At 35.6% G+C, this 135000-nt stretch overlaps 4 protein-coding genes across 13 annotated transcripts in view; 2 read left to right on the top strand and 2 right to left on the bottom strand.

Annotated features, from left to right (window-relative positions):
• Positions 1-1031, top strand: part of neo1a (neogenin 1a) — a 304905-nt gene extending 303874 nt beyond the window's left edge. For all 6 annotated transcript variants that reach the window (XM_056462293.1, XM_056462295.1, XM_056462296.1 and 3 more), the window contains one exon: positions 1-1031. This exon is cut by the window's left edge and continues 619 nt beyond it. The gene's annotated coding sequence lies outside the window, so the exon portion shown is untranslated.
• Positions 1032-2898: 1867 nt separating this feature from the next.
• Positions 2899-7339, bottom strand: rps17 (ribosomal protein S17). The gene is made up of 5 exons (XM_056462966.1): positions 7283-7339; positions 6630-6781; positions 3538-3643; positions 3228-3293; positions 2899-3018 (listed from the first exon to the last, which is right to left on the bottom strand). The coding sequence occupies exons 1-5, from the start codon at positions 7283-7285 to the stop codon at positions 2941-2943; spliced, it is 405 nt and encodes a 134-aa protein (XP_056318941.1). The 5' UTR covers positions 7286-7339; the 3' UTR covers positions 2899-2940.
• A 3269-nt stretch (positions 7340-10608) lies between these two features.
• Positions 10609-121476, bottom strand: csnk1g1 (casein kinase 1, gamma 1). Of its 3 annotated transcripts, XM_056462303.1 has the most exons (14): positions 121297-121476; positions 107031-107347; positions 101526-101566; positions 99555-99624; positions 56171-56319; positions 50515-50749; positions 48344-48429; positions 48173-48257; positions 46036-46184; positions 44905-45012; positions 37826-37936; positions 29276-29382; positions 22313-22336; positions 10609-14879 (listed from the first exon to the last, which is right to left on the bottom strand). In XM_056462303.1, the coding sequence occupies exons 2-14, from the start codon at positions 107209-107211 to the stop codon at positions 14825-14827; spliced, it is 1401 nt and encodes a 466-aa protein (XP_056318278.1). In that variant the 5' UTR covers positions 107212-107347; positions 121297-121476; the 3' UTR covers positions 10609-14824. The 3 variants fall into 3 exon arrangements, with proteins under 3 accessions (XP_056318278.1, XP_056318280.1, XP_056318279.1); XM_056462305.1 differs by lacking the exon at positions 37826-37936; XM_056462304.1 differs by lacking the exon at positions 22313-22336.
• Positions 121477-126873: 5397 nt separating this feature from the next.
• The window catches only part of pacsin3 (protein kinase C and casein kinase substrate in neurons 3), a 73609-nt gene continuing 65482 nt past the window's right edge, over positions 126874-135000 (top strand). For 2 of the 3 annotated variants that reach the window (XM_056462307.1, XM_056462308.1), the window contains exon 1: positions 126875-127233. The gene's annotated coding sequence lies outside the window, so the exon portion shown is untranslated. Of the gene's footprint in view, positions 127234-135000 lie in introns of all 3 variants that reach the window. The other variant, XM_056462311.1, reaches the window with a different exon arrangement.

Here is a 135000-nt window from a genome sequence, read left to right on the forward strand (position 1 = left end):
TATATGCATATACACGTATCGGTTTGTACATATACGTTTAAAACGGACTCGTCGTCTCCACAGCCATGTTTTGTGACAGTTTCCGTTAAGTCCGAGACGAGCTGCTTTTTAATTTGGGGATTGGATTGGCGTTCCCCTTCTACAACATGCTTGTTTTAAATGGGAGTTCCCTTAAGATATGCCTTATTAAAATCAGTACAACTGGGAAATGTTTATCACACGACACTGTGATATTTATTCCGTACACGCTGAACTGTATGAGAACGTCGACCTCTATTACGTATGCTGTCAAGACTCGGTGCTGAAACTCAAAACTTCAGGTTCTACACGTACAAATTTGGTATATTGGAAAGTGCTTTATATGGTCTATTTCTTTGAATTCTTGTATCGATCGGCGCTTCACAAACTCAACGAATGACATTCACTGTGAAGACCTTATTGTTGGCGTGCAACTTTTATACGCAACTCCCAGAACTCATCTTTCATTTCCCATTATATTTCTTGTATGTTTCATATGAAGTACTTGTATAGAATCTCAATGTGTGATGGAAAAAAAGAAAAGAACAAAAAAAGGTTGCTCCCCTGCTGGATATGGTTTTGATCTGTACTTTTACCCAAAGAAAAATCTGTAACAGCAATCATTCTCTCAAACGTTTTCTTGAATGTCATTCTGGCTGTAAGAAATTCTGAAATACTTGGTACAAACGATGACTTATTTGGGATAACCTATCAAGTGTAGACAGTCAAACCTTTATTGCACTTTTTCAACAATTTCAAGAAAAGAGGAAAAAGAACAAACATTTTTACATATCTTGTGTTTTGAATATAAAGCTCTATTTGTTTAATGTAGTGTCATAGTTTAGCGTAGGCAGCTGGTCTTATTTCTTTTGCCTCTGAAATGATATTTGAGCGGCAGGTTTTACTGTGTTGCATATGCAGAATTCTGTTCTTGCTTATTTCTGTACAAAGATCTTCTTGCTGTCTCTAGAAATACTCCGTGGCTTTTTAAAAAAAATATTCTGAAAACGTTGCATCTGACTCTTATTTACAGTACACACACCTACAATTAGAATCATCTCACTTTTCGCCTCAGACACCATTTTTAAATATCCCTGACATTTTAGCTCATTAATAAGGACTTTATATAGAAATGGCTAAAGTTTGGACTTAATGTGTGCTAAATATATTTCAATTACAAGAGAAAAGCTAGTTTTTGTATAGTGAAGACTTGAAGGTACATGTCTAGATCTCTAAATCCCCCAGATTTATAACTGCTTCTGATATTTAACAGAGTATAAAACCAACTTGCATTCTTGGGGAATAACTGTAGTATTATGGCTGAACAGGCCAGATCTACATGCATTACCGTAACAAAATTAGGCAAATCGATTTCAATAAATCAGTTTTGATAAACAGTTTGTACAGGTGTTGTAAATGCTTTAATTTCAGCAGCGTTTTAAGGTTAGTAAAGTGCTTTGTCGCTTTCATAATTTCTTACTAAATGGGTAATAATGAAATATTTTAATAAAACCTTCAGAGATAGCTATTTTATGTAAATCTAACTTAAATTTGTAGAATTAGGTTACCATGTTGTCCCAACATAAATCTTGTGTGAAACTCAGCATATTTTTTTTTACAGTGAAAGGTGTAAAAATTCCAGATAAACTACTGCAAAATGTCCTTAAATACTACGCAACACTTATTCCCAAAATCCTGGTGACAGCCATTAAGTTTCTATCACAGCCCACCCACTTTTTTTTAATAGATTAAATTGCATATAAATGATCAATTATGTACACTTCCTGAAATCTTTTTAATCCCAGTTGTTGGAGCAACAAATAACTTGACCTCTAGTTGATCATTTGGAAAAGTGGCAGAAGGTAGATTTTCAGATGAATCATCTGTTGTACTGCATACTAATCATCACAAACACTGCAGAAGACATAATGGAACGCACATGGACCAAAGATTCTCATTGCAATCAGTCAAGTTTGGTGAAGGAAAAATCATGGTCTGGGGTTACATTCAGTATGGGGCGTGCGAGAGATCTTCAGAGTGCATGGCCACATCAACAGCCTGAGGTATCAAGACATTTGTGCTGCCCATTACATTACAAACCACAGGAGAGGGCAAATTCTACAGCAGGATGGCGCTGCTCCTCATACTTCAGCCTCCATAGCAAAAGAAGGTCAAGGTACTACAGGACTAGCCAGCTCAGTCACCAGAAATGAACATTATTGAGCATGTCTGAGGTAAGATGGAGGTGGCGGCATTGAAGATGAATCCAAAGAATATGGATGACCTCTGGCAGTCCTGCAAGAAAGCTTTCTTTGCCATTCTAGATGACTAAGTGATTTGAGCCATTGCAGAGATGTATAGATGCAGTCCTCCAAGCTCATGGGAGTCATACACTTAATTCTTTTTCCACTGCGCCATGACTTTATATTCTATACAGTACATTACGGTTTAGTGACAAGACTTTTGTCTAAGCAAAGTCAGACCTTACTGTCCTAATTAAATATTTAAAATTCAAGACATGATCATATTTTATTTTAGTAATATAAAGCGTAATCTAGAGGCCTTTGCCTTTCATATAAGCCACTTCTGATACCAAATGATCAACTAGAAGTTATTCGTTTTTAAAACTTGGATCGGCAATAAGACTATGTCAGGTAGTGTAGTTGCATTTGCCCTCAGCTGTGAATGTAAAAAAGAAATAGTTTCTATTGCAGTTTTACGAATTATGAAAAAAATGCCTGTCTGAAATCTTCTGCTATACGAGAGTTCTCATGAAATTGAAAATACACCAAATGGAAATGCGTAAATGAATGGAAACATCTCTAGTAACCAGTAGGAGGATGACAATACAGACTGTCAAAAATGACTTCACACAAAAGATATTTTTGCAGTCTTTATTGACGTCTGTTAAATACCACACATCTAGACTCCTCTGGGTGTTTTGAAGTTCATTCCAACAGTTGGCTGTGTGACCTGCAGGCTGGAGATGTTGCCGAAGTCCTGCAGCAAAAGGAACAAAAAGGTAAATCCATGTCTGTAGAAGAACACTGGAACATCAAGCTTTTCTGACACGTTCATGTTATATTCAGAACATTTGACAGCGGTCATCTCAATTCATACAAAACACTGTTGATTTTGGCTGTTAACTGTTGTTTAATGTAGGTGATGTAGTATGATAATTTCATATTTGGAGCTTAAGATCAACTTACGAAACTCTTGAGCATCTCCTTGGTGTCTGGATCAACCTCGATGATTTCCTGATCCAAAGCAGAGACCTGAAAACAACATGAACAAGTAAACGACTCTGTACTAAACTCAGCAGGACACCGGCCCTCCAGGACGGAGATTGGACATCCCTGCTTTAGGGGCTCCATACAGAACTACATCACATGGGCTACTAAGGTCTAATTACCTGAAGGCTAAAGAAAAATAAAGATATCAATGTGTTAAACTCTATGTAACCCTTAAATCCTTACATTTGGGGTGATGTTAGTGCAGTACAGAGTAAACCTCACTGACCTCTGGGACGTAGTTGTCCCGTCTCTCCCGCTCCTCCTCCTGCAGTTTGATGGAGATGCCTCTGACTGGACCCCTCTGAATGCGCTTCATCAGATGGGTCACATACCTGCAGACACACCAAAAAAAATAAATACATGCCTGGTCTCTGCAATCCATTTGCACTGACAATTCTCTTACTGGCCTCAACAGTATTGCAGAGTTCAGACTGCACAGTTCAACTCTTTATTGCAGAGTTCAGACTGCACAATTTTTAAAGCAGTATGAAAACAACTGTGATGCGACTACATGTAGGCATGGGACAATAACGGTCTTCAAAGTTTTAAAACAGACAAAATTTTCTGCTATACCTTTTCTAAGGTACGTGTACGAAGCAAAAGAGATCTCCAAAAATGCAGTTTTAAATTGAGGAAATCTGTGTTTTTGAAACGAATGAAGACAGCAGAACTCAAAGATTCATTTGAGTTATTCAGCCTGACATGTTTACAGTCCCAAAGTATTGTAAATGTTTCTCAAAATAAAATATATTGTGTTCAAAAGGGGGGAAAAGGGTTGTTTTTTTAACCCCGACATTTAAAAAGACTAATTCAGAGGAGTAATCACAAAACCATTATACCGTGAAACCGTGACATTTTTATCCAAGGTTATCATACCGTCAGAATCTTATACCGGACCATGCCTAACTACATGACTATCTGGGATAGCATTCCACCGCTGCTGTGTTCACAATGCAAAATGGATCTGCGACAAGGGGTTTCACACTGCATGACTTTACAATAGGAGAATCACTGTTAACTTTGATTGCGAAAAGTAGTTTGCGGACCATGACAAACACACGCAAGTTAAACGGAAATAAAACTATTTGTAACGTGACACTATGAAACTCATTTGCTAATGTTCATTGAGCAAGGTCATTCCAAACACAAAAAAAGTTCAATAAATGAGGCGGCATGTGGACAATTTAAATCTAGTCATTTTAGCATGTCAAAGTCAGATTAATGTATTTAAAAAATATTTCCCCAACAGCAAAATTGTGGCTAGTGAAAATGATGAGTGGCTAGTAATGTTGGAAAACTATTAGCCACAGTGGCTGGTGATCAAAAAAGTTTATGTCAAGCCCTGATTATAACGATATATTGAATTTCATGGTTGTCTCTCACATTGTCCCACAACAACATTAAAATAGTGTAGATTAGTGTACAATGTTTTAGATTTTTTCTTGTAGTCATTTGACAGATTAGATTTTTAAGTAACACAATAGTTACTTTTGCTGGTAGTTAGTTACCTCTATAATGATCAGTGTTGGGCGATAAAAGTAACATTAATTAGTTAAAGTTACTTATGAAAATGTTAAAGATTACAAATGGGGTTACATCTAAATATGTTGAATAATATTATTCTGTTGCTTTGCCTGTTTTTGAGATGCATGATGCCTTTCGCTAAGGTCATTTATTAAAGCGGTGCTATTCTGATGCTTTTGATTGGTTTTCCAGTTTGATTGCGGCACGCTACATCTACCAGTTACATTAATCCTCTCTGCCGCTGAAAGCAGTAGGCTACTACAACCAGCCTTTTATCACATTGACAGTGTTGGGCAGGAGCTATGCTACAAGTAGTGATGCTACTAGCCTAACAACATTTCTCAGTAGCGTGGCGGTAGCGTCGCTACTGTATAAACCAAAAAAGTTTTTTAATAGCAAAGCTATTTTATTAGTCAAGTAGTGTCCATACAAGCTACATTTACCGATTGCGGATCAAAAAGTGACGGCACTGACATTTATCAGCTAGACACCAGCCTCACAGCTCTGTGAAAGTAAATCCATGTGATGGCGAGAATGACGATTTCTTCTTTCCGTTTAACGGTGGTCGACGACAAACTTTCTGGTGCGTTACTGCCAACTCTCACTCTGGTCACTGACATCGCCATATATATATATATATATATATATATATATATATATATATATATATATATATATATATATATATAGATATATATATATAGTTTACTGTAGTAAAGGGTAAAGGCTGAAGTATACTATGGTAATTACTATTAGTTCATGATAGTTATTGATGATACTACATTATGTAGTTTAATACATTAAGAGTAGTTGTAAATATATTTACAATAGAACACTCATTCCTAAATATTTCCTTTTACTCTAAATTACTATAGTATTTTAAATAAGTAACACCAGATTTATTGGATTTTTTGTTTTTGCTGATATATAATTTGTTTCGGTTTGGTATAGAATATTATTTAAAGTAAATAATTGTTCTGAACAATTATCCCTCATATGTTTCATTGAGTTTTATTGATCACTAAGATAAAATTGACTTGGATTTAAGTTGCTTCGATTTAAAAATGAAATTTGCAAATATAGCTTAGACGTATTTTTTTATTGCAAATGCGACGACAAAAAAAAAAAAAAAAAAAATCACCCTGCACAACTAACTAAAATTAAGATTCTTTAACAACAGTCAACAGTTTATTTGTTATAGATCTGGTTTTGTGGTGGCTGTACTTTAAAATTAAATTAATATAATATTAATTCAAGTGGTGAAAGATTTTGAAATTCTAACAGTAAACAGAGCTACTGTACGGTCATACTTGCTTGGTATAAATGCTTGAACAATTTAGTTGAAAATATCCATTAGAAACTTGGATTAGTAATCTGAAGTAACCAAAAAGTAATCTGAAGTAACCAAAAAGTAATCAGATGCAATCAGTTACTTTACTTTAAGTAATTGAAAAAGTACACTACTTGCTACGTTTTGAATTGGGGTATTTGTAATCTGTAATCTATTACATTTCCAAAGTAACCTCCCCAACACTGATAATGATGCAACTCCTTTACTATTTGTAAGAACTAGTCATTATAACTAATTACTATTTTAATGGAACATACCCAACATTGCTGTTAATGCACCTTTAAGTTGTTCCAAACATTTAGTATTTCTTTCTTCTGTAACTGCTGCTGTGAGACTTCTAACCTAAAGCGGTAAGAGTCACTCCCACTTGCCTAGATTGTGTGTCCTGAGAAAAAGTGGGTCCACAGTTGGATATTATTGGGGCTGGACGGGATTTTACTCACCCTGCGATCTTGTTTCTCAGCGGTTTGCTGGGGATGATGGCGATCTCCTCACACACCCGCTTGTTGATGTGGAAGTCATTTCCCAGCCGGGTGTAGTATTTCTCAATGACCACACGAGCCGCTTTCTTCACCGTCTTGGTCCTTACGCGTCCCTGTCAGCGGCAAACACACTAGTCAGTCTGGATATCAGGACATTTCTGAACTTTTAATTTCAATTACTAACGATAACACATTGAGACACTGCACACTTCAGAAACGAACGTTTTAACACGGTAACCCTGAGAGAAAAGTGAGCTACTAAATGACTTGAGCTGTTGTTTTTAACAAAATTTTGGGGGTTATAACCGTGTTTTACATGTTAAAAGCGTCACTCATAGCAATTGAATACGCTAATAATTCAATTTAGCGTAATATTTTCTAACGTTACATTTCTCAGACTTTAACATCTGAAGCGGCTTCTGTGAAAGTTGTAAACCGGAAGACAACGCGGAGCTGTTTTTTTAACATTCTACGTAACATCTCCTGCCAAACGTTAAAATACTTGGTATACGTGAATCTTACGCGTGTTGACATAACATTCTAAAGATTTACAAAACCTGCCGACTTAATTCAAATAAAGGATTTGAGTGGATTGACCGATTCACGGTACACACCATATTGACTTGGCTTAGAGGAAAAGGGTTTAAAACAGTACGGGGCGGAAGTTTATAGCGCTCTTTCGGAAGTGACATAAAAGTCCGCAGACGAGCTCCATCGCCTAACTTTGGAGAAATATATATATATATGTATGCATTTGCTGTTCCATAAGATTGAATCAGTCATCTTGTTAATATAACTGGTTAAACCTTTACACACGTGCAGGTAGAATTATAAACGTTTTGAAATATGTTTTTCTCAATTTTTGAAATATTCTTACATTGAATGGATGTGATTTTGCCAGAGAATTAGTGCAAATTAAAAACATTTTAAAATACTCTTTTTGTCTTTAAAAAGATGATAAAATAAGTCATTTTGATCTGTTTTATTCTGTTTTCATAATATTATTAATAATTTTGTACGTGTCCTTCAAATTGCTGTCCACCCTGTCATGGTGTGGTAAATGCCCCTTTAAGAAACCCTCTGATGTAGGGGAGAGTGGGGTAAAGTGAGACACTTTTTACATTAGCTTCCCTCTAAGCGAGCTAAATGTTCAACCTTTCAACTAAATGATCAACTTTTATGAAAATAAAATTATTTATAACCTCAGCAAGACATCTTGTGTAATTTCTTAATTAACCAATAAGGGCCAGGTAATATTGTTCGAAAGATTAACTAAATATTTTAGATCTTGGGTTTTATTTATTTATTTTTTTAAAGCGAGCAACGATTGCAATTTGTAGTTTTAACGTTAAATCAGTAAATTGCTTTGAAACACCAAAACAAATGCTTTTTTTACTTTTAAAGCCGAGATCACGTTAACAATACTAGTATATTGCTAACGTAATATACCCAGGCCTACTACCGCCGGCGCCTATATCAAAACTTAATTTAAAAAATGGCTATATTAATTATATTTTTATCATTTACTGCTTATAATTGATGCTAATGTGTTTTTTTGTTACCTCAGAAATCATTTTGATCGCCGGTCGGACAGCAAACTACCTGTTGGCAGGTTGACATAAGGTAAAACTGTTGTCATGGATACAGTCAGCTGAACCCCCCAGATAAATGAATGATATATATTTGTGTGTATATATGTTTGTGTGTGTGGGTTTGTTTGTCTGTCTGTCTGTCTGTCTATATATCTATCTATCTATCTATCTTAGAAAATGGGCAAAACATGGGTCCTAGGGGAATGAAGGGAGGAGCCACCGACCTGACATTGTTCCTAAAAAGAACCTACTGAAAAATAACTTTGACCCTGGAGATGTGGATGTTGCCAATGAGGATGAAAGTTCAGGGACACATTAGCTTTCTGAAAATATACATTTTGTAATCACACTGCAAAGAAAATATACTTATACTACTTTGAATTTGTTCATGACAGGGTTGACACAATGTGAGGTTTGTTTACTGATTTTCAGCTCTCAGATTATTTGTGAAAAGTGCAGAAGCTTGACCAACATTCATTTCTTACACTGGGTCTAATTAATATAACTATGTGGTTAAATAAAAAATCTCAAACTTTTTTTTTTAAATTCTGACATCTCAAAGGCACTTTATAGTGATAATGACCTATATCTACAGTGCATCCGGAAAGTATTCATAGCGCTTCACTTTTCCAAATTTTTTATGCTACAGCCTTATTCCAAAATGGTTTAAGTTAATTTATTTCCTCAAAATACTACACACAATACCCCATAATGACAATGTGAAAAAAGATTTTTTTGAAGTTGTTGTAAATTTATAAAAAATGAAAAACCCTGAAAATCACATGTACGTATTCATAGCCTTTGCTCAATACTTTGTTGATGCACCTTTGGCAGCAACTACAGCCTCAAGTCGCTTTGAATATGATGCCACAAGCTTAGCACACCTGTCTTTGGGAATTTTGGCCTATTCCTCTTTGCAGTACCTCTCAAGCTCTATCAGGTTGGATGGGAAGCGATGGTGTACAGCCATTTTTAGATCTCTCCAGAGATGTTTAATAGGATTTGGTTCTTGGCTCTGGCTGGGCCACTCAAGGACATTCATCGAGTTGTTGTGAAGCCACTCCATTGATATTTTGGCGGTGTGCTTTGGGTCACTGACCTGCTGGAAGATGAACCGTCGCTCCAGTCTGAGGTCAAGAGCACTCTGAAGCAGGTTTTCATTCATCTTTCCTTCTATCCTGACTAGTCTTCCAGTTCCTGCTGCTGAAAAACATCCCCACAGAATGATGCATATTTTTGATGTACATGATATACATTCATCACAGCCTATTAGATGTTTATTTGGTTTGTTTGTCACAAGACCAACGTCGAAATACTTTTTTACCCTCTTTATTAATATTGTATTTAAATATTGAATTATAACCATAATTTATTATTAACTAATTATATAAACGAATCATTATTAAAGCAACAAGTTTACATTTTCATGCATTTTATCCAAAATCTAAGAACTTTTAAAACCTTGAAAAAATATATTAAAATTCAAGTATTCAATTTCAAGGATTTTCAGCACCAATATTTACCCTAACTCACGCAATGTTATATAAAATAAGCCAAATATTTAACAAGTGGCTCATTTTAAAACACATTCTACACACACACACACACACACACACACACACACACACACACACACACACACACACACACACACACACACGTTTATGATTTTATAGGGCATTATGCTCTAAATTTTGAAAGTTTTTTTTTCTTTTAATCAGACTTTTAAAGGCATTGTTTATCACCTGTCCATTTATAACACTGAGTTACTTTCCCCTTTTACACATTACAACATTTTCATGTAATTACAACAGCACCAAATCCCAAACTAATCTCATAGGATGTTGTTCATTTATATAACTCAGTAGTGAAACGCAGTCATACTTCAAAAAGAGCTGCTTAAAGTATAACAATTTCAATGAACCCCAAATTATTTAATGACACAAACAACTGAGTTTAGTAGACCATACATTTTATATGTAGTTGTGTCTTAAAATAATTTGGGGTTTATTGAATTGGTTTATCCATATCTATCTACATGGTCTACTAAATTCAGTTGTGTCATAAAACAATTAAGGGTTATTTAAATTTGTTTATATCCATCCATCCATATATACATATATATATACATACACATATATATACATATCTACATATTATATATATATATATATATATATATATATATATATATATATATAGAGAGAGAGAGAGAGAGAGAGAGAGAGAGAGAGAGAGAGAGAGAGAGAAAGAGAGAAAGAGAGAAAGAGAGAGAGAGAGAGAGAGAGAGAGAGAGAGAGAGATATGTCACACAGTATGAGCCTCTAAAAAAGACAGACACACTCACCCAGAGTTTAAGAGACATTTTCTTTTATTTTACATAAAAAAGGGTGCAAACTTGAGTTTCCCTTTAAGAGTGGAGGGAATAAAAATTTAATTTGAAAGGTTATGTATGGAATTTTATATGACTCCTCAGGAAAATAGGCATTTTAAATAAGATCAAGATTAACGCCTTAATCTTTCTGCAAATTAAAAACAAAATATATTTAGAGATTGAGAGAGAGAGAGAGAGAGAGAGAGAGAAGAGAAGAAAAGAGAAGAGAAGAGAAGAGAAGAGAAGAGAAGAGAGAAACAAAATGGGTCCATCACAGTTGAAGCCCTTGACAAAGTAAAATCATCGAAGTACGTTGAAGCAACATTCATATTTCAACACAATAAATTCATAATACAATGAAATTTAAAGTATTTTTTCTTGTAAGTATGACCAGAACAAGAGAATGACTCTTGCAGAACTGTACAATTTAGTTTTTAATAAGCCTGAAGTACTGAAACATCCTTACAGAAACGAACACTACAAAAAACGTGAAAAAAGAGGAATATTGCAGTGCTTTCCTACCAGACTCTTGTAATATAATCATTCCGAGGTCATTAAAAAAAAAGAGCAGTTTAACCAGATTGGTCTGTTCATTAAAAAAAAAGCAACACCAACAAAAAAAAAAAAAAAGTTCAACATGTTCCCAAATTAACTAAAATCTTGAGACAGGAATGATTACAATTGTTTTCAAAGATCGAGGGGGGGGGGAGCTATGTAGCAGACAATGGAAGGGTAATACAGTATACAGCGGCAAAATAGTGGACATTTACCTGCTGAACTCAAGCGTACAGAGGGGTCAGACTTGCAGTAGCATGTTTAAGGCATTATGCAGCCACAGAATAACAGTGTATCAACTTCATGCCCACAATGTTCTTCAGTGCCCCATTTACAAGTAGTTCCCATTGCTTTCGGAATCAAAAGCCATGCACATAAAATCTGCATTAATGTCACTAACTTCAACTTTAGTAGGAGAATAACTCTTATTTACCTCTCTGCATTTAAATCTGCAGCACAGTAAAGTGACCAGAACCATTATTTATTTATATATATATATATATATATATATATATATATATATATATATATATATATATATATATATATATTAAATAAAAAAAAAGCAAAGGCAATTCAAAAGAAATTGGAATGGTGCACAAACACCCCTCCGAATGACCCAGAATGCATCCCGAATTACTTCAACTTTGGGGAAACCAACTAGAAATGGAACCGTGGTATATTTAAACCTCATAACTGTATGGAAATACCATCTTTATTAAAACAAAAATCACAAAAACAAATGACACAATCTTTAAAAAAACACAAAAAACGGCGAACTTAAAGATGAAAGATGATTTGACGTCATCACCTTGCAGTTGACAAGAGAGCCAGTAGTCATTACGATTGATCGAATTAACCAAGATTCCAGAAATAATGTCTGTTCTAGCCATCTCGAATCAAACCATTTTGAATAGCATAGAGAATGATTTCAGTGTCTAATGTAGTGTCTTAAATGGACGAGTCTACCAGCAGATGGCGCCTTAATTTACATCTGCTCATAATCCCAAAGTACATCCGCAGAGTCCATAAATCCAAAGCTAATTTCACATTCCGCTTTTATCCGAACAAACAAAAAATGCAATTCCAAGTGGCTCCGTAACGAGCCAAGGGCTCCCACTTTGACTTTGGAGTCAATATGAATTAAGGGGTTAAAGGAGTTATCCTGCAATTCTCCAGAAAGCCAGACGCACCTGGCGATAGCAAGCAGTGCACATCCAGAAATACTAAATTGTCTTCCAACTCTAGCGAGGCACATAATACATATTGTTAAGAGAAGAACGTTAAATAAAAAAGCCACCTCGACGCGCTTGCGAGAGGCGGAGTTCCACGAGTATCATTCAAGTACTTTTCACAGAATAATTTAGACCCAAAGTGACCTGCATCACAGTGGAAAAGCAGAAGGAAAATCCATTAAATAGCCAACCATCATCACATTGGAAAGTTTCATATGCATTGGTTGATTCTCCAATAACCGCTAACTGGAGATGCCGTATTTAAACACAACACTCATCCCTACATAGTTCCACAAGGTGGATCCAAAACGGAATGGGTCAGTCAGAGCTTAACAAGTTACTATTTACATGTATAAACTAGTGGACGAGTTAAGAGGTGGAATCATGCTAACGAAGAATTTGTGCCCATTTGGTCCAACGCGGTCCACTGTTATTAAAGGAACATTCAAAGCATGTCATCCGAAAGCCCTCAAGAATGATTACCAAAATAAAACTAGGCATGGTCGATTCTTCAAACAGCCTCTGTTCCTTATGAAAGACGAGTTCAGAGGTCAGCGGAATACAGTAACGTGCAGGCTGAAGTAAACAAGGGCCTAAACGAAACTTTAGTGCAGTCACACACTCCTATGGCTTCTCTCTCAACGTTTTGTACGGTGATCAAAATAAAATAGTTATATAATTTATCTTACATTAATTCACATTTACTATACATTAGAAAGATCACACAAAAATAAAACACATGGGTTTAATGCTGTGAACAGGTGAAACGCAAAAGATGAGCAAGGCAACGTCACAACTTAGATTAGCGATAAAAAAACAAAACAAAAAAAAAACAACGACGACAACAGAACTACATAATCGTTTCGCATATAACCCCATTTTACGTAATTCCTGTCCTTATAGATTGCGCTCAGGAAAGGACCGCCTCATCCATGCAAGAGATCAAAGGCTGGCCCGTGTCAGAACCGCTTATGGCCACAATAATAATAATAATAATAATAATAATCCCATGAGCATTTACAAATGGCCCGTTTCAATGGGTCTGCCAACGGTTACACCCGTTTCGATTTGGGAACGAGACGCGTATCTGTTCAGCATGAATATGAAGGCATGGGAGGAACTTCGTAATGTCCTATTGTGGAAGCCCACAAGGGTGGATATCGCCGAGTAGTGTGTTAAGGCATTAAGAACGAGATGTTTCGCGGTGGCAGTCACTACCACAAGTCTGCATCCTCCCAAAATCCACCTCATCACACCGACGTCAACAAGAAAACAACAGCTGGCCAATTGATACATCATTTGCGACATCTTTCGTGTTTATTTCGCACATACGTACTCTCGTCCTGAATAACTAGCAGGCATGAAAAGAAAAACAACACCTATCAGGAACTGGTCGTGGGAATAATAAGTGACTACATGGACAGAAAGATACAAAAAGCGCAGAAGGAAAGTCGTACTGGCCACCTCAGCCAATAGAAAAGCAGCCAGCTGTACGTCAAAAGCGATACAATATATCGTAAGAGGAGAAGAAAGCAGCATGACTGGCTGGTGGGTTGTTAAGTGGGAGGAGTGCTTTAGAACAAGCAGCTTTAAATACTAGTCAGTGGAGCATCGGCGGTGCGTGGCGAGTGCCGTCCACTGGAAACAGCTGCTTATGTCACACTGTCACACAAGTTCACGTTTAAAGGCCAGCTAGCGATCGGTACGACAGTTATTTGTGTTTGCGCTTTGCCCGTGTACGTTAAATCACTTCGATAGATACGACGAAGAAATCGGCTAGTCATAGTCTAAGGCTTCCACCACATCCTGGCAGCGTGAGAACCAACAAATACACAAACATTTTAAAAATGGGGGGGTACGTGAAATAAAAGTAAGTCAGCGTCTCGTTTCGTGCGAAAAAAAAGCGGGCCCACGAGGTGCTAGAGGAAAAAAGGTCCGCAGTTCGAGCACTGGTGTGGCTGAATTTGTCTCTCTTCCTCCCGCCATATCACACAACCGCGTCAGTCATGGAGGAAGAGGACACATTCGGAGACTTTCTTCACTGCCGAGGGCGAGGTGAACGCAAAAAAAAAAAAAAAAAAAGCAAAACAGCAAATCAAGTGCGGTGCTGTTCCAGTGCTTGGAGATCCTTAGGTTTGGGGGGTGAAGATCCGAGAGACAGTTCTAGGACGAGACCCGTCGCTGCCTAAATTAAGACGTGGAAGAAAAAACAAAAATAAAGAAACAAACAAAAGACAATCCCCACAGAGACAACGGTGCGCGTGCCTCTCTTTCGTTTTCATACACTACGCTCCCCCTACTGGTTTGGGGGACGCCTGCCGTCGTAGTCTTGTAAAATTTCTTTATTTGAACGCTCTAAAAACAACCAAAGGAAACGGACTGCGCTGAGAGGCCGGAGGTTCATTTGTGGCGTGGCGTGTTCTTCTTCCTCTTCCTCTTGAAGAAACAGCAGCACCTGAGGACAAGCACATGGGTAAACGTCAGTCATGTTTAGAGAAGCTCCTGATTGGCTGATTCTTCTCTAGCTCCTACACATGCGCCGTCAGTATGTAGCTGCTTTATTTAATCTTAAACATCAAGTATATACAGTACTGTGTAAAGCTGAGGTGCTTAAACTTGGTCCTGAAGGGACGGTGTTCTCAATAGTTTAGTTCCAACCCCAATCAGACACACCTCAGCTAGCTAATCAAGCTCTTACTAGGCCAGGGGTGCCCAAACTCGGTCCTGGAGGGCCAGTGCCCTGCAGATTTGAGCTTCAACATGCCTCAACACACCTGCACGGATGTTTCTAGAAAGCCTAGTAAGAGCTTGATTAGCTAGCCCAGGTGTGTCTGATTGCATTTGGAACTAAACTTTGAAGGACACCGGCCCTCCAGGACAGAGTTTGGGGCACCCCTTTACTAGGCTTTCTTGAAACGTTCTTGCATTTGTGTTGAGGCATGTTGGAGCTAAAATCTGCCAGACACTGGTTCTCCAGGACTGAATTTGGACACCCCTGGTAGAAGGTCACTACTATAAAAAAAAAAAAAAAGGTTTAAAGCAGGTTGTTTTTCTGTTGCATGTCAGTTTGAAATATCAATTCACATTTCCAAATATTACTTTGTCATTAACTGCAACTATACACTCAGATTAGTCTGACAACAGCCAGTGCTCCACACAGAGATCTGATCTGTTCATCATCCAGTCTGTCTGGAATGACACAAACAAACTGAGACAAACTAAATCTAGGAGATCTTTGGCAACATCTCAAAGATGCTTTAAAAAAACCTACCAGAAAAGCTTTGACAAAGTGTGGTCCTACCAAATGTTGAACTGATTTAGGACATATACAGTTGAAGTCAGAAATATTAGCCCCCCTTTGAACTTTTTCTTTTTTTATTATTTACCAAATGATGTTTAACAGAGCAAAGACAATATCACAGTATGTCTGATAATATTTTTTCTTCTGGAGAAAGACTTATTTGTTTTATTTTGGCAAGAATAAAAGCAGTTTTTAATTTTTTATGGTCAAAATTATTAGCCTCTTTAAGCTATATATATTTTTCGATAGTCTACAGAACAAACCATCGTTATACAGTAACTTGCCTAATTACCCTAACCTGCCTAGTTAACCTTATTAACCTAGTTAAGCCTTTAAATTTCACTTTAAGCTGTGTAGAAGTGTCTTGAAAAATATCTAGTCAAATATTATTTACTGTCATCATGGCAAAGATAAAATTAAACAGTTATTAGAAATAAGTTATTAAAACTTTTATAATTAGAAATGTGTTGAAAAGAAAAATCTCTCCGTTGAACAGAAATTGTGGAAAAAATAAACAGGGGGGCTAATAATTCAGGGGTGCTAATAATTCTGACTTCAACTGCAAGTTAATTGATAAATAAAATTTATTTATGCATTATTTTTGAAAGCATCCTCATTTTACAGCAAGTGCCTAAATCTTTGAACAGTACTGTAGGTTTTTTTAAGCATCTTCAAGATGTTGTCAAAGATCTTCTGAATTTAGCTCGTTTCAGTTTGCTCATGTCATTCCAGACAAACTGGAGGATTATCAGAACAGATCTCTGTGTGGAGCATTGGCTGTTGGCAGACTCTTTTAGTGATGGGTTGTTCATGATTCGTTCATTTGTGCATGCGCACATTTGTGCAGGTGGAGTAGAAAATTAGTTCCTTTTTCAAGTCCTCTATCGTGTTTGGGTCATTCGTTCATCATGTGAAAGACGGAAGCCAATCATATGCAGTCAGAGCCGAAAAAAGATTTGATCCGTTCAACTCTCGAGTCCTCAGTTTAAGTCATTCGTTCATCATGTGAAACAAAGAAGCCATACATATGCATTTAGAACCAGAGAAAGAGTCCTCGGTGTGAGTCAAGACTATAGAATACACAAGACATATCACTCGTATAGTTTTGAATGGGGAAAAGTGTAATGGTCAACATGGCGAATGAAGCCCCGCCTTCTAGTACAGCAGCCAATCAGCCATCGATATAGGTTGATAAATCTCCAGTGGAGGGGCTTGGACCATATATGAGTTTTTGCTGATTTTGTGTGATTATAACGTTTAGAAATTAAACTAAAAGACACAGATGTTGTTTAATTTCATTGGTGATTCCTAATATGACATTTAAGCATAAGCTTGGCAAGCAGTTTTGGAAAATTTGATGGAGAATTTGATTCGGGCATTCAGACAGAATACTCGAGCATACTTCCTGAGAGGCGTTTTAAAGATGGCAGCCACGTGAAATGACATGCCTTAAACGGACTTTGGTTTGAGTCGCTCTTTCATCAGGTGAAAAACAGAAGTCAATCATATGAATTTAGAGCCCGAAAACTATTTAATCTGATCATCTCTCGAGTCCTCTGTTTGACTCATTCGCTCATCACGTAAAAGACAGAAGCCAATCATATGCATTTAGAGACAGAAAAAGACTTGATCGTTCATTTCCTGAGTCCTCGAGTTTGAGTCATCTCTCTTTACATGCTGTCACGTGATGAACGAACGACTCAAACACCAGAAAGGTGAAATAATCATGGCTCGTTTCGGCTCAGACTGTGCTTTGGTTAACCTTATATGGGACTGTCAGTGTGACGTGAACGAACCACTCAAATTTGAAGACCATTTAGAAGAGGTGAGCTGACATTATCATAGACAGAAGACCAGGCAAACAACGAATGATTATTTTCTCTTTCTTATAGCATTCTAGTTATGACTTGTTTGTAGTGTGATCAACATTTGGTGTAGTTGTAGATGCGTTTGAAAGCAACTCGTAACATTTTACTAATATTTTGGCAAATTGAACGAAATGACTCAAAAAAAAATTCATTCACCTCGCTGAATGAGACTTAAAGGTCCGAGTCAGTAAAATGATCCAAACTTCCCATCACTAGACTCCTTGTGCAGATAATAATCTAGCTGTTTAATTACAACTAATGACAAAAATAAATGTTTGCAAATGTAAATTGATACTTCAAACTGACATGCTACAGAAAAAATACAGAAATAATTGACTTTAAACCTTTTTTTGGGGGGTTAGGGGGTTAAAATACTAGTGGCCTAAGACTTTTGAGCAGTACTGTATTTGAGTTATGCTAAATATTGCCAGCGCTGTTTTATTGGGGGAATGCATTAGCATATTGTTACCAACCTAAATGCTGCATATATGAATGACAGCTGCTCAAAGTTAATACAAAAAGAAACTTAAAATTTTTCGCTAAAAGCATTGACGACAGAATGTTAAACAGCAACAACACAACAGAATGGGTCAGGAAAAAACAAGGCACATGCAGTGGAAGAGAACAGCTCCAGACTGACACATTGAAAAGTGATGGACTTCACTAAACATGTCTCTGAAGGATGTCGCCTGTAAATCTGCCGATATCCGTCACAAGCGGCTGCTGGATTTATTATTTGGGTATTAATCGGGGGTCGAACTGAATGTATAGTGCAATGCAAAAACATGCAGACCCTTAACTCGTTATAGTTTGTATTATTTGTGTAAGGGCAATTTGTCTCACAAAAACCCTAACATAGCATTACCATTTTAATAATGTAACAATAAATACGCAATCCAGAGTAATTCAAATCTTGTTTTTCAGGATGATCTTTTCATATATAATAAACGTAAACAAAAACATTCACAATTATTAAATTATCAAAATTCATAGAATTATTATGAAAATACCCTAACATTTGAGGTGTGCAATTTTAATAAATGAATCAAAGTTAAGAACTAAATCAGGTTCGATTGCAAATCAATCAGATAAAAACATGAATACCACATATAATGAAACGCTGTTTATGCTACTGTAATATGCATAATATGACCACGTTAAACCCAAAAAAAGCTAATATAGATAGTAGTAATAAATGTGGAAAAAAATTACGAAAAACTTTATCTTACACTGTTAAGTACACATAAACGGAAAATAAAGAAACATGCTGTCAATTAAAACTGAAACCTGGCTGATCCTTTGCAAAAACAAACTAGAATCAAATCTGACTGCGCAAGTGAATCATTAAATATATAATAATGCTGTAAACTAAAATATAAGACTTAGATAAGGGTCTGCATACTTCTGCATGACACTGTATATGCGCAATTAGAAACCTTGTTTTATCGTTAGCTTTCTATAATCAAGCTAAATCAGTCAACTTTATAGGGTTTTTACGCAACACCATTTTCTACTACAGACTTTGTGTTTTGTTCGGATTTTAAAACTTCAATCTATTTTTGAAAAACTGGTTTTGATGCATTGAAAACATTTTGAAACCACTTTTTCCAAAAACAATTGTGAAGTTTTAAAAATGACCATGTCTAATTTTCACGCATAACTATAGACTGAACGAGTAATATGGATGAACATGATGCCGACATTTCCCGGTACTGGGCTGTGGCTGGAAAGGGATTTGCTGTGTAAAACATATGCCGGAATAGTTGGCGGTTCACTCAGCTCTGGTGACCCCTGATAAATAAAGAACTAATCCGAAGGAAAATTAATGACAATGTTGTAAAAATGCTGGCATCATGTTCATCCTTATTACTCATTCAGTCTATAGTTATACGCGATAACTTTACATCCAAAACATCAATGATGGAATACAGAACCATATATGACCAAGGACCATAAAACCAGTCATAAGTGCCAATTTTTTGAATTTGAGATTTATAAAACACATATAATCTGAATAAATAAGCTTTCTGTTGATGTATATTTTGTTATTATATGACGATATTTAGCAGAGATTAAAATATTTGAAAATCTGGAATCTGATTGTTCAAAAAAATCTAAATACTGAGAAAAATCACCTTTACACTGTGAAAAATGCTGGATTCCACACAAGTGATTTGTGTTGGAACAACATGAAGGGATTAAGTTAACATTAAATTTACAAATTTAAGTGAATTAAAAATAAAATGATTAAGTTGTCCCGCAAAAAAACACAAAAAAAAACAAGAATTGTGTTGTTTCAGCATATTTTACAGTAGTTTGAACAAAGAGCAAACGCCATTTTTTTTAAGTGTACAATTGTCCAAATTAAGTTCATAGCAAAGCACATTACTCATCAAAATTTTTGTTTTATTTATTTATAATTGGAAATTGAATGGGACATGATGCTTACTTAAAGGGGACCTATTATGCCCTAAAATAAATACACCTTACATAAAAAATAAAAATAAGACTGTTTCTGATGCCCTAATAGCAAGGGTCTCAAACTCAATTCCTGGAGGGCCGCAGCTCTTCATAGTTTAGCTCCAACTGGCTCTAACACACATTTGCTTAATAGTCTCTAGTGGCCCGTTTCCACTGAGTGGTACAGTACGGTACGGGTCAACTTCATCAGGCTTGCATGTATGACAAAGTTTCGGTCGACGTCATTCTCGTTTGAGGAAATGTCAAAGTAAAGCTGTATGGGTCGTTCGCATATCATATGATAAGCACTTCTCACAAAACAAAGGTTTTATACACATAAATACTTGTGTATAAATGTTCATCACTAATCTTTCTACGAACGATTTGATTATAACTGCAGATCAATGAATAGCCTACTGTAACGTCTGCAATTAATAAAATAAATAAATAAATAAATACAACATATATGAACACATACAGACCCTTACAGTCTCTGATATGTTATCAATTACAGGAAAAAACTACACACAGCATACATTTAGTCCTTATCTGGCTTCAAAAACACGCAACATATAGCTCACAGTCAGTGCAAACCTCTCACCTGCATCTTTAATCTTCACCTGCACATGTGACCTCTGTTAGAGAGTAATTCCGTCATTTAGAGTTCATAATTGTCGAAAAGGCGATGATAATAGCTAAACATGGCAGTTTGTTCATGGTTTAGGTTGCTGAAAGAATCATTTGCTCCTTTGTTTTTTCGGGCTTCTCCTTTGTTTTTTTCAAACTTCACTCTCACATTTGTCGGTTTCTGAAAGGATCAGATGTCAGAAGCACTACAATAATCACGCGAACGTTATTATCATCAGCTCAAGAAGTTTGGTATTTCAAATATAGACGCGCATTGAGCAATCTTGAACTCTCTGAAGTAAATGAAACTCTCGCACTTTTAGACGAACTCAAAAAATTAAAACAGGACACAGCAAATTTTGTTCTTCTTGGCATTGTGGCCATTCATCAAGATGACGACAAGGTTTGTTTGAGCTCGGGTCGACCTTGTTATATGGATATAGTATTACGAAATAATGTCTCGAATGTATTTAAAAATGGGGGTTTCTTTGTTTTCATTCTCCTGGCTTGTGTATGCACTAGTGACGCTTCTCTAAACCAATAGCATTCAGTTTCGCTTCTTGCTCCACCTTTTGGTACCCTTTTGTTGTGCTAGGTATTCTTTGCAAAGGGTACCCAAAAAGTGGTACAGTACGGTTTGCTTTCAGGTACCTTTTGACAGTGGAAACGGCCATAAAAGCGAGTGGAAACGGGTCATAGTAGTCTTGAACACCTTGATTAGTTGCATCAGCTGTGCTTGATTAGGGTTGGAGCAAAACTATGCAGAGCTGGGGCCATCCAGGAATCGAGTTTGAGACCTATATCCTAGAGTGTGTTTTTAAAGTTTCAGCTCAAAATACCTCACAAATTATGTTTTAAATCCCTTTGAAACCTTTGGGGAGAGCTACAAATGCTAATGTGTCAGCATAGTGGCAGATTCAAAAACAAAACTAACGTCCTATGGTAATGAGGAAGATCGTCAGTAATGGGCGGGGCTTTCCCCCAATGATGACACGTACAACGGGAGAATGTCAATCAAAGTAATTCGGCAGACTGTTTTCATCAAGTGTTATTATAAGTTATAAAATAAATTTAAAAATTTCCACTAGAAGCTGGTTATATTCACAGACTGTTGCTACACAACTGTGTTTAAACTCCTTATAAAATTTGCATAATAGGTCACCTTTAATATTTGAATGATTGTTGGCATAATGGAAAAATCTATCATTTTTACTCTTACAATGTACTTTTGTCAATTGCCAAATTTATACCTGTGCAACATCAGAATAGTTTTGTGATCCAGGGTCACATATGTGCATGTGCGAGTGTTTCTTTATAAATTGCATTGTACAAAGTTCGTCATTCTCGAAAGTTTGCGTGAACTGGGGATATTTGATATTGCGGTCGTCTATACATAACAATAAAGCAAAAAGTTTCAGTTTTTAGTACACTGTTGTCGTGTAAGCACACCTTAAGTGTATTTCAGACTTTCAGCGAACAGACCTCCCTCTTCCTGTTAAATTTAACAGACCACGAATAGCATTAGCCTAAAACTGTGTTAGCGGATTTTAGTGTAAAGCGCGATCTATATGGCCACAGTCTAGGCTGGTCCACTCCCCTTGGGTTTGATGTGGACTGGAGAGAGGGACTCACCACAGGTTGAGCATTTTCACGCAGCTACAGAAGAGTGTGAAAAGAGAAAAGACAGAGATTATTACACAGAGGTGAGACGATGAGACAAACCTAATGACGGCGACAAAAGACCAACAGGAAGACACACAAACAGAGAGAAAGAGACAGGGAGAGAGGAGGAAAGTGGAGATCGAAAAACATCTGCTCACCTTTCAACTAATATAAGCATTTTATGTCTCTGTGCTTTGTAAAATCGCTAAACAGATGGCCATTTATTTCAAATAAATAAAAATAAAATGAATGGTAGAATAAAAGAGAAAGTAAAAGTGGTTTGGAGAAGTGTAGTGTCGTCCTCAGCTCACCAGCCCACTGTCTATTAGCACACTAGCTTCAGTTTGATCAATGAGTTTCTGTTAATCATTTGGTATGACTATAACCGTGCGTTCACACTGCCGTCGGAAAGAGTGTCATTCCATCTGGCTTTTGCTTTTGGCACTCTACCAATCATGTTTACATGTTTTCTAACCCAATAAACCAATTTAAAGCGGTTTGTGTAGTGAGGCTTTTGTAATGTAATGTGTGTATTTCTAAAGAGCATTTATTGTGTATGGCCATATACCCAGAGCACTTCAAAATCATGAGGGGGACTCTCCACATCACCACCAGTGTGCGGTATCCACTTGGACACTGGGGTTACAACCCCTACTCTTTACGAGAAGTCCCATGGGATTTTTTTTATAACCACACAGAGTGAGGATCTTGGTTTAACGTCTCATTCAAAAGACAACGCTCACTGACAGTATGGTGTCCCCTTCACTATACCGGGGCATTAGGACTGAGAACGTAGATTGAGCACCCCCTGCTGGTCTCACTAACACCACTTCCAACTAGGCATGGGACAATAACTGTTTTTAAAGAGCCCATATTATGGGTTTTTGAAAATGCCCTTCCATGTAGTGTGTAACACAGCTCTAAGTGAAGTGAAATATCCAGCTAAGGCTTAAATCTGTAAGTGTACAGAGTTTAAAACTATTGATTCATCTATAAAAGAGTCGACTCATAGTGCTTCAAACGAGTCGCCTTGATAACGAGTCATTAGGTGTTTCGCGATGATGCAGCCACGAAACACAAGCCTCGCCAGTAGTTACGCGCGCAAACCAGGGAGATTTGAAACCTGCGGCCCCGCCCACTAACACAGAAAAAACACTAGACACACACACACAGACGCCGCCGGTCGAATGAAGTCACGCTGTGCTCAGATGGATAATATTGACAGTCTCTACCCAAAGATGAGTTGTTAACCTGGTACAGTACACGCGGTTACTCTTTATATTCTCTTATCACATGTAAGCCACGTTAAAAACGCGACGCGTGCCGCTTTGTTTACGGATTTAACGTTAAAGGCTTTTGTGAGCTCGCGTTCCACTGCCGTTTGTCGTTGCTATGGCGATCGATCGTAAGCTAGGAGACAGGAGACTCGTGTCACGTTCCCTAGTTCTTCTGAGGAGCGTTGTGTGTGTGTGTGTGTGTGTGTGTGTGTGTGTGAGAGAGAGAGAGAGAGAGAGAGAGAGAGACTCGCGTCGCTTTCCCTAGTTCTTCTGAGGAGCGTTGTGTGTGTGTGTGAGAGAGAGAGAGAGAGAGAGAGAGAGAGAGAGAGACTCGCGTCGCTTTCCCTAGTTTTTCTGAGGAGCGTTGTGTGTGTGTGTGTGTGTGTGAGAGAGAGAGAGAGAGAGAGAGAGAGAGAGAGAGACTCGCGTCGCTTTCCCTAGTTCTTCTGAGGAGCGTTGTGTGTGTGTGTGTGAGAGAGAGAGAGGGAGAGGGAGAGAGAGAGACTCGCGTCGATCTCCCCAGTTCTTCTGAAGAGGGTTGTGTGTGTGTGTGAAAAAAGCCTTACACTATGAAGCGCGTGTGCACTGTGACTACTTTTATATAGTTGATTACCAGCTGGGCATTTCACTCTGTCTCGTGCTGAAGCCTGTCACTGTCGACCAATCGCAGCAGGCTGTCATCTGTCCAATCAGCGCAGATTAGCTTCGCGCTGAGGAGGGGGTTGGGAACAAATGAATCGCTGAACGATTCATATGGGAGTCGTTGGGATAATTAGGTAAAAATAAATGCAGATTATAAGACCATCAAAGTGTTTTATGACCTTGCATGCATATTAGACTGTTGTTGGAGACCCTTACAACCTAAATATGACCCTATTTCATGTATAATATGGGCTCTTTAAGGTATACTGCAGTTTGGAGTCAAGGTTTTAAAACCGCCAAAATTCTGTAATACCGTTCTTAAGGTATGTGTAAGATTTTGTATTTACTTTTTTTTTGTGGGACAGCAGTATTTCCAGCGGGAAAAAAAACATCCAAAAATTCCATTTTAAATTGTAAAGAAATCTATGTTTTTGAAACTAATGAAGACAGCAGAAGTCAATAATTCATCGTGGATGGGTTGCGTGGGCCCTTGATAATGTCTCTGGGGGCCCCCTAAATGTATGGGGCCCTTAGAATAGTCCTACCTTCCCCCCTCTAGCGGCGCCCCTAGCTGTGGCTGATGTTTACGTTAATGGCTTCGGTGTTGATTTTAAGTGCTAGTCTAATTTCAGCATGCTGTTATAGAAGACGTTTAATAGCTTTGGTCTTCACATTAACCTTATGTAGTATGCATCCTACATTACAAGCTGGGAAACCGGGATACCAATAATCAACCCTACTTCCGTTTTGCTTGGGAACTAATGTGTTTGGAACAAATGTTTATTAAACTGTGTTCTCTGGAATCCTCTGAAGTGGTGGACTATTATGTCTAGGCATGGGCCAGCATATGATTATGATGGTATGATAACCATGGATGAAAATATTACAGTTCAACGGTATTGTGATTACTGCTCTAAAATATGCTATTTTTAAATGAAACTACCTTTTCCACCCTTTGAACACAATATTTTATTTTCAGAAACATTTAAAATATTTTGGAGCAGTAAACATGTCAGGCTAAATAATTCAAATGAATCATTGACTTCTGCTGTCTTTATTAGTTTCAAAAACACAGATTTCTTTACAATTCAAAACAGCATCTTTGGATATCTTTTCTGCTGGAGATACTGTTGTCCTAAAAAAAAAAAAAAAAAAAAAAAAAAAAAACACATTTTACGTTTATATCGTAGAAACAGTATAACTGAAAATTTTAGCGGTTTTAAAACCTTGACTTTTCCAAACCATGGTATACCTTGAAAATGGCTATAGTCCCATGCTTAGTATGTTCCGACAGGATTGCCGAAATATAACCTTTAATATGTTAATCGGATCATGTCATTAGGATTACATAAACGCCACCCCTGGAAAACAGATAAGCCTAAATTTCAATGTAATTAAATTGATTTAATCATTTGCATTTTATCTCTTAAAAAACTATTCTCACAAGGGAAAACAAATCTCATTCCCTCTTCAACAATGAACTTGTCTTAGAGGCAGCAGCCTTAGTTTAAGTTCACATTCACTCCATATTAAAAACGAATGATAATAATCAAAAATACATTGCGCATTTATGAAGTGTGCTTCACACAGGTGAGTGGGCTTGACAAACCACCTGTAGAATCACTCTTCCTTCTTTAAAAATAAACACTTCCGCCATCCTAACACTAGCACTTATTTCTCTGAGCACTAACAGTTTGTAAGTATAATTTGCACTTCTTGTGTGTATTGCCTCTTCTTGCTGAATTTCTGAATGCCTCCTCGACTGTAAGTTGCTTTGGACAAATACGTCTGCCAAATGACTAAATTTAATGTAAATGCATCCTTAAACATTGATATAAAATGGAAAAAGCAGTCTACAGGTTGCTGCGTTCAAGAAAAGAAGGACATGTCTAAAAGAAAAGATCAGAGAGATCAGAAGAAAAACCTCCGGTGGGCATTAATAATGCGTAATAATAACCATGGCGACCTTGTGTGTGTTTGTGTAAGTCTATTAATTGATAAAAACCGCTGCTGTCTGCAGCACTTTCAAGCTGGTGCATCAATAAATCAAAGACAGAGGCCTTTTTAAAGTATCAAAGAACTACAAAAGTAAGTGTTTAGAATGATATCGGACAGGATGTGTTTTGTTTGGCTGAAACACAAATGAACATCAGGTACTTAAAAAGAAAAGGAAACTAACGAGGGTGTCTGAATTTTAACAGGCAAACTCATTGGCCTTAGAATTGCACATTGCCTTTTTTGCTCTCATGGAAAAGCACGAAGACTGTTCTTAAAGGGATAGTTCACCCAAAATTGGCAATTATCTCTTTTATTCTCGCTCATGTGGTTTTAAAACCGTTTTTTCTTCTGTTAAACATAAAAGAAGATATTTTGAAGAATGCTGGACCAATCAACATCCGTAGTAATTATAGAAGTCAATAGGTGCCAGCTACCAGCATTCTTTAAAACATATTTTGTGTTCATAATAAGAAAGAAACTTGAATAGGTTTTGAACATGTGAAGGCTGAGTAAATGATGACAGAATTGTTGATTTTGGGTGAACTATCCCTTTAAAATGGTGGCAAAATTTAAGGGTTTTTCAGGTTTTCATGGTTTGGGCTAACAGTATTCCAAAATTGTGGATAATTAAGATTTTCAATATTTTTGAAAGATTGTTATTGTTTTCACCAATGCTGCTTCAAAAATGACAGCAAAAGCAGCACTACTGTGAAATATTATTGTAATGCAAAACTACTGCATTCTATGTGAATGCATTTAAAAATGCAATTCATTTTTGTAATGGAAAGCTGAAATCTCATCATCATTACTGAAGTCTTCAGTGTCACATGATCACACAGAAATCATTCAAATAGGATGATTATCAGTCCAGAAAACATTTAACAGCTTAATAATTAAGTTTGTGGAAGCCATGACATATTAACATTCAAATATCTGGGGTAAGCAAGATTTTAAAAGGGGAAAAAAAAATGCACAAGAATGCATTAAATTAATATAATTAAATTGAATTGTAATCTTAATATTTTATTATAATTTTAATATTTATAGTTCAAATAAATCTAGTCTACTCTATAATTTAATTCAATGTTAAAATAAGTTTTATTGAACTAAGTTGAACTGAAATAAGTTTTACAGTATACACAAAGCATTAACAAGCAAATTTATAACAAAGGCTGTTTCTCAATTCAAAGAATGCAGAGAACGAACTTGCATTGTCGTGGAGAGCAGTCTTGCCAAGTTACCTTGGAAGAACAAACTTGGGAGAACATGAGAACATGAGAACAAAGAACGCGTCCTGTGAGAAATGAGATAATGTGCTCTTCCTGATGGTCACATGACCTACAAGTGTTTTTAATGGAATATGATTTAAACATTACAGCATTTATACAACGATTTATGTTTTTTCCTCTTTACACAACATATACTATGCATAAAAACCTTACAAATATACGTTGCACAATACAAATAAAACTCATTTTAATACGAATCCGCAAATAAACACCCTTAATGTGTTTATGCTTTTATAAAGAATTTTATGGTGATATTTACTTTCATCGTCTCATTTAGGGAAACTCCTGAGGTAAATAAGTTATATCTCTGAACTTTAATAAAGGATATATATATAAAATGCTGTGCTTTCCACATCCTTTATTCAGCTTCAATGACTTCTGGAACTTTGAGTTTTACACTCAAGTCTGCATCGATGCATCCTCGATATCAAGAACATATCCGAGAACTTTCACATGTCCTCCATTCTTGCGGTCTTGAGTTTTGGAACTGAACTTTGATGGTTGATGATGACGCTACATGAGAATATAAGGATGCAAGAACGCGAAAGAATGCATATTGAGAAACAGCCTAATAAATAACAAACTTTTTTCTAACATTGAAAATAATAAAAACTACTAGTATTAATAGAGCACCTAGTATGAGGATTTCTGAAAGACCATAAGACACTGAAATAACAGGCGCTAATTCAGCTTTGAATTATAGCAATAAATGACTTTTGTTTGTTTGTTTGTTTGTTTGTTTGTTTTTAAGAAGAGATGAGCAGAAAAGACCCTTTAAATAAAAAAAAACTAAAATTTGAGCGAGTGCCAATTGAGAGAATGTAAATAAATAAATAAATAAACAATAATTATTATTCAGTATTTCACCCAATAGACCATTTTGAGGGATATAAAAAAAACAATGGTACCAACGTATTTCCTGTTTTACATTTTTAATTTGTGTAGCTTCTGAGAATCCAAAAAGAGCCACATATTGATAATGTTATGATAGCTGTTTTAACATTTAGCTATGATTAAATTTCCTCGTTACAGTTATGAAATAGTTTGATAACAAGCAGGAAATGTTAATGGGCCAACAACATGACCACATTGAAATGGTCTACATAATTAAAACTCTGGTAGTTTTTGAGCAAGATGCTAATGGTCTAATCCGATTCAATGACTTATGCTAAGCTAAGCTAAAAGTGCTCCTGCCAGACCAGGAGATCAGCTGAGTGGATTCAAATATAGTAAAACTATAGTAAAATGTTTAACACTAGGGATTTTCTTTAAAAAAAAGTGAAGTGTTTCTTTAAATGGATAAAAGGGGGGGGGGGGGGGGTTGTATACATTGTATTGTGTTGAATAACAAGGGTCAAAAAGATTAAGAAACACAGAGAAGAACCAAAATTCAGCCTTGAATTATAGCAATAAGTGATCAAAAAAATTAAAAATTGAGCAGAACATACCCTTTAAATATAAAAAAATGTGTCAAATGAGAGAATGAGAATGAATAAATATATGAATAAATATATATTCTTATTATTTATATTATTATTTCACCTAATATAATGTGCCATCCTACACCTTCGACACACAGAGCACTACAGGTGAGCATATGGGAATAGACCAGTAAGGATAGGAGGGAAATCATGTAAAGACCCAGAGTGGTATTGCTTGACCTCTTGTGTCAATCAGACACAAGGCAAAGACAACAGAAACCTGTGAGAATTCATGAATTCACATACTTGGCCTCATCCACCACCTCCACCTCTGCCTGCGCTGTGATTGGTGCGTTCGAGTGGGCCGCCAGCGGGTCATCTGCATTCAGTTCACCATTAGTTGAGCTCACCACCTGTGTAAGAAAAGAATGACAATAAAACACAATTATTGTGTGGCCTCAGAGCAATGTCATTTGAATTACATAGTTCAGACTGTGTGCATCTATGTAGGGAACTACTAGAATTCAACTCTATTGCTATCTTTTTTATTCCACTTTTTTTGCTGCAAGTTCTCATAGCAAGCAATCTTTTACTTTTCTTTTAAAGGAACACTCCATTTTTGGGGAAAATGGGCTCATTTTACAAGTCATTTGGAGTTAAAACAGTTCTCTGGGACTGGTGGGAGCATTTTAGCTTAGCATAGATCATTGAATCAGATTAGACCATTAGCAGGTTAAAAAATAGATAATTTGAAGCACAGGTGTCAAACAGCAGCTCTGCACGGTTTAGTTCCAACCCTCCTCAAACATGCCTGATCAAACTAATTGAGTGTTTTAGGCTTGTTTGGTACCTCCAGATAGGTGTGTTGAAACAGGGCTGGAAATTCTCTCTGCAGAGTTGCGACCCTCCAGAAATTGAGTTTGAGACCCTTGATTATTCTGTAGTTACATTGTGCATTAAGACAAACAAAAGTTGCTATTTTCTAGGTCGCTAAGGAAAATACTCTAATTTTGGCGTAATAATCAAGGAACGTTGCTGCTGTACCATCAGGCACAATGGTATTACGCAGCTCCAGAAATAGACCGAAAATTTTGGCCGAAAATGGCCCAAAAGTAAATTTTCAGTTTTCGGCTGAAACATTTATATCACCAAAACAACACGGCCGAAACGGTGTGTTGTGATGACGCACACAGAAGCATGTGTGCGGTGTGTCTATTAGATCTGATCCTCAGCACTTCATTTGCGACTGTACTCGATCCGTGATATAAAAATCAGTACTTGGATCAGATCGTGACGAACCACGACTGTTCGTCTTGCAATAACTCTGTGACAGAAATCATCTGTGCCGTTTTCTTTTCGTTAAGCGAGTTGAGATGTTTCCTTATCAAATCGATCTTAACATTATGTATGTATGACCTATAAAACATGGCTGGGATCAAGTAGAGCCTGCACTAAAACTTTTTTTATATGGATGCGCTCATATAGATATCGACATGCTGTGTATATCAGTTTGTTCATTAAATGATTTTATTAAATTATTTCTGTTGGGGATTTTTTTTTTTTTTTGGGGGGGGGGTTGTTACAATCCTATGAGTCTCTCTGCAAAAACATTTTTATTTGGGTGAGAATGCTTTCAATTTGAGTGCACATTTAAGGGAGCTGTTTTGGTCCCTTAAAGTTGTTAAGAGGAAATGGTTACTAAAGACTTTAAGGGAACACTAGGAGAAATACCTAATGGAAGCCTTAAATTTCTTAAGTTGACCCTTAAAAAGTTTTATTTATGCGCTGGTCCTATTTAAAAACACTCTCAAACCATTCTCAAATGTCAGGCAGATAACAAGTTCAACCACTCAACAGCTAGATGATTATCTGAAGTCCACATGCCTAGATGTAATAACACACTGTTGCAATGAAAACAATTTTTTTATTTGTAATTGATTATTTGCTTTCCTCTTTTTCGGTTTTTGGTTTCAGCCAAGAATTCTCAGTTCAGTTCATCCATAGAAGCTAAAGAAGAGTCAAGCTTTAAATAGTAAACTCATCAAAACTCTTTGGTCATTTTTGAGCAAGATGCTAAATGGTCTAATCCGATTCTATGACTTATGCTAAGCTAAGACCAGGAGACCTGAATGGATAAAAAAATATAGTACGATTCGAAAGTTTAACTCTAGGGGTTCTCTTAAAAAAAGGAGTGTTCCTTAAAATGGATAAGAGGGTAGTGTTGTCTACATTATATTGTGTTGAAAAACAAATAAAGATAATAAATAATAATAACAAAAAAGATTAGGAACCACTGTCCACTTTTAGACCAGTGGCTTCAAAATAATCACCTCCTTAGAAATGACACTTCCAATGCAACACCTTTTGGGTTAATTTTCTGTCATCTAATATATTTTAGATCATTTCATACTCAAAGACTGTCATCAGCATTTGAGTCATTCCTGAGGCACCTACTGGATAAAATAAAAGTAAAGCGTGCGACCAGTGCAAAATGATGAATCATATCATTTCAATCATATAGTTGCATTGCAATTTATTTCACCATCACACACACATTATACACTGTATAACTGACAATAGGTCCTAATGTTAGCTGTAGCAAGTTAACAACAGGGGGTTATAACATTTCCCTAATAGCCTCTGAGTCACATCGTATCCTGTGTTTCATTCAATTTGAAAAGTTGGAATTTGCTTCCACCCACATGGAAAAGTTACCGAATATGAAAATACCACATTTCCAACCTCCTACTTGACAAATTCCAGCAGAATGTCACTTGATGACACTCTTCCACTTGGACAATGAGATGACATACAGTGAATAAGTCGAGTTTATGAACTCACTCTCACTAGCTAATATTCTATCCCAATGAAGGAAAAAACGCCAAAGATAAATAATCTGAATTGGACTTTGACAGTAGTTGTTCTGTAATTTTGTTGCCATATAATGACTCTGCTTGGCTGTTGCCATTTTTCTCTCGTCTCTACTCCTGCCATAGAATTTACATTAAACTCTGGGTTCGCATTTGAGCTGCTCTAGCAAATAGCAGAACAGCAAGTACTGAGGAGGTGGGGACAAAGATAGTAAGAACCCATCTGATTAGACAACTTTAGATAAATAACCAATGCATAAATATAATTCATCACGTTGATCATACATAAATTGCATAAAACATTATCGCGGAAATTTAGCGATGTATTGTGCATTCCTATTAGATCTTACGAATCATTGAAACATCTTTAGCAAAGCCTCTCCACTTAACCATCGGTCTGTAGTTCATTAATATTTTTTTACCCATGTTTGTAGTTCTAATCGAATTCACATCCAATGGTCAGTGCATTGTGGGAAGCATTAGAGTACACACGGCTCTGCACTTACAATTTTTACGAGAAACGGTAGACCATCCAGGAAGCTTTGAAATACTAATTTCAACATACTACAGTTTAGAACATACTAAATCTATTTTTAAATACTATTTAGGACAGATAGTATGTATATCGAGATGCACCAATTGTAATACCACCCACAACTCCTGATACAAGTGGTTTTTAAGGCTGATTGATGGACTTTTTTCTTCGTTGCTGCATGGAGGGCACCATAGCGCTAGCTTCTTCCGGTAGGATGCTTAGAACTTCCGTTTACTACTGGTAAACCTTGAACTGAAAATGGTTGACAATATCGTTTTGAGTGGCTTATGGAGTGTTTTTGTGATCCACAACTTTGATTTTGAAAGGTGTGTGTTCAAGCAGTTATACTTCTGTTAGATGCGGTTCAAGTGCGAGAGAAAAACATTCTCCTAATTCAGTGCCTGCAGTCAGATCAGATACTGAAATACAGCATCAGTGTTCATGATCTCTCAGCTATTATACTGTACCCAACAGCTCTTCAATGCACAGCAGTGTTGGGCAATAGCGTCACTACTAGCTTAACTACATTTCTCAGTAGCGTGGCATTAGCATGGATTATAAATCCAATAGCTTTTCAGTGGGGAAAGTAATTTTTTTAGTGAAGTAGCGCAGTAGCGTCCACACAAGCTACATTTACCGATCGCAGATCAATAAGTGACAGCACCAACATTCACGGAGCTGTGAGGCCGGTGTCTAGCTGATGAAAGTAAATCCATATGATGGCGAGAATGACGATTTCTTCTTCTTCCTGTTTTACCATGGTTGACAAACTTTTTGGTGCGTTACTCCCACCTCTCACTCTGGTCGGTGACGTCGCAAATGAACCATTGGGCTGACACGAAAAACTTGCTTGATGAAAAGATGACTAAGGGAGAGGAGATTACTATTGTATTTTAAATATGTAACACCTGGTTTTATTGGATTTTTAGTTTTTGCTGTTATATACTATAATTTGTTTCTGTTTGGTACAATATTACAGTAAATAACTGAATTCAGTCTCATATGATTCATTGACAGTTTTAGTGATCACTATGATATGATTGATAATTTAAGTTGCTTCGATTTAAAAATGAAAATTGCAAAAATAGCTCAAATGTAGCTAAGCTACTTTTGCAAAGTAGCTTTTAGCTAGCTTGCTACATTTCCCAGAGTGTAGCTTTTAGTGTAGTTAAGCTACATTTTTAGTAGTGTAGCTAATAGCTAAGCTCACTACATTTTTCAAGCAGCTTGCCCAACACTGATGCACAGGCACACGCAATAGATCACTGCATTACAGAGCAAACCATATTACTGGCATGAAACTTAACAGGTATGTAACATTAAGCCATGCAATTTCCGAAAAATAAAAGTACGTTACTGATACTCTACTGGCTGATTTGCTTGTTGATTCTCTTTGGGAGCCTTTTATGTTTGATTTAGTTCATTTGTATTGTGTAGAATTTACTACGGTATGTGTTTCTGTTTTTTATTTCCCTTTGTGCTAGTCTTTCAATCATTGTGTTAGTGAGACAGTACGTACTTACGTCAAACATGTTGGTGAATTACATTTGTTTGGGTTGGTTACACATTTAAAAAAGAAAAATGATCACTTTTGCAATGACGAGACTCCATTTAAACAGCACAAGATGCCGCCTTACGGTAACGGTAAATTACTCACAAATGTTGCTTTTCATTCCTATAGGGTATACGCCAAAGTATGCTAATAGGACTTTTAATTTTAAGTTCTAAGAAGAAGGTCTATACTTCTGCGCTGAATGGCCAATGCAGACCCTGTTATGCACCTCTCAAAAAATGTAGCTACACATTAGGACAACGCATAGCGCAAGCTTTGTGATTGGTTGGCTTGGTAGGGTTGATGAGTGTGAGCTGGACCTAGGGCAAGCAGCGAGTCCACTAGTGTTTAACAAGTGTGGAGTACTGTGGAGGAGATGTATATGAATAGTTTTGCTTTTTGCTTACTTTATGATTAAAATTATTGCGCATTCACCTTGTACAGTAAATTAGCATTTCTGTATAAGGCATTACCCACTTATCAGTTAATTGGGGTGACCATTGTTTGCAGGTGTGATGTTAATAGGGGTGATCATTGTTTGCAGGTGTGATGTCTAGAGTTTGACTTTAGGTGTGTCCCAAATCGCATAATTAGGCACTATTCTACACCATTTTGTCGTATAAATAGTCTAAGTAGTGCGTTCATGCTGAAACTCTAAAAATAATAAGTGCACTTTAAATACGCGGATGATGCACTTATTCAATCGTAAAAAATAAGAGTAGAATGATGGACTCTTCACGCACTCAACGACCGCATCTTTGCTCACGTAGCAGAAAGAGCGGCCCTTTCAGGTGCTCATGTTGGATTATTTATTTTGAAAAGTAAAATTCTCCGTTAAGAGTTATTACCGCATCATATATAGATATATTTATTTTACTAATTTGGCAAGCATCAAACTTCATCAGGGAAACGGTTTGAATTTCCGCTTAGTAAAAAAAACATTATGCTGTCAATTGTGTAAGTGCATAAGTAACACAGTGCATAAGGGATGCAGCTTATATCTTGAGTTCTATGTGTGACCTGATGAAGACCTTGTGGGTTGAAATGTTGTCCAATTAAATTTGTCTTTTGAGATCTAAATTGGCAGTGTGCCGATTAAAAAAAAAAAAAAAAATTCCATTGTGTTTGCTTGATCAAGCACCTGCCTTCAAGATTTCCCTAGATGTGTGCACACTGATGTTTTTATTTTCAGTGTAAAAACATACAAAACCACTGACAACCAGCGTTTAGGAAGTGTTATTGTCATAGCTACTAGGGTAAGGTATCGTTAAATTTATCAATTCCGAATCCAGTTCTGATACGGCTTATCGATTTCGATTGTCAACAATTCCTGGTTTCGAATCCATTGTAAAATTTAAAATAAAATATTTTTTCCCCGTTTATGACAGAATTCAGATTAGTTTTAATCCAGTGCTCCCCACACATAGACTTTACTTGTGTGGGCCGCCCAGGTATATTAATGGCCGCCCAATTATATTTAGTGACACCTTTTATTTTTTTTACTATTATTTTCATCCTTTTACACTTTTTTGTTTCCGCGCAACATAAACAAACATCCGCGAGCGATTAAGTAGAGGAAAACCTTCTCTCCTTTACCCATTTCATACTGCTCATTCATACTGCTCATTGTGTGCGAGAACTGTCAACACTCCCCCAAAGGTAATCTCACGTGCTCTGCAGACCCAGAGACCCGCACCTTTCTATGTCTGAACAATGTTTCTAAATCTACTAAAATGTCCGGGATTTGGTTTTGCTTTCGTTTTCTGAGCTGTCGTTAATTTTATGGGCACAGCTGCGAGAGCTAGAAAGACATTAAATAATTAATTCTTTAATCTAAACAACTCAGACAAACCTTACGAAATACTCTGAGAGGACAAAATTACATCTAAATTGGCTGCAGAACATTTGTACACGATTAGAAATGGGTAATTAAGTCATTTGGCTTATTTATATAATCTACAAGTTTTTATTCTTGTAATTAGTGTAATTTTTAGAGATGTCTGTTTTTATTCTTTTTTTCTGTCATTTATTTCTCATTTGCTGTATATTTCAATAATTTGATGATGGCAATATAGTACATATTTTATACATTTAAAATGCTTTGGCAATACTGTACTAATTGTCATGCTTGAATGAGAGATAGAGAGGAGCAGATTTGATCTGTCAGTGGGTGCACATGGCTCCTGAATGGCATAAAAGAGAAAGTGTTTTCTTTTATTATTTCAACAGTCATTTTTTTAACTTTACCCCTTGAAAAGAAAAGGTTTAACACAGATCCTTAAATAAATAAAAATTGTGTTAAAAATCAAATGATGTTTTGTTTGTCGCATATAGTTAACTATTTATGTGATCTGTCTACCACTGCAAGTATTTTTCAAACCCATGCAGTGTAATCGATCTGATCACAAATGGACTGGTAACACTTTATAATAAGGTTGTATGCATTTACTAACATGAACAAACAATGAAGGATACATTTATTACAGTATTTATTCTTGTTAGTTAACATTAATGGAAATAAAGTTGTACATTATTAGTTCATGTTAACTCGCAGTGCATTAACTAATGTTGACAATTATGTGTTTTCATTTTTATTAAATTTGTTTAACAAACATTTTAGCACATCGAAAGTAATTAAATTATGTATATTTCATTAACAACAATATGTTAAGTATAAAATAATAATCAGGAATTGACCGTGCGCAAAAAAAAATCATCATGCCAGTTTTGAGGTTAAATTTGCATCTGTGAACGCTGCTTTGAATAGAATAAATTTGGTAAAAGCACAATAATGACTATACACATGAAACAACATTCACAAAGCTATGTCTTATGGGACAAACACCAATTTATGGGTGCTGCCTAGCTTGCAGTTTGAATAGAATGAAGCAGATTTGAAAAATCTGGATAAAGGCAGAAGATATTTGCAAAAGAAGAAGATAAAAGAAAACATATCGGGACCGTAAAAAAAAAGAAAATCCTTCATACATTTTTTCGACTACAATACAAAAGCTAAGATTATGAATGACGGAGTGTAAATCAGTCTCTCCTGCGTGCTTCATCAGCGCGTCCTGCTGTTTATGAATGAGGAGCCAATGTTTAGCTTCACCTTAAGGTGTGAACAAAACTAGCACCAAAACGTTTAGCTACATGCTCAAAAAAAAAAAAACGTTAAACTAAAATGCACAACACTTACTGGTTGCACCCGGGATACACAATGAATCTAACATGGTGCATTTTTTAAAATTTGATGTTTGTGAACCAACTGCAGATGCTTTGTCACGTTGGGCATGACGCGTTGCTTGCAACATGTTAGTTTATTGCAATGATTACACTTAGCTTTGCCATCATTTTCACCACATGTAACTTTTTGAGCACATGTTGCGGTCCATCTAATGTTTAGACTATAGCTAATTTAAGGTGCTTGCCAGCGAGGAAGTTCCTAGCAGATTGGCAAGTGAGGAAAAAAAAAAAAAAAAAGTGTGCACATACAGGAATCGATAAAATTTAAATTTTATAGCAAGTATCCGAGTCTTCCTCTAAGTATTCGATTCCAGAATTGACTTTCAATTCCCAACCCTAACAGCGACACAAAAAGAATGCAGAAGCAGAAATGCAAGTCAACACAGATGTATAATTCAGCCTTTACTTCTAGCCCAGCAATGTTTTAGTGCTAGTTTTCCTGGTTCAGAGCCAAAATACACTGATTTGGAATTAGTCTTCGAACCGAAACTCAAACTGCCTTGGTGGAAATGCGGTAAGATTTGAATGAAACACAGCATTATTATGACAACAAGTATAGAAGAATAGAGAACCCGTAGTGGTTTGAGAGCAGGTGGAGTGAGTGCGCTGTTGCAGATGGCCGTAGACATGAGGAGGAGCAAGGGGTGAAGCAGTACCTGCACTGAGCCCCCGTGCCTGTCCGCTGCCAGGTGCGAGGTCAGGTAGGAGGAGTTTGTCTGGCGGTTGGGCTGCACCTCCCATGCTCCTCTGCGGTCGGAGATGGCCGTCTGGGCGGATGGAGGAGGTGCGGGAGGAGGCGCAGGACGGGGGGAGGTGTGGTGAGTGAGCGAGAGCGGGCGCAGTGAGGCCAGGTGGCATGCAGCACAATGTAGGAATGGAAACCAAGAAGAAACAAAAAAAGAGCCAGTCAAAGCCAGGAAATGGCATTAGTGACTGTGGACCAAGCGTCCAATCAATTTAAGAAGCAAACACCCCAAAACCAACACAAACAGAGATTAAAACAGGAAACGGAAGAGAAAACTTTCTCCCAACTTGATGAATGCCAGGTGGAAACTACTTCTACTATAAATCAGGCATCCAACACGGAATATCTATAGCATAAATTCAAGTGGAAACTACCTAGGAAACTACCTACAGCTACACATTACATGCAAATACAGTCTGATAAGTCTTCTGTTTATCTAGACGAGATAAGGTTACCAAAAATCAGACAAGAAACGCAAGTACACAAAAGTGTATAGTACAACTGGGCTAAATGCACATGAAGATGATTTTTAATTTTGAATTATGTTAAAAAAAACTTTAACTAATGGATAGACAGAGCAACCTAATAAGCATCTTAAAATGTAAAATATTTACAGAACACACACAGAAACAAAGGTTTTAATTAAATGCATACTGTACCAACCATGTCTCATCAACATGGGGAAAACGTAAAAGTTAATCATCTTATTTTTATTAATTAATTACACTAAAAGCAAAAAATAAAAATCACTAACAAGACTTATTTGGTCATTCTATTTGATCATTTGATAAATTTAACTAACTTTAGGATCTTGAATTAAATATTGCATTAATTTTACATTTATGCCTGCAATCAATCAAGAAGCAGGCAAATTGAGCAAACGTGTAAAAAATGCTAATGTCTATAAAACATTGATTTTATCTTTAGTTCCACCACCTCACACATCGAATCTTCAAATCTAGAAATCTACAGTTTTAACTTAAAGTCTTTTGTGGTGAAAATTTCTGCTTTTTTGAATAGATCTTGATGTGGCCTTATTAGTGTTTCAGTGCCTTCTAAACACTCACTAAACACCAGAACCTCCACCAAACTGATGATGAGGCAGTTTACGGGACCCTGTGTCTTTCAGCCAAGGATTTCTAAATATATCCACACATCCCCTCTCTCTCTCGCTCAAGAACCCTAAGATTACAGACCTACATTCTTAATTCAATAGAATAATCAGAAACCACCTTAAATATAATGACAACAAGACATCTTAAAGTGCCCCTATTATACAATTTTAAAGGGTCTGCTAATTTTGTTTTGGGTGTCTCCTATGATGGGGTCACATATATTACAGATGTTTAAAGAAAGTAGAATTTTCTCGTAATAAACAGGTCAGCAGTAGGACTTTTCTCTCAGGGGGCGTTTATGCAACAATGTTTTGCCCAAAATGGAAAATTGTGTCTTGCCTGTTTGTTTTTGTGACTTAATATGAAAGGACAAAAATAAAATATATCTGAAAACGGGTTTTAAAATGGACAATTTAGAATAACCAACCAACCATTGTCCTTGTTAACACCCGAAAAAGGAAACTCTTTCTAAATGATGATGTCAAGCGTGCATAGTACATCTTTAAGGAGGTGTAGATTAAAGGCAAGTGAAAAAAACCACACAAAATGGCGGAGTATCTGGTCGCTTATTATGTTCCTTCAATTATTATTATATATTTCCAACAGGTACTGTTTACTAACAAGGTAACAGCGTCAAATAGTGGCTTTGGCATACGTAATAGTTGTTCAATTTCACAAATGTGTAAATGCGGATTTGGTTTGGGTTTAATGCCATAATAGCTTCTGTGGCTATTTTCATGGTGAGAAAAAGTCAAGATATAGATTATAATAAGGTTTTACAATTTATTTTTGATAAAAACTCTAAAACAAGGACTCTAAACGAAGTCCTTGACCAAACCAAAAGCAATATTTTGAATGGTTTATTAATGGCTGCGAGCGTTTTGGGTACTACTTATGTGCCCTGAGCGCCTCGTGTTTTAACAGCCTTCTGTGCCTCTGTTTTTTTCCGTTGCGCTCAGTGCGCCTGCATTTGAAAAAAGACCCCTGAGAGGAAAAAGCGAGCTACGTCAGTCATGTCATTTTCATTCTCCAATCAAATGAAAGCAGAGGTGGGGTTTCCGTTGAGGTGACAGCAGTTTTTGACCTGTCAAGACGAATACGGATACTTTTAAAGATGGTGGAGAGACTAGTGGTGGCTGTTTTGAGTCATCCGGAGCTGTATGACTTCTCAAATTGCGAATTTCACAATATTATTAAATACTACAATTATAACAATATCAACAGCAGTGCTCGCACACAATACGCAGCTGATTCAGTGGTTACCTAGCGACATAAGCACAGCACACTTCATTTTTTTTCTTGGAAGTGCGGTGAGCCTCGAGTTCTCAGAACGGAAATGTGTGTTTGGTGTGATCGGCCTCTAACAGAGTTATCACTTAAAAATTACTTAAAGATGAACTGAATAAAATAAATTCTGAAATCAACTGAACTGAAGTCTGAAGTCAACACAATCTAATAGAACATGCTTGATAGATAAAATGCTTTAACAAATGGAAGAGGATCTTCTCCAAATATTAAAAACATCCTGGAGTGACCGATTCTACAGTGGGTAAAATCAACGTGGTGCAGTGGGTTGGAAAATTTAAAGAGGTTTCTTTTACCAACATTATGGAGTTTGTTTCTTGTTTGTAAATCCAATTTTCTTTGGCATTTGTTATTAACATATGAACAAATTGTTGATTTTAGGTCCAAAGGAAATACTGGACAGGGGTTTGAGGTTTGTCGCATGGTGGAGTTGGTCTTCATTGTTCAGTGCTTCAGCTTTTAGCAGAGACATTTACATTCCACTAGTGATGTCACGATTCTGGAATTACTGAAATTTTAAAAAGTGTCCATTTCCAGCGAACATTTGAGCGCATTCTTAAATAGTCCTGATTTGCCATCGTGTTCACATGGTTCAGTGTCTCTGTATCTGTAGTTACACTCAGTAAACAGCGGTTAATTTGAAGTGATGACCTTTCCCTTCTAATCAGTTATTTCTGTTGAGCACTTGAACACAATGGCAAATCAGCGCTTTTTAAGAACGCACTTAACAGTTGTTAGCTAACAAATGTTAGCAGGAAATGGATGTTTTTTAATATTTCAGTACCGATTGGTACCGAATTCCAGTATAGTGACAACACTACATTACACTGAACTAAACTGAACTTTAACTGTGAAAACTGGACTGAAGCGGTTTCAATTTACTAGAACTCCATTTATGTTATGCTATTTGACATGATCTACATTGTAAAGTGCGCTATAGACAAAGATGAATTAAATAGAAAATGTGTCAATAGTGCTTCTTTTGAGTCTGATTCTCCATTCCCTTTGATTCCACACTGTCCCAATAAAACTAGATATAACAAATAAAGATCCTCCAAGTCCAAACGTTTGTAATGAAACTTTACTAGTGCTGGATGATCATTTCTAAGGGAACAGATTGTTTGATAAAATATTCTTGTTTCTGGCTACATCATTGTGGTGTAAATGTAGCCTCGGTGTCCTACTCTGCTCTGATTGGTCCAATTAAATATGCTGCCAACACAATCCTAACTCTTCCAGGCCCCAAAGGATCAAGGTAGACAATGCAGAATAGGCATGTTTGAGCAGGAAGTAAGACCGGAATTTCTGACGACTCATTTCAGGCAGTTCAGAAATGGTTCTTAGTTTTGGGTATCATGCACTTACATCTTTAAAAATGTGTAATGTAGCTCTTTGTTAATGTAAAGGTTCAAAGATGTAAGTGCATGATTTCCAAAACAAAGAACCATTTCTGAATACAAAGTAAAACACAAAAGTGAAGAAAATAAAGAAAAAGAAAAAATACAAAGTATGAAAAAGATCATACCTAAATAATAATAATAATAATAATAATAGGCGCAGTGGGTAGCACGATCGCCTCACAGCAAGAAGGTCGCTGGTTCAAGTCCCAGCTGAACCATTTGGCATTTCTGTGTGGAGTTTGCATGTTCTCCCTGTGTTCGTGTGGGTTTCCTCCGGGTGCTCCAGTTTGCCCTACAGTCCAAATACATGTGGTATAGGTAAATTAAATTAGCTAAATTGGCTGTAGTGCATGTGTGTGAATGCAAGAGTATATGGGTTTCCCAGTGTTGGGCTACAGCTGGAAGGGCATCCGCTGCGTAAAACATATGCTGGATAAGTTGGCTGTTTATTCCACTGTGGCAACCCCTGATTAATTTAGGCACTAAGCCGAAAAGAAAATGAATGAATAATAATAATAACAATAATAATAATAATAGAGGCACTTTAAAAGACAAGTTCAGTTAAAAACATTCTCTCACCCCACCAATGCAAACCATATGTATTATTGTATTAATTGTCCTTTGACCGTATACACTTAAAATATCAGAACTAAATTAAATCCACCAAAAAATCTTTTTAATGAGCCAAAATCAAAAATTAGCTTGAGCAGATGAGTTTAACGCAGGGCATTTTTGTGAGATGCGCAAAGCGGGTTTGCTCTTGCAAACATAAGAGAGAGGCAGGACAAGCACTTTGCAGAAACTGGCAAATTAATCAATATAAAGTCTCTGGTGTCAAATATACACATAAAAAAAGTAATTTTAAAGAACTTCTATTCCCAGCATGCACTCTGAGCCATGATATGCTAAAGCAGTGCATGCTGTTAGCAAGCCAGTTGCTGAGTGGACAGGTCTAATGATTTTTTTAAAGCTTCATGTACTGTTGCAGAAACCCTGTACAATCAGCTCCACCTCCACCAGCTCTGGTAATGCTTGAGCAAATCTCACCAAAATGAGTCAAGGCTGTTATTTCACTCCAATATCAGATAAAAATTTCTATAATTTGGTCATATTTTGGTCTTCATGTCAATCAAGCACCTTCTCAATTTGAATTACAATACAATACAAAAAAAATAAAATAAATTGCAGTTAATTTATTTTTCATACAGTTATTTATTTTATTTCATTTTACTTATTTTATTATATATATATATATATATATATATATATATATATATATATATATATATATATATATATATATATATATATATATATATATATATATATATATCTATATATATATATATATATATATATATATATCTATATATATATATCTATATATATATATATATATATATATCTATATATATATATATATATATATATCTATATATCTATATATATATATATATCTATATATATATCTATATATATATATATATATCTATATATCTATATATATATATATATATATATATATATATATATATATATATATATATATATATATATATATATATATAGCTTATTTTAATTTATTTAAATTACTTTATTACTTAATTTATGTGATGGCAAAGTTCCTGCAACCATCACCCTTCTCTCCTGTTTTCCTTCAGAGTTGTTTCAAATATGTTGATTTGAAGGTGAGTAAAAATTTGGTATTATTATAACTAGAGATGTATCGATTGACTTCAAGTTCTCAAATATAAATAAGGCCAACATTAAAAAGATAAACAAAATAAAATATAAATAAAGCCAAAGTAAACATCACATTGGGGCAACATCACGAAACCCCAAAATACTCAGAGTAGGAGGTAATTTTCGGACGTTGAGGCACTTATGTTGTTTAATCTCATGCTTTTTATAACATTTTTTTTTTAAATAAAAGTGTATTTTTGTTTGTGTATTAAGTCAATTATAATTCTTAGACAGAAAATCAGCTAAAATTGGAATTGGCATGTCACAAAAAAAGGAAAGCAAAATTGGCTAAAAAAATTGCAAGCTATCACAGTCAGTGGAGGACCATAAAAAAAAAGAAGGGTAACACTTTATTTTGATGGTCCATTTGAGTATTAGTAGACTGTCTGCTTAATATCTGTTGATATGCTCCTTCAACAGACATTTAACTGATTATAAGAAACTTTGCAAGTATATGTGAACTTACTCTAACCCAAGCCCCAACCTAACAGTCTACTTATAATCTAATGAGATTTAAATAGCATGTACATTAGATGCAATGTAACTTAAATTCAACAAATTGACGATCAAAATAAAGTGTGACCAAAATAACTTTTACTTCATTACTACACATTTTTCATGTGTCTCTACACATTTAAAAACGTTTCCTTTACTGCATTCCAAAGTATATCATATTCCTTTTTACTTGGCAAGAACAGGAGATTCTCAATCTAAATCCCCGTGACTGATGGCAGGAAAATTAAGTTACTAACGGTGAATTTTAGGATTTATTTTCATGAATGAGTCTCATATTTAGGATGAAACTTTCAGTTGTTTGTTTAGTAAGTGTGCTGAGAAAGGCAAGCTTTTTAATTCTTACAATAGCTAAACTTTTACGCTAGTACTTTGTCCACAACTTTGCTGTGACTAACATTTTGCCTCAATCATGATGTATTTTATTTCCAGAAATCTTTTATAAACAGGTTCAAATAGATAGCTGCCACTTTGAATGATTTAATGTGGTCTTCCTGAATGAATGTTTTCTTTTCATAAATAAATGAATAAATAAATTAATTAATTAAAAATAAAATAAAAAAATGTAATCAATATTTTGCTAATCCAGATAATTTAATGTGGTTTTACTGAATAAATGTATTCATTTCCTAAATAAAAAAAAAAAAGTTAAATTGTATCAATATTTTGTAATACAGTGTTAAGAATGTGGGGACACTTAATTGTCAAAAAATAAACACTTGGACATAATAATAACATCATTAAAATACTTTTTCTTTCTTGAGATGAAATAGCCCAGCCTTGATTTGTGAGATTCACTCATTTGGTTCAGGAGATTGTGTATCTCTAACAAATGGACTAAAAAATGTGAACATCTATTTTTTTTTTTTTTTTTCAATAATAAAAGACGAAAATCGGAAAGAGCGGAAGATTACCTGATTCCTCAAGGGCTGGTGCTGGGAGGGTCTGTCCCGGTGTGCGTGGCTCTCGCGTGTGATGGCAGACGCCCCCGAGTCCACATGGACCGTCCCAACTGGTGTGGGCTGAGAAAAACACAGCAAAACAGACACAGCATCAGTTCTCAAGGCCAAAGACAAAATAGATCCTACTGTGAAAGAGACTTGTATGCAGAATCCGCTGTTTGGTACCAAGTCAATATGCAAATTTTAATATGCAAAATTTTAGTCCCGCTCATGAGTGCCACCTTAAACCTGAGGTTCTAGTCTTCTGAAGCTGGTCACACACTCGATGCACCACTCATCGCTGCAGCACGCATATGACAGTTGGAAGTAACATTCGCCAGACGCACACATTCGCATGTTATTTAAAATGAAACTATTTAAATGGTGCTCTGTGGCATGGCAGAAACATGACAGTGTCCTGAGTCGTAGATGACCACGGACAGCTGTCAACTTGTGGCGCCGGTGTGAGTACCCTGATAGAAATCTATGCTTAGAATTCTACAATGCATGGCGCTGCATGGCGCATATGGTCTATGTCCCCCTTGACTACTAAAGGGTAAAACTTTGAGATATTATCACATCGCGTAAAGGGTATTTTTTTTTCCATTTGCGTCTGTGACGCATGAAAAAGTCTCCTATTCATCAAACTTGCAAGATGTAGGTTTCCTAACAGTTAACTGACCGTTGTTTAAAGCAACTGAACGTCCTTCAAGAACAGCGCATCTTCACTTTGCTCTTCACGTGTAACACTTGTGAGCACTGGCTGTACCAGATACATTATATGAGAGACTTGCTTTGTTTACCAAAAAACTGGATCTAGTTGGATTTGCAATGTAAACCTTTAAAGGTAAAAAGTAAATATTTTTCATGTTTTGTTTTTCCTAAAATCATTCTGCATAAATTTATACAAAAGTTTTCACAGAAATAAAAAAAAAACTCCACAGATTCTGTCTGGCCCTGCTCATCCCCTATAAAATAAACCAAGTTTTTACTGTGGTAATGAAACTGGTACTAAGAACATGTAATTTTTTTATGGGTTTTGGTACCGTAACAACACTACAGTGAAATGTTGAAATTCTTCATAAAGACAGCTTGTTGACTCACAATCTGTCTGCCAACCCAGTCATAAGAGTAATCGAAGGCATATCCTTTCCGGTCGAACAACTCTGTGAATAAGTTCCGCAAGTAATCGTAATCTGGCTTCTCAAAGAAATCCAACCGCCGGACGTAGCGCAGATAGGTGGCCATCTCCTCTGAAAACACAAATGAGGTCAAAGTTACAATGACAGAATAAATAACAGCAAAGGCAAGTCTGGATTTAAAAGACAACTTTTAAACCATTTCACTTATGCCAATTTATAATTGGCCACTTTTCAGACTTTTCTCCCCCCAAAATCACGCCAAGCCACAAATCTAGTGACTTTTGGACCAAAGTCCTGCAAGCGTGAGGTATTGCTTTCCTGGTACAGTCAGAACTCTCTCTCCTCCTGGGTTAGGTAGCAATGGCAGCAGCTTGTTCTGTTGCTCACACAGACACGAATGAGCTGTGGAAGCTACCTGAACGGTCATTTGAAACTATTTTATTTGACCGTTTAGTCTTCTCTTGCACTTGTACTACTTAGTCACAGAGCTTTGGGGACACACCAGTTTCTGAACTTGTCAGGTTAGTTTATTATGTCTTCAGTATTGAGACAATACTGTAAACACACTGAACTGTATTGATGCTGCTGCTCAAACATTAAACTTAATTAAACTGACATGCATATATTAGTGTTGTGTCAATACTGGAATTTCGGAACCAATCACTACTAAAATTTTAAAAACGTCCTTTTACCGCTAACATTTGAGCTCTGTTAAGCGTGTTCTTAAACAGTTGATTGGCCATTGTGTTCACATGCTCAACAAACATGTCTGTGATTGGCCGTGAAGGTCATCAGTTCATCACTGTTCACTGAGTGCAAACACGGATACAAGGGCCATGTAGCATTTCAAAGCCGTGTAGATCAGTCGATCGATTCATCAGCGGATCTCTTGCACGTCAGCTCATTGACAGATCAGCTGATTCAAGCAACTTTGAAATGCTCCAGTGTCTGTGTATCTGTGTTTGCACTCGATGAACATCAGTGAAAAATGATGAACCGATGACCTTCCCGGCCAATCCCTGTCAATTCTGTTGAGCATGTGAACACGATTGCCAATCAGCAGTGTTTAAAAGCGCGCTCAAATGTTAGCGGGAAATGGACTTTATAAAAATGTCAGTATCGATTGGTACCAAACTTAATTCTTTTGACAAATCTAGCATGTATATACAACATGTGGTGCAAATATAAATATCACTTTATTAAACACAGATAGGATGCGATGATTTACATTGAATTTACATCATCTACCAACTTTAAGCAGAGCTTAGCTACTTTTCAGAGAAACTATTTGGCAACGTTGCTTCTGTAAAGTGATGCTCTGTTTTCCATGTCAGCATTAGAGTTATTATAATTTGAATATGAAGGATTACAAAGCTAAACATTACATTTTCTTTTAAAATTGACTATACATAAACTGGGTGTCAGTAAATCGGGTCAACTTTATAGGCCGGGACACACCAAGCTGATGGTTGGCAGTTGGGTTTTGGCGGCCAGCATTGGGCCAGCTAGTAGATTTGGGGTTTCCACATGTCACCTCTCGTCGGGTTAATGTCAGAGCTCACTGGCCTGATTCAGCATGTAAACTGGCATCGGCCATCTAAAGAAAGTGATCTGATTGGTTATTCAGCAACGAATCAGAGCGCGAGAACAAAAACTGAAGTGATAGTAGCAAGTACACAATTCAAGTCAAGAAGAAACACAGAGGAAAGCTGAAATTGTGATGTATGTCAAGTATTTGCAAACAATATGGGTTATTAGATTATCAGACATATTTGCAAGAGCGAATTCCTTCGTGGTGACCGACGAGTACTGTGATAATGGGACTAAATGCTGTTTTGCTTACGTAGGAAGTTCAGTAACAGATTACTGCCCCTATGGGTGTGGATAGACATGTCACACAGGCATAGAATGTGCACTCTCAAATCATTTGGTTTCCACATGTTCACAAGCAACTTTTTGATCCAGACACAAGCCAACAAGAGGCGACAACACAGTTGGTTTTTGTCAATGCTAGTTGTTGAGTGTTGGCTTAGTGTGTACAGGCCCTAAGAATAGCTTCTACATGTGAAAAATGTTATGTTTTTTTGAGAGGTTCTCACCAGGAAAGTTCTCACAGAGAACTTCAATGGGAGTGTTTCGCTTTGTGTCCCCAATCTTCTGATAGCGTTCTTTCAGTGTGTCAGCCTGCAAAGTACAAAGCAACAAAGTCTCATTTTCAAGAACAAAATGAACAGCAGTTTTAACAATGCTAATAGGTTGGTTTAACATACTTTTAGACCCTGCCAAGGGAGACTCCCCCGCAGGAAATACATAAACATGTGACCCAAGGCCTCAAGGTCATCCCTTCGACTTTGTTCTGCCAAAAAACAAACAAAAAAAAAAATCATGTAACACATCAATATAAAACTGGTTAAGTAAGGATTGAAATCAAATGGCTCATTTGTATTGCGTGGCAGTTTGGTATAATACAATACAAAAGATCGAGTGTGCAATTATTTTTCTGCTGTCAGAAACTGAATTCTACGATACCTAAAGGGTGGAGCTAAATTCACTGCAAAATGCTGATTGGTTTATAGAGAATCATCACTTGCGTATTTGGCAAAAGGAACATAGGAAGTACCATTTTTTAAATGTACAGGCAAAACCAGAACTGCAATAATATAATGACCACAAGCCTCAACGAACCATAGTCGACCAAAGCTCAAAGAAAGCTTGACGTCTTTCTTGTGACAAACTGTATGTCCTCCATCATTTATGGTAAAAAACATGTGGAAAGCACAAGGCACACTGCTTCCTCTTTCTATATCTACTTTTGAAATAACGAACTTGTGTGCGCAAAAGACACCACGTTAATGGCCCCAAGCATGGCTTTCTTCTTCAAATGCAAATTACACTGGTTTTTCACATACAATATTCCTATCAAGTGATGTTGATTGCAACATTTTGGCATACACCATTCATACAGTACCAAGTAAGGGTACTATTGGTAGTGGAAATGGAAGTCTCTCATTTATAAACGTGGCATATGCACAAAACAGGTGTGGAAATGTACGTATACCACATCCTATGCAAAAGTTGTGAACTATATAAAGTAGGGTTGCACGGTTTACCAGTACTATGGTAGTATCGCGATACTATGGCTCCAAAATACTGGCGGTGCCACTGTAGTTTGTAATCGCAGGCAAGTGATCAGCAGAGGACAAAAAGGAAGGAAGACGAGATATAGGTGTGTGTGTAGACACAAGTCTGTGTTTGTTTGTTTAAATAAATAATAATAGAGATAATTCTAAAAATATATAAATAATATTCTTTATACAAATATTTGATATTATCCTTATTAAATTAATAATTTATTCTGCCATACATTCACTTTTAGGAAGGTTTCTACACAAAGTAATAAGACCCCAGATCAGTGTTACCCATACTGAATCATACTGTACTGAACCACATCGTTCAGTGGAAACAAGATAAAAGTACTATTCCTGGTTCCAATTCCACAATTGCTTGATTATTAGTTTATTCCATTATTTTAAATAATTAAATTATGATTATATTTGATTGATTTGATTGAGTTGATTCTTTTGAAAGTCTCAAATAACTGATAAATAAGTCAAATAAATGCATCACACTGATTTCAAACTCAGAAGTACTCCATTAATCAACAAACAATTGTTGGTGTCCATCCTTGGAAAGTCAATGGAGTATTGAACTAATTAGGTTTGCGCTAATGAATCAAGCACTCACAAATGAGCTCCCAAGTTAAGCATATTTAATGTGCTCAATGTGTGAGCATTGATTAACATTTATATTTGAATACAGGTCTAAATTAAATCTATTGATCAAGTAAAGCTATAGTCTTTTCAAAAGAATTGGATTAGACTTATAATTCACATGATATCTTTATGAGCTGGCCATTTTGGTTGTACAGACCTCTAACAGATAGCAAAAATCCCATATTAATAAGATAAATGAAAGCTTAAGGATTCAGAACCACACGAGGACAACTAATGCTGACAAAATATCATTTTTGGAGTGTAAATCATGCCTTTAAGTCAAGTATTTATTTATTAATTATTTATTCAGAGTGAGATGACATAGTATTGACCTGTGATTCAGTAAGTCAACAAAACAGGCGTTTTAGAAACCTGACTCATCTTCAATATCTTTAAATAATTCAGTGGAAAAAAGAAAAGTGTCCAGATTGTTTGCTTATTTTTCCCATTGTCCTCCAATGTTTCCTCTCATTCGGGTTTAGATGGCGTGCTCACAATATCAAAAGGAACCACACATTAAAACCCTATTCTTTAAAAGAACTGGTTCATGATTCCCAACCCTATTAAGCAGCCAATCAAGCCGTGGTGTAAAGCGTGAGGATAGTGGCATGCTAAATTTAATGTTTTAGTTCATTTAAGTTCAGATCAGGGAGGTATATCACACTTACCTTTCCCTAAGTGTGTATTAATAGACATGTATCGAGCTGTGCCGGTAAGGCTCTTGTGCTCCCGGTAAGGAATGTGTTTTTTGGTTTCTGGGTCAATGTATTCTTTCGCAAGGCCAAAGTCTATGATGTGGATGATGTGCTCCTTCTTGTTTCCTTGCCGCCCGATGAGGAAGTTTTCTGGCTTCACGTCCCGATAAATGAGGTTTTTGGAATGCACATACTCCATTCGGGAAATCTGAGAATCAAGCAAAGTGTGCACATATTAGAAATTAAGTATAAATTATTATATAAGCATGTACATTTTGCACAAGTAAATCACTGATCTCAGTTTTTTTATGGGGATTCATATTTTTCTTCAGGCCAGAAAATTGTATTCTTAATTTAAGTACACATGCAATCAAAACTAAACATATTGATTTAGTTAGCTCACATTGCTAGTGTTGAGGTGAAATATTCATCTGTGCATGTCATTGAGAGAGAAAAAAAAAAGTTTCCTTTTGTAATCTAAAACTAAAATCTGAAAATGCACTTGTTTGTTTTAAATTAAATTTAAATTGGTTAATGTACTTAAACGCCCCTCCACCTGTCAGTTTTGTCAACAAACAGAAATGGTGAGGAGGAGGTGTCTGTTAGGTTGTAATAACTCTCCAGATACACTTTTAACAATCTTTCTGAATGAAATGCCTAATTTACTACATCCAATCAGCAATCACAGTAGAAAAAAACAAGCCACACCCACAGTTTATTCATTCAATAATCAATTTTTTTAGAAACTGCTTTACAGTACGGAAAAAAGTGGTCGTAGCTTCCGGTTCATGGGGACTTTAAAACACAATAGATAAACGATGCGTTTAATATGCTTTATCTCTAGTGATTTAAAATAAGAGGAAACCACTGCACTGTAACCATAACCCAGACAAGGATTTTAAACTAGACTGCATCATTTTGAAATATGAAGTAAAAACAATTATCTGATGTCAGTTTGTGGAATTATGCAACATGAACCATATTTGCACAAAACAGTAGACAGGTTGAATAAAATTCAGGAGGAGCCTAAATCAGCATGAAATCTAAATTGACGTTTATTTTGCTAGCGCACATTGCTAGTTGAAGTGAAAGTGACAATTATTGCACTGAAAAAAACTGTTACATTATGGATTGATAGTCATTCTTTGATGATGTCAGTTTGATGGCATGGATGAAATATGCTTAGCCGCCACCACCAGTTTTGGGTATAATTAGTTACAGAGTAACTAGTAGGGATGGGTATTTTTAAGGTTTTAACTCCAATTAATACTTTTATCGATTCGGTACTTTATCGAGTTCTCTTATCGATGATATTTTGATGAAAAAACTAAACAAATTGAACAGAATTAACAACACTTTGTTTTATCATTACATTTTTAATGTAAAATAAAACGAAGCCAATAATTGTAAAACAAAAAATATTTTTTTTCCTGTAAAAAAATGTACGATGGTTTGAAGGAAAATGACTCAACATGAATCAACATGTTTGCCTTTTCTGACAAACATGAATTCTCATAAATGAGTTAATGGTGTTTTGGGAGTTAACTGTGCGTTTAATACTTTTGGAGCATCTTGCAATGTAAAAATAAGCAGTTTTTATAATTTCTTAATAAGCATAGTTTATTATTAGGCTATTCATATGCTATATTTGTAAATACAGCAGATGTAAAAGTATTTTTAATGTTTAAGATTTATTTAGGCTACTGCAGAAAAAAAATACTGTTTTTAATGTAACCGTTTGTTTATTTAACTATTAATATTATACTAATTTAGGTGATTGACTGCTGGCATTACGATGTAGATGATGTAACGTTTCCGTAGATGATGTAGATGATGTAACTATTATTATTATACTAATTTAGGTGATTGACTGCTGGCATAACAATGTAGACGATGTAACGTTTCCGTTAGTAGCTAGGCAGTCAAAAACTTTATTACTTTTTATTGCAGTTAACGCACTTTTGAAAGATACTTTCACTTAGCCAGATTGCTTGCGCTTCAGCTTACACAAGAAAACAACTTGTTGCGTTTGTTGCAACGGGCATTGCAACACTAGCGAAATACTATCTGTTTGGTTCACTCTGCAAGCTTATCAGCTGTGTGTGCACGAGTCTGTGTCACAAGCTATGTGTGTGCGCTTAGCGTGAGCCTCCGCTGAGTGTGCGCGCACAGCCGAGAACTGAGAGGACTTTTATACTTGATGCGCTCTCCGCATTTCGCAAGCATTTCTCATGTAAGATTGCCAAATGTGCAGACGAATATCAAATATCGCAAATTAGAAATGGTTGGTCAGTTAAATTATGCCACTGTAAGTAATGTTTATTCAGCAATATCTCCCCAGTGCCGATAGCAGAAACGTCAACTTCAGAGCTTATCGATACTTCGGTCTTTTATAATTTAGCACCTATCGATAAAGTACCGAGTTACCCATCCCTAGTAACCAGTTACTGTAATTAGATTACTTTTCCACAGAAAGAGTAAGGGATTCATTTTAATTTAATTTTACTTGTAATGTACTTGTTAAAATTGTGTACATGAATTTAACAGCTCTGAATCAATCAATTAAGAGGAGACAAATAAATTAGTAGCGTCAGAAATTTTTCAATTAATGGTATGTATGAAATATTGTCATTGCTTTGATATCTTTTGTTTTGATTCATGTAATGTTTATTATTATAATGTAGTTTTTAATAAAGCTAAAATTTAAGTCGTCGTCAAGTTTGATTTCTATTGTCAATGCGGCATTTTTTATATGCAGGACTTTTATGCTTTGCATTTTTAGTGTTAAGTGAAATAATTAAAGAGTTACTTTTCAAATATAGTAATTAAAAATCTAATTTAAATACAATTTTAAATTGTAATTAGTAACTTTTTTGAAGTAACTTACACTGGCCACGACCCTCCAACCATTAGTGTTTTTTTTTTGGTAAATGACAGATGAGGAGTGCAAATTTAAAAAACTCTCTCCATACACAATATTCCTGTTTAGCTGGAAATAGAAACTTTACTGGGTTCCCCTCATAAATGCTTAAACCACCACAAATCAAATGTTTGCTCTAGCTTTAAATAAAGATTCTCACTTTTGAATGGAATTAACAAATATTTTGCTTGTATATTGAACAATCCACCTGAAAACTGTCATCTGTGAAAGTGTTATCTGTACAGTCTTTTTATTTAATCTCGAAAATCACTGAATTGCAGAAGTATGAAATGAACAAATGTCAATATTTGTTCAAGATGTTAAAGTTAATGCAGAATATCTTGTGTATTTTTGTGGGTGTTCAGCCATTCCCATGCGGCTCCTGAGCTGCCAAGTGCTGTATTTTGAGTGTTGATACATCGATGCTCTGTCTTCAGCTTGTCTGGCTACTGTTAATGCTTTATTTACACACTTGGTACAATAGAATTGCTGCAGTGGTGTTTGTGTGGAAGTCCAGAATGCATTTTGGAGCAGTCCCATGCAAATCACCAAAATAGCGAAACCGTTTCTACATTTTTCTGTGTAAGCAAGTATTTTACAGTATTTTAAAAATAGACAAAAATGTCAGTCGATGTTTTCAAACAAATATATTTGATTTACCAAAGTCACACAAGTGCCATTTTAACATCTGTCACATCTATAACAAAGCTATTCAAAAAAATGTCAAATTAAATAAAATCAATTATGTTCTATAGTGAGCCAACTCTTAAGGCTGATTTTGACTTCTGCGTCGAGTGATCGACGAGACCCATGGCACCCGCCTTGTGCGTAGCCGTGCATTTATATTTCTGTGTGCTGTTTGCTTTGCTCTGCAATAATGCTGGCAGTAAGGTGTTATGTTCCTCTGTGTACCGGTACCAAAACGGTGCCTGAACCGATACTTGAGCCACAAAATTGACAAAAAATACTTTATTTGAATTGAACAGTATAATTAAAGTTTAAAGTATACATCAATTCATACTTTCTATAATGAATTGCATTAATATATGAAGAGTTCAGATGCAAAAGCCGCTAAACGCCACTTCCACCAAAAATGAGCTAATGACATTGAGTGAATGCTTTAGGCAAGTACTACATGTTCAACAAATATTCTTGCTTCAAATCATCTACATCCCAATGTCAGCACATTCATAAATAACAGTTTGTATGTAATAGCCTCTAAACGCCACTTGCCTTTGACAGCAAAAGCCGTTATGTCCCGAGAACCAATAAGGCGCAAATCGAATCATATGTTTTCAATGTAGCAGCGCGATAATACAACGGCTTTTATGAAGAGACTGTTTTATTCCTCTTTCAATTTTAAAAGACGTAGTTTGATGAACTACATCAAGCCTGTCCAATTGTCAGTAAATGGCAAATGAAAACGTCCCTTACCTCAAAACTCATTATAAGCCTGCATTATAAGAAAACACATCGTACAGTCGGAAGTGTAGCATTCATTCATAATGTTTTTTGTGCAGTGACGCTACTTTGAATGAGTCCATTTTACTATACATTAAACGCCAACTGCGTTTCACGAAAGACTAAGTTAAGATGCCCTTCTTTTATCCCGCATGAATGCTATGAAGCAAACAAGAGATGAAAAAAAGAGAGTATGGTGAGAACGAATGAATGACAGCTTCTAAAAGTGTCTGAGACATGCATTTTTTGCACAGTAAGCTTACCTTGTGTTTTATTTGCTAATGTAAGCTATTTTTAAAAGATAAATATAATGTATTAAACTATACATTATTTAGATTAATTCAATAAATTATATTACTTTTTTATTAATGGACAATGCACAGATATTGATGTTCCACAATGTTTTTACACTACATTATTTTAATCTACCAAGCTTAGTTTACAATGTTTATATTGCTCTACTTACGTGAAATGTAAATCCCAAATATCAGAAATAACAACAGATTGTTAAGATTTAATCAATGTCAAGATTTAATAAGGTTGATCAATGCACCTGACAGACTTAATTCATTCATTTCCTTCTGCTTAATCTCTGGTTTATCAGGGTTACCACAGTGGAATGAACCGCTACTTACTTGACAGATTTATGTATCTTTAATTTTAAGTGGTTTGTGTAATGTATTTTTCAGTTTGGTAAAATAATTTCTAATTGCATCTTTAGTGATTTTAAACCAATTACACTCTTGTCCTGATAGGTGGATTTAGAGGTTTTTGCAAAAAAAGCACAAGTGGATTTAGCTGGTTCTGACACAAAAGAAAATGTACCTTGTTAAAAACCAAAGAATTGTTTAACGTGACAGTTTAGAAAAAAAGTTATTTTATTTACCAGCTAATAACCTTATCATTATCTATAAAAATGAAACTTATGTACCTAATTGTAGGAGCCTGATAGCAAATGCTCAATCACAAAAAAAAGAGGTCTGATGGATTTAGAGGGTTTTGCATCTAGTTGTACCTAGTATTGCTATCAATTAAATTACCCAATAAATTGAATTTTTAACATCTACCCACCACCATTTAAATTCATGTCCCTGTGACAAACTGAGGTATTGAATGAGAATATGATGTAAGGACTGATGGAGGAATATTGTTTTAAGGGAATTGCATAACTCTGAATGAAAAGAAAAAAGAAAAAAAAATGCTGTTTACAAGACACTGCTGTTAAAAACACAGGCCCTGTGCACTCACCAGCTGAATGGCTATCATCAGGACGGTCTTGAGGGAGAATGTTCGGTCGCACAGGTCAAAGAGATCCTCAAGACTGGGGCCGAGAAGCTCCAAAACCATGGCGTTGTATTTCCCACAGGGCCCGAAATAGTAGACCTGAGGCAGACCATCTACAATAAAAAAAATATACAAGATATAACATTAGTTATGTAGTAATTATTGATGCAACATAACTAAATATAATAATAAACCACTCAGTAGGACCTCCATGGTTCAATACGCATATGTAAAATAGCATTGTTTCAGATTATTTTTTGTTTTGTTTTTTTAAATCAGTGTCTTTTATTACTCATTGTACTGACTCTCTGTATGTTTGAATGTGTAGTTGCAATCAGAATTATTAGCCCCCCTTTGAAATTTTTGTTTCTTTTTTAAAATATTTCCCAAACAATATTTAATAGAGCGAGGAAATTTTCACAGTATTTCTGATAATATTTTTTCTTCTGGAGAAAGTCTTATTTTTTATTTTAGCTAGAGTAAAAGCAGATTTTAATTTTTTAAAACCATTTTAAGGTCAAAATTATTTGCCCCTTTAAGCTATATATTTTTTTCTATAGTCTACAGAACAAACCATCATTATACATTAACTTGCCTAATTATCCTAACCTGCCTAGTTAAGCCTTTAAATGTCACTTTAAGCTGTATAGAAGTGTCTTGAAAAATATCTAGAAAAATATTATTTACTGTCATCATGCAAAGATAAAATAAATCAGTTATTAGAAATGAGTTATTAAAACTATTATGTTTAGAAATGTGTTGAAAAAAATCTCTCTGTTAAACAGAAACTGGGGGAAAAAATAAAAAGGGGGGGGGCGGGGGGGGGGGGGGGGGGGTTAATAATTCTGATTGCAACTGCATGTTCATGGGCTGAGACACTGCTCTCTGCAAGTAAATGTACAATCAGTGAGTGCTAAAATGAGGAATGCTTTGCCTTGAGCGTGTTGTAACCAATTTTTGAATTTGTACTCTGCATTTTACCCATTAAAATACACAAACACAGCAGTGAGAACTGAACAAGCCACCACCATAAACACAACCTGATGAAACAGTCACGTTTTGTAAACTCTGAGTCCCATTATTAGCCAGGTTTTGACAGTACACGAGCTCATGTGGGATCAAATGCGCACACTGTAAGCCGCTATTCTTTTTTTTAAACTAAAATAATTTAAGATTTGTTCTTTAATCACTGAAGCATGAGTTTAAGATCTGAAAAGTGACAATTATTTGACAGGTTCAAATTACTACAATGGAACCACTTTCTGTTTGCTATTTTTCAAAGTATTTACTTAAAAAATGAGGCAAAACTATTCATTTTTATTTTTTTACGGACAACTTTGTTCAATCAACTTAAATTTGTAAAAACGATTAAGCTAATTTTAAGGATTTGTGTAGAACCCATTATTTTTTTTACAGTGTTGACTAAATAACTGTTGTCATTTAAATAATGTTTAACCTTTACTTAATTTACACATTGCAGTTTATATACAGTAGGCATGGGACGACAACTGTTTTCAACGTATATCGCGGTTTGGAAAAGTCAAGGTTTTAAAACCGCCAACATTTTCTGCTAGACCATTCCTATGGTATACGCAAGGCCCCGTTTACATACACCGCCAGTTAAATGTGTCCCAATTCCGATTTTTTGCTCATTAGTGACACAGATCGGATTTGTTCTAAGACTGTGAAAACACGAAAAAAAAAAAACGCATCCATTCGGATATTCAGAGATCGGTTTCAGACCTCCTTCATATGTGGAAATAAATCAGATATAAATCGGATACGTGACTGCGACTATCATGTAAACTGGCAGATTTTTTTCACAATTAAACTGGCAGATTTATTGAGGCATTCCGTTTTGTACGTAATTAAACTTGCGACAATGTGGTACTTATCGGCGGTTTAATGACATAGAAGGAAGAGCGTGTAGAGACACCGACAACGGTAAACAACAACAACAGAGGAAACACAGGGGAGGTAAGTGGTCAGTCGCCACAATTTGCTCCTACCAGACCTGAGACCTCTCTCGTGCCCACAAATACTTCTGAATTATAAACTATAGGCGCAAGCTACGATGACGGCCCTTTCCCTCCTCCTCTGCCTCAAAATCATTTTAACGTTGGGCGAACTTCGCATATTTCACAGAGCTAAAACCAAGACAATTTCTTCCATCATGGCTAGTGTGGCGCAGATGCTAAAATAAAATATATTGTGTTCAAAGGGGGAAAAAGTTTTCGTTTTTTACCCAGACATTTAAAAAGAATATATTTTAGAGCAGTCATTACAATACCATGAAAGCGTGATATTTGTATCCAAGGTTATTATACCATGAAGAATCTTATACAGTCCTATTCCTGGTATGCAGTGTTATATTTGATATTATTAGTGAAAACTACTGTTACATACCTAAAAATACAGAAAAGCATCATTTTTTATTTTAATGTCTTAGCAATAGTATTCACTTGTGATTTTTGCTTGAAGATTGATTTCTTTTCTCTACTGTTATTTAACAGTGTCCTGTTCTTTTTACTGAACATATCATATACCAAACCATGCTGAAACAGTGACGTTAAAACCATGAAACTAACCAAACACCAAGCAATCTGCATTGTTGTATCCCTAATAGTATTAACATTCTCTTGTTAAAGATTAGGTGTTGATTTATTTATTTTAAATAAAAGTATGACTATGGCTTTTTATGGATAGCAATGTGAGAGCTGGCCAGAAGGGGGCGCACATGCTAATGCAAAGCCAACTGGCACAACAGGAAAAAAACCAGAAGAAGACATCAGCTACACACACCAATCCAAAACAAGAATGATAAGTTCAGAGAGCATGCAAAATGCTTGACCACCTGCCTGTTTGTTTGTTTTAAATCCATAGTGAGGTTAAGTTTAGGCTTTCCTGTGTAGAAGGTACAACAGTAAAGAAGAGCAAGTTGTAGATATGATGATGACTGTAAGGGAAATGTATGGTACTGTGTAAGTGGAAATATGATAAATTTGCCAACACGTATCATATGCAGGCCTGTAGCGATATCTAATTTTGGTTGTGCGATATATTGCCCAAAAACGTATCATGATAAAAAATATTATTGTCATTAAGACAATTTTATCCCAGTCATTATACTGTGCCTATATGACAATAGAATAAAAATACACTAACAACAACAACAACAACAACAACAACAACAACAAAAAACACAACTTATTTAATTTTACAGGGTTTCTGCAGGTTTCACCAAGTCAAATTTTAGATTTATTAAGACCATTATGAATGAAATTTCTGACTTTTACAGGGTTAAAAGCTAAAGTTGGCCAATGGAAAATATTTTTACTTGCCTCGTTAAAAAAAATTTTAGGTAATTTAGGTTTTTCTTCTGAAAAATGTGTCAAAACAAGCAAACTCTAGCCGTATACGTACACTTTTTTTTGCAAAAAAACATAACAAGTTTGTAGCAATATTTGTTTACAATACAAGAGTATGAATTACATTGTCAATGAAAAAAGATACAAGAGAGAGAAAGGAGAAAGAGAGAGAAAGAAAGAGAGAGAAAGAGAGAGAGAAAGAAAGAGTTTCGTTTGCTTTCCTATTTTTAAATAATGTAATTAAACGTAAATGACTAAATTCTTGAAAAAAAAACAGGAAAATATGGTTTGGTATTGCATTTGTGGATATGGAATTTACAAAGAAAATAAATTAAATTTATAATTAAACAAGCATTTCTCTAAGTAGAGGCAGATTCATAAAAACCAAAAATATTTTCTTTAAAATTTACAGAAACATCTTGTTGTATATTATCATTAATAAATGAGCCAATATGTTTCCAAAATTGTACAGTTCATATACATGCAGTATGCAAAAATTGATCAGTTTAACATTGTTAAAAGTATATATTTATATATAATATTTATTATGGAGGAAATTACATTGTGTGTGAATAATCAAAGATACATATTTGTTGACCTTTGGTCCAATATGGATTGAATATAAAACTCCAACTCAACCAAATGCGTTTCAACTATAAAACCTTTAGTTTTATGCCTATTTTTAAATCTTATGTCCGCTCCACCTTTCTTCTGTAAATACTTTTTGTATAAACGTAAAGGAATATTGCCTGTTATTATCAATGAGGAATTGTGTAATTGTTTTTAGGTTTCTTTCCTAGATTAAGAAATTCAATTTGCGATTATTCAATTTGTATTCTACTGCATACCTTTACATGGACATCAGAAAATTAAGATGTTTGAAATAATTTAAGACCTATAACACCTTATTTCAGCAAATTTGAGACTTTTTAAGGTCTTTGTTTTCGAAATGTAAAAAATTTAAATGTGCTGTATGTGCGTTTTGTTTATATACAAAATAAAATTGTATATTTTTTGTACATAAAAAAAAATTGTATATGCCAGTTTAGCCAATTATATTTCAGCACCCCGGGTTGCCTTGTTGGAAAACAGCGTATTTCATTCATTCATTCAGAAAGGCTCTCAAAGCATGCTTCCGTGACTGAAATGTGACCTCCGGTGGACAGTAGCAGACTCTGAAATGAGACGCAGATATAGAGTTCCGTTGCTTTTTATAGAGAACATGATTTAAAATAGCCTTAAACCAGCCTTTGGACTCGATAGGCTCTTTCCTGTTGGTCCTCAATCTGGCAACCTGCGCTTGCGTTTGTTTTGATCCAGGAATCCAATACCTAGTTCAGCCACTTGGTGTCAAACTTACATCCTGCACCTATAAGACTTTTTAGGACCCTGCAGACACCCCGTTTAAATAATGCTTATTCATTAAAATCAGAATGTGAAAATGTATTATAAACAAACAAATACATAATAATAAATGTTAACCACACTGTTCAGCACTGATAAGAAACTTTATGACTTCCCAGCAGCTTGAAAAGATCAGACATTCCCTTTAAGAACTTTTATGTGCCATGGAACCCATTTATTGAATACTTTAACAAGAATGCAATTGAAAACTAACAGAAACAGTCCAGTTAATTTTTCTCCTTTACCCTGTGTACAGTATATGACTGTTGCAAAAAAAAAAATTATGTATACACATTAAAGTTTGTATCTGGATTTGTGTCAATATAAAAGATTAAATAAAAATAATGTTAGATAATATTATTATTAATAATAATAATAATAAAAGGTATAAAAAATGTGTTAGATATAAAACTGCAAGGTAACAACAACTAGAATTAAAAATAATGTTTAAAGGCAGTTTAAAGAAACAGGTGCCTCAACGGGCCATATCTGCAACCAGTTCTGCTATTTACTATAGTATTTTGCAGCATGTAGGCAGATTTCAAAAAAGCAACACCAACCATGCAACACCAAACATTTTTACCTTGTTACCAAGATTGTAAAGTAATGTGTATTTATATAGCGCATTTGTTGTGTATGGCGATACACCCAAAGCACTTCACAATCATGAGGTGGGTCTCTCCACACCACACACCAGCTATTGGTGGAGTGGAGGAATCGTGATAGAGCCAATTCGGTGGATGGGGATGATTGGGAGGCCATGATCGTAAGGGCCGATAGAGGGACTTTGGCCAGGATACCGGGGTAACATTATTCTGTGTGTTTAATGGGTAGCTTATATCTCTGGGTCAGTCAACTACAACTCGCAGTAAGAGAAGTCGCAATTGCCGAAATCACGAATTGCTGAATGAACTTGATAATGATGCGCAAAAAAAATGGTCGAGCTCATTTCCAGATTTCACACAATAAGTCAATATATTGTCTATCACGACAGGCCTAATCATACCACATATCACCCAGATGTGCTGGCTACCAGTGTGTAATAGGCAGAAATAGACTACAGTAGTTCAACTAATCCCTGCAGCTTTTAGATGTGAGAGCAGACCAGACTAAAGCTATTACAGAGGCAATTGGCATATACATTTCCTCTGCAATACACCCATACAGAGTAGTATTAGATCCCGGCTTTAAAGTACTTGTTAAAAGTGCTCGAGCACACGTTACTCTGTAATAAGCCAGTTCATGGTCTCTTCACTACACCAAAAGGGCAAAGTGTTACCTGGCAATACCTGCAACCTCAGTCCCAAGCGAGAGAGTTTTCTCAATGGTAGATGACATAGTTACAGCCTTCACTCACTACTACTACTGAAAATGCAGATAAACTTGAAAATATACAATAATTATTATAATCATATAAAAAGCCTTTTATTTTGGAGTTTGTAAAATCTTAAAATTAATACACGTTTAATGTATTTTTCTGTTGTTGTAGAGTGCTGGGCTTAACCTTTATTAGGGTAAATTAGCTTTGCTTATAATATAATATAATATAATATAATATAATATAATATAATATAATATAATATAATATAATATAATATAATATAATATAATATAATATAAGATTAATATATAGTCTCTGAATTTGAAAAAGAAAAGTTATTTTTCATTATTCAATTTATTTTGCACTTTTATAATCACAAGTAGCCTTTCCATTCTGTAGTTTATTGTGACCAAACATTACTTCTTTTCAAAATAAATGATAAAAAAGTATTGCGGATTTGATTATTATTCTTGTTGTACAGAAACATGAGCCCAAAACTGAAGTACATGCAAACCATGATCGGTACCATTACATGATAGGTGAACCATTACAACCCAGATGAATCAATAAACCGATACTTTATATTGATTCATTCATTCAGTCATACATTTTTTCATCAGATTTCATTTTATTTACCGATGCACTAAAATGATTTCTCTGGGTGAAAACTGAAAATTCTGGATGCAATTGGACAGAAATGTTTTGTAATAATTAATTATTAGCAGTAACAAACTTACAATAATTGGCGCGAGCGTTCCGAGTCTGGTGTGAAAGCCTGAAAGGAGAAAGAGCGAAACCAGCTGGGTAGGGTTGCACCAGCTATTCGTAAGTTCTTTCTTAAGTTATTTCTTAAACTGGAACGTAAAGTCCATAGTAGGGGCCTTAGTAATTATTAGCTAGTTTGTAACTAAATTTGTTCTTACTTCGGTTGCACAACATGCTCTTAAGGCAAACCGTAGTTAGTAGGTCGTAAGCTCTCCATAATGTCATGCTTAGTCGCATTGAATGATGTAATATCCAATCAAAAGCATTTAAATTGTTAAACTGCTTTAAAATTCTGCAACTAATGCGTCTATACTTAAATGTCCTATGAAAATTAAATAATAAATTATATTTTTATAGCACAGTAAATCAGTCAGTCACTAATACCAGACAACGCACATACCTGCTTCGCGAGCCGCAAATGTATGCGAAATACACATGACGTTATCAAAATATTACTTGATTTTTTATATCCTACACGTGCTAGATACAATTAACAAAAAACACTTGTTTATTTAAAGAGCCCATATTATAGATGAAATAGGGTCATATTTAGGTTGTAAGGGTCTCCAACAACAGTCTAATATGCATGCAAGGTCAAACAACACTTTGATGGTCTTATAATATGCATTTATTTTTACCTAGTTATCCCAGCGACTCCCATATGAATCGTTCAGCGATTCATTTGTACCCAAACCCGTCCTCAGCGCGAAGCTAATCTGCGCTGATTGGACCAATGACAGGCTGCTGCGATTGGTCGACGACACTGACAGGCTTCAGGGCGAGACAGAGTGAAATGCCCAGCAGATTATCAACAATATAAAAGTAGTCACAGTGCACACACGCTTCATAGTGGATTTTGGCTGCCAGTGGGTGAATGTAAATACAGACGATGGACTAGAAAATACTGACGACTAACTATTTTATCAAGCAAAAAGTCCAAGAACTGGCGAGGATATGTCCTAGCAGTCTACTTGCTCTTTTTACACACACGCACACACAGGGCCGGCGCGTCCAGAATAGAGACGGCGCGGCGGCGACACCTCCCTCCCCCTCCGCGTCCTCAGTTACATCCGCGATTACAACCCTAAGATTTCAACCGCGACACCCCCTAAAGTCCTCACTTTACAAACGGGTCCCTTTGATCACCCTTTGCCTAGAGCTTTACCCTATTCAGAGACACGCACACACACACATCAACCTCCTAAGAGGAGACACTCACACAAACGACCGTCCTCAGAGGAGCCACACACACACACATTACACACACACACATAGCTGACTATCCATAAACAAAGCGGCACGCGTCGCGTTTTCAACGTGGCTTTACACGCGATATGAGAATATAAAGAGTTAACCTGATACAGCACACGCGGTTACAAGTAACAAAACACAACTAAATGCATAATTTGCAAGCTAGAGTAAACGAGGCAACAATTTTAATCGCACGTACTTACACTGGTGAAATGGGGGAAGAAACTGATTCATGATCCACTGATCCTTGTTCTGACAGTCTTTACCGATCCTTCCTTTAACAAACTGATGAAGTCTTCTTTGTAAGCAGGTAGTTTCCAGAGGCTCTCGATCTGCTCAAGGCTAGGCTATATGCTAAGGTTTCATCTTTGGGTGAACTGTCAATAATCTCCATCTGCACAGCGTGACTTCATTCTACCGGTGTCTGTGTGTGTGTCTGTGTGTGTGTGTGTGTGACTTTTTTCTGTTAGTGGGCGGAGCCGCAGGTTTCAAATCTCCCGGGCTTGCGCGTGCAACTACTTGTGTTTCGTAGCTGCGTCATCGCGAAACACCTAATAACTCGTTATCAAGACGACTCGTTTGAAGCACTATGAGTCGACTCTTTTATAGATGAATCAATAGTTTTAAACACTGTAAACTTACAGATTTAAGCCTTAGCTGGATATTTCACTTCACTTAGAGCTGTGTGACACACTACATGGAAGGGCATTTTCAAAAAGCCATAATATGGGCTCTTTAACAAAAAATAAACTCTTCTTTCCCAAACCAAACACGTTTAAACTAAGATATACAAATATTTAGCAGTGCGTATAAAACTAACTGTGCGTTCACACCGAAGGAGGTGAGAGCATCAAAGCTTGCTCTGGCTGGCCTAGTGACAACGCTGTCTGCCTTTACAGCTCCAGGAGCAAGAGTCAAAATTCGCTAGATTGATCTCGTATTTAAAGGAGCTGTTACAGCATTATCAGCAAATCAGTAACATTCCCTCATTAAACATGCTTTCTAGTGTGAAAATGTTGCACAATTTTTAATCAAATTCTTTTAACAATGGAAGATCAAGTTGCATGTGGTGTGGCTTTGCTCCACTTATTCAATATGTGTCCACATGTCTGAAATATTCTGAAGCAGCAATACTGTTTTATATTGTCGCATGAGATTCCTGCTTTTTTAAAGAAAAAAACGGAAAAAAGGAAATCCGGTGACCGCAACAATCAAACCCTTTGGAACAACTGTGGTCGGAATAAAAGTTCAGAGGATTGTGTTCTGTGGAATCCTCTCAAGTGGTGGACTTTTACATTCCGATTGCTGGCCCCTGAACCACGTCATAGCTTATTACCATAAAGTTGACTTGATTTCAACTTTCCTCGATGCCCAGACCAACAAAGACCCGCCGCGCTGCTCCTCGCCGCCGGCACCCAATGAAAATGAATGACTTCCGGCTACTTTAACGCTTCCGCCGCTTTCGGTGTGAACGCACAGTTAGTGTCCCTTTAAGTCACAACTAGGCTACATTTTAACATATGCACTGCCGGTGCAACTGGCCCCTGAACACTACTGGACAGTGTGGAACAGCCAGTGTTGAGTGTAATTAGTTACAAAGTATGTTGAAAAAGTAACCGACTACTTTAAATTCTTAGGTTATTTAATTATAGTTACATATGATGTACAGAGATGCAATTTAGAGATGTAGAATAATTAACTAGCTAAATAATGTTTAATTAATTAAAATAAGCCTACTATTTTTCCTATTGTAGAAAAACTAAATATCACAATTAAAATATTATCAAAACATTGTGGAGCCCTATACAAAAAAATGGTTCATTGGATTTACGGTAAGTGGTTGCAAGCACCTATATATATATATATATATATATATATATATATATATATATATATATATATATATATATATATATATATATATATATATATATATATATATATATATATATGGGCTGAACTAATGTTCAACCTAATTTGTTTTAATTAATATAAATTGTTTGCAACCACTTACCTTAAGAAAAAGTAGTAAATCCAATCATTTTTTTTTTCAGTGTACGTTGAACACTACCCCACAATAATTATACAACAATTATCAAAACCGCAGGGTAAAATCTTGCCGATGTCCAAGTCTGCTATCAAGTGTAATATTTATTATCTAAAGCAGATATACATGTGTCTGCAAAGCATGCGCATCTTCTAAGGGTGATGTGGGTAGTTTTAGGCAGAGCCCACACTGCTCATTGTGTGGTGGTGTAACACCCCTGAGAATAGAGCACACTGTTGGCCTGCCGGTGACTCATCTTGTGTTCAGACTGCACATAACACATATTCAGCTGTTAGCTTCTATCCATCTCTGCTGATTATCACTTTTGCAAGCTTTCCATCGGCACTCCACTGCTAGATGCCGCTTGAACATGTGAGTGGGAATTCAAAGAGTGGGAGTACTCATAGTAATACATATAGAAACGCAATCTCTTAAAAAGTGTTATATGACATAGGTCTACATCTTTTGGATGGTCATGAGGTCATAAGGATGTAAGGAATCCATATTTAAAGATTTCCACTGGCTTACAGAAACTGTCATTCTCAAAGCATTTTGTTCTTTACATTCATATTACATTTAGTCATTCAGCAGATGCTTTTGTCCAAAGCAACTTACAATTGAGGAGGCATTCAGCGATTCAACAAGAAGAGGCAATACACACAACAAGAGCTAATTATATAAATGAACTGTTTGTGCTCAAAGAATTAGGTTCTAGAGGGTGCAAGTGTTGGTTAATGGGTCTGAAAGATTGTTTTCTACAGGTGGTTTGTCAAACCTACTCACCTGTGAGAGGCACACTTACTTTATTAAATATAAATTGTTGTAAGGTTGTTTATGTAGTTCATACGAGTAGAATTGCATATTTTCAGTGTGTACTGGAAAATAATGTTTGATAATTGCTAATGTAAAATAAATAAGCAACTGGTTAGCCTTGTGTCAACAAAATAAAATAAAAATTGTTTTCATTACCATGATTGATCATTTGTATTACATGTAATCTTTCATTGTTAAAAAATAATTTATTGTGAATCTTAAAAACAAACAAAAAAAAAACATGGCAAAAAAAAAAGGCAAAAATTTGTATTATTCACAATGATTAAAAGGAACAAATAAATGACAAATTATTTAAAAATTAGTAAAATAATATTTAAGGTGCATTTAGAATATTCATTTTCACAAAATACTTGTGATTTTTAGATAAAAACCTATATAAGTGGCTTTAACATTTTGTAAGTATGTGGGTCCCTTACATATTTGGGGGTCCATGTCATCTAAATGATGGAAAACACCAACTTAAGATAATGATTAAATTTCAGCGGCAAGAGCAAGAGCTTAAAACACAACAAGTATATTTATTTTAACCAGAATAATGTACTGCATAAATCTTTTTTAAATTAAAAAAAAAAAAATAAATAAAATAAAATTAAATAAATATTATAAAAACATAATAAAACAAGAAAAAATAAAGTAAAAATTAAATAAAATAAACAAAATAAATAATAAAAAAATAAAATAATAAAAAAATAAAAATTTAATTAATAATAAATAAATAAAAAGAACAAAAAACTAAGTAAAAATAAAAATAACAAAATAAATAAATAAAAGTAAAAAAATTATTAAAATAAAAAATTGAAAAATAAAAAAGTTAAATTAAAATAAAATAAACAATAAATAAATGTAAAAATAATTTAAAATGAATAATAAAATTAACAACTATAAAATAAATAAATAAAATAAATTAATAAAAAAGTAAACAATTCCAAAATAAACACAAATAAAATAATAAATACAGATGAAGTCAGAATTATTAACCTGTTTATTTTTTCACCAATTTCTGTTTAACGGAGAGAAGATTTTTTCAACACATTTTTAAATATAAAAAAATTATAAATTAAATAAAACAATAATAATAATAATAACATTTTTAAATAAATGCAAAATTTAATTAAAAATATATAAAACAAAAAATAAAATAAATACATAAAAAAATAAACTGAAAAAAATAAAATAGATACAATAAAAGTAAAAAATTTAACAACACAAAAAAATACTTAATAAATAAAATAAACAAATAAAATAATACAAGAAACAAAAGAAATAAAGCTAGACTATGTGCAATGTAGTTCTCCCAGTCGGTCCCACTCTGGTGTCATCAGTGCTGCCACAAAACGCCATCTGCCAGCAGCTCTTCTGAGAGCAGGGCCACCAACACCCACTCGAACATGGACGTCTGACTGGAGAGAAAAAACCATGTGACTCCTCTGCTGCCTCCAGTTCACACGTCCCAGCCTGCAGTGACGCAGCTCACTTCTGCCACGCTGCACACTCAAACAAACCCCAGACCGACCAAACACAAAGCCTGGGAGAGTCCAGTGAGCTGGATTTATCATGCCTGAGCTGAGCTGATCAGTAGCCAAGCCATTCCCAGTCAAACTCCCAGATTCGAGTACCAATGCCAAGGCTGTCCTGTGGAGTATCAGAGTTCAGCAAGCTACGGCTACACATTAACCACCGACAAAAGAGAACCGGACTTTCTAGAGGAAGAGGCAAGAGTTTGACCTTCGTTTGCGTGGTTCCACCAGTGAGATGGGAAATTTTGATATGCACCAGAGAAGTCGTTAAATATTAATGGTTCATAAGAAAGTGTTTTCTACAGAACACGAGAGTAAGGTTCATCTTTATTAATGATAGAGTTGGGGGGGGGGGGGGGGGGGGGGGGGTGGGGGGAGAGAAGCACCATGGTATTAGCACTGTTTGTTTTAACAGCATTTTTCCAATGAATGTATGGGAAATGTTTGTTGTTAATTGTATCAGGGTTGTCTTTTTTGTGATATACTTCAAATGTAACCTATTATTTCACAAAACTACAAACAATCAATAAGCTGTGTAAAATTGTACTTGCAAGAAACAGAAAAAGGAACTCCAGGCTGCAGGGTTATAAAAAAAATAAATAAAAAAAATACCAGATAAAAAAAGGTCCGAAAGACATGTGATATTGGTGAATTGGATAAAACAAAATTGGCTATAGGGTGTGTGGGTGAGTTTATAAATGTATGGGTGTTTTCCAGTACTGGGTTGTGGTTGGAAGGGCATCCGCTGTGTAAAACATATGCTGAAATAGTTGGCGGTTCATTACGCTGTGGCCACCCCTTGATAAATAAGGGACTAAGCTAAAGGAAAATGAATAAATTAATAAAAAAATTATAATAATTCTATATAATAATAATAATAATAATAATAATAATAATAATAATAATGATTATTATTATTCGTACTATTTGTATTATTATTATTATTATTATTATTATTATTATTATTATTATTATTATTAACTACAAGTATAACTATTATTATAATAATAACTATAATAATAATAATAATAACTATAATAATAAAAATAATAATAATATTTTAATATATAAGAGATAAAGTACATCCAGGCAGTTGTTATTGCAGAATAAATGTTTATTTATTTTATATTGCTGTTGTAATGACCTTATTCTTCACGTACGAGCGGGCGCAGACATTGGAATATCTCTGGCTCGAGACCTCCGGGCTCATTCACACCCATTATTTTTTAGATGTTAAAAACAGCTTGTTCTGCTTATTGATGCTGCAAATAGATACTGTCTTATTATATTATTTAGGGGTGTCAAAATTAATTGACTCTTCGGTGCACCGCAATGCAGACCGCAATGCTGACCGCAATGCAGACCGCAATGCTAAATACAATTCAGTATTGGTTCCCTAATAATCAGTACCGGATATTATGTACAGACGTAATTTATCTCATATGTCGCCGTAGCTTACTATGGCAAGGGAGGCGAGCACGAGTATTTACAACGCTCAAACTGCGTGTGTGTTTGCTGGACAGCCTTTTACTGACACTTACAACAGAAGCTCCTATTTCACTGCGATTGAGAAAATGAAAGTAAACTCCATTTCTCTCTCTCGCTCTCTCACTGTGGACCTTTGACCTGCTATCGTGAGGTAAAGTTTCCTCTCGGCTGTTACAGTGATGCTTCAGGAACCAGACACGAGCGCGTGTCTGCACAGCGAGTTTTCTCCTCCGTGTCTATCATGGATCAGCTGTGATCGTCACTGCCATTTATCAGTGTCACTCATTGGTGAACAGCGTCAGAGCATTAGAGCCAATCACAGTTCTTTCTGTTGAGTGCGTGACCAATCATAGGGTGTAAGAACTCGCTAGACAAGGCTCAGAAAGCGAGCCGGTATTTATATGTTTATTTGCTATAAATGCTAATGTTGTTCTGTGCATGTACTTCATTTTTTAAAGGTACAGTTTATATATCTGACTGTTGTATTAAAGGACAAAGTGAATTACAAATAATATCTAAAAATGTTTATACATTTTAATACAAGACTTGCTGTGCTGTGAAGAAAATATAAAACGGTGTATGCAAAGCATCGACAATGCACCGTGATGCACCGAGATATCGAATTGAACCAAATCGATGGCATGATAATCGTAACCGAACCTTGAGACCACTGTTGGTTCACACTTCTAATATTATTCTTCTTTTTATGTAGAAGTCATGAACACACTTGTTTGTAGAGCAAGTAGTTTGACCGTTTTCTGACATTTATTATTCTTAATTGGAAGTTCTAAAACGAGTGCAATAATGAGCGTGCAAAAACTAGCACAAAAACGGTCGCACCACCGCACTGTAAAAGACGATCAATAGTTTTGAAGCGTCAACCATCAGACAACAACGTGCTAAATCATAGATGGACAATAGTATGGACTGATTAGTTTTTGTTTGTTTGTTTGTTTGTTTTTTACCAAGAACAACTGCACCCCTATAGGTTTAACGGAAACCTGACAAAAACTAATGGTTATTGCACACTGAATCTGTAATTTTTGTTTGACAATGATAATTGATAATGAGCTTAACTCTCCTTCCTCTATGCAGTATTGGATGAACACAATATGTAGCCTCTTCCTTTCTTTTTCTACTTTGGAGAAGAGAGAGGAGAACAAAGTATCATTGCTTGACCTAACTCCGAAATGTTTTGCGTTTTTTCGTAATGGATTAATTAATACGCATCGGACTCGGTGTGCTAGGCTTGTTTAGGTGACGATTTTTTGAATATGAATAGAAATGAAAGAACATGAAAGAAACGCATAGGAAAATTTCAGACTTCAGTGTGCAAAGACCTTAACACAAAGCCACTCTTTTGGCGAACGATAATCAAATATTTTTGATAGTTACAATTACGGCACTTAACTAAAGAGACTATTGTCCTTGTTGACTATTATGACTAATCCTTAATTGATGGATGACATCACTACTACAGTACTCCCAGTTACTTCTCAGTAAAGGATGCTGACTCACTATTACTGTACATCTCTGCACATCAAAACCTCAATGTGCATTTTCAGTTCAAGTGGACTGAGCTCACTAAACAAACAAGAAAAGTGTTTAAGTCAGTCGCAAATCCTCAATGAGCATCCAACTACCCTGAAAAACATAACGAGACTTAGAGGAGACACACAAAAACGGATTGGACGGATGTAGATTACATAAGCGCCAGGGGCGGTGTTATGTCATTCACAAAACTGCGCTTGAGGACGGAGAGACGAAGGAACTCTACCTCCCACCATAACATCTTGCCCTCAGAAGCGCCACTCCTCCGCAACACACGCAGCGGTCAGGACAGTATGATTAACAAATTGCCCACTTTAGTAGAAGTGCTCATGCACAAACGTTTACCACAAGCGCCCCTGGAACAGCAGCAAAACAAGAGGCGGGAGCGCAAGGCATGACCGGTGATCAGGTTGGAGTCACGCTTGCAGATGAGGGGAATATGTGATTATAGGCAGGTGGTATTATTTGCTTGTGCGTGGGATACGCCTGGCTACGACTTGGACTTCCTGTCAGCTTTCCTTCGGCCAACCCTGATGTGCTGAAAAGACATGGGGGTGGTGTCAACAATAAAAGTGGCACCTTCAGACAAACGCAAACACTGATTTAGAGGGTTACCCAGAGCCTCTTGTCTGAATTGCACCTACAGCAAACCAACATTATAAGACAGGGATCTTTGGGTGTTATATTTGTTCTTCCTGTCTGTCAGCCTAGTCGCTGTAACATGAGCTGAACGGCTGGGATGTCCATGAATGTGTACCCACATGAAAGACAGTCCATCGCTCTCTTTTGTACCTGAGAGGATCAGATTAAAAGGGATGATCTCTAGTGCAAACACAAGAAATCATTACAGCTGAACCGGTTTGTGTAATCTGGTGATTTCCTATGACGAAAATAAATAATAATAATAAAATTAATAAAAAAAATAAACATTTAAAAAAACTACAAGGGCTGCTTTAATCAATGTAATAATCACTTAATCATTATGGCTGGATGATCCAAAATAAATAAAAAAATAATAATTATTTAGAATATTAGACTGTTTTAAAATGAATGTATTTGCTGCATTCTGTATCATGTATTATTATTATTAGGGCTGTGCAATTAATTGAATATTCGGTTCTAATTTTGGCTTGTAACAATTATGAAAAATCCTTAATCAAGATAAAACGATAATTGCATCATATACTGGCCCCTTTTCAGTTGTACACCTTTGTTCCTCTGCAAAGCTCAGTTTCACGTGAAAATGACTAAAAGCATGTACTGTAATGTAACTTGCAGCACGGGATGCGCATAATTCACTGATGTACATTCGAATCATTCATGTTTTAAAAAGCGCAAAAGAGATCGCATGCTGTTGTGTGTGCGCACAGCCTCAGAGACGAGCAGAGCACACACATCTAAAGTCATCTTAATGTGAGCGCTTTAAAAGGGCAAATGCATGCAAATTTGTGTCAAAATGCAGTGTTCAGTGATCATTCATATTAACCCTCATTTGTGTAATAAACATACGAGTTGAGAATCAAAAGACATGTGAAAGAGAAACCATATCAGAACCGCACTGCTCTTAAAGCGACAGCTCGCAATATCCCTGCTGCCGACTGCTTTTATCATTAATCAAACAACAGAAGGACAACATCACTCACTGCTCCTGACTGACTTCTGTAGCTATAATTAAAGTTTTTTTCTTACAATGACAGCACATAATATTTGACTAGATATTTTTCAAGATACTAGTATTCAGATTAAAGTGCGATTCAAAGGCTTAATTAGGGTAATTAGGGTCTTCGGCAGAATAAAAAAAAACAATAAAAAATGACTTAAGAGGGCTAATAATATAGGGTATATGCAGAGCAAGTGTGTTTCCCATACTGATAAACTTACGGTGACCTGTTCTTTGTGAGTTTTTTCCATTTTATACGGTTCCTTTTACAGCATCGATGTTGTAATGTAATTCAAATACAATCAGTTAAACAGACTTTGGCATTCATTTAGTTGTTTAACTGTAAAACAAGACAAAAAGCCGTTTGCTCACACACGCCCGTCGGAATCGGCAGGCTAGCGCAGAAGCTCCATTGAATATACTGGGGTAAAATAAATGCTCATATTATAAAGACATGGCAGGGAAAAATTTTATTTAATGCAGTGCTTCTTGTACAATCTGATAGCCGCTTTATATCGGATATCACTCAGCCAGTGGAGATCGCTGATTTTTAAAGAAAACAGACCTTAAACGCACTGATTTTGCATTGGCATACAATTTACTGGAAACGATTAACCCAGGTTACTGGCAAATTAAAAGTCCTATTAGCATGCTTCAGCTTATACCACATTGACCTTAAAATAGGTTTCAAAATATTTAAATCTGCTTTTATTCTAGCCGAAATAAAACAAATAAGCCTTTCTCCATAATACTGTGAAAAATTCCTTGCTCTGTTAAACATCATTTGGGAAATATTTATAAGAAAATTCACAGTAGGGCACAAAATTTTGACTTCAACTCATAATCGTTTTAATAATCATGATTACAATTATGACCAAAATAATCATGATTATGATTTTTCCCAAAATCGAGCAGCCCTAATTATTATGCACACAAATTCCTAAAAAAATGCATTACAGATGTTGTTAACTATTACAGCTATTTATTAATTCGCCATGGTTTGCGTTGATTGAATAATTATAAAATAATAGTAACAGTTTATAAAGCGATGATTTATACAAAGTTCATTTGTTTTATGTGAATGCTGTCCTCCAAACTCTGACATGCCCTGCACACAACATTGTTTTGATTTGTTTGTAATGTTTAATTACAGTTTTAAATCTTTCAGACCCCATGGACCCCAAATATGACTCCTTGTGCAAGGGACATCCTTACTAAAGATGCAATACACAATTTATACCGCATATGATATAGCAATATAAATTAGGTTTGCACAATTAATCGAAAAAAAGATCACAATAACGGTTCAACCTCCCCACATGATCTTAATTCAGCATTTCTATGATTTAGCCAATTATATTATCAAGGACGCACAAGTCTTCACATTGTTTTATAAATGTGGCACAGCAATGTGGACACCTCCAAATGGTCTTAAAAGTCACATGCTGTATTTATAAGGTATATTTCACCCAAAAACGTAATTTCTGTCAATGTAATGATGTATTTGCGGCGCCAAAATTACACATGAACCGACCATGTGTTAACCACAGAGAGGACGCGCATGAATTAAGTCAACAGAACCTGCATAGGCTGTGAATAACAGGTAATAAAGTTGTAAATAACGTTTGGTTTGTTTCACGGAGCAATCGTTTCTCAGGAGCCGCATGCCATGACATGAGCACACTCAGCAGTGAAAGTGAAACCGAAAGCATGCACATCATTTAAATGATCACATTGCATTTCAGTAGGGATGCTCTGATCGATCGGCTAAAGATCGGTATCGGCTGATAATAACATTTAATGATTTGATCAGTACTCGCCAATCTAGCCAATCTCATAAACCGATTACAGGTGTTTGTTTAGAATTTTACAAGCAGAGGCAGATGGCCGTGCACTCCCGTATATTATGCATAGCCTACAACAGCCACAACACAAGAGGAGATAAACGATGTGTGAAGACGTGAACGATCGATGCTCTACAGATGTGGTGTGGCTTCTTATACAGTCTATTGGTGTGATTTGTGTGAGTGGTGGTCTCTTTGTTGCAAGTACAACCATTTTATTTAACGTGTTTTGAGGTGCTGTTATAAGAGCTGATCGATTGTTTGTAATTTTTCTTACCAAGTTTTATATCTGTGTTATGTTATTTTCTGTAAAGCTGCTTCTGGCCATGATATGTTTACATCTATTTGGTAAAAAGAAATGTATTTAAGGGATTTTATGCAACATCCTAATTTATTCACTTAGGTAAGGCGAGATCTCCACTTAAGTATCATACTTAGAGGGAAAATGTGCTTTATGCATTATAAAGCTTTAATTACTTGAATCGGTACTCGGTATCGGCCGATCACCATGGCAAGGAATCATAACTCTGTATCGGTTGCAAAAATCCTGATCGGAGCATGCCTACATTTTAGAGTTATGATTACAGCAAGCATTTGATATGTTGTTTCTTTCGTATCAAACACAATGTTGTGCATCAGAATAAACGTATTATGGTGTCACTGTAACTACTCTAGCCTATATAACACTGAATATTATGCAGGAGGGAATCTGATCATGAGAAATGCCTCATTTTACCAGTGAAAAGACAGGTCTAATAATGGTGTCAATGACAGATTGCAAGCATATATCTCAAACATAATAATTCAACTTTATAATTATGAATAGTTGCATTCTGATGTAATAACTTTACGATTAGGACAAAGTTAAATTCTATTACATCATTCCAAGTCTATACAAAATTTAGCATTTTAACCATCAGTAGACCTACACACAGGACTAATATTATTAGTGTTGCTTTACCAAATGTTTGAGAAACAACAATAATAATAGGATACTCATATTAACCTTTAACATCTACAGAATCGTGAGAAAATAGTGATCTTGATTTTAAGAAAAAAATTGTGATTCTCATTTTAGCCAGAATCGTGCAGCCATATTATAAATTACAGCTTAAAATCAAATCTTAAAAAAAATATTTGTTATTAAATTATTAATTTACAATTAATATTTAAAAAATAATAATTTTATTATTATTGCTTTTATATTTTTATAATTTTTTTACTATTAAATATATGAAATATTTACTATGTAGATTTTTTTTAGAAATAATCTAAACTAAAACTAAACAAATTAAACTACAAATAAACAAACTAAATAAGACTGCAGCATAAACCATGTATGAAACCACAGCAAATTAATCAGCACGCTCAAATTTGCGTGCCACAGTCTGACCACCACATCAACCACATTCAGTCACGGCGTGTTTACATTGTATAGAAAACCAATTCTGATGTGTTAAATTTAACAAGGTGGTCTGAAAGGGCCTGTCTGAAACAACCCGCAATACAAGTTGGCAGTTTCACTTTTGTTTTTTGTAATCTAATCAGATGTACACTTACAGCATAATCACCACCGGCTGACACTGGTTACAGTGTATATCATCACACAACGCCTAGTCTAAGCCCTGATGTTCGAAAGATCACCATAAGAGCATTACAAATGGGCTTGCGTATGTAATCATAACACACTAATCGGAGCAGATGGGTTGGACCGTGATCTCTGGACCAGTGATGTCACTTCTCTACTCATTGATAAGACAGAGAGAGAGAAAGAAAGAGAGAGAGAGAAAGAAAGAGAGAGAGAGAGAGAAGTATAAAAGATTAACAGAGAGTAGAATTTTCTTATTTGTGTATATATTTATCAAATTTCAAATTGTGTGGGATTTTAATGTTGTGTGTGTGCGCGCGTGTGTGTGTATATATATTTTTCTGATGAATCATCTGTTAAAATGCATACCAATCATCACAAATACTGCAGAAGACCTATTGGAACCTATATGGACCCAAGATTTTCACAGATCGGTCAAGTTTGGTAGAGAAAAAATCATGGTTTGGGGTTAAATTCAGTATGGGGGCGTGGGAGAGACCTGCGTAGTGGATGACAACATCAACAGCCTGAGGTATCAAGACATTTGTGCTGCCCATTACATTACAAACCACAAGAAAGGGCAAATATTTCAGCAGGATAGCGCTCCTCCTCATACTTCAGCCTCCACATCAAAGTTCCTGAAAGCAAAGAAGGTGAAGGTGCTCCAGAATTGGCCAGCCCAGTCACCAGACATAAACATTATTGAGCATGTCTAGGGTAAGATGAAAGAGGAGGCACTGAAGATGAATCCAAAGAATCTTTATGAACTCTGGGAGTCCTGCAAGAACACTTTTTTGCCATTCTAGATGATTTTATTATTAATGTATTTTATAATCACTTTACTATGTTATTAATGGTTTATGTAATCTGAAATGCTTGGGCAATATGTCATGCCAATGAATCTCTTTCGAATTGAAATAAACTGAAAAAAAATATCAACCACAGAGCCTCGCTTTTACACCGTTTCATTTAAAATGTGTGAACATAATTCACAGAACTTTAAAAATGAATCAAAAAGTATTCCGGATTTGATCACCTAAACATAACATTAATATCTTGATCTGAATTCAGTTACATCTTATTTTTTCTACTCATACAGCATAATCACCACCGGCTGACACTGGTTACAGTGTATATCATCACACAACGCCTAGTCTAAGCCCTGATGTTCGAAAGATCACCATAAGAGCATTACAAATGGGCTTGCGTATGTAATCATAACACACTAATCGGAGCAGATGGGTTGGACCGTGATCTCTGGACCAGTGATGTCACTTCTCTACTCATTGATAAGACAGAGAGAGAGAAAGAAAGAGAGAGAGAGAAAGAAAGAGAGAGAGAGAGAGAGAAGTATAAAAGATTAACAGAGAGTAGAATTTTCTTATTTGTGTATATATTTATCAAATTTCAAATTGTGTGGGATTTTAATGTTGTGTGTGTGCGCGCGTGTGTGTGTATATATATTTTTCTGATGAATCATCTGTTAAAATGCATACCAATCATCACAAATACTGCAGAAGACCTATTGGAACCTATATGGACCCAAGATTTTCACAGATCGGTCAAGTTTGGTAGAGAAAAAATCATGGTTTGGGGTTAAATTCAGTATGGGGGCGTGGGAGAGACCTGCGTAGTGGATGACAACATCAACAGCCTGAGGTATCAAGACATTTGTGCTGCCCATTACATTACAAACCACAAGAAAGGGCAAATATTTCAGCAGGATAGCGCTCCTCCTCATACTTCAGCCTCCACATCAAAGTTCCTGAAAGCAAAGAAGGTGAAGGTGCTCCAGAATTGGCCAGCCCAGTCACCAGACATAAACATTATTGAGCATGTCTAGGGTAAGATGAAAGAGGAGGCACTGAAGATGAATCCAAAGAATCTTTATGAACTCTGGGAGTCCTGCAAGAACACTTTTTTGCCATTCTAGATGATTTTATTATTAATGTATTTTATAATCACTTTACTATGTTATTAATGGTTTATGTAATCTGAAATGCTTGGGCAATATGTCATGCCAATGAATCTCTTTCGAATTGAAATAAACTGAAAAAAAATATCAACCACAGAGCCTCGCTTTTACACCGTTTCATTTAAAATGTGTGAACATAATTCACAGAACTTTAAAAATGAATCAAAAAGTATTCCGGATTTGATCACCTAAACATAACATTAATATCTTGATCTGAATTCAGTTACATCTTATTTTTTCTACTCATATAAATTAATAATTTAGCATAACATACATTAAAATTCAAATAATGACAAACAAATCTTTCTTCCTAAAATAATTGAAAACCAAAATAAATACACCTACAGAAAAAGATTCAATAAAACTATCAAATAAATACAGTAATAAACTAAACCATCTATTCAATCTAAGGCTGCATTTACACTGCATGGTTCAAGTGACTAAATTCTCCCAAGTAGCACAGATCGGATATGGCCTATGTACGTGTAAGCAGAAAAAAATAAATAAATAAAATTCACATGGATTCCGATTCACTCATATCAGACTCAGGCCTTGTTTAGGCCTGTCACAATAATCAATATATTGACATATCCCACATCACATGGGCATGACCTCAATTATTTTTGGGGGTGCATTATATGTCGCCCATACATAAAAACTAATTCTAACTATATTTAAGCTGATTGTGCAACATCTCTTTCTTTGTTGGAGGTGTCATTGTAAGTATGGTTAAAAACACTATAGTATTTACTATAAACTACTTTTATGAACTTACAATTGAACATAGACCTGGTAGCAAATATCGCAGCCTCTGTTACTTTTTACCTTGCACTTTTTTGTTAACATATATAAGATATGCGTATTTTAAAGTATAATTAAAATTACTATAATTTAATTAAATAAAATATATTTTTAAGAATGAAATATAATGTGTTCTTTGGAAGAGTGTACTTGCACTGTGATGATATTATATTGTCATTCTGGAATTATATAATGAGTGGCTTAAAATGGTCTTAAAATGACAATAATATCGATTATCGCAATACATTTTTGTGCAGTATATCATACAACAAAAAACAGATATCATGACAGGCCTAGCCTTGTTCATGTGTGGAAATGTATCTGATATGAATCGGCTCTGTGCCCTCGTGTCTGCAGTGTAAGCAGGTAGATCGGTTTTTCACCTGTCAATGTGAGTCGCACATCATTAAAAACCATATAGCGAATGATGTAAACTCTGAAGCTTTCATTTCGAAACAGACTTGGGAGTCCCAAACCTTAAATCTCATACACAAAGGCTAAAAAATCTTTTATATTGTCATGTAGCACAAGTATTTAAGCATGTTAATGAGACAGAGAGAGAGCGCCATGCAAACAATATGAACTATTCTAAAACTGTGGCATACGTCTCACATGCATAAATCAGGCCATGGACATTACATTAAGATGCCTACTGGTTAAAAAATGGCAAGAATAAAAGAAGTGAGAACATTTCTGTCATAAACGATAGTAAAACAACTGGTCAAAAATAATTGTAAAAAATTAAACCTTGTGAACACATTAAAAACAGGAATGGTGAGAAAAAAAGCGCTCTTTTATTATCAGCTGTCAGTCAGCGCCCGCTCTTTTTTTCCTGGTCATTGCGCCCTTGCTGTGTAAATACAAAAAATCAGATAGTCACAAAATCGGAATTGACCATCAAGATCTGCAGTGTAAATGCAGCCTAAAATAATCCATATAAGCATAAACAGTTTCTCGTTTTAAACAAAAAGGGGCATTCCATGGTAACATCAGGATTTACACCAGAAATAAAGGCATTAACTGCTATTGCGCCATGTAAAAGAGAGAGAGCACACACTGATCACACCATCACAGAGTGGTGAAGCAGAAGATGAGTAATCATCACTAACAGCCTAGTCACCGCCTGGGCTCCTATCTTACATTAGAGAACTCTCCATCTACCTTTACGGGAAATAAATGTTTTCTAAGAAGCCCAATAGACCACTGCAGGATACATTTAACGTCTATTGTTCAGTCTGATGTTCCACTACCGCTCCTTTAATATCCCCAGAAAGGTCGTTTAATCTGGCTGAATGCTGGACTGGCCAGGATCCTGCGTGACGTTTCCTCTGAACGGATACGAATCAGCTGGAAGGGCTGTGACATCACTGAATGATGTCAAGCCGAGCGATGCTGCAGAATGCCAAAAGAGAGAAAAATCATGTCTGGACATGTCTGTGCAGCCTCTGTGATCAGACACAGGGAGAGATGTGTAGTGATGTCCAACTCACTCCTGTTGACGGCTCTTTTAGTGCATTTAAACCATTTTTACAGCCAAAAATGCTAATATTTTATGAGATTGTGGAATAACAAACCTATATCAAAGGCAAAACACTTAACATAAGCATAGTAATAAAAGGTATATTATGAAAGTATATCAGATAGGGGCGTGACGAGATCCTTAATCTATGACACAAGAAACAAGATTTTTACATTATTTTTAAGAAATATATGACTGGAAAATAGACTTTTATTTACATGCATTATATATATATATATATATATATATATATATATATATATATATATATATATATATATATATATATAATTTATTTTTTATTTCTATTTCTGTTATATACACATTTCTAAACATAATAGTTTTAATAACTCATTTCTAATAACTGATTTATTTTATCTTTGCCATGAGGACAGTAAATAATATTTGACTAGATATTTTTCAAGACATTTCTATACAGCTTAAAGTGACATTTAAAGGCTTAACTAGGTTAATTAGATTAACTAGGCAGGTTAGGGTAATTAGGCAAGTTATTGTATAACGATGGTTTGTTCTGTAGACTATCAAAAAAAATTGCTTAAAGGGGCTAATAATTTTGTCCCTAAAATGGTTTTTAAAAAAATAAAAACTGCTTTTATTCTAGCCGTAAAAAACTTTCTCTAGAAGAAAAAATATTATCAGACATACTGTGAATTTTTTTTGCTCTGTTCAACATAATTTGGGAAATATTTAAAAAAGAAAAAAAAAATGCAAAGGGAGGTTAATAATTCTGACTTCAAATATATCATAAAATGCAAAACTTTTGCATTTAATTTATAGTTAATTCACTACTATTAACTTGTAATGAATGTTATTTTACTCCTATTTTAATTAATTGTATGCCGTAAAGGACATGCAAACACTGCAAAATACTTAGCAATAAACTCTACTCACTGACTTCTCCCCTGTACAGTTTCACATGAGAAATTGTACTCCTTTACACAAATTGAACTTTTAAAAAAATCATGTAATTTTTGGTATTTCATTTTTTATTTTTTAGCAGTTTCGCTTCTATTCAGGAAGATTTCATTCAAAAGCAGTTACGTCACACCTGCCCAATTCTGCACTTTTGAGTCAGAGAAAAGCTTTTTTTTTTTTAGCTTAAAGAAAAAGAAACTTTATTTAAAATAGTTTTTTTGTTTTTTTAAACGTATTTAGTTCTTTTTTAGCTCCAATATTGTTTGAACAACGAAAGATTGTTTTAACTTGACTTAAATCTTGGAACTCTATATCAAAATGTTGGAGCTTGCAAATTTTGTTTTAGCTGCGACAAATTTCCTGCAGATTTTGCCAGCCAGGACCATTTTGAAGTATCTGCATTGTTTTAGATCTTATAACATTAAATTCATTTACAGAAAGTCCTCATGCAGTCTGCAATATCTTGGGTTGTCATAGACATGGCACAGTGCTACAACAAAATCCCTTTAAGACAAGTCATCTCACTTGGCGGCCATCTTTGAAATGCCTCTCGGGTAGTAAACATTAATTTCTCCAAAACTGTTTGCCAAGCTAACAAAAACATTACATATTTGGAATCCCGAATAAAATTAAAACATTAACCCTCTCATAAGTTTCATTTCTAAACATTCAAATCTAACAAAATCTGTATTTTTCCAGGTTGCCCAAGCTAATGCGCACTCAAAGAGAACGAGATCAAAACACCAACCTCATTTAAGGCAGTGTTATCATCCTTTGAATAATGTTTTGTCAGATCGCACTGGTCTTCTAAAGTTATTCAGAGCTTGGTCTTGATGGCGAATCTCCTCCAGAAATGACATGTCATGTGATGTGCATTTGACAGGACGGACTGCACCTCGCGTTCGTTTCATACAGATTACAAAACCTAAAAAGCTTTTGTTTTCAAGTGTCATTGGTTCATTTAAATGTACAGGTTTCAAGTTTTAGGTGGATTTATTTCTTATGTTTGTGAAGCAAGTATTCACTGGGATTCTAGTGTGTTTATTAACCACCAACCTGACGTAAAGCACACGTCTGGTTCGAGCTTCTCCCTCGGAGAAAGGTCAGTCTATAGCTATCGATGATTAGCTGCTGTACTAGTAGGTGGGACTTCATTCGGCATATTGACCGTTACACTTTTCCCTATTCAAAACTATACAAGTGACACATCTTGTGTATTCCTTTGTCTTTGGCTACGATCAAAGCGCTTAGAATCACCAAAAGGCGACAGTCAATAGAACGTTCCATTGCAAAAGCAGCGCCCAGCGATTCCGCCATTCTGGAGTGAAAGCGATCAGCCGTCCATTGGATCTTTTTCCTGTCGCGATGGCAAGCAGCTGCTTTGTTTTTTATTTATTCATTTAAAAAGCGCATCAAAGCTGAAATACAACCTGAAAGTCGACAATACAACAAATAAAATCACAAGACTGGTGATGATCAGCACTTTAATAGTTTATTTTATAGACTTAATGTTTAATATATCAATCATATTTGTTTTCTTGAAACTGTCACTTTTAGGTGAAATTACTTTAAATGACTTTAATAGTTTACGCACTGGCATAATACATATTAATACTGACATGTCAAATTAAATTAACATGACTTTCAAAATGGGATGTTGTTAACAGATTTATAGTACTTTTTGTTGGAGTGTTATATTACAATAGTATTTTTCCAGTGTTGTCTGTTAAAAAAAACTAATAAAGTTTCTTTTAAAAAGCTACTTTCTCCAAATGTATTTTTATTTTTATATATATATATATATATATATATATATATATATTTTTTTTTTTTTTTTATGCTGTTATTACAAATCATGGAGACCATACAAACTACCTGATAATTTTTTTTTTTTTTTTTTTTTTTAGTTTTTTTTTTTAGGGTTTTCACCTTTATTAGATAGGATAGTAGAGAGATTTGACAGGAAAGCATGGGGAGCAGAGAGAGGGGAAGGATCGGCATAGGACCATTAGGCGGAATCAAACTTAGGTCGCCGTGAACACCCGAGTGCATGTGTTGACGCACTAACCACTACACCACTGGCTCCGACTAGATAATGTAGTTTTTGTTGCGTATACTCATTTTTGCTTCACCCTAATTTGAGTTTTAAAAAAATCTAGTTATTTTGTTAACCTTACTTTTATGTTATATGTGAAACCGATATTTTAGATATCAGATGTATTAAACTTAGTCTTGTCAACATTTTGGATATTGTCTGTTTTCATTGGGATATTGTTTTAAAAATGTTACTTTTTAAATGGGATGTTCTCATTTTAACTCGATATTGTAATTCATTCCGCCTAATCTTAGTTATCTATGGTGCTTTTCTATTGGAGTTTTCATTCAAAAATGGCCACCGTGTGACACTAGCAGCATCTAGTAGCTGTTTCCCAAATAGCAACAGAGTGTCACCTCTTGGTGATTCTATGCTCATTGCTACGATTCTCCTTAGGTGTGTGACTGGCTTCAGACATGTCATGTGACTATATCGCAATGCGATTGTTGTATTGATTGCTACCATTTAAAATGAACATGATTTTTCTAACGTTACTGTTAAAGAGAACTTATTTTTTTGATCATTTACATTCATTCATGTATTAAATGTGAATGTATAGAAGAATTATGACTGACCAGAACTGCTCGTCATTTATTATCTGGACCAATGTGCTCCTGAAAGACAACATAACGTCACAAACGGACATAACCAGGGTTTAAGCTCAAAATGGAAGATTTCAATCTCTGGGAAGATATCAAGCCACCTGACAAAGTCTGTTATGTAAATAGATTTCATTATTGCATACACATGCCTCTGTTTATGCACTATGGGTTTTGCTGGATTCCTAACAAGAGAAAAAAAAAAATAACATCAGCTAAGAACAAATAGGAGACTGAACAAATCTTAAATAATTGACTAGTATTGCCCTGTAACACACCGTCATGAAGCAAGTGTAAAATGCAGACTAAACATGCTGTTCAGGAGGAAGGTGAGAATGACAAAGAGCAAGCCACGAGTCTCCATCCCCCCCATCCATCCATAAAGCATGAGAGGGAGAGAGAGAAAGAGATGTCAGCGGGGGGGCCCGGAGGAGAAGCCCACCCTCAGACTCACACTGCACCTCCTCCATCAGGACTACACCTCTCAGACACACGCTATATACTACGGGACATTTCATTCATCTGGATGCTTTCTAGAATTATTCTGCCTTAATGACAATAATGGTTGCTTTTTTGGAATTTCAACCATTATTTTGTAGTAAAACCATATTTTATGATTGCAAATAAATGGCTTAAAGTTTTTTTTTTTTTAATTAATGCTTCACATACCTTGATAATAACTGTAGTCATTTGTATTGGATAATGACCATTTATTATAGCGATTCACAAAAATATGACTCTTCGGATGTATTGAAAAATTGTGGGTCAAAACTGAAATAAAAAATTCTGTATGCACTTGGTCGAAAACCTCAAGCCGAAATTTTTTTGTGACAATTGTTACTTATTTAAATGTTAAATAATATTAAGTTTACTTTTTAAAATGTAACCCAGCAAAGAAGCACAAACCAATAAAATAAGCATTTCTATTGACAGTAAAATGTAATTGTTAAAAATTATTATTTAAAATTTCTATTGCAACCAGTGGGAAAAAAGCCTGCTGTCCTGTTAATGCATTATTTGCGCAGACTTTGCTTTTAGGTTGGGTATAAACAGTTCATGCAAAGATATTTCTTTGGCTATATGAGCTGAATATTCAAATAGGAGACTATTGAGTTATTTTAAACTTAGCTCACAACACAAATTGGTTTCATAACGTGGTGCTTTTCGTGTCCACTACACTGAAAAAAATTATTCAAAGATGATTCCTTGGATTTACTCTATTTTTTTTATGTTAAGTGGTTGTAAACAATTTATTTGGGCTGAATTTAAACAAACAAATTAAGTTGGACATTGCACAATTTAATTTGTTTGTTTAAATTCAACACAAATAAATTGTTTGCAACAGTTTTGCATGCAACACTTTTTTCAGTGTATGAGAGCTGATTCAGATCACACAGTCACTTAAGGTGAAAGGAGAGTGAAATGTGTGCTAATCACTGCTGGACAGTGTGACAAAGCATAGCCATTTCTTTCAGCTCATATTTTCATGTTTTTCTCTTTTGGTTGAAAACCGAAAATGTCATTTTGAAACTCGAATTCAAACATTTGCTGCAGCCCTAATTTTTTGTTGATGTTGACATTTATTTGGACTTATTTGCAATTACACTGACTACACTACACAATAAATAATATGAGAAAAACCAGGGACAATGAATAATGGGCCGAAACTGAAGATTTAAGATGCACTTGATCAAAAACAGGAACCGAAACTGAAAATGCTTTTTAATAATTATATATAATTTTATTTAATAATTTTGTAAGACTCAAAAACTTAGATTATAATAATTCAAAAATAATAAATAATAATAATAATAATAACAACAATAATAGTAACAATAAATTAACCACATTATGACAGTGAACGAGTTGAGAAGCGGCATTTCAACATGACAGCACAGTAGCACTTATGCAAGCAGCATGAACAATGTCCTGTCAGAGTGTTGGCGTGTTATTTCAATGGACTTTGCAGACCATTTTGCAAATTGTGCGTATAAGTATATGGGTTAATGAGTGGAATAATCACATTGAAATGAATGAGTTTCAAAGCGCAGTGCTTTCCGCATAAGCTGTGAAAGTCGCTTCAGATCACAAACTGACATGGGCTGAAAGGAAAGTGAAACCAGCACAGTAACCACTGCTGGACAGCACCACAGCGCACAACCTTCTTTTCTGGCTCATATTTGCAGGAGTGTGTCTTTTTTTGGCCAAAAACCACAAATTTTTTGCCTAATAATTTTTAAAGCCAAAAATTTGATGCATCCTTAATTTATTTATACTTTACAGTTTTGCTATTTTCAATAGATTTTTACCGTTTAATATTAGCTAATAATATTTATTATTAGAAAAAAAAGTACACTTAAGGGCACTTATAAGATTAGGTGGGGGAAGGGATCGTTTATAGTATTACTTAAGTCTGTAATAGGACTGCACGATATTGGAAAAATCTGACATTGCGAAATTTAAATTAGCTGCGATTTAGATTGAGATATAAAGACAATTTCAGCAGATGACTTGAATAGCTCTTTTTGGAATAAAATTATTAAATTTGATTGGATTGGTAATCTTGTAGATGAGTGAATCAAATAAATTGCAAGAATAAACAAATAAGGTACATCAAAGATAAAAGTGAAGTAGTCAGATATTCAGGCACAGTAATACGATACGATATTATTATGATATTTTGCCTCCAATAATGACAGATCATGATATCGGCGATATATCACAAGAAAATCATGCACAGTATATCATGAGATTTGTAAACGAAGAGGGGAAAACGTATTAAGTTATAAGATATATTTCTTTTATTAACAGCACATATATTTCTTAGAATTGCAACATTGATATACGTCTGATCCGCCATAACGAGAAGCGCCACCTCATGCATATCGCTATTTTGTCCTGCCCCGATTATTAAATAATCAAATGTAATCTAAAATGTAAACATTGTTCATTCTTCATTGCTGATCAACTGTAAAAATCCCAATTCCGCATTGCTGATATTGCGAATGCACACATTGCGATATCGATGCTGAAAGGGTAAACTGTGCAGCCCTAGTCTGTAATGTCTAATTATATAATGGATTATCATTTTATTTTTATTTATTTAGTTTTAACTCCCTTTAAAAGGGGGGTTGCATATGATATTTTGTTGGAGGGTACAACGAAAGTTCAAACTCAATTCAAATTAAGTATAATGTATGATGTAAATAAAATGTATTTATGTTTAGGATATCTTCTGGTAATCATGGTAAAAATCTACGACAGCAAACATTTTTGCTCTAAAAACAAATATAGCTGTATACTCAAAATCACTTCAGGCTGAACACAATACCAAAATATTCGACTTCAATAGAATTGCACTTAGGATTTCATTAATATCCATCCATTAAATGCATCGTCTTCTTACTAATAAAGGTTTAGGGTACGCCACATAAACATTGGACTAATTGATAATAAAACTTGTCCACTACTTTTTACTAATTAGTCAATAAACCCTAATACACATTCTATGACTAGGGTAAAGGTCAAAAGATTGGTACATCAACACCATTGTTGTGAACTCTTGATCCATTGAAAATCCTTTTGCAATCACACAGTGAGACTCCTTTAAACACAAATCAAATTCTGAAGAGAAGAAGATTTCCGTGATCATCCAGTTTCAAAAGTACTCCATTATGATGTTTAAGAGTATCCCAGTGCTGATGAAGGGCAGAAGTAAATGGAAAGGCCGTATGCAAGAGCTCACGCTGGTTTCTGGGGGAGGGTAGAGCTCAGGCTCGGGTTGCAGAGTAGAGGGCGAAAGGGGAAGCACATCCTCCTATAGTCACAATAGCATCTCCTTCACCTGAACACCCAGAGCAGAGCTCAACTTCCTGAGCTGCTTTCTTGCTGGAGTCCAGCAAACAAACATATGCTCGCTGAGAGGACACAACAACCTCATTTCTGATTAAATACTTGTGGGTGTACATTATAACAATATAATAACAATGTAATATCATATAATGTAACAAAATATAACGTAGTCATATAATATATAATTTTCTATGAGCATTTTGCAGTTTTGCATACATAAAATGTATTTTTCAGATGAAGAATTTTGTGCTTTTTGAGAAGACTCACTTTTAACCTCAAATTATATTACATTATATATTATATTTTATGTGTATTTATGAAATGCTTTGTATATTAATATGTTTATTTTTGGTTTACATTTTAAACATTGTGCTTTTTCTGCACATTAAAAAATATAACATAATACAATAATATAACATAATATAACGTAACTAAATTTAACGTAATATAATATAACATAATATAATAAAATTAAATATAATATAATATATCATAACAAAACATTATAAAATATAACAATGTAATAAAATGATGAAATATAATATAATATCATATAATATAATATATAATAAACTTAGCACAAAAGATTTATGAAAATGTTATTTTACATATACAAATTATATATTTGTTTAGCATAAATTCCATCAATCATTTGAAATCTTTTACATTTTCCATTATGATTATTAATATGAAGACTGACATTTTGTCATCATTATTTGTCATCATTATATATTTCCGATAATCTTTTTTTACATATACACAACCTGATATGTGTCTAGCCGTCGAGCCCAGTTGTAAGAGCAACAAATAACAACTTGACTTCAAGTTGATCATTTGGAAAAGTGGCAGAAGGTAGATTTTCAGATGAATCATCTGTTGAACTGCATTCCAACCATCACAAATACTGCAGAAGACCTTTTGGAACCCACATGGACCCAAGATTCTCACAGAATCAGTCAAGTTTGGTGAAGGAAAAATCATGGTTTGGCAATACATTCAGTATGGGGGCGTGAGAGAGATCTGCAAAGTGGATGGCAACATCAACAGCCTGAGGTATCAAGACATTTGTGCTGCTTATTACGTTACAAACAACAGCAAAGGGCAAATTCTTCAGCAGGATAGCACTGCTCCTCATACTTCAGCCTCCACATCAAAGCTCCTGAAAGCAAAGAAAGTCAAGGTTCTCCAGGATTGGCCAGCCCAGTCACCAGATATGAACATTATTGAGCATGTCTGGGGCAAGATGAAGGAGGAGGCATTGAAGATGAATCCAAAGAATCTTGATGACCTCTGGGAGTCCTGCAGGAACACTTTTTTTGCCATTCCAGATGACTTTATTAAAAAGTTATTTGAGTCATTGCAGAGATATATGGATGCAGTCCTCCAAACTCACGGGAGTCATACACAATATTCAATCTTTTTCCACCATTTATATTCTATACTATACATTATTTCTGTTTAGTGACACGACTTTTGTCTAAACAAAGTCAGACCTTACTGTCCTAATTAAATAATTAAAAATCAAGGCATGATCATATTTTATTTTTTTTGTAAAATAAGCGTAATCTAGAGGCCTTTGCCTTTCATATAAGTCACATCTAATACCAAATGATCAACTAGAAGTCAAGTTATTATTTGTTCCTAAAACTTGAATAGGCAACAAGACTTTGGACAGGTAGTGTATAATAAATATAACTTTTATAATATAAAAAAAAAAACATTACCAGCAAAATACATAATAAATAATACATAAAATAAGATAAACATCTCCTGTGTGAAGCTAGTTTGCTTTTCAAAGCTAGCTCTATAAACCAAAGTGTGCATATTCTACCCCAGCAGTTTGTATAAGGGGGGTCAGGGCTTCAGCGTCCACGCGAGACCCTGATGATGATGTGCTTTTTCTCTCAGCAAGGCACCGGTGTAGAGTTACACCAGCTCCACTGCCAGGCAGTTTTTTCAGACGTCATGCGATAACAGCACTAAGTGAACATCCTGGAAACGCTCGTGGTCAGAGAGAGCCACCTTTCCTGAAGTGCTGATTCATCACAGACCCTCGCTGGAGGACACGTACGGGCCCCAAATACAGTCCAGTGCAAGCTAAAAAGACATCTCTGCCAAGCCCAGAAGACAGCAGGCTTTAGCTGAGATGCTGCTGTAGACGGTCAGTCACTGTGCTGAATTATTGATCAGCTGCTGCTGCCACCCTTTTCCTGTCTCCTCCGATCCAACAGTCCAGAAGAGCTACACGTATCATCACACATCCGCTACTTCAACTCCACATGAAAATGACAGCAGGCAAATATTTACCATGCAGTTGAGGCGATTTCTTCAAAAATGAAAAAATCTGACATTTACTCCAACAAAATGTAATATACACTCACCGGCCACTTTATTAGGTACACCTGTCATTAGGCATGTAGACGTGGTCAAGACAATGTGCTGCAGTTCAAACAGAGCATCAGAATGGGAAAGAAAGGTGATTTAAGTGAACGTGGCATGGTCGTTGGTGCCAGATGGGCTGGTCTGAGTATTTCAGAAACTGCTGATCAACTGGTAATATCATGCACAACAATCTCAAAAGTTTACAGTGAATGGTCCGAAAATGAGAAAATGTCCAGTGAGTGGCAGTTCTGTGGGCGCAAATGCCTTGTTGATGCCAGAGGTCAGAGGAGAATGGACAGACCATATCCATACCCATCTTCAGATGGCTACTTCTAGCAGGATAAAACGCCATTTCATAATGAGTGAATCATCTCAGACTGGTTTCTTGAACATGACAATGAGCTCACTGTACACAAATGGCCTCCAGTGTCACCAGATCTCATTCCAATAAAGCACCTTTGAGATGGGATGGAACGGTAGATTTGCATCGTGGATGTGCAGTAGTCATGGGATGAAAACCGTTTTCAAGGTATACAGCGGTTTGAAAAAGTCAGGATTTTAAAACTGCCAAAATTTTCTGTAATCCCGTTCCTAAGGTACGTGTGACGTTTTTTAAAGAGGACAGCATCTTCAGCAAAAAAATTCCAAAGACGCCATTTTAAATTGTACAAAAATCGGTGTTTTTGAAACTGATAAAGACAGCAGAAGTCAATAATTCATTTGAATTATTTAGCCTGACATGTTTACTGCTCAAAAATATTCTAAATCTTTCGAAAAATAAAATTAACTATTTTCAAAAGCGGAAAAAAGTTTTAGTTTTTTACCCAGACATTTTAAAAAGAATATATTTTAGAGCAGTAATCACAATACCATGAAACCGTGATATTTTTATCCAAGGTTATCATACCCTCAGAATGTTATACCAGCCCATGCCTAATGTGTCGCCGACAAATCTGCAGAGACTATGTGACGCTATCATGTCTATCTCAAAATCTCTTAGGAATAATTGCAGTACCTTGTTGAATCTATGCCATGAAGGGATTAAGGCAGTTCTGAAGGCAAAAAGGGGTCCAACCCGGTACTAGTACACTGGATTAACTATGGCTATTCACATATTGTGTCTTTTGTGGGAGCAAGTTTGTTATTTATTTTCTTGTGTAGCACAGTTATTACCTTAAAACTAATATTTATAGTAAAAATTAATGAACACTAGAGATATTATCATAGAACTGATACAAACATTTACTGAAAGAATATTAAAAAAAAAACACAATTGGTAATCAAGGCTGGTAAAATAAACTTGACTGAACCATCTAGTTTCAATCGTGTTTACAATAAGATGTCAGAAATCAAATAGATTCCTCCACCCAATCATACAGTTTTAATTTTTGCAATTATGGCATCAAATGGGTGGCAATATCTAGTTCTGGGCTGATAAATTATATTATATCGAATCGCAATAAAATGTCAATAACAATGATAAGCTCTGGCCCATTTTTACTCTTTATTGTTCTAAGAGCCAATCACACAGCAGCAATGTACAACAATCTAAAAGTGTGTTGATATTAGAGATTAACCGAATTTTTGGCCATCGAAAATTTATCAGCTGAAAATGTTATGCCATTGAATGGACCCTCTAATTTTTGTGGCTTCAGACAATGTTGGGGTACTCATTTAAATCTGGAAGCATTAACAACTGGATTATATATCGTTATCATTCAATATGGAAAATAATTATCGAAATTGCATTTTTGCCATAACAATATCTTGCATTTCAGCCCTACCAAGCTGTGGATTAAAGCTAGTAAAATTGTAAATTACAGTTGTCAAAAGTATCGACTTTCATACTAATCGCTACTGAAATTTTTAAAAACGTCCAATTCCCGCTAACATGAGTGCATTCTTGGGGTGTTTTCACACCTAGACATTTCTTTCGGAATCTAGCACGTTTGCCCCCTTAGCTTGATTTATTTGGGCATAAGTGAACAGCGCAATCACACTCTGATCCATGGCAAAACAATAGTCTCGAGACCGCCAGAACAACATGACAAGCTGAAAAAACATTGCTGCAGCTCTGATACAAGTTTTATTTATGTTGAAAATTAAATAGCACTGCAGTGTTTGGGTGTTCTGTATTTATCTGAGATAATTACTGTAACGAAATGTGTGTATTCCATACAAAGCATGAAGCTGATCGGTCAGTTCTTGTCACATGACTCGCGGCATTCATTTAACTGGGTGCATCTGGAAGGCGTGAGCGTGTCACGCCGCTTGCAAGCCGCGCACATCCATTGGAAATAACTAACTTGCGTGAACTCTAGAAAAGATGCAATATGCGAAGGGCCCCTAAAAGGCTGCCATCATTTACGATCTTTAGTAGTAGATCTTCTTGCACAAACATGGTGGATTCACCTGATGCATTGACAAAAGGGTTGCAGATCCAGTCCTTGGCAGGTCACAGGTCCTTCACAAGGCCTTTTCCCCTTAGGATGTCTATCTGTTTCTTATTTTTTCAAAATAAAAGTTCTCAGACTCAGATAATAAATAAAATGAAACTAATGAATGATTTCTTGTATGGCCCGGTACCAATTGATCCTCTGACTGATACCAGTCTGCGGCCTGGGGGTTGAGGACCACTGCTTTAATGCATTCATAAAGGCATTTGTGTTTTACGGTCATGCTTTAACATGATATCACTGCCTTCCATGATTTCCAAGATAAGATAAACACTAAAAAAATAACACAACTGGAATAACTAGAACAGTCGCCATTGTCGATGTTATATGAAGAGATTGCAATGACATGATGACAAGTGCAGGTGTTGTAGTGCTGTCCAATTTCTTAGGGGTAAATTTGAAGCCCTTCACACTGTTTCAAGGGCAAAGGGAAAGGGGTAAAAATAAATAATAAAAATAAAATTGGGGTTGGGATTGGGCCCAAACTATTCAAAACTAACAAAGTTCAATAATTATAAAGTAGGAAAGAAATATTTTTGAAATAAACACTACAAATTTAAACTTTCTATATACAAAAGAATCCAAGATAAAAAGCATCATGCTTTCTGTAAATATATTAAAGGGATAGTTCACAAACAACGAAAACGAAAGAAAAAAAATGGTCATAATTTACTCATCCTCCACCTGTTTCAAACCTGTTTGAGTTTCACTCTTCTGTTGAACACAAACAAAGCTATACTGAAGAATGTTGGAAAGCAGGAACTGTTGACCTCTATACTATGGATGTCAACAGTTCCTGCTTTGACATTCTTCAGATTCACAATACATTGATTTTGTGTGTCCAACAGACACGTATAAGACATGTATAGGAGTTTACAAGGGTGAGTAAATGAGGAAATTTTCATTTTAATGGTGAACTTCCCACAAAAACCTAAACCACTGTTTCTCAATCACGTACCTGGAGGACCACCAACACTGCATGTTTTGGATGCCACACCTATTACAAGTCTTTCACTCTCTGCTAATGAGCTGATGATCTGAATCAGAGCTGGTGGTCCTCCAGGAATGTGATTGACAAACATTGATTTAAACAATACACTTCATTGAAAATGTTTTATACATATAGACATCGCCTTTTTGAAAAGAATAGTATATACACTCACCAGGGACTTTATTAGGTACACCTGTCCAGCTGTTGTTAACGCAAATTTCTATTCAGCCAATCACATGGCAGCAACTCAGTGGATTTAGGCATGTAGACATGGTCAAGATGATCTGCTGCAGTTCAAATCGAGCATCAGAATGAGGAAGAAAGACGATTTAAGTGACTTTGAACGTGGCATGGTTGTTGGTGCCAGATGGGCTGGTCTGAGTATTTCAAAAACTGCTGATCTACTGGGATTTTCATGCACAACCATCTCTAGGGTTTACAGAGAATGGTCAGAAAAAAAGAAAATATCCAGTGAGCGGCAGTTCTGTGGGAGCAAGTGCCTTGTTAATGCCAGAGGTCAGAGGAGAATGGCCAGACTGGTTCCAGCTGATAGAAAGGCAACAGTAATTCAAATAACCACTCATTACAACAGAGGTAGGCAAAAGAGCATCTCTGAACACACAACACATCCAACATTGAGGCGGATGAGCTACAGCAGCAGAAGACCAGACTGGGTGCCACTCCTGTCAGCTAAGAACAGGAAACGGAGACTACAATTCACACAGGCTCACCAAAATTGGACAATAGAAGACTGAAAAAACGTTGCCTGCTCTGATGAGTCTCAATTTCTGCTTCGACATATGGATAGCAGGGTCAGAATTTGGAGAAAGCATGGATCTATCCTGCCTTGTATGAATGGTTCAGGCTAGTGGTGTAATGGCCTACCCCGAGTATTGTTGCAGACCATGTCCATCCCTTTATGACCACAGTGTACCCATCTTCTGATGGCTATATCTAACAGGATAATGTATGAAGCGTGAATCATCTCAGACTGGTTTCTTGAACATGATAATGAGTTCCCTGTACACAAATGGCCTCCACAGTCACCAGAACTCAATCCAATAGAGCACCTTTGGGATGTGGTGGAATGCGAGATTCGCATCATGGATGTGCAGCCGACAAATCTGCAGCAATTGTGTGATATTATCATGTGAATATGGACAAAAATCTCTGAGAAATATTTGCAGTTCATTGTTGAATCTATGCCCCGAAGGATTAAAGCAGTTCTGAAGGCAAAAGTGGGTCCAACCAGGTACTAGTAAGGTGTACCTAATAAAGTGGCCCGTAGGTGTATATTGCATAACTGCAAGTTACCTACGTTTATATACTGTCCACGCTATACACAACACCTTAACTTCAGATTTTGACTGATTTTGAACCTTTTTAAAGTTGTTTTGGAACAATAATTATAGTAAAAACGGCTATACAAATAAACTTCAATTGAACTGAACTTTCCCTTTAAGCAACAAAAACAGTGGAAAACTAGGAAAGTGGTATTTGAGGAAAAATACTCTCCAAAAACGCATTTTAAACAGCTCTGGAAAAGGTAAAAGCACATAAGCCTGTAAGCATGACACCTGTAAAATGACTGAAGCACAAAACTATGCAGCACCACACACTGAATTCCCCCAAGATGATCATAAAACGTCTATCTAGCCAGCAATCTACTCAAAGAAAACACAAGAAAAACTGGCTGGCTATACATGACAAGGCCCAATTTTGCTGAGGCAGCTGCTTCTGGGAATAGCTCTATATTTTATGCTAATAAACTCGCCGTTGAGCTACAGATTGAGGAAACGACTGTTTGTGAGTACTGTATGAATAAAGGAAAATAAAATAGGTCTGAGGCCACGCCCACTTGCCTTGACATCATCCACCCATTGAACAGAGCATTTGCATTGTGTCACCGGGGCAACAGTGTCAACGAGCTGCTGTGACGCCGGAGCTGCCACTTCCTGAATCAAAGTGCAGTGTGAAGTAATCAAAGCACGCAGCCACTGCACGAGCAGACAAATGTTTCACCACTAATTTACCACTAGACTTGCCTCAATATGGAATCCTGAATTAAAATAAAGGCTAAAAAAGACAGAGAATGGAACTACTGCCAAATCAAAGTCAAAACCAATTCTCTAAACGCTAGCAGGGAAAATAAATATAATATAATATAATATAATATAATATAATATAATATAATATAATATAATATAATATAATATAATATAATATAATATAATATAATAATTTAATATAATATAATATATTATAATATAATATAATTTAATATCATATAATATCATATAATAATATAATATAATTTAATATCATATAATAATATCATATAATATCATATAATAATATCATATAATATCATATAATAATATAATATCATAACAAAATATAATAAAATATAATATAATGTAATATCCTAATTTAATATCATATAAAAAATGAGAAATTTCACATGAGTAGCAGCATAATATGACTGTATATCAGCACTAGTATGAGGTGTGCGTTAGTGCCTTAGTGTCCCACCAGTGATGATATCCAGTCAAATCACACTGCTACTCATGTGATATTGCATTTATACAACAGTTCAATGGCATAATCGTGTGTATAAAAAAGAAAATCAAACATGAGTCTAAAAACCCTTTTGTATGAGAAACTACTTTCTTCTGCCATTCGTTCGCATCTGCAGCTGACGTCAGAACAGCAGAAGCCATTACTAGCTAGTATTTGAGTTATTTTTAAGCGTAATGTCTAAAGTGATGACAAAACTGGTGATTTTGCTGACATTTTAAGATTATAAGGCTGAAAGCAATGAAATGCCATAAGTTTAGAGAAATTTCCAAGTATTTCACATTAATTAACCTAGAAGAAGCCAAAGCAAACACTAGTAGATTACTGTTTGCAGTATGGAAAAATGCTAAACACATGCAGACATTTCTTCTTCCTTTCTTTTTTACTCTACTAGTTTGAAGTAACGAAAACAGGAGACTCATTAAAAACAAAGAAGCCAACCAAAAAGTAACACAGGGCATGGTTTTCACTACATTCATTCTTCCATGGCGGGGCGCCACACCAAAATTCATCCCACCACGGCTACATTACAGCTTCTCATTCCAAACATTCAGTCGCTTTTTTTTTATAGCGGGTTATAATCGCACTAAAGCGTATTAAAAGGTAAGTGAATTACAACATCACAAAATTTTCTGCAATTGTAGTAGTGCTGTGCGTTATTTGTTTAACCCTTTAAGGTGACGTACTGACTGACTGACTGACAGGTGCATGATGCGTGAGGCCAGCAAACACAATGTAGCTTTCAGTTAAGATGAACACAGTTTTCATAATTATATTTTATTTATAGATAAATGTCTATGGCTCTGCATACATTGACTTTAAGTTGCAGGAGTTTATAACCGCTTCACTTTACTTGTAAATGTTGGAGAAATACTCGTTACATAAACACTAAATCGCACTTCAGCAGTGTTTATTTGGGGCGCACATGAAAATCTGCACTTGAGCAGCGTATATTTGAGCGCGTGCAAAAAGTTTTGTGCATGAACAGAGGAAACCGGCACTCGAGCACAAAGATTGACATGCTCGTATAACATGAATGCGATCTCGACTTGTAATACTGCGCTCACGACATTTGTCAATGAAATAACGCCACAGGTAGTTGGTAGATCTGTGTAATAAAGAGTGGCCAACACACTCAATACACTAAAACCACTATGGTATAAATACAGCACTACAACATACAAATGAGAGAGATCGACTTAGAATGTCACTCACCAATTTTATAATGTTTTGATCAGCTGTAGTTTAAAATTACGCCAATATTTTCTCCTCTAAGGGCTTATTATGCGGTCTCCATCTCCATCTTATGGATGGACAAAGTCAACCATCTTTGCTTTGCTTAATGACAGGCTGATGGATGCAGACACGGTGCATCTCAGAAATTATAAATATTTAAAATAGGCACTATGCTTATAAATAAACTGCATAGCTGCAAATCTAAATAACTACAGTACATTCTCACCTAAAAAGCCTCAAAAGTGCACTATGTTGTCCTACTGCTGCAATATTTGTCAAACTGTAGTGAGTTTATTGATCTGCAGTCACTATTATTAGCCTCCTTAAGCAATCTATATTTTTAATTGTCTATTTTTTCAATCATTATACAATGATTTACCTAGTTAACCTAATTAACCTAGTCAAGCCTTTAAATGTCACCCTAAGCTGAAAACTAGTATCTTGAAAAATATCTAGTCAAATATTCTGTACTGTCATCATGGCAAGGATAAAATAAATCAGTTATTAGAAATGAGTTATTAAAACTATTATGTTTGGAAATGCGTTAAAACTTTATTTCTATTTAAACGGAAATTGGTTAAAAATGTAAAAAGTATACAAAGAGGGGGGGGGTTGTGGGCGCATAATTCAGGAGGGCTAATAATTCTGACCTTCAACTGTATATCTATCTAATATCACATTTGTGTCTCACACCTATTTAAAAAAAACTGTTGTAATATCAAAATGAAGTACAAATTCCATATAAAAGACATGAAAATAAGAAGCAAAATGACAATGGGTTTGACATTTTGTGAGTGGCGGCTTTTCACTGAGACAAATACACAAGTAAAGACCGCTGAAGCATTTTATTGTCAGAGGAACTAAATATATTATCCATGATCTGATCATCCCTGACAAATCCCTGAATTTTTAACAAGTATGTTGATTTCCATTCAGTTTTAAATAAAGCCTTTAGCTCAGTGTTAAAATGAACCGTTCTGTAAGATCAAAACTGAAGCTGTGACTCAACATGTCAGAATCTCCAGAGGGGGAAAAAAATCTCAATCCAACACAAAGGAAACATCCTCAGAAAACCTGCCGGCTTCAAAGCAAGAAAAATAAAGGTAAAATCCCTGTCACAAAGCCTGAGTGTAATATAAACAAAGCACAATGCACCTGGGTATGAAGATGAAGGCTAAAGGTAGAGGAGATACAAGGAGAGAACACGCTGACTGAATGGAAAAAATGTCATATAAACGAGTGTTCATTCAGGTAAACAAAGGCGATAAAGACGGGGATATTATAATCTTACCTGCACTGCCTAATGTTTTGTAAAACCGGTACTCCAAATGTAGCTGTGGGGCCCTCGATTTCACAGGTTCCTTTAGGAGAACCAAAAAAAGACTTGATTAAAACTTGTACTATTTCACATTAATTCACAATATACAATCAGGAAGATGAATTCCACACACCTGAGGGACATATTCAAGCATTAGTTTAAACATCCGACTTAAGGTCTATGAAAATGTTGATTTGGTTATGACATCTAAATAGTAAAGGGTGTTATTATTATCATGCAAAAATCCCTTTTATAAGGAGATTAAACCCAGTTGTGTGGTAACAGAGCATGAATAAAGCCAGCATTTAATCGCAAACATTAATTATTTCTATTTTTATAATCACACTTAATAAAAATAGTCTGTAGAAACACTTATGCTGTGTTCACACTAGACGCGGCACACATGAATAGTTTACTCGCTCGTCATATTCACTTCACAATAGACGTGGATTTGTGTCATGTGCAGGGCTTCTAGCTTTGCTGCTTAATGGCTAACATGTTTTTTTTTAGCGAGTAGCTGTGCTTTAGGAAGGCTGAAAAACCGCATAGATTCGTTCGGCGCCATGTCGGAGTCCACTAGATTCTTTCAGAGGTGCACGCAGCTCCATAATTCATTAACTCCTCCAAAAACTACACCTGGTTGATAGAGGCTTTCAGTGGTGCTTCTGACTGAGCCAAGCCCAGTTTGATGAGCTGTTGTCCGGTGTTGGCAAGAGGATTTCCTCTTGGAACTAGTGTTACTCCATTTTAAAAGCGTCCATTACCCGCAAACATTTGATCTCTGTTCAGCGCGTTCTTAAAACACAGCTTATTAGCCATTGTGTTCACATTCTCAACAGAAATGAGAAAATTGGTCATGAAGGTTATCGCTTCACCAAACTCACCGCTGTTTACTGCGTGTAATCACAGATACATGGCACTGGAGCGTTTTAAAGTCATGTCGATAAGCTGGTTTGTTTATAAGCTGACATATAAGCGATCCGCTGATGAATCACAGCTTTAAAACACTCCAGGGTCCCTGTAAACTGTATCTCAGTAAACAATGGTTAGTTCGGTGAACTGATGACCTGCATGGCCAATCACAGTCATTTCTGTTGAGCATGTGAACACAATGGCAAATCAGCGCTGTTTAAGAACGTGCTCAACAGTCCTCAAATGATCACTGGAAAGGGACGTTTTTAAAATTCAGTACTGATTGGTATCAATTTCCAGTATCATGACAACCCTACTTGGGACACCAACAACAGGTACTACATCATAATCACTCCCCTACAAGAGCAAGCTAATGATTGGTCAATGCGGCGCAAATGTCTGCTGAAATGCAGATTTTCCAACTCAAGCGGTTCGCACAGTACATGTGTCAAGCGAGTCAAACATACAAAACTCGCGCCGCTTCATACCTGCGAATCGTGTCACAGGATGTCTATTCACATTTTTGCATTGACATTTTTTGCATTAACATGTAAATCACTCGCATGTCTGGTGTGAACGAAGCATACAATTTACATTCTCCCTTTGTACATGTCATCAGAGAGGGAAAGCCCCGCCTATTAGCGACGATCTCTCCCTCATTAGCATAAACAGCCCTGAGTGAGAAGCAGCCGTCAACTATTAGAGTTTTGAATCTGCTGCTATTCTGACACATAGGTGTTTATAGCTCCACCTACGTTTGAAAAGAGGGCTGGGAGCACAATCTTATTTTGATTTAAAGCGACAGTCACCAAAACGGCACGTTTTGGATCAAAGACTAAAAGGGGCAGTTTCAAAAAGTAAATAAATAAATAAATAAAAAGTTGTGCTTTATTTTGAGCTGAAACTTCACATATACACTGTCGGGACATCACAGACTTATTTTACATCTTGTAAAAAGGGGCATAAAAGGTCCCATTTGAATGAATATCAGCCACTGCTGAATAGGTAGAACACAAAAACATATGTACTTACCAACTTTATTGCAACGTACTCATTGGTATAGAGATTTTTTCCTACAAGAGTAAAACAGAAACAGGGTTTTAATATAGATGTACCAATATTGAACAAGATGTTTATACTACTCCTGATAGAAAAAATTAACTTTCTTTGACACTGGATCCTTTATTCAAAAGACCAAAATGTTTCATTTATTCAGAAAAGTAGTATGTTTCATTAGGAATGGCCAGCAACAGATTCATTTAACAATGAAACACGATTGTTGGATTTGGTTGGAACTATTTTAGTTGAAAAAAAGAGAAAAATTAGACAAATGAATGGAACAATGTTTAGAACTTTATCAGATGTGGCGCGATGCGGTTGTGCTTCTTTTCTGATGTCAGAAAGTCTTTAAGCTTAAAACCATTATTCATGTTGCTAACTTGTTGTTGCTGCGCTGGATTTTTTTTACTTGTGCCTCATGGATGGCAAGCACATCAATGAAGGTAGAGTTCTTGAACACTCCCACCATTGTGTAATCATCACAGACCAATGGTAGCTCAAAGGACCAAAACGAACTCCCCTCAAAAGTTCACTTTGGTGAGCCATTTTGAACTGTCAAAACAAACTCAAAAGTATCTTAGTTTTTGACTGGATTTTGTTCGTTATGACGTCATTTAATTTCTTCAATCTACTTCAGTTTTGTTTGAAGTATACTGGACCTTAATTCTAATACGGCAGAAAGTCACATTTTTCTGGATAAAGGCATAGTTCCCTAAAAAAACACCTCATCATTTATTCTCCCTTGTCAGGTTTTAAACTTTATTTTCTTCTGTTGAACATAAAAGTAGACATTATCAAAAAATGTTGGGATTTATGAAGATCATTACTATGGAAGTCAATGGCTGTTTCTCATTATGCGTTCTTGTCTGTACTTGTTCTTGTGTCGCCGAAGGTAGGACCGTCGCCGAAGTACCGCACCAATTCAAAGTTCACATCTTGCCAAGTACAGAAAAAATTCCTGGATGTGTACTTGCTCCATCCCTTTTGCCAAGGATACATCGAGAGGTGACTTGTGGAAACTTGCGAAGCTTCCGAATTCAGGTATGCCAGAATTATAATTGTCTTTAATTATGTTACTGTGCTGTACACGGTTTGTCTTTGTTTACCAAATTGCCTAACGTTATTTTTATTTCTTATTGTTTACTTCTTGTATGTTATATTTCTATAATGTCCATTGTAGTTTATTAAATCTGATAAATCTGATTAAGTCTGTGTATATTAACCCATTTCACGCCACATATATGGTTATTTACGCTTATATTTTCTTAAATCAAAAATATGATTTCATAACATAAATATAATATTAATTATAAGGCCAGGTGTCTTAACATTGTGCCCGTGGGCACCAGGTAGCCCGCCAGGATCACATGAGTTGTCCGCAGGCCTGTTCTAAAAAATAGCTTACTATAGCGCTACTTACCAGCAAGCTGCATCTAATATTTTTTTAGCTATTCTTCTAAAAATCTAAAAAAAAAAAAAAAAAAAAAAAAAAAAAAAAAAAAAAAAAAAAAAAAAAAAAAAAAAAAAATCGCACTTGCATTGGTGGAAATTTGAAAATGACATTAAGAATCTCCTCATCCACCACCAGTGTGAAGCATCCACCTGGATGACGCAACGGCAGCTATTTTTGCGTCAGACCGCACACCACACACCAGCTGATTGGTGGAGAGAAGACACAGTGATTAAGACAATTATGATATGGGGATGGTTAGGAGGCCATGAGTGGGCAAATTTGGCCAGGATGCAGGGGTTAAACCCCTACTTTTTCTCGAAGGACATTGTGGTATTTTTAATGACCACAGAGAGTCAGGACCTCCGTTTAACGTCTCACCCGAAACACGGTGCTCACTGAGCAGTATAGAGTCCCGTCACTATACTGGGGCATTAGGACCCACATAGACTGCAGGTTGGGCGCCCCCTGCTGGCCTCACTAACACTACTTCCAGCAGCAACCTAGCTTTCCCATGTGGTCTCCCATTCAGGTACTGACCGGGCGCAGCCCTGCTTAGCTTTAGTGGGCGACCATGTGAGAGTTGCAGAGAGAGGGCTGCCAGAGGAAGCTGAATTGCAGGAAGAGTTCTTTTTTTACCTCATTTGGTGACGGCAAATCGGCACAATGTTGAGAGACATTTCAGATTGTGTGACGCAAGCTACCATGCTAACTACCCACAGGGCAGTGCACTAGAAGAGCAAAAAAAAGTCTGTGAATTAAAGGAAGGTTTGTGAAAACCGCAGTCTTTTTTTCACGAGATTAGTGAAAACCCCTCAAAAAACTGCAACCGAAGCCTCATACAGAGCTACAGATTTTTGATTAGAAATTGTTTTTCTTTCTGTCAGAGAGAAAAGCAACACTGTGCTTACGAATATAATCTCCACTCCGATATCCAACTCGGGGCAACTACAATGGTTAGAAGAGTGTCGACTATGTTAAAAATGCTTTAGATTTGGTGATAATTTCAGTTAAATCTGAAAGCTAATTTATGTTACAAAATTGATAATCCATACAAACATGGTACAACGTAGTGCATGATTTGTTAAAAACTGTTAGTGGCAAGTGAAAATATTGTAGAAGTGATCATTTTAAAATGTAAATACTTGCAGAGATTTATAGAAAAAAAGTGATGTATATTGATATTTATCTGTTTTCTACGTACAAATCATTGGTGACAACTATTGTGAGAAATCATTAACAAGATCAGTGTCTTCACATCATTAATTATTAACAATATAATAAAAAGTAAATTGAGCATATTTGTTATTTGAGAAGTGTGTATCAAACTGGTAGCCCTTCACATTAATCGGTACCCAAGAAGTTGCTCACAGTTTTTAAAAGGTTGGTGACCCCTGATATAATTAAATCATTGAGTAAGTTTACATGGACACCAATAATTCGATTTTAATGCGATTAAGACAATACTCTGATTAAGAGACTACCATGTAAACAACCATGTTTTATTAAATTAATTCGATTAAGGTCATAATAGAACTAAAGAGAAATCGAATTAAGACATGTGGAGTATGCAGATTTTAGTCGCATTATTGAAGTGCAGTCCAGACATGTAAACACCTTAATCAAACTATTACCGTCATGTAGGACTTTTCGCAGCGTTTTGCGACAGGACAGTCCACACACACACCCACATTCTTTGCACCTACCGAGTCAGTGAAGACCACATTCAGCATGCGGTATGAACTTCCATTAAAACAACACCATTCCAGCAGTTCATAGTTGCATCCAATATCTCGTTTGTCACAGGGGTATGCATGAAATGTTTCCGAATGAAAGCGCCAAACCGAAGTTAAAGTTGACAAATTAAGAATGAAACACCCAAAATTATCCACAGGAAATGTGGATAACATGGTGATGCGATGACATTAATCGAATTATGTACTATAACATGTAAAACGGGATCATGAAAGGAACATTCAAAAAGCAACTTATGTAAACGCCTTAATCATATTATTGTCTTAATTAGATTAAGGAAAATATTTTGATTACTGATGTCCACCTAAACAGTCACTTTATTGTTAATGTAGAGTGAAACCAATGAATCTATGGTGAAGTAAGTGACATTATAAAGTACCCTGCTGTTCCATTTGGAGAAGTACCCGTTCTTCCAAGGACGCAAGTCCAAACTTTGCATACTTGGTATTGAGAAACAGAAAATGGGTCCTGCAACTAGCATTTTAGAAAATATCTTCTGTTCAACAGAAGAAAAAAACTCAAATGTGCTTTTAAACAAGTCAAGAATGAGTAAATGGCTGATTTTTGGGGAGAGAACTATCCCTTTAAATGCCTTTAGAGGGAAGAAAAAAAATCTATTTTCTTTTATTTCATAATCTGTCGATGTTGTAGTCTAATTAATACTTGACAGACTTTAAGCAAATTTGTAACCCATGAATGATAATACAAAACAATATTGTCACTTTAAGATCTTTGTAATGCCAACGACTGCATGATGATTATATTTCACTCAAAGGGGAAACAAAGGGTTGACTTTAATACAACTCTGAGCTTCTCTTTACAAGGTTCTTCAATCAACAATACACATGTTGCCTGGTAATGTTGAAGCTGTTGTTTCACTTCATAGAGAACAATGGTGTTGATTCAATGCAACAAACAATACAGACAGTATTAACGGGAAATCACCTTCCACTTTAAAATGATGCTACAATAAAGATACCGCTTCCATCTTCTGAAAAATGACAAAGTTGTTTTTGCATACTGTGTGTGAATTTTACCATGAGAGATTTTATTTCCTTTTTATTTGCGCATTAGACTTTTGTTTGAGCATCAATTCAACTCCAAAACAGTTCAACTCTAGGGTCATGATTCTGGGGAACAAATCTGTGTGCTCAAGCAACAAATTGAGGAGGAGTGTTTTAGGAAACATCTTTAAAAATATTATTTTTGCAATTTAATTCAGTACTGCTTCAGTACTGAAAACCGAATACCTACACTCACGGACCACTTTATTAGGTACACCTAACTGATACCGGGTTGAACCCACTTTTGCCTTCAGAACTGCCTTAATCCTTCATGGCATAGATTCAATAAAAGCTCGGTGGGTAGTTAGCATGATAGCTCGTGTGACTAAGTGCTAAGACCCCTGGCCTGAATGCTAAGACCCCTGGCCTTATAATTAATATTACATTAGTGTTTTGAATTCATATTTTTGATTTAAGAAAATGTGATTAACTGATTAGAAATTTGTGTTAACGAGCAGTTGGACAGGTGTACCTAATAAAGTGTCCGTAAAGTGTATATTATGCACTGGATGACTTCACAAATTTTGAATATTATAATATTATTAAATATTACAATAATAACAATATCAAGAACAATTGGCTTTTTTTTTTTTTTTTAAAGTATCACTTTTGGCTCCGGTACCATTTTAAAAGTATCAATTCGGCACTGGTATCAAATAAAAAACAAACAATACTCAACCCCACCACTAGTAGCACACAAATTACACACTTCAGCTATATTAACTTTTACATGGCTTAGGTCAAAAAAAGTAAACAACCTGATGAAGACCTTGTAGGTCGAAATGTTGTCTAATTAAATGGTCTTTTGAGAGCTAAAGTGGCAGCATGTCGAAGCTTACTTTTTCTATTGTGTCTGGCTTTATCAAGCACCTGCTTTAAAGTTTTTCCTAGAAGTGCGCACAATGACATCTTTTTATAGGTCAATTTTTCCCAATGGACACACTAATGATGGTGACCGAGGAACTCCAGAGCTCCTGAGATCAACTCTGGAAGACAACTCTGGGATGGAAGACAACTTAATTGTTTTATGTTCAATCAACTTAAATTTGTAAAAACAAATAGGTTAACTTAATCAGTTTGTGTTGGGACAACATGAAAAAATTGTGGAACACAGCATTTTTTATACTGCACCATTAAAAAAAAAAACGCACCCCAGGTTGTTCCATGGGCTGTTTTTTGCACATTTACGATACTAATTGCTTCTCTTACCGAGCTTCAGCTCTCCAAAGTTGCCACAGCCGATCTTCTTGCCAACTCTAAAATTTGGCCCCACCATGAGGACCCCAGAGGACGCAGAGGAGCTGGAGGGCCGCGAGTGCCCGCTGCGCCCCTGGGGCACTTTACTGCTCCTCACCGGCCTATCGGCCTCCTTCTCTCTGGGGTGATCCATGACTGCGGCGCCGGAGGCACAGATATCCAGATGAACTAGGCCGGAGCCCAAAGCAGACAGCTCAAGCCAAAGGAAAACTCATGGGACGACGGCTGTTGGCACCACTGCCGCTGAACCAGTCACTGCCGCCAGCACACTGAGGAGAGGAAAACAATCAAACTTAGTATGTCTGAGCACCATTAAACCTCTAATACAATAACAGTGTATGAGAACATCATTTCGAGAACATCAATAGATCTATTTGGAAATAATCAAATTTATCGAATTTGTTAAATATAATTATTCAAATAATTGAATGAATAATTTTTAGACTGATTAGGGTGATTTTGTAGGGCAGCGCATCTGCATAAAATATGAACCAATCACAAGGGTTGATAAAAACAGTAGAGCAAAAATTATATCAACAGTAATTTATGGTTTTCTGAAAGTCTAGCAGTATTCAGGTACACAATGTTAATAACCAAATGTTATAAACGAGTGGGAGACGTGCCTTAGTGGCCCACCAGTGACAATATATAACCATATTGCACTGCTACAAGTAGGGCTGAAAAAAAAAAATAATAATAAAATATAAAAAAATAAATAAATAAAAAATTATATTTTTTATATATTATATAAACACATCACAATATCATGTTTCATATCATTCGATATTAATAATTATTGAATCTCTTTTATACTACAAAAGAGTAATACATTTAGTATAATACATTACAATATAATGATCTGCTGTCACTATGTAGGCGGAGTAATACAGAAGGGTGAGTAAGGTGGCTGTATGAGTTCTGATATTGCAGAATATCACATGGCTATCAGCCAATCAGATATGAGAACCAGGCAGAACGGTTGTGTAAACACAATTTTATAGTTCCACTTTGAAATTGACTATTTTTTTTACTATTACTTTTGTTGCTATTGGTAAACAATAATCCTGACTCCACATTGTAAATCCGCCAATGTGATTGTTGTGGATGCATACATTGTGATATCAATGCTGAAATGATCTACCATACAGGCCTATATAGATGTAATACACACAAAAAAAATTATTCCTTGGATTTATAAAAAAAATAAGTAGTTGTAAACAATTTGTTTGGGCTGAATTTAAACAAAACAAATTAAGAACATTACTACATTAAATGTGTTTGTTTAAATTCAACACAAAAATTGATGTGTTGAACAGACATCATTTTTTTCAGTGTAGATGTAAAACAGCATAAAAGTAACAACACGTTCTGATTAAAACATTCACAAATGTTCAATTACTTCACTGGCAGTGCCAAAATTCAACTCAAATGAACATACAGTTCGCTCTTTCCTGCACCACTATTCATCACTAGTCAACCTATAGTGCAACAGCTAAAAATAAATTTGACCAGGAGGCATTTTGTAGCAAACATGTTTCGCTTTCCTTTCATCCAGGGACTGAATAATCAGTTAGTTAAAGATAAATATCAGTCAATTTCCTTTAACTCAATTAGACAACAGCACATTTGGCCAATGGTGAGAGCAAATGAGTGATGCTTATTTATGTTTGTCAAGATTTCAGAAATTCTCAGAATACACATTTGCTTTTGAAAACCTAGACTTTACCAATGGTGAATTACCAACAAAAAGACCATGACTGTGTATTAAGGTGTATTAAAGGAGATCTTCTATGCAAAAATCACTTTCATATGGAGTTTAAACACAAACGTGTGGCAACAGTGTGTGAATATAGCCAGCCCGTTAATAAGAAAAATGTATTAATTCTACTTTTTATAAAATCACACTTCATAAAAACAGTGTGTAAAAACACTTTGATTGACATTCTCCCTTTGTACATGTCATCGAAAGGGAAAAGCCCTGGCCATTAGTGACGATCTCTCCCTTACTAGCAAAAACAGCCCTCAGTGAGAAGCAGCTGTCCATTATTGGAGTTTTCACCAATTAGCACTGTTAGGTCTTGATGTCCAATTTTTATTTGAGTATATTTGATATTTTTGACAGGCCATTTACATGTTGTTTTAATTGTGACCCATATCCAATTCATGCGTTTACACTTGTCATCCAATTTTCGACATTGTGCATATCTGCGAAATATGCGAAGATCGTCCAACTTTAAAATGATTTTGATGAGGTGGAAGGAAAAGGTTGTCATCGAGCTTGCGCCTATGGTTTATATATGGTGTCCTCCACCATTCAAAGGAATTTGTGGATGTGAGAGAGATCTTAGTTCTGGTGGGAGCAAATTGTGGCGACTGACCACTTTCCTCCCCCGTGTTTCCTCTGATGTTGTTGTTTACTACATCGGCGTCTCCACATGCTCTTCCTTCTACATCATTAAACCGTGGATAAGTACCACATTGTCACAAGTTTAATGACGTACAAAACGGAATGCCTCAATAAATCCGATCTGCCCGTTTACATGATAGTCGCATTGTCACATATCCGATTTATTTCCACATATGAAAGAGATATAAAACCGATCTCTGAATTTCCGAATGCATGTGTTTTTTCTGTGTTTACACTGTCTTAGAACAGATCTGATCTGTGTCACATATGAGCAAATAATCGGAATTGGGTCACATTTAACTGGCAGTGGAAAGGGGGCCTAGGAGGCATTATAATTAAAAATTTTATAATACACAAAGACGCATAGGCATTTCTCTAGGATTTTTTCCAGCTGTGGTGGTAGGCCTTTTACACAGATCTCCCGACTACCTATGGCATTATTTCAATAACAAATGTCATGAGCGCAGTATTACAAGTTGAAATCGCACTCATGTATTACGAGTATGCGAATCTCTTTGCTTGCACGCTGATTTCCTATGTTCATGCACAAAAATTCTTGCGTGCCCTCATATACACGCTTCTGAAGTGCAGATTTTCATGTGTGCTCTCAAATAAACACTGCTGAAGTGTGATTTAGTGCATTTATGTGTTTAAATTTGCTGAGAATATTTATAAATGTCTCCAATAGACTTAGAACGGCATTGATGCTTCCTTAAATAAAGCAGTCAAACTCAACAAGCAAGATAAAGTCATTGTATTAAGAACCCTAGACCTTTATCTATAAATAAAGTATAATTATGGAAACTGTGTTCATCATAACTAAAAGCTACGTCATGTTTGCTGGCCTCCCGCATCGCGCAGCCCTGTCAGTCAGTCAGTCATAATGTAACCTTATGCCACGTTCACACCAGATGCGACACTCGCAAATAAATTATGCTATTCGCACGAAATGGACGAGTAAACATTTTGGATTTACTTGCTTCATTCGTGGGTCAAATTCGCGTCATGGGCAGGGCTTTGATGCTAAATAGCTAACATGGATTTTATTGAGATGGTTTCTGTGCTTTATTTATAAAGGCTGATAAACAGCATAGATTTGTTCGTTCGACAACTAGATCCTTTCAGAGGTGCACTCAGCTCTGCGAGTTCATCAACTCTTCCAGAAACTGTACCTGGAGGATGGAGACTTTCAGCAGCGCTTCCGACTGAGCCGAGCTCAGTTTGATGAACTGTAGTCCGATGTCAGCAGGAGGATTACCCCCACAGGACACCAACAACAGGCACTACATCATAATCACACCCCTACAAGAAAAAGCTCCTCATTGGTTAACGCGATGCGAATGTCTGCTGAAGTTCAGATTTTCCAACTTGAGCAATTCTAGCGATTTGTTAAGTTCATGATTCGTTATGCAAGTCAAACGTGCAAATTGCTCAACTCGTGCTGCTTCATTCGTGCAAATCACATCGTTCACGCTGCCTCATTCGTGCGCATTACGCCACAGGATGTCTATTCACGTCTTTGTATTACGTTTACATGTAAAATCACTTGCGTTTGATGCTTTATTCGCGTCTGGTGTGAACGCAGCAATAAAAGGTTGAATAAATAATGAACAGTACTACGATCACAGAAAAGTTTACTCTGTTATAATTCACTTACATTTTAATACGTTTTGGTGCGATTATAACCCACTATATATAAAAAAATATACAAAATTAAAATAGCAACAATTGAAGGTGTTGAATGGAAACCTGTAATGTAGCCATGGCGGAAATGAATTTTGGCGTGGCGTCCTGCCATGAAAGGATGAATGTTGCGGAAGCACAATCTCATTTGAATTTAAAGAGACCGCCACCAAATTGCACAAGTTGAATCCAATCCTTAAAGCGCCATTTTCAAAGAGTTATAGAAATAATTTGACGTTTTTTTTAGGTTGAAACATCACAAACACACTCTAGGGACATCAGAAACTTATTTTACATAATGTAAAAAAATGGAATAATAAGTTTCATTTAAGTTTTCACTGTTGTTTTCATTTAATGATATGGTTCTTTATGCAAAAATGTCCTTAAGTCACAGTCTAGCAGTAACAGCTTGACAGCATTCAGAATCAGCAAGGCATCCAAAGATGCAAAATAAATGCAGTGCTTCCCACAGGTTTGAAATATACTTGCGGTGGTAGCCGGATTGAAACATACCATTTACCCACATCACATAAATAGTTAACTATATGCGAAAAATAAAACAATTAAATTTTGAACAATAACTTTATTTATTATGACACTGTTATTCACTGTTTCTTTTCAATGGGTTAGAGTAAAAAACATTTTTTTATATTTCTCTTTTATGCTATTCAGGAGCCATGCGCACCCACTGACAGGTAAAATCAGGCGTTTGATGGCAAACAAATGAGAATGGCTTCAAGCAAGAGAGCACATGTTTAGAGTCAGTGGAAAACAATGACTATGCTGAGAATTCTCCCACTAGTCCTAACTGTGTAGTCTCCTCCAATACCTCCAAGTTTGTCAAAGGGGTATGAATGAAAAGTTAATGAATGAAATGGCCGAGCTGGCCTGTTACTTGTGAATTTGTATCCTAAGTTGTCTGTTTGCATGCATAGCGTTAAAATGAAATTAAAAACAAAATGTCTGAAATCACATATGGTGCGATGACGAACATGAACTAGGGCCACACGATGTTGAAAAAAATCTGACATTGCAATACTTTTTTTTAATTCTGAGATATACAGTTGAAGTTAGAATTATTAGCCATCCCCCCAAGTAGCTAAAACTCACTCATTTAGAGGTGGGAACCGGTGGACATGCAACAGCTTTATTCATAAGATAAACACAACAGTTTCCATCTGGAGCTATTTCACGAGACTCGACACTTGAAAACACTCGCAACAAGTTTGCGGCTCTCAACCCCACCAACACTCGTCACAGCTACCAAGCCGACCAATCACAGAGCTTGCGGTAAGTGTCATTGCAACGTGTAGTTACATTTTTTGAGAGGTGCTAATCAGCCACGGCAAGGGTTGTGTGACCACGTGAAGGCTGCACAATTGATGCAGGAGTATAGATCAGCCTTAACATGAACTGTTGTTGTGTGAAACGCCAGAGGAAACTAGCGCCGAATGGTGACGTAATGACGTTAATCGAACTTTGTACTATAACACGTAAAACAAGATCATGAAAGAAACATTCAAAAAGCAACTCACGTAAAACACAACAATCATAATATTGTCCTATTCATATCTTAGCAAATATCTCGATTACTGATGTCCATATAAACAGTCACTAAAAAGAATAAAATAATAATCTGAGACATGTATAGGCAAAAAAAAGGGACAATTTTCCTTGCAGGTTGAACCCAACCTTATTCAGCACTAATAGCATGACACTATTGACTACTGATCTACAAAGTAACCAAATTTTAATTACCCAAACTTACCAAAATATAAAATAAAACCAATTCCTTTTTCAGTGTTTTGTGCATGGTCTAAAATTGCTGGTGCATCTCTATTAGCTTTATCATTTGCAATCCAGTAGGGGCTATCCAGCAAAGCCATTATTTTATCATAATGTGCGTATGCAGGCAGACCACATGATGTTGTTGTTTTTCTAAACGTGCACATGCAGGCCTGTTCATGGATGACAGATATGGGTCACTTACAAACATCAAAAATCAACAAAGGTTTGAGAGAAACAAGAAAAATCCCCAAATGGGAGCGTGACAGAATTGCTGCTCACATACGCAATCAGGCACAACCAAGGACAGCACAAAAGCCAACACAAAACCACAAGACCTAGAGAAGCCACAGTCTCAAGATCTCAAAAGTCCCATTAGAAGAATAAAAGACATTGATTTTGATGTTTAGGCCTATATTCAAACTAAGTGACCTATATTTTCTCATAAAAGTTTATTTTTTCTTCATATGGCAGCATGATATTAGAAAAGAATGACATTGCGATGTTTTGTTTTTCTTTACAGACAAAATGTCGGTACCCTTCAATTGCGTCCTATAGTTTGCCTTCTATTTACCTTCTATTAAAAATAATGCTTCTATTGAACCACAGTTCGAAAGCAATATCTGATTTTCATTAGTTTATTGTTGGTTTGATTAATAGTTACTTTTTTGGACCCCCTAGTTTTTCATGTTTTTTCATTGATTTTTTGCAATAAAATTACTAATTTTGTGGGGGTAATTCCCAGAAATTTGCGGACAATTTTGTGATTAAAAAAAGTATATAAATATAAAAAATATTATATATTAATTTATTTTTATTTACTATAGTAGGTAGCCTACTATGTTAAGTGTGCAATCTGACACATTGACAATGACACAAACATAAAAATAAAGCTTCTTTATTTTGGTCTCCTGTCAAGACAAGGTCTAAAACGGTAGGGATTAATCCAAAGGAAGGTAGTATAACTCAAATTTTTTTCCACAAACTTCCACTCTCTCTCTTAGATTTCCCTCCTGGAGCATCTGACATCATGTACTGCACACATAGGAAATGCGTTAGGGATTCCCTTACCGTAATACACCTAAAACAAGGATTGTCGTAAAACTTGTTGCAGGGAATCGTTTTCTCTTGTTAACTGCAGGAAAATTTTTATCAATCATAATCATACCACATCATAATACCAGCCATGCATGTAAAGCACAAATAATGTCCTTTAATTCGTTCACGTCCTGCGGCCATCATCCTTGACCCAATCTCCATCATTGTCACCTGCTTGCTTTTCTGTGTTCCATTGCTCTTTTTGTTAGATGTTTGCTACAATTTTTTTGCAGTCTGAAGTGCGTCAAACGTGCAAAACGCCCGACATGGTGCATATGAGTTAAATGACGTCAGTACTTAACTGGTTGTGATTATTACTGAACCGATACAGAATTGTCCACGTCTGCATCGCTGTGCACTGAGGAAACAATTCATTTTGACACCTTAGATCCCTTCATTTGGTCTCAACGCAAATTAATTAAGTTACTCAATATTTTTGACAATTTTAAGTTGATTGAGCAAAAATCAATTACAATTGCAAGGTTCAACGCTAAGGATTTTTTTAGATTTTTACTTGCCCTGCAAAATTTTCACTGGCCCCACCAAAAAAAATAAGTTCATATTTATTTCTTAGCCACATATTTTAAATAATGTGTCAAAAGCCAAACATAAGTGTACATGGACTTTTTATTCAGCATAACTGAATACAAAATAACACATTTCTTTAAATATAATTTAATAAAATTACAGTTGTGATGTAACAAAAGTGTATAATAGGTGTATAAAATGTGTAAAAAAATAATGTGTATATATATATATATATATGAATAAATAAAATAAAAACTCCCACCGGCTTTTAAAGCGTGAATGGCTTTAGTTTTCATAGCGGACTTTAACCCACTGGAAGTCTATCCACTCTTCAAAAAGTGTAAATAATGGATTAACATTCACCACATGATCACTAATCATATGGTTCATCATCTGTAACTTCTGCATGGTTTCTAAAACAAACTCTGTCGGTGATATTTTCATTATCCCGTATCCAGACCTTTACATTTTCATGGCTGTAGCTCTCGGTCATCTAAACTGAGTGATTGACAACTGATATTAACCAATCCATTCGCATTCTGTTCTAGAGTTATGGGCCAATAAGAGCTTAAAGGCGGGGCTGACATTACGGGATTTGTTTACTAAAACAAGTTGACATGTCAACTGTTTTAAACCATTTCTGAGCGCTGCGTTTGACATTTTTTGGTGAAAAGATGAAAGACTAAATCCACACATATGGTGAACATTTTGCAGTAAAAACTGGTAGCATGGCAACAATTTTATGTGGTGCCGGTTTCCGTACCCTGATAGAAAGCTATAAGTTATGTTTACAATTCTAAAATGCATGCCACCGTTTATATTTCTGCCACGCCACAGAGCACCTTCTGATATCCAGTATGCGACCCCCATTAAGCAATTGACAAACAGTCAGCGCCAAATTAAACTTTAGTGACAAGGCAACACTGGCCCAATTGGACCAGTAACAATCCTGTCGGTTTTGTTTTAGCTCAGTTTTAAATAAGTAGTTTGAACAGGTGGCAAAAATATTTTTTTGAGTATACATAAATCTTATTTGTTAGGCCTAAATATTTTTGTATTTAAATATTTTTAGTGTAGAAAATGTGACAGAAGCTGCAGAATCTGCTAAAATGTTGAAAACATTGCTTTTTACGTAAACATGATGGGAAAATATTGCATCATCAACAACTTTTTCATGTCAGGTCATGTCTATGTAATACACAACAAGTCGATATATTGATTACATATAGTGATACAGAGCTACTTGAAATCTTACATTCACCATATTTCACAGTTGATTTACCAGTAACAAGATAGCTGTGAAGTGGATAAAATGCAATGATATTTAACTTCAATGTCCTCAATTACATTTCAAGATTCACAAGAGATTACATGGATGCTGTTATGACCCGTTCACATATCACATCTAAAACCCCAAAATGAAAAAAGGCCTTCTCCTAATGCGACAACTTGCATTTTTTAATTTTTGGCACATGTTTAATAGGAAGTGACAATTTTGTTCTCTTGTGGCTCGTTTCCACTGACTGGTACGGTACGGGTCACCTTTATCAGGCTTGCGTTTCCACTACCAAGGGTACCATTTTGGTGGGCGTGGTTTATGACAAAGTTTCAGTAGACGTCATTCTCGCTCGAGAAAATGTCTAGGGTAAAGCTGTACGGGTCGCTCACATATCATATGAGAAGCACTTCTCACAAAACAGATGATTCATATCCAAATACTTGTGTAGAATTGTTTATTACTAACTTTTCTATGAACATGAGTTGATTATAACTGCAGATCAATGACAGTGCGAAACAGCCTACTGTAATGTCTGTAATTATAATAAATAACTAAATAAATGAACATATATAAACACATACAGCCCCTTACAGTCTCCGATATGTTACCAACTACAGAAGAACTACAAATAGCAGACATTTCGTCTGTATTTAAGTTCAAAAACAACACAAAATACAGCCTACAGTCAGTGTAAACCTCTCATCTGTGTCTGTAATCTTCAGCAGCACATGTAGCCTCTGTTAGACAGTAATTTCATCATTCCCAGTTCATATTAGTCCAAAAGGTGAAGATAATAGTTAAACATGGCATTTTGTTCCTGTTTGCTGAAAAATAATGTGCTCCTTTTTTTCCGGCTTCTCCTTTGCTTTTTCGTGCTTCACTCTCGCGTTTGTCAGTGTCTGACAGGATCGTGTTTCAAAAGCACGTCAATAATCAAGCGCAGGTTATTATCATCAGCTCAAGAAGTTTGTTATTTCAGATATAATGTTAGAGACGCGCACAAGCGCAAGCGAGAAAGCAAAACCGCTCGTGCTTCAGACTGGCTCGTAAAAAACTACGGTAAATCTGCTCCTCTTCTTGGCTTTGTGGCTGTTCATCATGACAACGACAAGGTTTGTTTGAGCCCAGGTCGACCATGGCTCGTTATTTATATATATGTATATATAAATCCGCTGTAATGTCTCAGCTCGTCGGCTGTGAATTTTAAACATGGTGGGTTTTTTGTTTTCATTCTGGCTCGTTGCGTAAGCGAATGACGTATCTCTGTAAACCAATAGCGTTCAGCTGCCCGTCTAGCTCCGCCTTTTGCTACCCTTTCTCGTGTTTGGTACCCTTTCGAAAGGGTGCCGAAAAAGTGGTACGGTACGGTTTGGTACGCCTTTTGACAGTGGAAACAGCCATAAAAGCGTACCAAACCGAACCGTACCATACCACTCAGTGGAAACGGGCCATTGGACTAAAACGGCACTTTATTAACAAATGTTTTATGCAATGTTCCTGTTTAATTCGCATCTTTGGATGGAAACATAGCTACTGTTGAGGAGGTTTAATTTAGCAATGACTTCACAATGTTCTAAAATGTGGTTCCTGGTTAACTATAATCTCAACATTGCAGATCCCATGATTGACAATTAGGGATTCGCACATTTCGATATTGATACCGAAACAATATATACTGCAGCCATAGCTCCTCGTGTCATCTTTATAAACAGCAACTGGAAACTAAAAGATAAGCCCACATGTGTGCATACATTTGGACATATTTGTAATGCTCAAGGCATCCTTATTTGTGATTATCAGTGATGCAGCACTAATGCAATATGGTGTATCCATTAGAAGACTCATCTCAAATCATTAACCTTTTGAAAAGAGATTAGCTCAGGAGGAAGCCAGGCATCAGGGAGGGATTCCTATTGTGACACAAGCAGTGAGGAAACGCTTCCCTGAACCTCTGAGCAAGACAGCATGCTCTGTGCTATGGAGGAGCTGATCAATCAGCCGAGAAAACCTTCAATATTAACATTCGAAACCAATGGCGGAGGCAGAAACCCTCAATCTCAGGACAAAACCGAAATTTATGAAACATGCGTTTAGCCCTGTCACAATAGTCAATATTATTATAGTACTTAATAGTATAAAATAGGACATTTTAACAACAACCGTTTTAACATAACTTTAACATACTCATACCTTTTTAACATCAAGTTACAGAATCTAAATTAATGGAAAGTCTTTGTCCTTTGAAAGTGTTTATGGCCATTTACATTTCTATGCTGTTTTATTATAATTATATAATCAGTGACATAAAATGATCTCAATAATACCACTTTCACAACAATTTCAGTGACAATATATCACACAACAAAAATTCTTTAACGCGAGCAGGCTACATGCGTTCTGATTTGAGGCCCATTCGCAAACAAGTATAACTATAACTAGGGCTGTACAATATGTCACAAAATTATAATTATAAATAGTATAATAATACTATATACTATAATAATAGTCTATGCATTATAGGTATCACAAACATGTGTGATAAATTGCATATATCTATTGGTTGTTTATGTAAATTTGACCAATCAGATGGGGCCTTACTATCTTTGTCCACAGCTCCCCAGTAGTTCTTTAGCTGTAGCGTCCCAAAGGCGAACACAGAGCTGAAAAATAAATACTAATGGCAGGAAATGACAACAGCCAATCAGAGTCAGAAAATCTGCTGAGGTTTTCACTTCTTCATAGTGTTTTAAAGACTAAATGTTTGTACCTTGACAGTTTTTTTTGGTCACTTAAAAATAGATCTGAATAATATATTTTACCTGTTTATTTTAATATCATTAAATAAAGGATTTAATAAAATAGCTAATAAAATTACATTTTTCAAGAGAAAAGTTATATTGTAATAAATATTGTTGTTCTTATCGCAATACTTAACGGTATTCTCGCATATTTTCCAGTATTACGCAGCACTAACTGAAACTAAGCTGATGCACTAACAATGTTTTTATACCACATGTAGGCATATGCCGGTATAAGATTCTGACGGTATGATAACCTTGGATAAAAATATCATGGTTTCATGGTATTGTGATTACTGCTCTAAAATATATTCTTTTTAAATGTCTGGGTATAAAACGAAAACATTTTCCCTTTTGAACACAAAATATTTTATTTTGAGAAAATTTTATCATATTTTGGAGCAGTAAACCAAACAGGCTAAATCATTCAAATGAATCATTGACTTCTGCGGTCTTCATTTATTTCAAAAACACAGACTTCTTTACAATTTAAAACGGCATTTTTAGATATCTTTTCTGCTGGAGATACTGTTGTTCTAAAAAACAAAAAAGTAAACACAAAAATCTTACACATACCATAGGTATACCTTAAAAACGGTTATCGTCCCATGCCTAACCACATGTTGCATTTACGGAGAAAGAACGTCGGCGGCAATCAGCCTGTCATACCGAGTAGAGCAAAGACGGTTGCGCCATAAGATGGCAACAGAGACTGCATAATACGTCAATAGGGGAGAAAAACTCAGCGTTTTCTTTTCGCATTTCAAATTACAGCTGATCAAATCATTATAAAACAGGTAAGTGACATTCTAAGTCGATCTCTCTCTTTTGCATGTTGTAGTGCTGTATTTTTACCACAGTAATCGGGTAGTGTTTGCTTTGCCTTTTTCAAGGTTAATTATTGTGATCTCTGGATTGCAACAGATAAATTCTGGGAAATTTCTCTAGACTGATGGCATTTCATGCCGTTCAGCCTTATAATCTTAAAATGCCAGCAAAATCACCAGTTTTGTCATCACTTTAGACATTATGCCAGAGAATCATTCAAATACTAGTTCTAAAGTGACATTGGTGAAGTAGCAACGGTTCTGCAGTTCTGATGTCAGCTGTAGATGTGAACGAATGGCAGTAGTTCCTTGCACAAAAAGATTGAGACTCTCTGTTTTTGATTTCTATTTTTTTATACACACGATTATGCCATCGAACTGTTGTATAAACGCAATATCACACTCGTAGCAGCGCAATATGACTGTATATAGTCACTGGTAGGGCACTATGGCATATATACAGCCATATCGCACAGTTACTTGTGTGATATTGCTCATATATATATATATATATATATATATATATATATATATATATATATATACACACACACACACACACACACACAATACAACTAGCGGTTAATGAATATTTCTTTATGACAGGCATAAACAAGCCAAGGTACCTGCACAGAACCACTCACCAACATGTCGTAACATTCATTATTGACAAAAAAAAAACAACCTGTTAATTATCTGAAAAATAAATTATGACAGTGATTCCAACAATATTGTTCCCCCAAATACCGAAAATGTTCATAGAAGTCAAGAATATAGTCAAACTACAGGAACCACCTGTTACAAGCCAAATGTAAATTTTTAGTAAGGAAATTAATAAAATCTAACACGTTTGAGTTAAAAAAATGGTTAATAAAAATTGTATTAACCAACGCATTATACGTTCATAATTCTCGGCCTACAAATCAAATGCAACGAGTGGTTACATGACCACTTACATTTAAGCGAACGCTTTAAAAGAACATCCCGGAAAATAAATATTGGCCTACATACTTCTCAACCTCATGTTTAGTCACATATGCATGCTTTTTTCTTCAGCTAAAACCCAAACAGATTAGAACCAAAAATGAATGAATAAACACATGCAATGAAAAGTGAATGCCAAGGCTGTCATTCAGATTTCTGTGCTCGACAGAAACAATCAAACCTGATCAAATTTGAATGTATAAGTGAACAAGCCCTTATAATCTTTCAGACCTCAGATGTGTCTGAGTGACCCCCAGATGAAGACAAAAGCATTTTTTAAATAATGGGAAACATAAAAACTAAGAAATTGTGAATTTAAAAAAATGTTCAAGATGAAACAATCCCTACTCCTGTATATTTAAAACAAGGACATAAACGTAAATAAAAAACACTAAATAAATAAATAATGCCTCCTCACGACATTGAATGAGCGTTCCTCCTGCGGGCCAGAATGTTCAATGTTTTTTTTCAGCCCTGAACGGGAAGGAGGAAGACGATATTTCACAAACCATCTGCCAGCTGCCTGTAGCACCAATATATCAAACTGCTTTCTTGATAATCGATCGAGCTAGTCGGTTATCGATGGATATCACATCAAAACAGCGGACAGAGACGTAAAGTTCCCCGGTTCTGTCGCGAACACGAGCTACAGGGCGAGTCGTGATGCGCAGTTATTGTTCAAACACTGAACCCAGATCACAGCCTCAATCGATCAGTCAAGACTAGCATTAATTACGAGCAGGATTAGCCGTCTGCAACTACTGGAGGTAACAGCCCTGACAAACACCTTTAGCTCGTTAGCTATAGCAGCCTTATTTCTTTCACTCACTTCCACGATGAACTTCGCCGGGGGCTTCGAGGGGGGGAGGATGAATACTGAGATACCAGCGTCTGTAGATTGTGTGACACCTTTTCTCAATAAATTCAGTTCTGATATCCCGCTACCCGCTTTTCCTCCTTTCTTTAGTGTTCCTGCAAGTAACGTGAACCTTTCGCTGTCGCCAGAGACTTCCGCTCTCGGACTCTAAAGAGATTTCAAAACAAAAGTCCCTGTAATATACTGGGGTTACGCATTTTGAACGCTGTAACCTTTGCAGCTACTAGTATGACATTAAAGAAAGTATTTATATAAAACGGTATACCGGATTGTTGTACATATACTGAAGTATTTGTGCTGTATATAATAAAGCAGTATTTATGTATTCACGCAATGTTAAGAACATGCTAACAGTATGAAATCTCATATGCAGGATGAAACCCCACAAGATAGCCATTGACGTGAATTAACGATAACGTAAAATAAAAATGTAATCAATTTTAATTACCCTCATGTGGTTCCAAACCTTTATGTTTCTTTCGTCTGTTGAACACAAACAAATATATTTTGAGGAAACTGAAAACCAACCATTGACATACATGTTTACAAGTTTCTTTCCCCAAAATATCTTATTTTGTGTTTATATAAAATGGTATACTTGTTGGACAAACGCTGAAGTATTTGTGCTTAATTAAATAAAGCGGTTTTTATTTATTAACGCAATAAAATATGCTAACGTTAACAGTATAAAAACCCACAAGCCATTTAACGTTACATGAACTAGCAATAACGTAAAATAAAAATGCAATCACTTTTAATTACCCTCATGTGATTCCAAACCTTTATGTTTTTTTCATCTGTTGAACACAAACGAATACATTTTGAGGTAAGATCAAAACCTGTAACCATTGACATAGGGTGAATTCGGGTAATCCGGGACACTTTTTGCAACTTTGACTTCAGCTCTCTATTTCAATGTCTATCTAACTAATTAGAACCAGATCTTAGACTTTTCTGAAATCCCCAAGATGTTTTCTAACCATCTAAGAAAACATAATATAGATATTATACGGAGAAGAGCCGTACACCTATTAGTATCAGGTCACTTTGTAATCTGGGACATTATGTATTTGGGCTGAAAAAGTATATGCCTTTGCCATATTTGTGCATGCCAAACGCAATTTTACCAATTTTTGAAAAGTGAGTGTGTGTGTGTGTGTGTGTGAGAGAGAGAGAGAGAGAGAGAGAGAGAGAGAGAGAGGGAGAGAGAGAATTTGTGTACAGAACATTGTACATTCTTAGTAGTCATTAAACTTATAAAGTCTCTAAATGCATATTTCTCCAATTCGAAGTCTGTCCCAGATTACCCAAACCTGTCCAACATTATCAATCCTATTTGATAATGTGGGACAACAAAAAATGTTTGACAGAAAAAAAAACTAAAAAAAAAACATATTCAACACTTTAATACATATTTTGTTACTTGAATAGATCACAAACATAATTTGACAACAATTGGGAACATTGTCTTATTTATGACAGGTTCATGTCCTTACCATCAATCTAGTCAGAATCCTGTCGCTGACCTTGTCATCCAATTTTGATGAGAGCTCCCCCCCCCCACCCCCCTATGGAACCCCCCAATAAAGTCCATGCTAATAAAAGTCCTGTTGCTTGAATTTTGTTAGAACAGAAATATACACACAGAAGCTTAGGTGTCCCAGATTACCCAAATTCACCCTACATAGTATTACATATGTTTACAAGTTTCTTTCCCCAAAATATCTTCTTTTGTGTTCATACTAAATGGTATACTGGGTTGACATACAGTGAAGTATTTGGGCTTTAAATATAGCGATTTTTATTTATTTACGCAATGTCAAGAAAATGCTAACAGGATGAAAAGCCACAAGTAAGTTAAGCCATTTACGTGAACTAACGATAACATTAATTTGTCTTAAAATGAAAATGTTAATTACTTTTTAATTACCCTCATGTGGATCCAAAACTTTGTTTCTTTCTTCTGTTGAACACAAATTAATATATTTTGAGGAAAGCTGAAAATCTGTAACCTTTGACATCCATAGTTGTTGGATGTCAATGTTTAGTTTCTCTCCTCAAAATATCTTCCTTTGTGTTGAACAGAAGAAAAAATGAAAGAAAGAAAGAAAGAAAGACGATTTGAAAGAAGTGAAGGGCAAGTAAATGATGACAGAATTGTCATTTTTTGGGGGGTGAACTATTCCTTTAAGAGCTCAAATTTGAAATTTTGATGATATAATTTCTGTAATCTTGTCCAACAGAATGTAGTGAGGCAAAACCTTAATAACAAATCACAATATAATTCATAACGTTTAAATAGACCATAATTTGCTCTTGTTTTTTAGCTAGGTTTCTGATTTAGAACCTGTATGGAAAGTAAGCGAAAATAAAAACATATTATAACCTGCTGAAGAAAAAACAGCTTAAACCAGCGTAAGCTGGCTGGTTTTAGCTGACTGACCAGGCTGGTTTTAGAGGGGTTTTGACCATTTCCAGCTAGGTGTTCAGCCATCTCCAGCCTGGTCTAAGCTGGTCAGGCTGGAAAATGACCAGCTAAAACTAGGGAAAACCAGCGTGGTTTAAGCTGGACATAGCTGGTTTTGGCTGGACTCCCAATCTGGCTAGGCTGATCAAGGTGGTTTTAGCTGGTCATCTTCCAGCCTGACCAGCTAAGCCCAGGCTGGAAATGGCTGGACATCAGCGTGGAAATGTCCAAAACCACTCTAAAACCAGGCTGGTCGACCAGCTAAAACCAGCCAACCAGTCTAAGCTGGTTTAAGCAGTTTTTTTTCCCGTAGGATAGTAAATAAACAGTTTTCCCAGCATTTAAAAAAAATACATTTTTAAAAAGAAAGCAGGATAAATAAAGAAACAGCATCTTCACCCGTTAAAATTACCACTCACATTTAGTAATTTTTTAAAAATGTAAATATGTTATTTCCGTTACACTAATTGACAAAATAACATTATCTCATCTCAATTTTGACACTGCATTTAAGCTAATGTTAGCTGAAACATTAAAGTAGATGTGTTTGTACCAGTTTGTACATATTGTAAATGTAGGCTTTATCAAATCACTCGTCATTTTTATTTAATGCCGGGCATTTAATTAGATTCTCTTTTTTTAAACTCAAGAATAATTCATTAACATTACAATTTATTAATAAACGTAACATTTAAGAAATTGAAGCTTTTTAAGGCAGCCTTTCCCTTGTTGTGAGCAGCACTGTTTTGCTGAATTTGTGGATAAAACAAAATGAAATAATAAATAAATGAAGAGACCAAGATTTAACAGACTTTTATTGATGATTAACGCAGGCTGCTCTCCAGATAATATTGTTGTGTGTGGCACCCTCTGCTGGTTTGCTTTGAATTTTGAAAAAAGCAATGCAAACAATGACTGAACATTTATTTAAAGCTTGCCTTGCCATAGGTTAGTTGTTAATTAATGTAATATTGTAACACCAAGTTTAACATAATAATTTGCTATTAATTTTTACTTTGTGGACAATGTTTTTTTTTTTCAAACGTGTATTGATTTTTAATCTTATTCATTCATTCATTCATTCATTCATTCATTCATTCATTCATTCATTCATTCATTCATTTATTCATTCATTCATTTATTCATTCATTCAACCTAGCCATAAATATTATAGTTTGCTTACTGTTTTATGCATTTATTTTTATTATTTATAATTATTCATATAATTTGTTTTGTTTCTCTTAATAAAATGAATAGTGTTGAAAAGATCAAATAGCTTTTGAAATAATTTATTGTCTAGGAGATTTATGCTCTGTTTTTGATGAGAATTTTGCGTTTTCTTTCTTTATTTTTTAATAAGGCTAATAAGTGTATATTTATGGAATTAATTTATTACAGACATTTTGTTTTGCCAAGGAAGAAAAACTTCATGTTTGCATTTATTAAACTAATGCTTAATTCTCACAAAATTAATTGTCTTTGAAAAAATATATTTTTTAATGCATTGTTTTATATTTTCTATCTATTTTCATATTAGATTTACTAATATTTAATTTCACAAGAAAAACTGTGACTCTGAATAAACAACAGATAACGTCCGATGCTAAATTGCAGCAAAAGTATCAGATCGTTTTTACTAAAGGGATAGTACTTTACTTAAATTTACTTTCCATTTACTCTTCCTCAAGTGGTTCCAAACCATTATGAGTTTCTTTCTTCTGTTGAACACAAAAGAAAACACATTGAAGAAAGCTGAAAACCTGTAACCATTGACTTCTATGGTAGGACAAGCAAATCAAAGTCAATGGTTACAGGTTTTCAGCTTTCTAGATATTTTCTATTGTGTTCAACAGAAGACAGAAAGTCAAACGTGGTTTGGTGTTGCCAGGGAGCTTTATGCTCTGTTTTTGATACACATTTTTTATTTTTGTTATCTTTACAGTTTTTTTGTAATGAAATGAATGTTTTACAGGCATTTTGATTTGCCAGGAAAGGAAAATATTCATATTTGTGTGTATTAAATCATTTATTACAAATAATTTGTAATTATCTCAATATTTATTGCCTTAATATATATATATATATATATATATTAGAAGTACTATTTTTAAACTGTATATAAAAATATATGGGGCATCACGGTGGCGCAGTGAGTAGCATGATCGCCTCACAGCAAGTAGGTCGCTGGTTTGAGCCCCGGCTGGGTCAGTTGGCATTTCTGTGTGGGGTTTGCATGTTCTCCCTGTGTTCGTGAGGGTTTCCTCCTGGTGCTCCGGTTTCCCCCACAGTTCAAAGATATGCGCTATAGGTGAATTAAATAAGCTGAATTGGCTGTAGTTTATGTGTTTGAATGATTGTGTATGGGTGTTTCCCAGTGATAAGTTGCAGCTGGAAAGGCATCCGCTGCGTAAAACATGTGCTGGATAAGTTGGCGGTTCATTCCGCTGTGACGAACCCTGGTTAATAAAGGGACTAAGCTGAAAAAAAATTTATAAATAAATGAATAAAAATATATGTGACGCTGAATAAACAATAGACATCTTCCAAAGCTAAATGGCATTAAAGAGATAGTACTTTAAAAAATGTACTCTTCCTCAAGTGGTTTCAAATCATTATGAGTTTCTTTTCTGTTAAACACAAAAGAAGACCAACCTGTAACCATTTACTTCCATAGTAGAGAAAACAAGTAATCAAATCTAGCTTTCTTTAAATATTTTCTATAGTGTTCAGAAACATGTTTGGAACAAGTAAAAGTTGAGAAGATTTCAGTTTTGGGTGAACAGTTATCTAGATTTTATAACAGAAAAATCTAAATAACATATCCTACAGATGGCGCTGTTGCTTATATTATCACTAAATGGCGGTAACATTCTCAAATATTAAATTATTTAATCGTAATACTTCAATAATCACACTTTAATGGCACAATGTTCACATATGTCCCACAATGGATGTGTATAAATCCATACAAGTACAAAAACTAAACTATTCCGCCGCTTGATCTCGAAAGGGTTAACTCTTGTAATTGGATCAATGGACATAATGCGAAGCCCCAGCATCTAATTTCATCCTCGAAGGACTCCTCATACACGCCTGCAACTTCTTGAATAAACGCGATGGTTTCCTGTTGACCATGGGCCTGTTTTCCAAAAACAACCTGTTGGAAAGTGTTTCTCCGTGATCCTGCCTCCTGGTAAATGTTTACGGGAGATATTATTTCGCCGCTCGGTTGCCATGGCAGGACGGGACGGTGTCTGAGTGGTGTCAACTTTATTCACATGGGCGCTTTTCTCGCTCTGAACGCGGTCTGCATGTCAATGTGCCGGAGATAAAACGCTTTTCACACCGCACCGAGAGAGTTTGACGACGTGGGACATCGACTAGATAACGGTTTTTCGCTTGGATACGAGCAAAACAACAAAGTAAGTCGATGTTTCAATCGGTCATCTCTATGGCGGTTAACGTTAAGCGGGCGCATGTTTGCCTTAAGTTTGTGTGTGAATGGTTTCATTTGTATAATATGAGGGCACAATAAAGGGGACAAACGAGTTTAGCAGCATGTTTTGTAACGTGTTTATCTTATAAAAAATATGTGTAAGCCTGTTGTGTGCCATGCGAAGTTCGTCCGACATCCGTTTCCTTTGACACTCCAGGCATAGAAATCCCTTGAAATTTGATGAGGTTTCACTCTTTGCTATTTGAAGAAAGGGAGCTCATGTCTGCAGACTCCTGATATTACTTGTATTCCAACTGAAACAAACATTTGTGCTCATTTAAAGATGGGCCACAACACAGGAAATTAAACAAAAACATAACAAAAAACCGTGAAAATACTCTTGAGAATACCCACGTTTCCAACACACTTTGAATGATGTTTTATATCATATTGTTTATTTTTCTTTTAAATTTTAATTCAATTTTGTATCCTCTACAAACAAGTTAAAAAACATTTAAACTTTTATTAATATAGCCATGTATTCATCATGCATACTAAGTTACTTACAAATATGCACAACATGAGAAAATAAAAAACTACAAAAAACAAAACAAAACGTGAGCATACACTTGAGAATAAATAATTTCATTTTCAACACATTTCAAATTATGTTTTATGTGATATTATGTTAATTTTCTTTTATTTTTTGATTACGTTTTTGTATCCTTTATTTACTAATTGAAAAATATTGAAACTTTTATTAATATAGCTATGTATTCATCATACATACTAATAAGCATAATGCACAACATTAAAAATGTGCAAAATATGTCGTAAAACAAGTCCATGTGACCTTAATATAACACCAACGAAAGGTTAAAATCTGTATGACCATTAAAACTATATTTCTAAAGAAACCCCCAAATACAGTTGCGTCCTAAATATTTAATCTTTTATTTCTGCGTATCTGGAGACTGTGGTCACAGTGTCAGACAGGATCAAGGTTCATAAGAAATCATTTGTTTTGTCTACTCAGTCCAGATTGTAGATGAACGCTAATGGCATGTTAGCTTATTTTTCTGGAGCTACTTTAGTAAAATTCAAACAAATCTTCTTATTTTTCATATCTGAAATAACAACCGGGAGTTGGTTTTGATGGTTTATTTATTCACCCTTAGGTTAGTCAAAATGTTACTATATATTTTGTTTTTCATCAGCAGAACATTAAAGAAGACTTTTAGCTGGAATTGTCTTCCTCGTTTATTCATTACTTGCCTGTCAATGGCTCCTGATGATACATTGAGGAAACATGAACTGAACATTATTTACAGCATTTATTACCTTTAAACTGTGCAACACATGATCAAAGCAAAGTGTAAACTTTACCATTTGCATGTGTTTCTGACTGTAGATGCTTTTCAAACCAATTTTAAAGCATTCCGGCACAACATATTAGATCATTCTTAGCTTTAATAAAGGTAAGTTGTATTTAATTATATTTAAAATGAACACTATACATTTATTTTCATTCATTCGTTTTCTTTTCGGCTTAGTCCCTTTATTAATCAGGGGTTGCCACAGCGGAATGAACCACCAATTATCCAGCATATGTTTTACTCGGCAGATGCCCTTCCAACCACAACCCATCACTGGGAAACACCCACAAGTTCTCCCTCACACACATACACTACGGACAATTTAGCTTACCCAATTCACCTATACCGCATGTCTTTGGACTGTGTGGGAAACCGGAGCACATGGAAGAAACCCATGCGAACGCAGGGAGAACGTGCAAACTCCACACAGAAATGTTAACTGACCCAGCTGAGGCTCGAACCAGTGACCTTCTTGCTGTGAGGCGAGAGCCCTACCCACTGCGTCGCCTATACATTTATTTTGCATCTTAGAATCACATTTCTGTACCTAGGTACAGTTAGACTGCCTAGAAAACTACTGTTTATCTCATTATCTATACATTTCATTATCTATTCTTGACTCCAGTTGTACTTGTTTATGTTGGTAATTTGTATGTTTTGTGTTATGCAAATGCGCACAGAAATCAAAATCAAGCCAATCAATCTAAAAATCTGAATTCTTTCCAAATCAAGCTAATGAAGTCATCTGGTAAAATCTAGCCTGATCCCCCGAGGAAATTTAACTATTTTACGTTTTGCATGTTAAGTGGCTAATACATACAAATTCGTACACATTCAGTCATACGAAAATGTACAATTTAAAAAAATAGACATGACACCTAAACCCAACCATCATTGGGGAATAAGCAAATCATACTAAATTGTACAAATGAGATTATTCGAATTCGTACGAATTAGCCACTAAATCAAAAAGTTACGAATTGCCGTGAGATTGTGTTGGTAAAATCACATTCATATCACCAATATATATTCAAGAAAAACAAAATGTTGCAATGCCATTTTCCCCCCTAATATCCTGTTTCCCTTATCCACACCAATGCAAATAGTCTTAAGTATGTTACAACAGTTTGGAGCACATGTTCCCAGTCACATATATTGGCAATAGGTGTGTTCAACTTAAACAATGACTGCAAGGTGGTCAACTAGATTAGCCAAGTGCAGTTGGGGCGGAGTTGAAAATGATGCTGGCAAATCAGACACTTTGAGCTCTTGTAGTTTTCTGTAGTCATGGTATGATCAGTTATGTGATCAATTTATTGAGTTATTCAATAAATAAATGATCTTAATAGGTTATTCTAATCAAATAGTGCAGGGTCTGTATGAAAATGCTCTAAAATGAAACACAATTGATAAATTAACAAAAAGTCATGCGCTAAAAATGATTTTAATCTTGATGTACAAGATGGAGGCATGAAAAGTCAATTATTTTGTTTTGAAAGTTGGTATATGAGAATTAGTGGGACTGAATTGTCAAATAAATGATCGTTGTTGATCATTGATGAATCTTGCCAATTCCGAAATACCTGTGTTAATCGGATTAATAGATACACAATAGGACATTCGTGCTTTAGACAAACACATCCTTTACCATTTGCTGAGGTTATTCAGTTTACTTGCACAGACTGACAATTTCACTTCACCGAAGACCTCAACAGCGACATTTCCAGCCAAAGATGTGGAGCAAACTTGCGCAAAACTGGGATACTGCATAAAACATTTTAATAAAGCAACATTTCCATCCAGAATCAAAGCAAATAAAATACTGTATCCACATTTTTAAAGTTTGTTTGCATCTTGGCGTTAACATCAAGAAAATTTCATGCGATAATCCAAAATCTCCATAAAAATAGGTCGATGGATACACTGACAAAAATGGTTCATTGGATTTACTACATTTTCTTTAAGGTAACTGGTTGCAAGTTAACTGGTTATATGGGTTGAATTTAAACAAACAAATTAAGTTGAACATTACTAAGTTTTATTTGTTTGGTTAAATTCAGCCTATATTAATTGTTTGCAACCGCCAACCTTAAAAATGTGTAATTCCAATCAAACATTTTTTTCAGTGTACCTAGCTATTGTTTCGTTAGGAGCCATGGGTACTAAATGTAGTTTTTGTCTGTATGTTTGTTTATTTATTATCTTTTTTTTTTAAAGTGCCAATAGTAGTGCTTGATTTGCATTTTATGAAGCATCAAAAACCACAGTTTCTACTAGGGATGCACGATATATCGGCGGCCACATCGATATTGGCCAATAAATGCTACTTTTAATGTTCTTGTTATCGGCTGCTACACTGTAAAAATAAATCCGTAATTTTTACGGTTAATTTCGGGCAGCTAGGGTTCCAGAAAAAAATGGTGAAATTACAGTGGTTAAATTAGACATTTACCGTAAAATAATGGACATTAAATTATAGAAATTTCCTTAAACCCCAGCTGCCGGAAATAAACCGTAAAATTAAGTTTTAGTTTTTATTTTTACAGTGTATCTTTAAACCGATAGATTATGTGATTGTAACTCGTTGGGATTTTTGTAATCTAATCTGATTATTTGTTATTATCAGTGCGTTGCTTGCCATGTGTTGTTGATGTAAGATTGTGTTCCTTTTGATTGGCATATTTAGAATGATTATAACTAGCGGATGTATTGGCTATCATTGTATGAATTTATGCCGCATTTTATAAAGTAAAACGTACTATCTGTTTTTAGCCTTTCGCTTTTGAACTGTCAAAACACCCCTCAAAACGCTTTTTTGGACATTATATATTTGTACATATGTCATTTGTTTAATTCAAGAACATTTGAGTTGGTTTCAGTTTTTAGTTCTTTCATTTTCATTTTATTTAAAATTATATTTATTTTATTTTTTTGTTTAACAAATCTCATTTTGCTGTTTAACCATTTTTAAGATCAGTTCAAACTTTTTATTAAGTTTTCAAAATAAAATCAGTTGTTCACTGTATGAAAATATAAATAATAATTATATTTATCGTCTAATATTTTGTTTATCGGCCTTCAAATTTTAAAAGTTATCGGTTATCGATATCGGAAAAAAACCCATATTGGTGCATAGTTCCTACTAAAGACAAAATCACCTAAATCTTGGATTCTGATTTGAGACAGACTAAATTAGCTGCAAAATTTGGTGTAAACCATGCCTATAATTGTTAAACTGTTAGAGTAAAGATTACAGGTTCCATGGCGAATGCTTGTTGTACAAATCGAATTAAAGTAAACGTATCTGCCGAATGTCAAAGTGCAGTAAAAGTCAAATCGGAGATTAGACTGTGAGTCCAATTACTGTGCGGTTTTGAATGAGGGCCAGCGGCTTCGTGCTCTTTACTAATTAAAGTTCCACACTATTAAGGGAATAGAGTTAAATTCGGAGTACTCAGGCGATCTGTTTCCATGCACTTTCTTAATCTCAGATATGTATAAATTGTGTTTTATCGCTTTTTAAAATCATGGAAACCCTCCATGGATGCTCATTGATCCTAGACTAAACTCCCTGAGGCAAATGTAGGAAACTATCTCTGTTGTGTGGTGCTGGAGAACGTCGGGTGGAGAACAAAACTGTCTTTGTTTTCTTCATGCCTACACACGGAGCCAGAGTGCAACTAACCTTTGAGAGCAGGCTATATTGAGCTGTCCTGAAGCCAAATCCAGGATTCTTTGACAGATCAGAGTAACTAGGAAAATTTGTGGAAGGAAGGAGAACATGTCGTTTTAAAATGATAATGACAAAAACAAATGGGCTTGGGATTTAGATTGAAAAGATATAGATAATGCTGACAAATTATGCTTTTAATGGGATGTTATGGGTTCAGTATAAGTTCTTTGATGTGCCTTTTAAAACATGAAAAAATAAATTGTGTAATTAAACGAGGAAATGATATCATAGCCATGATCACTATTGTTTTGTCAAGGTCAAACTAGGGTGCACAATATTCAGTTCAATTCACCTTTATTTGTATAGCGCTTTTACAGTGTAGATTGTGCCAAAGCAGCTTCACATGGAAGATCATAGTAAATTGAAACAGTGTAGTTCAGTTCTCAGAGTTTAAGTTCAGTTTAACTCAGTTCAGTGTGGTTTAATAATCACTACTGAGAGTCCAAACACTGAAGAGTAATCCATCGTTGCGCAGCTCTACAGATCCCGAACCATGCAAGCCAGAGGCGACAGCGGTGAGGAAAATACTTCACCAATTGGCAAAAGTGAAGAATTAAAAAAACATTGAGAGAAACCAGGCACAGTTGGGCACGGCCATTTCTCCTCTGGCCAAACATCTTGTGCAGAGCTGCAGTCTAGGCGCTGGAAGCTGGACCTCAGCGAAGACTCGTATGTCCCTGGAGCGTCACAGGAATCCGTCTCATGCTCTCCACTCCTCCATGACCACCACAGCAGCTGCTCAGGATACGGCCTGGTTCAAGATATGAAAACCTTGGGATCATCTCGTAGCTGGTCTTGGATCGAATCAGTGGCGCTGCATAGTCTGAGGGCCTCGGCATAAGTATCCCCAGGTGGAAATAGAGAATAAAGAGAATAATTAGCATAGCTGCTGTTCATAGTGTATATGAACAAGATGCAGAAACCTGCGTGGAGCACATTCGTGTATCATACCGCTAAGTGATACACTGAGTGTATGCTTTACTAAACAGATTTCGGTTTACTAAACAGGTTTTTAATCTAGTTTTGAATTGGGAGAGTGTGTCTGAGACTCGGACATGATCAGGAAGGCTATTCCAGAGTTTAGGAGCCATAAATAAGAAGGCTCGATCTCCTTTACTAGACTTTGCTATTCTAGGTACTAACAGAAGCCCTGAGTTTTGAGATCTTAGAGCGAGTTGGATTGTAGCGAGACAGAAGGTTGGTTAGATAAACAGGAGCTAGATTATTTAAAGCTTTTATAGGTAAGAAGCAATATTTTAAATTTAATACGAAATTTAACAGGCAGCCAGTGTGAGGAAGATAAATTTGGGGTGATATTGTACATTATATTGTACATTTATTATACACAATATAAAAAAATCTGACATTGTGATGTTTGGTTTTTATAATAATAATAAAAATAATAATAATAATAATAATAATAATAATAATAATAATAATAATAATAATAATAACATTATACAAATGCATATTGTCATGGATGAACTGAAATAAGCCCCCTGACATGAGGCATGGAAGCAGTGTTTTTTATATATATATATTTATATATATATATATATATATATATATATATATATATTAGTATTATTATTTTATTTTTTATTTATTTATTTATTTATTCATTTTTTTTATATTGCGATAGGATTCAAATTTGACCAGATGAATTGAACAGCTCTATTAGGAAAGATTGGGATTAGTGCTGATAAATATTGGAAAAATCTGATATTGCAATATTTTTTTTGTGATAAATATTGTGATGCAAGTACAGTTTCACAAGATATGAATAGCTCTATTTGACGGTTTTCTGAGAAGTCTATCCGTATTAAGGTACACAAATTGAATAATCACAATGCAAAAAAGGATTTTTTTTATACTTGGCTTCGTATCATTTATAGTCCAAAGATCTCAAAAGTCTTAGGTCAAGTAAAAAATATTGTTTTGTTTTAAAATGCAGATGAAATTATAAAAGCTTCAGTGAAATAAAAATTAAGAGTTTTTTCTTTAAAACAAGCAAAATTATCTTCCAGTGGAGTGAGCAAAATAATCTCGTTTTCGGTTTGAAATGTGGATGTTTGGCTTTGAAACAAGACAAAAATTCGAAGTAGGTAAAACACAAAGTATTATAACATTTGTCTCTATTACACTGTAAAAATGCTGTGTTCCACACTAGTCCTTCGTGTTGTTCAAACACAAATTAAGTTTACTTAATTATTTTTACAAGTTAAGGTTAATTTAACACTTAAGGTTATATTTAACAATTAAAAAAAAATTAATATTCCTCAAAAAAATGTACGAATTGTGTTTCAACTTATTTTGAATAAGTAGTTTGAACAGGCAGCAAAAGTAATTTTTTAGTATTAACGCTATACTGTTTCAAATATATTTTTTTCATTGTTTTCATGTAATATCACACGTCCAAGATTTACTAATGGAAATTTGATTAATTTACTAGCTAAGAAAAGTAGCTAGTTTAATTTAAACCTTCTGTTTAAATTAGCCAGTTTATTTGTTGTTCTCTTGACCTTTTTAATATGCACAGAGTTTTCTCACAGACTTTCTGGAATGAGCTTTGAGCAGAACATTGACTTCCGTCAGTCTGTTATTGTCAGTCATTCATTTATGAAATAAGGCCATGGTTCCCAGT

The sequence above is a fragment of the Danio aesculapii genome, chromosome 7 (genome assembly GCF_903798145.1).
Source record: "Danio aesculapii chromosome 7, fDanAes4.1, whole genome shotgun sequence".
Taxonomy (NCBI): Eukaryota; Metazoa; Chordata; class Actinopteri; order Cypriniformes; family Danionidae; genus Danio; species Danio aesculapii.

Excerpts from the sequence above, each read along its gene's own strand:
- csnk1g1 (XM_056462303.1), bottom strand. The coding sequence starts at position 107,211 with ATGGATCACCCCAGAGAGAAGGAGGCCGATAGGCCGGTGAGGAGCAGT. Across the intron at positions 46,185-48,172 it reads TCTCTGTGAGAACTTTCCTG|AGGAGATGGCCACCTATCTG; the intron begins GTGAGAACCTCT and ends TTGTGTTTTCAG. Across the intron at positions 37,937-44,904 it reads ACCAGCCCTTGAGGAATCAG|ACGGCCATCTCCGACCGCAG; the intron begins GTAATCTTCCGC and ends CCATCCGCCCAG.
- rps17 (XM_056462966.1), bottom strand. Across the intron at positions 3,644-6,629 it reads CTGAGAAACAAGATCGCAGG|GTATGTGACCCATCTGATGA; the intron begins GTGAGTAAAATC and ends GTGTGTCTGCAG. Across the intron at positions 3,019-3,227 it reads AGGAGATGCTCAAGAGTTTC|GACTTCGGCAACATCTCCAG; the intron begins GTAAGTTGATCT and ends CTTTTGCTGCAG.